The 131438-nt window shown below is 39.1% G+C and overlaps 4 protein-coding genes and 1 pseudogene across 6 annotated transcripts; all 5 read right to left on the bottom strand.

The window, feature by feature from the left end:
- Positions 1-30850: 30850 nt before the first annotated feature.
- On the bottom strand, positions 30851-40539 carry MS4A2 (membrane spanning 4-domains A2). 2 transcript variants are annotated; one of them, XM_055294072.2, is made up of 7 exons: positions 40382-40539; positions 39379-39508; positions 38728-38862; positions 36379-36435; positions 35669-35830; positions 35186-35284; positions 30851-33725 (listed from the first exon to the last, which is right to left on the bottom strand). In XM_055294072.2, exons 1-7 carry the CDS (start codon positions 40435-40437, stop codon positions 33627-33629), a joined length of 738 nt encoding a protein of 245 aa, XP_055150047.1. In that variant the 5' UTR covers positions 40438-40539; the 3' UTR covers positions 30851-33626. The 2 variants fall into 2 exon arrangements, with proteins under 2 accessions (XP_055150047.1, XP_055150052.1); XM_055294077.2 differs by lacking the exon at positions 38728-38862.
- Positions 40540-44306: 3767 nt separating this feature from the next.
- LOC129488671 (14-3-3 protein zeta/delta-like) lies at positions 44307-51859 on the bottom strand (annotated as a pseudogene).
- Positions 51860-56947: 5088 nt separating this feature from the next.
- MS4A3 (membrane spanning 4-domains A3) lies at positions 56948-78475 on the bottom strand. 2 transcript variants are annotated; one of them, XM_055294047.2, is made up of 9 exons: positions 78394-78475; positions 77975-78144; positions 77039-77193; positions 66235-66406; positions 64967-65104; positions 63266-63322; positions 60489-60647; positions 58274-58375; positions 56948-57746 (listed from the first exon to the last, which is right to left on the bottom strand). In XM_055294047.2, exons 3-9 carry the CDS (start codon positions 77089-77091, stop codon positions 57669-57671), a joined length of 759 nt encoding a protein of 252 aa, XP_055150022.2. In that variant the 5' UTR covers positions 77092-77193; positions 77975-78144; positions 78394-78475; the 3' UTR covers positions 56948-57668. The 2 variants fall into 2 exon arrangements, with proteins under 2 accessions (XP_055150022.2, XP_063470766.1); XM_063614696.1 differs by lacking the exons at positions 58274-58375; positions 78394-78475.
- A 3576-nt stretch (positions 78476-82051) lies between these two features.
- On the bottom strand, positions 82052-89561 carry OOSP2 (oocyte secreted protein 2). The gene is made up of 4 exons (XM_055294040.2): positions 89394-89561; positions 86281-86459; positions 85153-85256; positions 82052-83207 (listed from the first exon to the last, which is right to left on the bottom strand). The coding sequence occupies exons 1-4, from the start codon at positions 89467-89469 to the stop codon at positions 82997-82999; spliced, it is 570 nt and encodes a 189-aa protein (XP_055150015.2). The 5' UTR covers positions 89470-89561; the 3' UTR covers positions 82052-82996.
- Positions 89562-100150: 10589 nt separating this feature from the next.
- On the bottom strand, positions 100151-113238 carry OOSP4B (oocyte secreted protein family member 4B). The gene is given in 7 exon segments (XM_063638802.1): positions 100151-100201; positions 101074-101221; positions 106241-106338; positions 107184-107326; positions 107329-107361; positions 112703-112733; positions 113218-113238. Coding segments are annotated over 7 exon segments (507 nt in total). The 3' UTR covers positions 100151-100168.
- Positions 113239-131438: the final 18200 nt, after the last annotated feature.

The raw sequence follows: 131438 nt of genomic DNA, 5'->3' as shown, positions 1-131438 counted from the left end.
AGTCTCCATGTGATTTCTTTAGATGTAATCAATGTCAGCAGTGTCTGTGCCTCAGTTGCCTAGACTATGGGTATTTCTGGAAATGGGGTGTGGTTTTGGTTGAGGAAAAGGCCATTGGGTAGGCCAGTACTAGTTCCTGGGAGGTTGCTTGCCAAGTGTAGGGACTCCACCAGATGCAAGGATAGGGTCACTGACAGAAGTAGTTGCTTGGTGGGCTGGCTCTCAGCCTCCAGGGAAAATGTGCATAGCACTTAGCATCTCCACTGGTCAAGGATACAGGGAGGTATATGCCTGCCAGCCAGTCTTAAGTCTTTAGAATGGGGCATGCATAGTGCTCAGCAGCTCCACTAGTCAGAGGGTCAATGATGATGGTGAGAACTGGAGGCCCAGTTCACAGGCCCTGGAGAGCATATCGTTGGCTCCCCCAGTCATGGGAAAAGCACCCCACTGTGCTGGACTGCCTATTCCATGGGATATGGGGCCCTATGTGGGTTCAAGTGCCAGAATCATAGCTATACTACTAGTTCCAGCTAGGATCATGGCATAGCAACTCTTTGTGTATATGTAGTGGGGTAATGGAAAGGCCCCAGGAATATGGAGATGCAAGGGATATTTGGCCCCAAGATAGGATGCACTCCAGCAATAACTATGTTCTCAAAATCGTACTGTGCCACAGCAGCTTGGGTCTCAGGAAGTTGAAGAACCCAATGTGAGTTTTCTCTCTGTAGCAATACAGCTGCATGATCTTCAGGAATATTCCTATATTAGGTTCAGGGCCTGTGAGGGCTGCAGGGTTCTCCTGAAGCTATAATTACAGGCATCTGCAGTGGTAATGGGAACTACTAGGGATCTCCAGCTTACTTTTTTTCACAATGGAGTATTCCTACTGGCTTCAGACCAATCCTGGCAAGATGCTTTACTTCCCACTCTATGCTGCCATCCCAAGTGTCTGTTCCTCAGAGGGTTTTTTATCCCTTCCTTGCTGAATTCCAGTGTTGGCCTTTAGTCACTCTACCTATAAAACAATTATTTATATGTTGTTTTGTTCCTTCCTTGCAGAAGAAACACATTTTGGACACCTCTAGTCAACCATCTTGATAATGCCTCCTGTTATAATCCTTTTTATTTCTGTAAGGTAGGTAGATATGTCTCATTTTCATTTCTGATCTTATTTTTTTTTTTGCATTGTCTATCTCTATCAGTCTAGTTAAAACATCAATATTGTTGATCTATTGAAGAACCAAGTTTTGGTTTTGTTGATTCTCTCTAATATTTTATTTTCTATTACATATATCTATAGTCTAATCTTTATTATTTCCTTCCTTTTATTAGTTTTGTGATTAATTTGTTCTTTTTCTAGTTTCCAGGATGTCAAGTTAGGTCATTTGTTTGAGAAATGTTTTTTTTTAATATAGATATTAATGGCTATAAATTTTCTTTCAGAGAACTACTCTCACTGAATCACATACTTTTTAAAAATATGAAAACATTCTATATTTAATTTTTACATTTCAGGTTTTAAAGAATAAATTTGTAATTATTAGTCTTATGCTGGTCTTATGCCCTTTTTATCATTTTATTATTGTTAAGTGTGCAATGTAGTGGCATTAATTACATTCACAATTTTGCATAACCATCATCACTATATTCAAAACTTTTTTTCCACCTCATACAGAAATCGTATCTGTTAAATAATATTAATAATAATAATAATATGTGGGGATTATTACAATTCAAAGTGAGACTTGGTTGGGGACACAGTCAAACCATATCATTCCATCCCTGACCCCTCCCAAATCTCACATCCTCACATTTCAAAACCAGTCATGCCTTCCCCACAGTCCCCTAAATTCTTAACTCATTCCATCATTAAACCAAAAGTCCAAGTCCAAGTCTCATCTGAGACATGGCAAGTTCCCTCTGCTATGAACCTGTAAAATCAAAAGCAAGTTAGTTACTTCTTAGATACAATGGAGGTACAGGTATTGGATAAATACACCCATTCTACATGGGAGAAACTGTCCAAAACAGAAGGGCTGCAGGCCTCACACAAGTCTGAAATCCAATAGCATAGACATTAAACCTTAAAGTTCCAAAATGACCTCTTTTGACTCTATGTCTCACATCTAGGTCATGCTGATGCAAGAAGTGGGCTCCCATGACCTTGAGAAGCTCTGCCTCTGTGGCTTTGCAGGGTACAGCCACCCTCCTGGCTGCTTTCATGGGCTGGCGTTGAGTGTCTGCAGCTTTTCCAGGTGTATGGTGCAAGCTGTCAGTACATCTATCATTCTGGAGTCTGGAGGATGGTGGCCCTCTTCTCACAGCTCCATTAGGCAGTGCTCCAGTGGGGACTCTGTGTGAGGGCTCATACCCCACATTTCCCTTCCACATTGCCCTAGCAGAGGTTCTCCATGATGGCTCCGGCCCTGCAGCACCCCTCTGCCTGGACATCCAGGCATTTCTATACAATCTCAATTCTTGACTTCTGTGCACTTGCAGACCCAACACCATGTGTAAGCCACCAAGGCTTGGTGCTTGTACTCTCTGAAGCAACGACCTGAGCTGCACATTGGCCCATTTTAGCTATGGCTGGGATACAGGGGACCAAGTCTGGAGAATGCACAAAGCAGCAAGGCCTTGGGCCTGGCACAGGAAACCATTTTGTCCTCTTAGACTCCTGGGCCTGTAATGGGAGGGGCTGCTATGAAGACCTCTGACATGCCCTGGTGTCATTTTACCCATTGTCTTGGCAAGTAACATTTGGCTCCTCCTTACTTATGCAAATGTCTGCAGCCAGCTTGAATTTCTCCCCAGAAAATTGTTCTTTTTTTTAATTTTCTATACTGCATTGTAAGACTGCAAATTTTCCAAACCTTTATGCTCTGCTTCCCTTTTCAACATAAGTTCCAACTCCAAACCATATCTTTGTGAATGAATAAAACTGAATGCTTTCATTGGTACCCAAGTCACCTCTTGAATGCTTTGCTGCTTAGAAATTTATTCCGCCATATGCCCTAAATCATCCATCTTTAGTTTAAAGTTCCACAAATCTCTAGGGAGAGGCAAAATTCTGCCAGTCTTTTTGCTAAAGCATAACAAATCACCTTTTCTCCAGTTCCCAACAAGTTCCTCATCTCCATCTGAGACCACCTCAACCTGGACTTCATTGTCCATATCACTATCAGCATTTTGGTCAAAATCATTCAACAAGTCTCTAGAAAGTTCCAAACTTTCCCATATTTTTCTGTCTTCTGAGCCCTCCAAACTGTTCCAGCCTCTGCCCGTTACCCAGTTCCAGAATCACTTCCACATTTTGGGTTATCTTTACAGCAGCACCCCACTACCCAGTGCCAATTTACTGTATTATTCTTTTCTCAGATACTAACAAACATACTCAAGACTGGGTAATCTATAAAGGAAAGAGGTTTAATGGACTCACAGTTCCACATGTCTGGGGAGGCCTCAATATCAGGGCAGAAGATGAAGGAAGAACAAAGTGACATCTTACATGGCAGCAGGCAAGAGAGACCTTCTATAGGGGAACTCCCATTTATAGAACCATCAGATCTCATGAAACTTATTCACTACCATGAGAACAGTATGGGGGAAAACTGCCCCCATGATTCAGTTATCTCCACTTGTCCCTGCCCTTGACACATGGGGATTATTATAATTCAAGGTGAGATTTGGGTGGGGACACAGCCAAACCATATCAAGCACTATTTGAAATGTTTACCTGAAGAAGTCTTAATGATGTGTTTCCTTGAGAAGCCCTCTTGTAAATCTTTCTTTTTTCTCCCACTGCATCTTGCTTATTCTTCTGGGCCTAACCATGGCCTATTTGTCTTTCTCTTATCTCTGTTGAACTAACAGACAACTCTGATGCCTGGATGGAGGGACCATGTATATACAGGAGTGAACTAATATTGATAAATGATTTAGAAAACCTCAAACTTTCAATTGTTTCCTGGAGATACTGTTATAAATCTGAGAGGTATTATTAGATACAGGCTTTTATATATTTTTTTAATATCCTTTTGTGACAAGACTTGAGTGCAGGAGTAGAAGTGAACATACTGAGTGATTACGTATGAGAGAAAACTAGTCTTTGTTAACCTGAAATAAGCAAAAGGATCACAATGCAGTTTTTAAAATTTGTTCAAGCAAAAAGTTGAAGAAGGTCATTCAGAAGACAACAGACTTCAGATAAATGGGGTCAGTGTTCTGAAGTGAAAAGTTAAGATCTTGCTTATATAGGCAGAAAACAAACAAGTTCAGTATAATTTTTCTATACAAGGCTGGTTTATGAGTTACAACAATTTAATTATTACAGTTTGCTTTCTTTTTCATAGGGCTTGTTTTCTTTTATTTACAGCTGGTTTTTATATCCTTTCCAGTTTAAAAGAGTGTATTTAATATTCCGTCTTAAAACAGTGCGGTAGCCATATCTTTGTGTAAGAAATGTAAGAAAAATACTAAACTATAATGAAGATCAACAGTGAATGGGGAAAGAGGTTTTCCTGGTGCCCTTTAGTCATTTTCAACATTTTACAAAGCAGTGAAGGTAAGGAATGAGGCTAATCTATAATCAGAGAAACAGAGGTTATAGCTGCTTAGGTTACAGCTGTCTGTCACATGACTCAGACTCCACAATCACATTCCTTTAAGGCTCAAAACAATTTAGAGTTTCAACAGCTTGGATTTTGAATTATTAATACTTATTTTAACATCTTCATTACCAATCAGTCATCACACCTCTTCCTCCTCAAAAGCTATATCTGTAGTAGTACCTAGTTTTCTAAAGCACTGCAATTCAAAGTAAAGTTGTTTTGTCTCCCAAGGCCCACAAAGAGCACCAGGTACCCCTGATATTACAACAGGCTACAAGTCCAGCAACTCAGAACTCCAGTATCATGAGAATCAGCATTGTACCATTCATGACCTGCAAACAAGTATGTTTCATGAAAGAGTGAAGATTTGAAAAGTATGTATCTCCTTCATAAGAGTATATGGATGGCTGGGTGTGGTGGCTCACGCCTGTAATCCCAGCACTTTGGGAGGCCGAGGTGGGTGGATCATGATGTCAGGAGATCAAGACCATCCTGGCTAACACGGTGAAACTTCATCTCTACTAAAAATACAAAAAAAAAAAAAAAAAAAAAAATTAGCCTGGCATGGTGGCAGGCACCTGTAGTCCCAGCTACTCGGGAGGCTGAGGCAGGAGAATGGCGTGAACCCAGGAGGTGGAATTTGCAGTGAGCCAAGATCACGCCACTGCACTCCAGCCTGGGCAACTGAGCAAGACTCCGTCTCAAAAAAATAAATAAATAAAAAATAATAAAAAAGAAGACAAAAGAGTATATGGACAAAGAATTGTTTAGAAAGAGAAAACAGCACTTCTTGGGTTGGGAACCCAAAAATGGTTTCTCTTCTTGATTAGCTGCTGAGACACTTGGAACATGATATAAATTCTCCATGGCTTACATTTATTTTTGGTCAACCTATATCCGAGGACTACTAGAGTCAAACAGTGTGAACATGTTTGAGGGAAGTGGTAACATGACAATGTTGGTATATTGCATGTTAGACTTTTGAATTTCCATATTATAATTTTATATTATTAATGATATTACAATAGTAAGAACAAAGACTGTCTCAATCTCTCCAGCAGTTAAAGATAGATAGAATAGCAGCGTCAATGTTAAACAGTTTAATGCATGTTAGAAATTGAGGAGCACTGGGCAACCTCTTGCCCCATGTACCTTTCCCAAAACTTTATGTTAAAATTTCTGTTGTTAGCAATCCATTCTTCTCCCATCCCCCAAAACTATCTCTTCTCTTCTTTCCTAAGCAATGTGCTATCTAATATAAACTCTACTTCTCTCCTAGAGGTTAAAAATGGAACAAGAATGCAAGTTCTTAGTCAAATAGAGTCAAGTAAAATTATGAACACACACTCAGGTCTAACTTCTCCAGGAAGTTCTAAATGAGCACACAAGGATATTTCCTTTCTTTTCTCCAGTACGGTCTTTACAGTGAGAGTCAGTCTCTACCATACCTTATCCTCTGTTTTCTGTTATCTACCTCTATATCCTATTGAGACTGATTGACACCAGAGGGCAGCAGTAATGTATTCCTCTTTGCTTTATCTAGGCCTAGAGCATCTAGCCCAAGGCTAGGCATGCAATGAGTGCATGGACTAACTGATATATGGAAGAGGCCACACACACTGACAGAGATCTTAAATTTAGGTCCACTGAGTCCTCCTTATTTGCACTATTTTCAGAGATAATGTAGGAGCCATTTGCCAAACGTTCACTGAAAAATCAACTCATAAAAGGCTGGTTAATCGGAAAAAAAAATACAAATTTATAACCAAAGAGGGATTACTCACTGCTCAACATGGTTCAGAAACTTATATACTATTGATACAGGAGCTAGAAAGAGAATATTTAGGCAGATGTAAAGAAGTCCATGGCAAGGCTTCCTTTTTAACAAAAAGCAGCCCCAAATCATTTCTTTTCTAACAAAGAGCAGCCTGAAAAATCAAGATGCAGACAGATAAGCAAGCTGGAAGCTTGCACAGGTGAATACCAGCAGCTGTGCCAATAGAAAACAGCTACCTGGAAGCCAGGTATGTTCAACATGGAGGCTCCATCTTCCCTTTTCTTTGTCACCATGTGTACAGTAAGGACCAGGCAACATGACGCTGGCCAAGTGGAGAACTTATCCACAGCCTAAAAGATTAGGGTGGGGCAACCAGCTTCTTCACATGCTATGCACATGGCACACCTGGTCCAGTCAATCTTTCATCCCATATGTAAATCAGACACCTCCTCAGGCTTATCTATAAAACCTTCTGCATTTCACTGCCGAAGTGGCAACCCATTTTCTCTGGGACCCCTCTCTGCTCAGAGAGCTCTTCTCTTTCTTTTTTTTTTATTACTAATATGAGGTTTTTTAAAATTATACTTTAAGTTCTAGAGTACATGTGCACAATGTGCAGGTTTGTTACATATGTATACGTGTGCCATGTTGGTGTGCTGTAACCATTATCTGGTCATTTACATTAGGTATATCTCCTAATGCTATTCCTCCCCACTCCCCCCACTCCACGACAGGCCCCGGTGTGTGATGTTCCCCTTCCTGTGTCCAAGTGTTCTCATTGTTCAATTTCCACCTATGGGTGAGAACATGCAGTGTTTGGTTTTTTGTCCTTGCGATAGTTTGCTCAGAATGATGGCTTCCAGCTTTATCCATGTCCCTACAAAGGACATGAATTCATCCTTTTTTATGGCTGCATAGTATTCCATGGTGTATATGTGCCACATTTTCTTAATCCAGTCTATCATTGATGGACATTTGGGTTGGTTCCAGGTCTTTGCTATTGTGAATAGTGCTGCAATAAACATACGTGTGCATGTGTCTTTATAGCAGTATGATTTATAATTCTTTGGGTATATACCCAGTAATGGGATGGCTGGGTCAAATGGTATTTCTAGTTCTAGATGCTTGAGGAATCGCCACACTATCTTCCACAATGGTTGAACTAGTTTACAGTCCCACTAACAGTGTAAAAGTGTTCCTATTTCTCCACATCCTCTCCAGCACCTGTTGTTTCCTGACTTTTTAAATGATTGCCATTCTAACTGGTGTGAGATGGTATCTCATTGTGGTTTTGATTTGCATTTCTCTGATGGCCAGTGATGATGGAGAGCTTTTCTCTTTCTTTTGCCTGTTAAATTTCCACACTTGGGCTGGGCGCAGTGGCTCATGCCTGTAATCCCAGCATTTTGGGAGGCTGAGGTGGGTGGATCACCAGAGGTCAGGAGTTCAAGACCAGCCTGGCCAACATGGTGAAACCCCGTCTCTAATAAAAATACAAAAAATTAGCCAGACGTGGTGGCGGGCACCTGTAATCCCAGCTACTTGGGAGGCTGAGGCAGGAGAATTGCTTGAACCTGCGAGGGAGAGGTTGCAGTGAGCCGAGATCATGCCATTGCACTCCAGCCTGGGTGACAGAGTGAGACTCCATCTCAAAAAAAAAAAAAGAAAGAAAAAGAAAAAAAATTAAATTTCCATGCTTAACCTCACTCTGATGTGTCTGCCTCCTAGCTTTCCATGTCGTGGGACAACAAACCTTGGGTATTACCCCAGACAATGATGCCACTACATTATGCTGGCCAAAAAGGTTATGGGAGGGGAGAGAAGAGGAAATGTATTGAGGATATTACTAGGAAGAATAAAAGGATCCCTGGGAACAGATTAACTTTTAAATAATTCTCTTTGACAGTGAAAGGGTCTATTCAGGTGTTGTTACATTTTTGTAACAAACCAGAAAAGCAAAGAAAAAAACCAATTGTTCTTCTTGGTGGGTCTGGAATTTAGGCAGATAAAGGCACTTCAACTTCTTTGGGAGAGATGATGGAAGCCTGGGGAAGGTCAGAAGGACCTTGAGGCTTCTTCAGTTAAGCAAGTTAAAGTGCCATAATTTGAGTTATTAGCTTCTGAGCTCCAACATTAACCAGACAATCAGATTTTATTCAGGGAGCTGTAAACACCCTAAGAGCCGTTAGAGAGGCAGTTAAGTCTTCATGCTTCTGGAACCATATTGTAAAAAAAAAAAAACATATCGTAAAAAACAAGCCAAACTATCCTTGAAAAATTCTAGCCCCCAAGCTTTCAAGGAGGCTGATTTGATTAATAAACTCCTGATCTATAGCAAGGTCTTACAGTCTTTCAGGGAGGAAGTCTCAGCAGACAAGTCTTTCAAAATGTTTTATATTTCATTTATATTATATATTTTTCTTATTGGTACCAGTGTGATAACAGCAAAAACAATGTAGACACTCCATTCAGAGGTGGTAGATTTTAAATTGTAGCTCTAATACTTATTAAAGAAATCATCTTTGGATTTTTTTATAGCTTTTAAGAATGAAACTCCCTTTGCAAAGACTATGACAGTGAGAGAAGTCTAGCATGGCTGATTTCTTCTTGCTTTTAGACTCATACATTGGCTGCCCTTGGTCGCTTCTGGGTGTAGGCCAAGCTAACCATGGGAGGAATTAGGTTATAGTTTAACATTGAAGCAAAAATGATAATAGTGCCCCTGTAAAACAAATCTCCTTGCTGGGAGACAAAACTGCCTTTGTAAAACTAATGAAAGATTAGGATTACGGGAGAGGCCTGAATTCTGCTAAAATATAGGCAGACCTAGATAATAACCAGCCCTTGTTCTGGAGGTCACAAGATTTGTAACTTCCCTAATTTCTCCTATAGATAACATCACTATTGTAGAACCTAACATGGGTCTTTTGAGATGTTTTTCAGACTTCTGCATTCTGATGACCTACTGACTCCACCTGGACTCATGACTCATGACTCAACTGATCCTGTGGTCCCCACCCAGAGGCTGACTCTGCACATAGGAGCTATTTTCCAAACCCCTATGATTTCATCCCCAACCAATCAGCATTACCCATTTCCTAGCCCCTTACAAACCAAACTATCCTTGAAAAACTCTAGCCCCCAAGCTTTCAAGGAGGCTGATTTGAGTAATAAACTCCCGTCCTCCCATTTGGCTAGCTCTGTATTTATTAAAATCTTTACTGTAATACTGCTGTCTATGAATCGGCTCTAGCTGTGCAGTGGGCAAGCAAAACCTGTCGGGCAATTACAAAAATAAAAGCGTTGTTAGTATCAAACCTGCTAACATGTATAAGTCATTCAATGGGGTTGCCTCATATTGGGCTCTCAGAAATGTTATTTTATTTTTGTGTTTATAAGTATTTATGATGTTATGATAGATATAATTTGTTTTTGTCCATCCATGACTCCTAGCTTTCAACTAGGAAGATTCTTATAAGACTTCTCATGCCCCAAGTACTAAAGCAGTAAGAATTATAAGACTTCTCATGCCCCAAGTACTAAAGCAGTAAGAATATCTTCTGTTAAAGTATTTGACTTTTGTCCTTGGTTCCTGAAGTCACTCCTAAAAGATAAAGTTGAAAGACAGTCTTTTGTTATTTACAACAAGTGCTTTAAAATATTCCTAAGCTTACGTTAATAAGGCAATTTTTAGAAAGCCCTAGAAACAACTGGATGGAGGGCTGATTCCCAGGGGAACCATTCATTGTGCCCAGAGGGTTAGATTTTTTAGTCTCAACCCTCAACTTCCAGGAAGGGGAGAGGGACTGAAAATTCAGTTAATCACCAGTGGCCAATGGTTCAATTAGTCATGCCTATATAATAAAATCTTCATAAAACCCAAAAGGACAGGTTTTGGAGGGTTTCCAGGTAATGCACAGGCTTACAAGAAGGTGAACAAGAAACTCATTAATGTGCAGGGAGTTCAGCACATTCCGTGAGGACAGAAGCTCCTGTGCTTAGGACCCTTCTGGACCTTGCCCTATATATCTCTTCATCTGGTTGTTTGTATTGCAAAAGAAAAGAAACTTTTTATCTGTGAAATGTGATCTCCCTTTTAAATTATCAGGCCGAGAGACGTTGAAATTAGACCACAGTCCTGTCCCACCCTCTCCTCCTTGAGCTAAGTAATCATTTCTAAGCCACCTGCTATGTGGACTCTAGACTGAGTCACCACCAATAGCTATAAATTAACATAATGATGCCATATGCAGGCAGCATAATTTGAACCCTATAGCCAATCATGAATCAATGTTATCTCTGTAAACTAATACAAATTTCTGAAAAGAGGACTTTTGTAATCACTTTCCCTAATTCTACCTTTTTTCTTTAAAAACTTGAGCCTTTTCTTTGTTCTCAGGAGCAATTCCCAGTGTTTGCTGGGCTTCAGTCCTCAACCTTTGTCAAAATAAACTCTATATTAATTTTGTCTTAGTTTCTTTGTTTAGGTCAACAGTATCCTTTATTATTTCCTTTGTAATACACTGATAAACATGTTTCCCTGAGATCTGTGAGGTGCTCCAGCAAATTAGTTAAGTGCAAGATTGGGGGCATGGGATCCCTGATTTATAGTGGGTCAGTCAGAAGCACAGGCAAAATAACCCAGGGCTTCTGATTGACATTGGAAATGGGAAAAAGTCTTGTGAGACTGAGCCCTCAAACCATGGAATCTGATATTATCTCCAGGTTAAATGGTGTCTCAACAGAATTGAAGGACACCCAGCTTGTGTTCACTCCAGAAATGATTGCTTGCTTTTTTGGCGGGGAGAAATCCCCACACATTTGGTGGCAGAAGTCTATGTTGTGTCTCTGGTGTGAGAGCAGAGGAAAAACAGTTTGAGTTGTTCTTTCTACTTGGTACTATTTTGGAAGAATTATGTAAAACAGCAATCTATCTTAAAAATAGTTTCCTGTGATTTCCTGCCGGGTCTGACCTTCAGACTCTGACTGAGCGACGGATGTATGCAGTATGCAGACACAGGTTTTTTGCCCGGCCACGTGGCTAGGGGACCAGGCGGCTCAAAGACCCTGAGGAGGGTGCCATAAAGAGTCAGCAGCCGCAGCCTCGACAAGCTGGCTTTGCCGGCATTTATTCAGTACAGATTTAATCACAAAGGCCTTGAATAATTAACGCGGTTGGGCCCCCCTCCCCACCCCCGAGGAAAGCAGTCCTGCATGCAGATAATTAAAGGCCAGGTTCCAAGGCCTAAGTAAACTAACTTATCTATATCAATTCCATTGTGCTTCCTTGTTATCTACTCTGAGAGAACTCAGCTGCCTTCAGCTATATCCATTCCCCAAGCTTTTGCAAAACCTCCTGGCCTTCCAAGAAGCTTTGCTTCTTTCTATAATTTTTTCCGCCACCCTGACTGATCTCCTATAATTTCCAACTTAATTTTTCTTGAAATCTAAATTGTTGTCCCAGTTAATTTGAATTAAGTTCACTGCCCGGATAATTTTCAAAATGTCACTGCCCAGTATACATACATGACAAAGCAGGTTATGGTGGTAACACAGGTTATGGGAGAAAAGAGGAGGCCTGACTAGCAAAGCTGGTCTTGTTATGTAGATGAAACTTCACAGGTAGTAGCCCTCAGAGAAAACAGGTAGTAAATCTTTTTTTCAGACCTTTAAAGATGTCAGCCTATCTATCAGTTAATCTTTTCTGGATCTGCACAAGGGCTGGCCTCAAATAAAACCTGGCTGCATTACTGTAGATTCTCTCTACAGTTGCAGATCCCCTCCTTCAAAAGACAGCTTTGCAGGGCTACTTCTGTTTGCTGGCTCTCTGAACAGACATCTCAAAATACATCAAAGAGGTATATTTTGGGGTAAAATATTTTTATTTTCTTCAAAGGCAGGTGAGAAAGCATGAGGCATGGTAGCTGTAGCCACAAATAGTAAATAGACACTTGGTGCTAGGAAATCTGGATACACTTCACTAGTAAATATAATTCTCACTCTCTGGGAGGCATCTTTCATATTTTAATCTTTATTCAATTTTAAGACACTTCTTTCCCCTACCCACATTCTCAACTATTCAATATATAGTATTTTATGGAAAAAAAAAAAAAAAAAAGCAATGGCAACAGTTTTTCTATAAAATGAGAACTAACTCATTTTTTTCCATTATCCTATCTGTCAACCAAACTATATTTATAACCACACATGTGGCCTTTTATTTTATTACAGGGTAATATTTTATTTCATTCTACTTATAAACATTTCTGTTCCCATGTGTTGTACTGAACACCTGTTGACTCCAATAGGAATGGCACCATGTCCAAGAGGCTGAGGAAGAGACCTGGAGACTGTGAACAAGACATAGGGATTATTGGGGACTTACATATGGGATAGTCCAGGAGCAGTGAGCTGGACAGGAAAACTGCTCCCATGTGTAAAAACCATGCAAGATATACTATATTTTCACTTAGCCATCCGCATCAGCCAACCTCCACCTGCCAATCTCCATTTAACCCAAAACAAAGGGCCTCAATCCCCTGTATTGCCTGATTCCAAGCAATGGGCCTGGAGTTTAGATGTTCTTCGTGGATAAGGAGTGAATCTCCAGGTTGGCCATTCCTCGATTCCTTAGCTCAGAACACCAAACACACATTCTTAGACTATAGGGCCATTCTCAGCATATGCTTGAATTACTGCTGTCAGGTACGTGTTCCATACACTATGTAAAGCTTTCTCCCTCTATTTGAGATTCCATTTTTTCTTGCATTATTAACGACTTCACTTCTGAATTTATCACTTTTCTGTCTTATATCTTTTAGTTCTTTCCCTCTCAACTTGATTATTTGCATCAGAATAGAGACATGTCTAAAATTTTAATTTTTTTTTTACAAAGTCTGATCTATTAACTCTCTGAAATGCCCATGTGAAAGGAAAATAAAATTGTGGGACCCCCCCAGACACACCATGTCAAAGAGAGAAGCTAAGCTTGGGAACTCAGTCATGCAAAAACTGCCTTCCATTTTGTTCCTAAATAGCTGCAAGATAGAAAGCCACATGTTGCCCCAGGTAGCCTCTCTCACAAATTGTTCACAAAGAAATTCCTTGTGGCCTGGAAAATCTGTACCCTAAACAGAGTTGTCTTGAATTTCACCCTGACAATGTAAATTAGCAGCTTATCTTTGCAAGCATTGGACAAAGATGAAGAAACCATCCCTCCACCCATCCTGAGACAAATACATATTTGACTTCTTCCTCTACTCTATGTCTATTTTTATGTTATGTAAAATGAAGATTTACTAAGCTCAAGATGAATGCATAATTGACTGTTCCTCTGTCCTTTCACATATAACATGTGGATTCAGTGAGCACTAATCAAAGCCTCACAAGGATATGAACACTTATCTCACTACCTACCCTCCTTCTTTTTTTCTTTCCTGTTCCCCCTCTGCCACTCTTTCCCCACTAAATATTGAAGTCCTCAAAGGCTTTTTGGAAAAAACACAGGTCACACATCCTGCTGTAGCTTGTGTCTTTTTTCCTAGGTGGATCCTCAAACATAGTGAAATAAACCTCTGAATTGATTGACACCTGCCTCAGACACACTTTTTGGTTTATATCCATTCTCCCCTTCTTTTCATTTCCTGCTTCAAGGAGGTTCATGTGTTATGCTGCCCCTGCTTTAATCAGCAAAATTTTCAGAATCCATAATCTGGATCCTATTTGCATCTATAACCTGAATTGGCCTTCATTATGGAATTAATCACAAAGCTCAGAGCAAGTCAAGAGAATGACTAAGAGAAAGAACATTGGTCCCATCTGGACCCTACTTGAAGCTCTCTTTGCCTAATTTGTTTCTTCATTTGTAAGGTAGAGATAATAAGATTCTGGGTTTTTTTGTTTGTTTGTTTGTTTGTTTTCTAGTTGTGAGGATTAAATCAGTGGTCCCAATCTTTTTGACACCAGGGACCGGTTTTGTGGAATACAATTTTTCCATGGACCAGGGCCGAGGGGATGGTTTCAGGATGACTCTAGTTCATTAAATTTATTGTGCGCTTTTTTCTATTATTATTATGTTGTCATATATAATGAAATAATTATACAACTCACTGTAATGTACAATCAGTGGCAGCCGTTTGTTTTCCTGCAACTAGATGGTCCCATCTGGGGGTGATGGGAGAGAGTGACACCCAAAGCATGCTGCTTATGTCCAATCTACTCTGTAATATCATTTTGGTTGCTGTCATTGCAGAAAACCCTGCTTCATAAAGATAGGATGTGGAAATGGAAGCAGGCTTTTCAGTGTTTTGTGGCAATCTCAGGAGATTCTGCCTTGACTTTAATTCAGAAGGTACAGAGATTTGAAGTTGTCTTAAACATAATTTTAAGGCTATCAACTCACTTTCAAGTATATCAACTTTTAAGTACATCACTTTTAAGTATATTCATTCACTTGGCACTATAAAGCCTGCCAACAGATGCAGCTTAATTATCACTTGCCACTCACTGATAGGGTTTTCATGAGTCTACAAGCAATTGATTTATTATGGTCTCTATGGAGTCAAACCTCTCTGCTAATGTTAATCTGTACTGGCAGCCGCTCCTGAGCACTAGCATCACCGCCTCAGCGCCCCCTCAGAAAGTTGGACGTTAGATTATCATAATGAGCACGGAACTTAGATCCCTCACATGCGCAGTTCACAATAGGGTTTGCACTCCTATGAGGATCTAATGCAGCTGCTGATCTGGCAGGAGTGGAGCTCAGGCAGTGATGTGAGCAATGGGAGCGGCTGTAAATACAGATGAAGCTTCCCTGGTTGCCTGCTGCTTACCTCCTGCTGTGTGGCCCAGTTCCTAACAGGCCACCAGTCCATGGGCTGGGGGTTGGGATCCCCTGGATTAAATGACCCAATTATATAAACATAGACTTTTGTCCTTTTCCTTCTTTGGTTGATCATGCTATATAAGTGGCTGATTTGTAAATGGGCTTATGCTTCTTTCCACCACCTTCAGTGATCTATTTTTAAAAATGAAATAAAATCCACTTATGAGAGGAAGAAGAAATCTACTATTTTTATTTAATTGACTTATACTTGCTTCCCCATCTTCCCCAAAATGCTTAGGTACCAGGCAACCCCCTGGAATTTGTAGCCTGCTAATCTCAGTCATCTCTTTCTTTCACCTCGCTCATCTAACCATTTTCTCATTATCACTGGATTGTGTAAGATGATCACAAACCCAACAATGGGTAACTGCTGGCTTACACATGTAAAAGCTCACAAGTAGGACGATCTTAAGAATAGTTTGCTGCAGAAATTCAAGATATCACAAGTGCTCCACATCCAATTCCCTGCCCTTCTGAATTCTGCTCTTCTCTGAGTGGTGGCTTCATCCTCAGGCTGAATGCGTTTTTAAAAACACCAAAGATGCCGGGCGCGGTGGCTCACTCCTGTAATCCCTGCACTTTGGGAGGCCGAGGCGGGCGGATCACGAGGTCAGGAGATCGAGACCATCCTGGCTAACAAGGTGAAACCCCGTCTCTACTAAAAATACAAAAAATTAGCAGGGCGAGGTGGCGGGTGCCTGTAGTCCCAGCTACGCGGGAGGCTGAGGCAGGAAAATGGTGTGAACCCGGGAGGCGGAGCTTGCAGTGAGCCGAGATCGCGCCACTGCACTCCAGCCTGGGTGAAAGAGTGAGACTCTGTCTCAAAAAAAAAAAAAAAAAACCACCAAAGATTTCAGAGGTTTAGCCCTCAGATGTGTGTTCCACATAATAGAGGAAAAGAAGACCTCTTGTCCAAGCATTTCAAATTTTGGTCCATGTTTGCCTGAATCAATCAATACGGTCAGTGGGACAGATTTAATTGATTATCTCAGCAATTCTCAAATATTTTGATCTTAAAACTTTTCACTCTTAAAAATTATTGAAGGTCCCCGAAAGCTTTTGGTTTTATAAGTTGTATCTAAATGTTATCTACTGTATTAGAAATTAATAATGAGAAAATTATAAAATATTTATTATTTAAAAATAGTAATAAACCAATTACATGTTAAATAACATTTAATAACATACAATAAGTTTTCTAAACAAACAAAACAGAAAGAAAAAATCCTACATGCGTGGCATCACATTACACTTTTACAAATCTTTTAATGCTAGACTTAATAGAAAACATCTAGATTCTTATTTTGATTCATTGTTTAATCTGTTGTAATATAATAGTTAAGGTAGCTTCTAAAATATTTGACAATTCACTTGTGAGACAAGAAGAGTAAAAAAGGGTAAGTAATGTTTTAGCATTATTATGAAAATAGTTTTGATATCGCGTACCATGAAAAGGTCTTGGGGACCCTCAGGGTTCTCTGAACTGAATTTTGCTATATTCACTTATCCTTAGAGACATGCTATCCATTGAACCTGGAGATGACAGAATCATCCTGAAAAGTTCATTTTGTACTTTCTCATAGGAAAAGGAGGCTACTTTGAAAGAGGAACTCAAATCTGGTAAATAATTAAGTGTAAAAAAGAAAAAAAATCAGAGTAAGTACCCATTCAGCTGTATGATTCAGTGGTGTATATCTTTTTTTTAATGCTATTTTTGTCATCCTAACTACCCCATAATTGTGGTTTATCAAGTGTAGCAAATATACCACACAATTGCAAGATGTTAATAAAAGGGGAAACTGTCGAGGGCAGAGGAGTATTGGGGAACTCTCTGTACTCTGCTTAGTTTTTCCATAAATCTAAAACTGCTCTAAAAATAAATTATAAAGATACTTTGAAGACTGAGGCGAGAGGATGGATTGAGCCTAGGAGTTTAAGCCTGCAGGGAGCCCTGCTTGCACCACTGCAATGAAGTCTGGGCAACAGAGTAAGACCTTGTCTCTAAAAATGAATAAATAAATAAATGATGAATAAATAAATATTAATTTATAGAATATATTAATTCAAAAGAAATATTAATTAGCAAATGACATGATCCAATACTTCAATGCCAATACGAAATTGTTTCTATAATGACAGATGTTTATGATGGTTAATATTGAATGTCAACTTGATTGGATTGAAGGATGCAAAGTATTGTTCCTGGGTGTGTCTGTGAGGGGGTTGCCAAAACAGATTAGCAATTTAGTCAGTGGACTGGGAGAGGCAGACATACCCACAATCTGGGTGGGCACCATCTAATCAGCTGCCAGTTCAGCTAGAATAAAGCAGGTGGAGGAACGTGGAAAGACTAGACTGGCTAAGTCTTCTGGCCTCCATCTTACTCTTTTGCTGGATACTTCCTGCCCTCGAACATCAGACTCCGAGTTCTTCAGCTTTTGGATTCTTGGACTTACACTAGTGATTTGCCAGGGGCTCGCAGGCCTTCAGCCAAAGACTGAAATCTGCATTATAGGCTTCTCCACTTCTGAGGTTTTGGGACTCGGACTGGCTTCCTGGCTCCTCAGCTTGCAGGCTGCCCTTGTGATCATGTGAGTCAATTCTCCTAATAAACTTCACTTCGTGTGTATACATTTATCCTATTAGTTCTGTCTCTCTAGAGAACCCTGACTAATACATTGTAAAAACCTGAACACAGCTTCTGAGAATCATCTCTCTATCCTTCAAATGAAGAGACTGGACTGGTTTTATGGTGTGTGCAGTTCTTGCTCCTTCAGCTTAGGATTCTCCCTCAGATTTTCATTTACGGCTCTATGGCTTTCAAAATGCAGATTCAGCTCGCACATCACTTCCTCAGGTTCCCTGTCTACTGTATAATAATTTTGAGCTTTAACTACACTATCATCATTATCATCAACATTATCATCACTTTGCCATCATTATTTCTGAGTTTCATACATATATTGTGACACCAGTTTTTCCCACAACGATGTGAGACAGATACTGTTACTATCTCCATTTGCAGGTGAGGGAACACAAGCAAAGTAAGATTCAGCAAAAGGCTGAGGGTCACACAGTTACCAGGCTCTCACCCCATCTGCTGGTTACTCTCTATCCTATTACTTAAATAGATTTTCTTCACAGTATTATTCACTTCCTAAAATTATATTTATGATATATGTATAACTGTGTGTATGCATATGTGTATACATATATGAATGCATTTAGTTTTAAACGTGCTTATTTTCTGATTTGCCTATTTTAAGGGCAGAGAACTTCTTGTTCAAGTTTGTGTCTTCCAGAGTGAAAATGAGCCCTAGGAAGTATGGCGCTTCATAAATAATTTGTGAATTGATGAATGAAATCAATGGTAATCTCCTCATTGCTCCGGGGCTGTATCCTTGTGAATTTTATTTTAAAAGAGAGAGGTGATTATTACCTTTGTCAGGTAATTAGAATAGCAATAAGCGTGTGTGTGTGTGTGTGGGTGTGTGTGTCTCTATCCTCCCCTCCCTACTACCCATCCAAGCCTCTAATAACCACAACGCCACTCTCTTCTTCTAGGAACTCAATGTTTTTTTGGGTACATTGTCATCCCTAGGCACTCTTCTAGATAGTTTACGTTTATTAACTCAGTGATTTCTCACAGTGACTTTATGAGATAGGTTCTATTATACACATTTTACAGAATAAATTACAGGCAGATGGGACACAGGAGAGAAACTTGTTTATCTAGCTCATTCCTTGTAATTCTACTTTAACCTGGAGTAACTCAGTCTGTTTGCAACTTAATGTATTAAATGTTTATCCAACTTTTAGCAGTGTAGTAGTCACAAGTAGACAGGGTCTAATTTGAATATTTAATCTTGGCTTTTAAATCACTAAGCTTGCTTTGAAAAGCTTTTTTATTGTTCTAAGTGCTTCCCCAAATGCCCTAAATAACTAAGCTATTCTAGAATCCTGTCATCTTTCATTTGGGTTTTATAAATCTTCTGAATAACAGGCATATGCCGTTAAGTTCTAAATTCAATAAACAGTGTTTAGAATTATTCCTTTTTTATTGTGTAACAATATTGTCTGCTGGAGAAAATCTCACAATCCACTTTTTTTTTCCTTTTATTTTTAGTTGACACATAATTGTGCATATTTATGGGGAACAGAGTGATATTTTCATACCTGTGTATATTGTATAGTAATCAAATAAAGGCAATTAGCATATCCATCAGCTTAAACATTTATCATTTCTTTGTGGGAACATTCAAAATTCTCTTTTCAAACATATAAAATAAATTATTGTTAACTATATTCACCCTACAGTGCTAAAGAACACTAGAACATATTCTTCCTATCTAGCTGCAATTTTGTATTCATTAACCAATCTCTCCATATCCTCCCCTCCCTGCTACCCATCCAAGCTTCTGATAACCACAATTCTACTCTCTTCTTCTAGGAAGTGAATATGTTTTTAGATCCCACATATGAGTAAGAACATGCTCAACATCCTCTCGGACACCACAAATTTTACCTCTCAGGGTCTGTGTTTTCAAAATTTGGTTTTTCATACTGATTTTTCAAATCGGTCAGGAGTCAATTTTTTGTGAGTGACATATTCCCAACTCGAACCAGTTTTACAACAAATAGGACTTGCTAGCTCCCATTTTTGGTAAGACTCCTGAAATAAGCCTAGGCGATAACGGGATGAAAAACATTTAGAACAGCCAACAAGAATCTCTTGCCATTTCTTGTCTTTCTGACCCACTTCACTGTGACCTACTTTTCTCTCACCATAGGAGAGCTTTGTTGATAAGGCAAGAACAGCAAGTTTCACGGTTTTATCAAAGACATTCTAACACAGCATCTACAGAATAGTACAGTAGCTCATTTTCACATTAATCCCCTGTCACAAACAATGATAGAAAAAGAATGCAATTGGCAACTTACAGAAACATTATTCTTCAATATGGTGGTTATCCACTGGAGAAGAGAAAAACGTTAATTTCCAAGAAAGAAATAATACGAGGATCTCTTCCTCTCTGACTGAGTGAAATTTCCCAGTTTTCTCCTGGTGTCTTAGATAAGATTGAGAATACTGAAATTGCATTCCCAGGCCTTCAGTCAGGCTTATTTTCAAATTCAGAATTCGAAATTGAGTTTAAGAAGTGCACCAATGTTTCTAAAACTGAAACAGAAGATTGCAAAATGGAAAATTAAGACTTCACTGTTCCACCTGGGGTCGTCTCTCCTTTATGGCGCAATCACCCGGTGCCCTTGGCATGCCCTTGTCATGTGCCATTTTCAGGATAGATCTTCAGGTGAATATGAAGATATGCTGCCCAGGTGCCCCTTCAAGGAAAGACTTACTTCCCAGTGGTGAGGAATGCAGTGAGCAAACTCTGTATTGGTCTGCCTCAAATTTAGAGACATGCTTCAACTCATGTCAAAACCTCCCAGGAAGGCCACATCAGATGACTGAGGAAGGCAGAAGTATAAACAAGCTTGGCCATTTCTACACGGTAAGAACAGTACAGGCCAGGTGCAGTGGCTCACGCTTGTAATCCCAGTACTTTAGGAGGCCAAGGCGGGCGGATCACGAGGTCAGGAGATCGAGATCTTCCTGACTAATACCGTGAAACCCCGTCTCTACTAAAAATACAAAAAAAAAAAAAAAAAAAAAAAAAAATTAGCAGGCCGTGGTAGCAGGCGCCTGTAGTCTCAGCTACTTGGGAGGCTGAGGCAGGAGAATGGCGTGAACCCAAAAGGTGGAGCTTGCAGTGAGCCGAGATCGCACCAGTGCACTCCAGCCTGGGCAACAGAGTGAGACTCTGTCTCAAAAAAAAGAAGAGTCTGAAGGGTAATCATCCTCACCCCAGAGTCCCCTGCAGATTAGTCAAGTCTTCTCATGTCTGCATCTCATTTCACACTTCAACAGTTTTGCTTCTTCCACATGGATTTTCATGACTGTTATAGCACCCAGAGGTCCAAATATCAAGGCAACTCTTCTTGAACACTTAGAACTTGCTCTGGATTTACTCTATTTTGTGTCTTTGGGCTCCTTTGGATTTGCCAGCTCCTCAAAAGAGATGTTGTCTTATATGTGTGACTTTTAATAACTTACAAAACTTATACAGCAGGCACAGATGAGCATGTAATATTGTCTGAAGAATTAATAGGGTAATTATTTAATTTTAGAAGTAAATGGGAGAGACATGGTCACAGATATGCTCCTCAGAATGAAGAGGCTGTATGGCAGCAAAACAAAATAACATTGTCCTCTTTTAAAAATATAATTAAATACCCCATTATTCCTAAAAGGAAGCATTTAATACCAGTCATAGTCTAGAGTACCTAGAGAAAGAAAAGAAAAAGTGTTTGGAGAAGGAAAGCCTTTTCCAAAATATCAGCACCAGAACATCAAGATCACTTGTGAGTCAGTTTTTCTACTCTATGTCATCATTAGAGGCGGTTCCTAGTGATAGGCAGATCATTTGTGTATCAGAATTTCAGTTGCCTGAATTGGCATTGACCACACTCAGTGTTTCTTAAACTAGACAGGTGTTCCGTGGTGATAAAGTCTGTGCAATCCTACCCCCAAACTTCGAGAAATCTGAGAGGCCAAAGAAAGAGGCTGACATATCCAGTTTATCAAAAAGAATCATTTAATAGAGACTTAGGAACAGAACCCATGACTATGTCACATACAGCAAAGTGACAAGATGATGGATTGCTGTGCCATTACCCCCAGACCAAGGGTTTATATACTATAGGGAATGAATGTGCACAAAGACACAATAGGAATGGGACTTGGCACTCCCAACCCCACTAATGCATTTTTCTCAGACCTGCTGGTCCTGCATGCTGCCCCTGGGGTGCTGGGACACAGCCCAGGGAGAGGGCAGAATGCAGTGTTCATGGCAGAGCAGGTGGCCCCCATGGCTCCACACCGCTGTTGCTGGCTGGCCTAGCACTGTTGGGCAACAGTGGGCAGAGGCTTCAACCTGTAACTTCCATATTTCAATTTGGCCAAGAGTGCCTGCATCACCTCCTCCATAACCTTCAATAAAGCAGCCCCAGCATGCCCCACCCCACCAAGGCCTGTACTACGAACTGGTAAAGGCCCTATAGCTGCTGGAGATCCCAACTACACCATCCAGACTGTAAACCAAAAATAAAATCCTAAGTTCCCCAGCTGACTTATAGACCTCACCTCTTGGCCAAGGGTATTCCAAAATAAACCTGAAAGTCTAGTTCAGGCTGTGATGGGAAGGGAGGTAGGACATGCCTCATTATAATCTCCTCCCTTTGAAATTTAAGCACAACTGACCAGCATTAACATTAATACAGAGACCTTGAGACTGACAAAACAGACTCTCTGTAGCAATAAGACACCAAATTCCAACCCTCTCTAGTATAGAATCACATGACAGCATAAATCAAAAATAAAATTCTAAGCTTCCCTCTCACCCCCCAAATAACTGAATAGACCACTCCTTTTGGCCAAGGACATTCAAAAGTTAGTCTAAAACACAAATTCAGGCCATGATTGGAATGACTGGTTGGATATGCCTCATTATACCCTCCTCCCTTTGGAATTCAGGCACAACTGACCAACATTCACATTAAAGCAGTGACCTTAAGACTGGCAAAGCAGACTCTTTGTAGCAATAAAATGCCAACATGACAGATAGCAGGCCCTGAAAGAAATCAAAGTATTTTACCCCAAAATATATTTCCTTGATGTTTCTCGAAATGGCGCTGCAAATCTGTCTCTTGTGGGGAAAATCTACATTCTGTAGACAATCCCTTTTTCCAGCTCTTTTTCCTGATCTAAGAGAGAATCAAGGAATATTCTGGCACCTTGCAAAGTCTAATAAGAAACACTTACAATCTATTCTCTCTGAAACCTGCTACTTGGAGGCCTCATCTACATAATAAAAACCTTGGTCTCTACAACATCTTATCTTAACCCAGCCACTGCCTTCTACTGATTCCAGGTCTTTAGATAAACTCTCTCAACCAACTGGCAATCAGAAAATCATTAAATCCATCTGCGACCTGGAAGACTCCCAACCAACACCCCTCCTTCTCCCTTTTCCATCCCCCATCCCTGCTCCAAGTTGTGTTGCCTTTCTGGACCAAACCAATATACATCTTACATATATTGATTGAAGTCTTATGTCTCCCTAAAATGTATAAAACCAAGCTGTAGCCCAACCACCTGGAACCCATGTTTTCAGGAACCCCTGGGGTTGTGTCATGAGCATATCCTTAATTTTGGCAAAATAAACTCCTAAATTGATTGAGATCTGTCTCAGATACCTTTGATTTACAAAAGCCAGCAAGCCCTGAAAGAAATTGAAGTATCTTATCCCAAAATATATTTCTTTAACATATTTTACATATTTTGACATGGCCCTATAAAGCTGTCTCTTGTGGAGAAAAATCGACATTCTGTAGAGAATCCCCTTCCGTTTCCCAGTCTTTTTCCTGGTTCAGGAGAGAATTAACTAAGAGTGTGGCACCTTTTAAAGTCTGATAAACTTTTACAGTCTATTCTGTCTGAAGCGTGCTACCTGGAGGCTTCATCTGCGTAAGAATCTTGATCTCCACAACCCCTTATCTTAACCCAGACACTCCTTTCTATTGATTCCAAGTCTTTAGGTAATAAACTCTTTCAACCAAATTGCCAATCAGAAAATCTTTGAATTCTCTCCTTCAAGTGTTCCCACCTTTTTGGTCTCAACCAATGTACATGTTACATGTATTGCCTGATGTCATATGCCTCCCCAAAGGATATAAAACTAAGCCGTATCCCAATCACCTTGGGCACATGTTCTCAAGACCCCTTGGGAGGCTGTGTCATGGATAATTGTTTCTCATATTTGGCTCAGAACAAATTTAAAATATTTTGCAGTTTAACTCTTTTCATTGGCAAGACCTTGCACCCCCACTTCCTCTAGAGCCAGCCCTGTTGATGGAAAAACCTTTCGAGCCAAGATAAGCCATGCTCTGACCCTGTTCCATTCATTTCATTCAAGGTCCTCTGATTGGAGGACCTTTGAAAAGCTAAAACAAATGGCGTTCCAACATAGCTTTCACTCAAAGAAGTTAACCCTATCACCCTCATGTGCACAACAGCAGAAGGATGGCTGGTCTTTACGTTTGCCTCATTATAATACTAAAGTCCCTACCCAGGGAGAGGCTGATTTGCCATTTTCTAATCATGTCATGTATGTGTTAGCATTACTCCTTACTGGACTCATGCACCCTGCACTGTACCCCACACACGTGGTGACACTCACCATATCTCATGAATTATGCATGTCACTCTCCTTAACCCGCTTATGCCTGAGGTGTCTGATTATACAAATAACTCCCACACGCTTAGCATTCCAATAATGGAGCATGAGGCATAAATGTATTAAGGCACCACAATGCACAGCCTTTAGGGAGACAGCATGAGACCTTTAACTCCAGTGCTGGCTCCCTTTTGTTCCAACACAAGCCATTAATAAAGGCCTTGACTGGGAAACTTGTTGGGCCTCATGCCACTTTCTATTACATGAGATTCTAAGAACCTGTGATTGGTAACAATAGGACAATTGAAGTCGTTTTCCCAGGGAAAGGCAAGAACACTGTGTAAGTCTCCTTCAAGGCAGGATTTATAGTAACAGTAGATAAAGTAGAAATCTTAGAGGCATTCCCGGAACAGGGGTGAATCAGAAGTCAACATGCAACCAAGCAGCCTAGCAGCCCAACAACCTAGCCTCAAGCTGCATTTTAAACTTTTTTTCTTTTCTTTCCTCTTTCCCATCCCAGTCTCAAGATATAACTTTGAGACAAACTGCCTATGTGTTACCTCTCATCTTTAAATCCAGGCTCAGAATGTGCTGTGAACCTCCACTCCCTTTCATTTCCCATACTATGCTCCCATGCCTTATGCACGTTTATTTACCTACATGCTTGTTAAGCACACACCATGCTGTCTTATCCGGTCCTACCTTTCCTTGGAAGCTTCATGGGTCAGATCCTGATAGGGACCAGGCACTTCTGGAATTCTTTCTCCAATAAAAGATTACTTCAAAGATGGAATCCACTCCAGATGACTATAAGACAGACTGCAACTAATTTATAACCTGGCAGGATCCACGATGGTGCCAACCCCTTCACCAAATGAGACAATAATTCAAGATGAGACATCGGAGCAAGTCATGCCACCTGGCACCTCCTAGCCCCTTCTCTCTTCTGTATTCCAAACACTTTCTTTAAAAAAAAACCCTGCTTACCCTCCACAAATCGAAGAGGGGAATTGCTCTATACTCTTCTCCTTACCTAGCATGGATAATAAAGGAATATCACTCTTTCTTATCATAATGCATTATTATTTTGACATCATTCCATAAGAAAGAAGTTCAGCGAGCAGCCAGACCCTTTTTGCTGGTTACAAACATGGTGAATTAGCATCCAAGGAGTTGCTTTATCCCCCTCAATATGCTCACTCTTTTGGCAATTTTGATTTAATAGGTTTGTTTTAGACACTGTAGTCAGACAAGTTTGGAAAACACTGTCATAACAGAGTCCTATATTTCTCCACACACGTATCTTCAGGTACACCTTTCTCAGCCACTGCCCTTCCTTCTGCCATGAATGTGGAACCCAAGCCTGCTCTCTCCTCCTCAGAGTCTCTACAGATACAATGACATGCATTTATTTTTTATTTTTATTTATTTATTTATTTTGAGATGGAGTTTCACTCTTGCTGCCCAGGCTGGAGTGCAATGGCGTTATCTCGGCTCACTGCAACATCCTCCTCCCCAGTTCAAACAATTTGCCTGCCTCAGCCTCCCAAGTAGCTGGGATTACAGGCATGCTCCATCATGCCCGGCTAATTTTGTATTTTTAGTAGAGACGGGGTTTCACCATGTTGGTCAGGCTGGTCTTGAACTCCTGACCTTAGGTAATCCACCCTCCTCGTCCTCCCAAAGTGCTGGGATTACAGGAGTAAGCCACCACTCCTGGCCATGCATTTATTTTAAATCTTGTGAATTAGTATGGTCAATCTCTTTTCATTATTCTCTCTTTAGATTTATCTGAAGAGGAGAGAGATACCTGTGAGTCTGAGGCTCATTTATCACCTAGACTTTTAAATCCGCCTTGAGAAATTGCTGCAATTTGCTTTGAGGAAGCAACATAATTCCAAATGTCTTGGTTATCCTTAACTGGGAATTTTGGTGTTTCTTGGACTGCTAATTTTCGTCCTATTTATATTAGTTTGCTACGGCTGTGATAACAAAGTACCACAGACTAGGTGGCTTAAACAATAGAAATTTATTTTTTCACAGTTCTGGAGGCTATAGCGAGCCTAAAATCAAGGCTTAACAGGGTTGGTTTCTTCCGAGGATTGTAAGGGAAGGATCTGTTCCAGGCCTCTCTTATTGGCTTATAAACAGCCATTTTCTTTCTGTCTTCACATAGTATTCCTTCTGTACATGTCTGTGTCCTGAACTCCTCTTCTTATAAGAATATTACTCATATTGAGTTAGGGTCCACCCTGAATGTCTCATTTTAATTTAACTACTCTTTAAAGAACCTGTCTCCAAATATGTCACATTCTGAGGTCCTGGTGCTTAGAACTTCAACATATAAACTTTGAGGGGAACACAATTCAGGCCGTAATCCCTCTGGAAGCAAGAGTCTTATTCTGTAACAAAACTTAAGATAATCAAGTGTGATACTCCATATTCAGAGTATCATCCTCCCTTCAGAGAGGAATTCTAAAAGAAGTAGACATCTTCCATCTGTTACAAACCCTGGTAGAAGAAGAGCCCAAGATATCAGGTGATACCAGAGACCTGGAAATAGGTGATTTCCAGGGGCTGGAGTGTGAGGTGTAAAGAAGTTAGTTCTTGTGTCTAGGTTTTAAAAAAAAAATGGTTATGTAGAGATAACTACATAGAACTGTACCACCAATTAATGCTTCATGTTTTCTATCTCAAGAACAAATGTGTAATCATTTGGAAGATAGTATTCATTAATTTCACACCTCCCATGGCTAAGACAGACAGTTAAGCCAAGTAGGAAGAGCACAGACACTAAAGTCAAGCCAGCCTGGGTTTAAATCCCAGCTCTATAATCTCATGGCTAAGTGGCCTTGGGCAAATTGTTCTTATTCTTGTTATGTAAAGACGCTTACAGCTTTAAAAAAGAGGTATTGCTTACCTCAAGAGTTTGTTTCATGGATTAAAATGAAGTAACACAAGTTAGACTTTCAGCAGAAGGCTGGAGACATAATGGAAATTCAAGTAAGTTTGGCTTTATTTACTTTCTTTCTTTTTTTGGCGGGGAGGGACGGAGTCTCACTCTGTCACCCAGGCTGGAGTGCAATGGCGCCATCTCAGCTCACTGCAACCTCCACCTCCCAGGTTCAAGTGATTCTCCTGCCTCAGCCTCCTGAGTAGCTGGGACTACAGGCACATGCCACCACACCTAGCTAATTTTTGTATTTTTAGTAGAGGCAGGGTTTCACTATGTTGGCCAGGCTGGTCTTGAACTCCTGACCTTGTGATCTGCCTAAAGGAGGAGACCAACCCTCATATTGTCTTATGCCCAATTTCTGCCTCCAAAGAAAAAAAAAAAGTAAAAACTAAAAGGCAGAAATGAAATCCACAAGCAGACAGCCCGGTACCACACCCTAGGCCTGGTAGTTAAAGATCAACCTCTGACCTAATCAGTATGTTATCTATAGATTACAGACATTGTATAAAAAAGCACTGTGAAAATCCCTATCCTGTTTTGTTCCGATCTAATTACAGGTGCATGCAGCCCCTAGTCACGTACCCGCTGCTTGCTCAATCGATCACGACCCTGTCACGTGCACCCCCTTAGAGTTGTGAGCCCTTAAAAGGGACAGGAATTGCTCACTTGGGGAGCTCAGCTCTTGAAACAGGAGTCTTGCCGATGCTCCTGGCCGAATAAACCCCTTCCTTCTTTAACTCAGTGCTGAAGGAGTTTTGTCTGCGGCTCGTCCTGCTACATGCCCACCTCTGCCTCCCAAAGTGCTGGGATTACAGGCGTGAGCCACCGCAACCAGCCCGGCTTTATTCATTTTCTTACTCTCCTATAGGATTTGGAATTCCAGTTCAAATTTTCCAGTTTCTCTTGGTACCTGCTCATGCCAGAAAAACTCTTTCTCTACGTTCTAGTAGCATCTTCTATTTGCCTAAGTGGATCTTTCTCTCCTCTCTCCCTTTTTGCACATGAACTTCTGAAGGACAGCATTTATAGCAATTCATATTTTCTGTTCTATTAGCAAAATGTCTGGAATCTAACAGGGCATTGGCCCTTATTCAGGTCTATTGCCATATCCATAGAATCATGTTAGATAAAATATCAATTTATTTACAAATGGCAAAACGGCAGCACCATTGTCTATCCTAGGACACTTGTCTCTAAAAAAAAAAAAAAAATCATTGAACAATAGCATATCATGTAAGAAACCACTCTTAACATTCTCATATAGACCAATTGCCAGTCCTCCTTCTACCCAGCCTAAATCTATCCCCAGGACAAGGCCTTACAGCAGCATAAAACAGATTCTAATCCAAAAATGTTATATAGGGCCACCAAATAACAAGAGGAAAGGAGCTGTTTTCTCTGGGCACCTTTTACGCACTGTTTAGTGTTAGAGCCAAAAATTGATCTTGGCTCTCTCTCTTCCTTCTGTTTTTTACAGATTGAGCTTCTTGTACTGTTTTTCAACCAGTTCCTTCCTGATAGTCAGACATGGTGGGTTAAGATATTTCTCACTGATGAAGAAAGTTGATATGCTTTTAAAGGTTTCCCAAAACTCATCTGATAGCATTTTCCCTGGAGCCTCTTTCCATCTACTTCTTTGCCTTTTTTGGGACTAAGATAACATCATTAAGATAACATCATTTTGTAATATATGTTTTTTACAGTTCAATTTATCTGGAAGTAGTCTATGTGAAGCTTACTAATAATTACATTCCCTGATCTTACCCAGGGTCTTAAGCCCACTTTTTCCAACCAGAGTTAAGGGATAGGTGAATATTGCCAAATGTTCCTGAGAAGCTGACAGTGTCTCTTTTCTTAATTTCATGTTCAGGATTACACATCAATGTCTATAAATAAAAAAATAGGTTCCATTCATCATTCTAGAAACTGGGCTAAATGATTTTTGAACATGCACAATATTAAGTTTAATATATCCATTTAAGAAACAAACAAACAAAAAAAACTAAGATAAAATAAAATGATTGGCCAAGATCATAGAGCCAATACCTAATATAGCTACTGCAATTTGCTTCTGCATATATTGTATTCCAAAATCCACCAGCTTAATAATCCATGCTCCCCAAATATTGTTCAACAAAACCCTATGCTGGAACTCCCAGATAGAAGCAATTTGGAGATGTAAGTTCAGCTCACTTAACTGTTTGTAGAGTGAACAGAGGTTTTCCAGTGGAGAGAAATACTCACGTAACACAGAGAGATACTAACGAGGGACCCTCACGCTCTTGGATATATAGATTTACCCCAACACTCTAAATCGGGTTACACTTAAAAATATGGTACCCTGTCTCATTAGTTGTTTATATAAGTAGATTCATGTCTATAGCGGGAATTGTTACCTATTATATACTTATAATGGGAATTATTTGGAAAATTTTATTTTATTTTTTTTTTTTTAAGACAGAGTCTGGCTCTGTCACCTAGGCTGGAGTGCAGTGGCGTGATCTCGGCTCACTGCAAGCCCCGCCTCCCGGGTTCACGCCATTCTCTTGCCTCAGCCACCTGAGTAGCTGGGACTACAGGCACCTGCCACCGTGCCTGGCTAATTTTTAGTATTTTTAGTAGAGACGGGGTTTCACCGTGGTCTCGATCTCCTGACCTCGTGATCCGCCCGCCTCGGCCTCCCAAAGGGGAAATTTTATTTCTAAGACAATTTTTAGAAAAAAAAAAAAAACCCTTTGATTAGCATTTTTCAGGGGGATTTAGAAAAATATTATTGTCCCAGGTATCCTGCTACACCACACACTTCTTTACCCAAAGTGGAGAGCTGCTCCTTTGAAAATATGTCCACCAAATTGTCCTGATTGCTGTTGCTGTCTCAACCACAAACTCGGTAATTGTGATTACCAAAAATCCTAAATATTGAAAAATCACAGAATATGGGAACAGAAAGACCAGTTAGGAATCTTTTGTTCCAAATTGCTCATTTTCAGATGTAAAACCTGAGGTTCACAAGGAGAAAAAACTTTCTCAAGTTTACGTAGCAAGTAAATAAGAGTGAGGACTGACTGGTCAAATAGGACTCATGCTCCAGTTTCCTTTCAACTCTGTTCCATCAATTATTGACAAAAGATGGCTGGTGTTTGTTCCTACATGCTGTTTTCTGGCTATGGGTTGTTTATAGAGTGTTCTGTTTGATAAAGGGCTGATGAAAAGGAGGACTTCAGAAACTGCTGTTGGTCTTTGGCATCATTTTATTGATGCCTTAATTCCCCATTATCTGTGATAAGTTCCTAAATCTTGGATGCCAACACAAAGACAGATACGAAATCACGTTACATTATTCCAATTTATTGCACAAATACAGGTAATTGAGAATACATAAGGAGGTCACAAGCACACTAATAATTAATGATACAATACTGCATCATGGGATAGAGTAGTTATGGAGCAAGAAATTAAGGCAGGATGAAAAGGGTCTTCATGGAGAAGATGACCTTGAAGTTGAAATTTAGAAAAACAATTTGGGGCAGTGATAGTGTGAAGAGAACCCCAGCATTGTGCTCTGTGTCTGCCTGAGGTGTGCATACTATAAAAGGCAGGCAGGGTGGGGCAACTCTCCAAATGATCTTGAGAAAAAATTTATAAATTGTGTGTTGTGTATAAGAAATACGTAGTCAATGATGAAAATATAAGTTGAGTGAAATAAAAGAGATCATATATTATACAACTGTAAAGATAGCTTGGATCCACTCCTAGGGGTCCTGGTAAACCAGGTTTAAGAGTCCGTATGTGAACATCCATGCCATGGAAGTGATGTGATTAATACCTACAGATGATCAAGAGTAGAGATGCAGCTTAGCATGATACACAGTGAAAGGGTAGGGTTTTTTATTCTGCTGTCAAATTTGGAGAAACAAAATTTTATTTTAGAAAAATGAGAAGGGGAAATCCTCAGGCCCTACAATTAAATAAAGCATACCAAGTCACTTAATTATTTGTTGTGTGATTGTTGTGATCACTTTCATAATCTAGGGAAATTAACATCTACCTGTCACCTTTTAATCTTGGCATCCTCAATACATAAAATGTAATTAACTGTTTCATTAATTGTGACTAATACTCTCAGACTGATTTTTTTCAGTCATTCTATAGGACTCTTATACTTAGTCTAAAAACATAAACTATCTTTTCCTTCTTTTATAAACAGAATTTTTTCTTAGCTTGCTTTTCTTCACTACCTTCTATTCATAATCAACTATCTTATTTCTCACATATGCCCCCATTCTCTGTCTCTAAAGGTCTTTGCAAATATTTTATTCATTTACTCATCACAATACCCATGTGTGGAATTTCTCAACACTTTTTGCATTCATTCACTATTGCTATTTTCTCTGCCCCATATTCATGCCTTAGGTGGAGTTGCTTATCACTGTGGACTTTTCTCTTGCCCAAGCCTACAGATACCGTCTCTGATGGATACTTATTTTCTCTTTATCTAATCTTTCTCTATTTTGGGCTACCTGCTCTCTACTGTTTCACAACGCATGTTTATGCCTAATTATTGTATCTTCTAGTCTAGATTTTATCCTCAATTTTTCCCTCCAATTATAGGCATATGAAGTTTAACTTAGCTTCACTTCTATCTCAAAATGATTCTCTTAGACTGTTAACTTGCTTCATTTAATAATGATTTCTCTTATAATGACACTAAACCTGTATCAAACTTTATCTTTACCAGAACTCTGTATTGGATGTCATCAGGCCTTCTATAGTTGCATTTCCCTTTGTATCCCCAAAATGAAAGTCTAAAAATAAGCTTAATTCAGGTCTATTTGTCCTCTACCATTCATATTTCTGACTTTTTATCTTTTCTTTTTTTCTTTTTTTTTTTTTTTGAGATGGAGTCTCCCCTTGTCACCCAGGCTAGAGTGCACTGGTGCGATCTCAGCTCACCGCAACCTCCACCTCCTGGGTTCAAGCGATTCTCCTGCCTCAGCCTCCCAAGTAGCTGGGACTACAGGAGCCCACCACCACACCCAGCTAATTTTTTGTTTGGATTTTTAGTAGAGATGGGATTTCACTATGTTGGCCAGGCTGGTCTCAAACTCCTGACCTCGTGATCTGCCCGCCTCGGTCTCCCAAAGTGCTGGGATTACAGGAGTGAGCCTCCACCCCTGGCCCTTTTTATCATTTTTTCAACATAACCAGTGTTCTCCTTTCATCTTAGACTCAAACACTTAATGTATTAGTCAACCAGTTGCTTGTCTAACTTTATTCTTTAATTTAATTTGTTAACAAAATCTACCAGTTACTGTTTTTCTACATGTTTTAGATATAAACATTGTTTACATTTCCACTCACTTTATTTCTGCTTAGGTCTTAATTTAGTCTTCTTTTTTCACAAATATTTTACTAAATGATCTCTCCACTTATAATTTCCCTGTTTTTACCTATCTACCTCCCCAGACAGTGGTAACAATAACATTCCCAACTTCCTACTTATCAATCTGCAAATAATATCATGTCAGTGAATGTGCTGGTGATTCGGGCAATTATACAGATCTTTATAAAACTTCATGTCTTTGCAAAAATGTATTATTGACTGGTGGTAAAATATTTGCATAGAAAGTTATATATAGTGTAAGTAATACATATGTTTGTGTGACTGTGTGGGTATGGGTGGATGGTACAAATCATGCCCAACTGTAACTATTAGGAATGCCAAAAAAAAAAACCCTAAGAACCAAATATTATCAAACTGTCAAAGTTTAACCAGCTTTCAGCCAGCCTTCTTGTTTTCTGTATTTGCACAGTTATAATGAAACAGTTAAATCTTGCTTACTACATGTTGACTTTCCAGCAAAGATGTGTGTGAAGTCATAATATAAAACAAGAAAAATAGGAGTCTATCATATCTACAAATGGAAGGAGAATATTAAGGTGAACAGAAGCAACAAAAACAAAATATTCTCATCTGGTGAATAAATCTAATATAAAATTGGCAGGCTGTGGAGAGAATAGAAATTTTTCCAGTAGCCCCTTAACACGACCTTGGCCTTCTGGATCCTTGGCTGTGAATCAGAGTATTCTGGACACGTGATTCTTATAAATCAATGGGAGGAGACATTTCCCCTCGGTCTTCCAACTCACTGTAAGTAGCTGAATATATGTTTAATTCTTCATAAACACGATCGTCTGGAACCTGATAAGGGAAAAATCATTTCATATCAATTACCATGAATTTCCCATCCCTAGAAGTCTCGCTCAAGAGACTTACCTCATCTACTTTTGTCTTTCTGGCTCTCACGCTCTCTGTCATTAAACTCTGATTATTTCTTTCATTTCCAGAAAACCAAACCAGACTGGCTGGCCAAGTGGGCCCAAAAGAAATCATGTCAGTCGATGACAAGTTGGTGAGGTTATTCCTTAGTATATCTGCTGTCTTATTTATCTATCTTTGGAAGAGAGTGATTTTTTTTATTTCTTTTATTTTTTTTGAGACAGAGGCTCACTATGTCACCCAGGCTGGAGTGCAGTGGCCATGATCTTGGCTCACTGCAACTTCCCCCTCCCGGGTTCAAGCAATTCTCCTGCCTCAACCTCCTAAGTAGCTGAAATTACAGGTGTGTGCCCCCATGCCCCACTAAGTTTTATATTTTTAGTACAGACGGAGTTTCACCATGTTGGCCAGGCTGGTGTCCAAATCCTGACCTCAAATTATTCTCTGGCTTTGGCCTCCCAAAGTGCTGGGAAGTCTGGCTCTGTCACCCACGCTGGGGTGCAGCGGCATGATCTAGGCTCACTGCAACCTCCACCTCTTGGGCTCAAGCAATTCTCCTGCCTCAGCCTCCCAAGTATCTGGAACCTCAGGTGCCTGCCACCACGCTGGGCTAATGTTTTCTTTTCTGTTTTTGTTGTTTTGTTTTGTTTTGTTGTATTTTTTAGTAGAGATTTGGTTTTGCCATTTGGCCAGGCTGGTTTCAAACTCCTGACTTCAAGTGATCCACCCTCCTCGGCCTCACAAAGTGCTGGGATTACAGGCATGAGCCACCGTGCCCAGCCTGGAGGAGAGTGATTTTAAAAGGTGGCTAGACTTGAATGCCTCAGGAAACTGGACAGATGGAGAGAGTATGTTTCTTCCACCAGACATGGGCAAGTACATGAGCACGAGGTGCTGGTGGTTCTCATCAAAGGTGTAATGGACAGGTGAGGCAAGTGGAAACATTTGGTAGTCATGAATCAGAAAGGAAAGAAAGCTGAGGTTTTAGAGCAAGTTGGAAAGGAAAAGTCAAGAAACAAAGGAATAAAACAGAAACAGGAATAGGCTACTTCTGGGGCAGAAAACAATGCAGATACCTGGGAGGTTTCCTCACAAGCCTTCTGCACATTCATCTCTCATGCTCCACACACTTTAAGGCATTTTCTAACATTATACAGATCCTATTATCCCAACCCTCATTCAGAGGGATATATTATGAAATGTGTGCTACTTATGGGTATAAAATGTGATTTAAAATGTGAGATTTGGAAACCAAAGTAATAAAACTTGGAGAAACTATTTTCTGGAAGAAATGTTTCAGAAAACCCAGGCCATATTTTTAAGGAATAAAGCTCCAGTTCGTTAACCTGTCATTCAAGATTTTATATCAGGCTTCTATCTACCTTGTTTCCTTTGAGTTCTTCACCAGCTCCATAGACTGTGAGTGACACCGCACTACCAAGTCCCAGAATGGTGAGAAACAGCATCATCACTACGATTTCCTATTGAACAGCAACAAACGACAAACAAAGTCACACGGTAGGCGCCCCAAAAGTTTATTTTCTTATAGCATCTCCTGTTTTCATCTCCCTACCATCTGACCAGTCCTTCTAAAGTGACGCATACACACACACACACACACACACACAGGCACAGAAAAACCCAGAGATCGTCACTTGCAGTAGATAACTTTAACCCCGAGGAATTTGCCTGGGTTGAGGGGAGCAAGCAGCCAGCATCTCCCTGGACTGTGTGAACTTAGAGAACACTGTACAATGTAATAGAAGTTACAGAAAAGGATGGTGTTCACGGAACAGGAAAAGAGGGCTTCTTACTTACATTAGGACCCAGAATCTTAGTCTTGCCACACACACAAAAATACATACAGTGGAAAAGGAAGCCATAAAGCACTTGTCGGTCTCGAAAAATTTCTGGCAACTGTGGATGTGGATATAAGCCGAGCTCTTCTTCAGGTTGATGATCAGGATGGTAATTCCTGTTCCCCCAGCTATGCTGCTGGCAGCGTTTGCTCCCAGGCTTCCTCTCACCTGATGATAGTGAAGAACACTCAGACCTGGGCCTGCACTTGCTGGCACATTCAATAAACCTATCTTCATTTCAGGGCTGGATGCATCCAGTAAATTCCACATCGCTTCCAAATTTTGGTTAAAAAGGGAAACCCTAAAAATGTCCGCATTGTTTAATGAGCATATATTACTTTCTCCCTGGACTGCCTTCAGGAACCACATGAACACGTACGGTCTGTCCTCAAATATTCTCCTTAATTGAAAGCTATTTATTTGATCATGTTAATATGCCTACAAGGACAATGCCAGTGTGAGGACACTTTTTTTTAGAACGAGCGTCAAGGTAAACATAAACTTCATTGTATGTTAAATGGTGCAATTTATGTTTCTAATTATTATATCCAACTTCTGTTGCAAAAAGCCTTAGGACACAAAATAGACTGAAACAAAATCATATATCCACATTCACAAGTAATATAGGAGACAAAGATGTGTTTCCCTTAAGACTCTTAAAACTCTGTTTTTCTTATCTTTTCAAGGATGGACAAAGACAGAAACGGGCAACTCACCAGATATGTTGCATTTCTCCCTTCAGATATAATTGACAAAATTCCAGAAATAGAAAACTGTTCAAAAAGGAGGAAAAAAAAAGCCACAATGAGTTTCTTGTTTTCAATGTGTCCTTTTCAACCCCATCTTCCAAACATAGGTAAAATTTGGGGTACTCGATAAAGTTACTTTTTAATGTCACTTGTGAGCCCAATATTTCCTTATTCTTATTTTCTATACAGTGCTTCTCAGAATTAAATGTGCATACGAATAAGGCTGGGTGTGGTGGCTCATGTCTGTAATCCCAGCACTTTGGGAAGCCGAGGCAGGGGAATCATTTGAGGTCAGGAGTTCAAGACCTGCCTGACCAAAACGGTGAAACCCTGTCTCTACTAAAAATACAAAAATTAGCCAGTCATGGTGGCATGCGCCTGTAGTCCCAGCTACTAGGGAGGCTGAGACAGGAGAATCACTTGAACCCGGGAGGCAGAGGTTGCAGTGAGCCAAGATCATGCCACTGCACTCCAGCCTGGGTGACAAGAGCAAGACTCCATCTAAAAAAAAAAAAAAAGTGTATATGAATCACGTGAGGGTCTTGCTAAAATGCAGATTCTTATTCATTAGGTCCTGGATGGAGCATGAAATTCTTCATTTACATGAGGCTCCCAGGAGATGCTAACCCTGACAATGCAGGGGTTACTCTTGGAGTAGCAACGTCCAGCAACATCAGTGGCATGAATCTGTTAGACCACCACTCTCATTCTATTGCAATTGTCTGTTTGTATGTGCGTCTTCCGTCAGCTCCTTTAGGCATGGAACATGTGTTTGTGGCATTCATATTTCTAGAGTTTGACATATATCATGTGAATATAGAGTAATTATGAAAATGTACATGATGATATTGTTACCAAACATTTACATATTTGATATAAATATAAGTCAATAGCACAAATTCAAAGCAATCTCCTAAAGACCCAGATTGTGAGTTTGATGGTTTGAGAGACACCTAATAAACTGGGTTTGAAATACAAAGACAGAACCAAGTTTCAATTATAACAGAGGTAGAGGTTCAAGGAGAGTCCTGAACAAGTCATCCGAGCCCTAAGGATTTAGCAGAATTCAAAGTGAATGTGACATAGTTTAGAATTAAAATATATTCTTGTGAATGAAGTATCGATATAAAGAAAAAACATGAATAATCTCAAAATAACTGTGCAGCGAAGGAAGACAAACAGTAAAGAGAACATACCTATATAAAGCTCTAAAAACTGCAAGTTAATTTATATTCACAGAAAGCAGATCAATGTTTTCTTGGGGATGAGAGGACAAGGAGTGGAGGGAGGAAGAAAGAGTTACAAAGATACACAGGGAAGCTTTTGGAAATGATGGATACATACATTGTATTAATGTGGTGATGTTTTCGTGTGTGTCTATGTGTGTCAAAGGTTAGCAAATTGTACACCTGAAATACTTGCAATTTATTATATGTCAATTAGACCTTTAAAAAGTTATACACCTTGTTATCTTACTCATCCACCTATTTTTCCAGCTAGAACAATGAGTAAAAGAGATACCAGGAGAAAATACCTAAAAGAGTTTCTAGGGCATAGAAGGTCACCATATGCCCATTGATCTTAATTTTTCTCACCCCAGCAATCTCTTTCTTCATTTTTCATGAAGATAACTTTATTTTCTATTATTATTATTGTTATTTTGAGACAGAGTTTCGCTCTTATTGCCCAAGCTGGAGTGCAACGGCACAATCTCAGCTCACTGCAACCTCTGCCTCCCAGGTTCAAACAAGCCTCCTGCCTCACCCTCTTAAGTAGTTGGGATTACAGGCGTGCACTATCACACTCAGCTAATTTTTTATATTTATTAGAGACGAGGTTTCACCATGTTGGTCAGGCTGGTCTCGAACTCCTGACTTCAGGTGATCCACCTGCCTCAGCCTCCCAAAGTGCTAGGATTATAGGTGTGAGCCACCATGCCCAGCCTCTGTTATTATTTTTAGTTGACAGATAAAGCTGTATGTATTTATCATATAACTTTATTGATGAATAGTGCTAGAGGTATGTTCTTGGAGTTGGATTCTGAAAGTTTAGGTTCAATTACTATTAGTCAAGCATCCCTTAGGCAAGTCATTTGACTTGAATTAGATTCAGGTTTCTCATGGGCTAAAACTGTGGGCTAAATAATTAACCCACCGTTAATTGTAAAAAGAATCTTTTGTTGTTGTTAATGAGCATATCTATGTTAAGAATTATAAATATCATCTTAATACTGGAAATAAACAACTGGTTAGAGCTGAGCAAGAGAAAAACCTATGTTCAGTGTTATTTCAGAAACAATTATAGATGTATACTCACAAATATGGCTCCCCAGAATGGATAACCTGCTTTAAATGATGAAAAAATGTCTCCCTCAATGTGTGAAATATCAAGTACAGAGCAGACAACTGTTCCAAAACAAAGGCATATCATAGCAATCACAATTTGTGTTACCTATAGAAAAACACATGAATTTCATGAAAATCAAAAAATTTTCCCAAGATTGTGTCATTTTTTAATAATAGAAGCCAAACATGAGAAACTGCTTTAGTGTCCTAGACTGTCCTGAGAAATGATCCACACGTAAGATTTTCCAGGATACCCTGGCCACTATAAGAATTGATAACAAGCACTACCTAATGCATGGATGGCCAATACTTTTCTCCATGCGCCTTTATGTACGTAGTCATGTTGAACATCAGTAATTGTTCTTTACATCTAAGTAAAGACAAAGATTATGAATCCTTCACTCCTGTTGGCCATTCTCGTCCTAGCAATTTAAAGTCTTTATGAGGAAATGCTTCTCTCTTCCCAAAAGGACCCAGTTAGTGCCAACTCTTTATCTACCATGTTTTTCAGAGGACCTGCCACCTCTCACGAATCCAAGTGGGAAAACAGTTGATGCAACTCAATATTCTTTTCTAGACCCAAAAGAATTACTCTAGTCAAAGTTGGAGGAGGCTCACTCACCCCCAGGAACTCCTGCTCTTTTTTCAAAACTGTCAGCCATGTATGCTGTGGTGGGGATGAGGCCGACTTCAATAGTCTGCCTGAAGATACTTCCTGGGGGGATATTTCCAAGACTTCAAATGCAGGCACACTGTGAAATTTAAAAACAATTCGGTCATGAGAACATTCTGTAACTCCCTGTGCAACATTCTCGACAGACAGAAAGGGGAGTTTTGTTTATTTTTTCAAAGCCATCCTGTAATTCAAATCTTCATTGTAATCACTAAGAAACTAAAGCCCAGAGCAGCCAAGTAACTGACCAAGAATACCTGAATACTATCCAAGTGATTAGATGGGACAAAATTGAACAAAATCCATGCCACATTTTCCTATTCTTAATCCAGTGTTACTTTCAAGTTCTTTCTCATTCGTCTATGTTGACAAGTAAAACTGAAAATAAACACATTCACCTATGCATGTCACAATCCTTTTAACATAGAAATGTATCTGAATATATTTTGTCAGTAACAAACCCCAACTTCATGTACACAGAATACAATGAAGGAATGGCTTTGAATGGCTAGATGGGACTCTATTACTATTTTCATCTTTTCAGAGAAGCATCCCACAGCTTATGGATCATAAAGACCAATCAAGAAGCAGGTTATTTTATAAAGTATTTATAAAAGCGTGTGTGAAGGATATGTGTCCCTCAGCACATATCAGACACAGAAGCAAGAGATCTACATACATAGTATGAACTCTCCTGTCTCATACCCAGAAAATGAGCTTCTAATGTGAGAAATCTGTTATTTCCAGTTTACAAGCTGAGTAAAATATTCCTCTCCAGGGAGAGAGAACCACTTGGAAAGTATGGCAAGTAGCTTCCTCATACCCAATATATTAATTAAACTAGATGGATCCATGCCTAAATCCATAAAGTTTCATCTCCTAAGCACTGTGACTATGACTTCCCATGCCACTAAGTGACTGAGAGTAGAAAAAAATAATACCTTGTACCTACCTGGAAGGCTCTTGTGGCAGAGCAAGATTTGCTCTCCTATTATTTTCCGTGTCCATTTTTTCATTAACTGAGCTATCCAGGAGTAAAGAATATTGTTATATTGAGACTTGGTGGATTCCCTCTTACTGCATGCTCTGAATAGGCAGTTGAAATGGGTTACCTCATGACATTGATTATTATCTTTATACATAAGCCATTTGCCAGACAGATAAGTTTCTTGGCTGATTCAGATCAACAGGCTTTTACTTGTGATGAATAGAAAAATCGAGAAGTCTACTAAATAAAGACTAATATGAAATAAGAATATTTGAGACTCCTGGAGCATAATTTTGCCTGAGACTAGCAGGATTTACAGAACCGGAAAATGAGACATTTTAGTAGGGGTTGAGAAGGTGAGAAAGAACTGCAGAAAAGAAAGAGATGTGCCCTTCTTCTGGAATTTTCCCCACTTGTGTCCCAATTCAGCCATTTCTATGGCAGAAGTTATCCAACTGCACCTTTGAAAAGCTTGTCTTCCTTGTTTAAGGCCTACTTGGTTTCACACATAGACCCAAAACTGAAGTGCTGTTGTATGTGAGTGAGTGTGTGTTAGTCTCTAAATCTCCAGATTCATCTCTGACTTTAATGTCTATCATCTTTCTCTCTCTTTCTGTCTTTTGGAAACTGTTTACATGATTTGCTGCAGCAGATGGTCTTGGAAATACAACAGGCTACATTCGAACTGCTGTGAACCATACCTGATAGTGTGTAAAAGCTAAGAAGACTCCATTGTCTGCTAAATTATTAGGCTGATGGTGCTTAAATCTTTACAATGGCAAGAATGGGATAGTGAAAACACCGAGAGGCATGAACTTTATAACAAATCCCATGAGCAAATCTAAACAGCATTGGACTGAGTAGTATGCCTAAGTTAGAATTAGAGCTAAACCATGTGATCACTGAAATACCATAACTAGCTAGACTATAGCAAAATCAGTACAGATCAGATTCAGAGAAGGTTTTAATCTCTTTTATTTCAGTTTAATTATAAACATAACCTTGAATGGCTTTCAATAATATTTAAGATACTAAAAATCACAACTCTAATCATGTGTGGTTTTTTTTGGAGGGGAGGGGGGTGAAAAAGAAAATCTTTTTGCAGGAAACTAAGATATTTGCATAAACAGAGTATACTAAAATACATATTGGTATAGCTTTTGTATCCAAGTTTATTAACTCAGATGTCATCTTCCCATGGTGTCTTCAGGAATTGGTGGACCTAAACAAGGTGCTATTGGAATTAAGGAATAGACCGTACTCACTTATACGTTCATTCAAAAAGAACTTAATGTTCCATGCCAGGCACTGCCCTTATCACTGTGCATGCACAGATGAATGCCAAAATCCCAGGTCCTTCTAATCCACAATCAAGCAGAATAGAACAAAGATAAATGATATATTATTACCCAATATGTCGGAGGCCAGAGGATGTGGGAACACATAGAAGGGTAAAACAATTCTGCCTGATGGGGGATATATAGAGTTCAGGGAAGGAATTCCCAGAGAAGGTAACATTTGAGACCAGACTTAAAATTAAAATGATAGCCTCAACAATTTTCTATTTTCTTTTTTTTCTTTTTTTTTTTTTTTTTTTTGAGACAAGAGTCTCACTCTGTCACCCAGGCTGGAGTGCAATGGCTCACTGCAACCTCTGCCTCCCAGATTCAAGCAATTCTCCTGCCTCAGCCTCCCGAGTAGCTGGGACTACAGGAGTGTGCAGCTACACTGGGCTGATTTTTTTGAATTTTTAGTAGAGATGGGGTTTCACCATTTTGGCCAGGCTGGTCTTGAACTCCTGTCCTCAGGTGACTCACTCACCTCGGCCTCCCAAAGTGCTGAGATTACAGGAGTGAGCCACTGCACCCAGCCACGAATTTTTATTTTATCTTTCTTTTTCTTATTCTTTTCTTTCTTTCTTTTTTTTTGACGGAGTTTCGCTCGTGTTGCCCAAGCTGGAGTGCAATGGCGCGATCTCGGCTCACCGCAAACTCCGCCTCCTGGATTCAAGCGATTCACCTGCCTCAGCCTCCGGAGTAGGTGGGATTACAGGCATGCGCCACCACGCCCGGCTAATTTTGTATTTTTAGTAGAGACAGGATTTCTCCATGTTGGTCAGGCTAGATTGAACTCTCGATTTCAGGTGATCCACCCGCCTCGGCCTCCCAAAGTGCTGGGATTACAGGCGTGAGCCCCGCACCCAGCCTTATTGCCTCCTTAGTGAAATTACCCCACACCTGCTGGGAAAAGTCCTGAATTCATGGTTCTGTGTGGTGTTTCCTAGTAGCTTATAATAGTTAGTTATTTGTGCAGCAAACCATCACGAATTGAACTTGAGATTTAGACTGGAAACAAACTGAAGATGATCTTTGGTATTTGCACACGATGCTATTTTGTGAGAATTCTGAACAGAGCCTTGCAAAATGCAAATCAGAACCTGTCATACCTCATGGCCTCCAAATTGTTTCCTATTCCAATTCTCACAACCACCTCCTTGCCGCTTCGTAAGTTACTTATTATCTTCTATGCCCACACTTTGGTTCCCTTCAGCCATGTTTTATCATCTTTCACAATAATGAACATTGAAACATATGACAAAATGACTGGCTTTTTTAGTGAGGCAAAATTATCACGATGAGTTTTAACTATGCTGCTACCTGAAAGGAAGAGATAACAGAGCTAACACCCCTTCCCTACCATGTATCTTTCCTCCTCTAGCACGGTCTTTGCACACGCCTTTCACCCACCCCACATCTCTGGCTTCCTCTTTGACAAGCAAGGTTTCCTCTTTAAGTTACATATTAGATTTATTTCTTGAAACTTACAAAAAATTTGCTTTCATATCCCACATTGACAATTGTTTTCTCAAACTGAATGCTCGATTTACTTAAAATAAATATGCATGAATTTGCATGTTACAAGTTAAAATTTATACTATCTCAGATTAAAGCCTTAAAAGTAAAACCTAAAACCATAAAAACTCTAAAAGAAAACCTAGTCAATACCATTCAGGACATAGGCATGGGCAAAGACTTCATGACTAAAACACCAAAAGCAAATGCAACAACAGACAAAATTGACAAACGGGATCTTATTAAAGTAAAGAGCTTCTGCTCAGCAAAAGATCAGAGTAAACAGGCAACCTACAGAATGGGAGAAAATTTTTGCAATCTATCCATCTGACAAAGGTCTAATATCCAGAATCTACAAGGAACTTAAACAAATTTACCAGAAAAAAAATAAACAACCCCATCAAAAAGTGGGCAAAGGATATGAACAGATGCTTCTCAAAAGAAGACATTTATGTGACTAACAAACATACGTAAAAAAGCTCATCATCACTGGTCATTAGAGAAATGCAAATCAAAACCACGATGAGATACCATCTTGTGCCAGTTAGACTGGTGATCATTAAAAAGTCTGAAAACTGAACAGATGCTGGTGAGGATGCAGAGAAATAGGAACGCTTGGGAGTGTAAATTAGTTCAACCATTGTGGAAGACACTGTGGCGATTCCTCAAGCTTCTCCTTGGTGAAGGAATGAAAACACTGGGCCATAAGTCCAGCATTCTGATTTTTCTGGGGGCTGCTGGGGCCTTTACTTAGGTCTTACCTATCTCAGGCAAGGGCAGATAGGACCTGGCATACCCTGGACACAGGGTCATCATTAAGAACAAAGGCTGCAGTTTGAATAGCAAGCTAGTACATGTCACATTCCCCCCTTCCAGCTCAGGGCAAAGCAAATAGGCAAAACAAACAGAACAACACTGAACCACAACTGCCCCCTTCAAAAAAAAAAAAAAAACCAGCTCCCTGAGAAAGGAAAGAAAGAGAGAGAATCATATGTTCAATAGTCTGATTTTTCTGAGGGCTGCCCAAGGCACTGGCTCTACCTCAACTGTCTCAGAGCATTTATGGCTCCTGCCATATTCCAAATGCCTAGGAACCACTGAGAACAGAAATAACAGTCTGAGATAGCATCTGGACTTGAGATGCTCCCAGAATGTCTGGACTGGCAGATTGGTGAAGTGCTTCTCCTATATGAGTCCATTCTATGAGACTATTGTGCAAACATCAACACAAGAGTCAAGGACAGTGAAGAAACAGAAAAATACACTCCAAAAAATATAGTAAGTTTCCAGAAACTGACCACAAAGATACAAAGACATGTGATATACCTGACAGAGAAATCAAAATAACCATCGTAAAAATGCAAAATAAGGTCAGGAGAACATGCATGAATGTGAGAATTTCAAGAGAGATAGAAAGATTTAAAAGTATCAAATAGAAATCATAGAGTTGAAGAACACAATAGTTGAAATGAAATTCACTAGGTAGATTCTACAGCAGACTAGAGCAAGCAGAAGAAAAGGTCAGTGAACTTGAAGAAAGTTTATTGAAATTATCTAGAGAAATGAAAAGAATAAAAAGAGTGAAAAAAAAAACTTAAAGGGGCTTGGCGTGGTGGTTCACGCCTGTAATCCCAGCACTTTGGGAGGCCAAGATGGGTAGATCACAAGGTCAGGAGATCGAGACCATCCTGGCTAACACGGTGAAACCTGATCTCTACTAAAAAAAATTAGCGGGGCATGGTGGCGGGCGCCTGTAGGCCCAGCTACTCAGGAGGCTGAGGCAAGAGAATGGCATGAACCTGGGAGGCGGAGCTTGCAGTGAGCCAAGATTGTGCCACTGCACTCCAGCCTGGGTGACAGAGCGAGACTCCATCTCAAAAAAAAAAAAAAAAAAAAGCTTAAAGGATTTATGGGACACCATTAAGTGGGTCAGTATAGAAATCATAGGATTCTCGGAAAAAGAAGGGAGAGAAAAAGAAAGAAAGCTTATTCAAAAAATAATAAAGGAAATTTTCCAAATCTAAGGGCATCTAGAAAGCCCCTAATGGGTACCTACAAGGCCCAGTGGACCCCAAATAAGATGATACCAAGATATCCACACTGAGATACATTATAATAAATTATCAAAGGTCAAGGGCAAAGTGAGAATTTTGAAAGCAGCAAAAGAAAAGTGACTTGTTAATACAGTGGTGTCCCCATAAAAATATTAGGAGAATTTTTCAGCAGAAACTTTGCAGGCCAGAAGTAAGTGGAATGATATATCCAAAGTGCTGAGAGAGAAGAAAAAATGCCAACCAAGAATACTACTCTTGGCAAAACCATTCTTCAGAAATGAAGGAGAGATAAATACTTTCCTAGACAAACAAAAGCTGAGGAAATTTATCACCACTGAACCTGCATTACAAGATATGCTGAAAGGAGTTTTTCAAGTTGAAACAAAGAACAATTAAAAGCAATATGAAAGTATATGAGTATAAAATCACTTTTTCTTTAAGGTAAGGAGCAAGGCAAGGATGCCCATTTTTGCCACTTCTATTCAACATAGTACTAAAATCCCTAGCAAGAAAAATTAGGCAAGGAAAATCAATAAAAGGTATTCAAATTGGAAAAAAGTAAAAGTAAACTTGTCTCTCTTTGTAGACGGCATAATCATATATGTAAAAAATCCTAAAGACTACATATACTCACACACATGTGCACACACATACACTTTGAATAAATAAATTCTGTAAGTAGCAGAATACAAAAATCAGTGGTGTTGCTACACACTAACAACAAACTTCCTGAAAAGAAAATTAAGAAAATATCTCATCTAAAATAGCATCAAAAAGAATAAAATACTTAGGAATAAACCTAACTAATGAGGTAAAAGACCTGTACACTGAAAACTATGAAACACAGAGGAAAGAAATTAAACACAAATAAATATAAAGACATCCATGTTCATGGATTGGAAGGCTTAATGTTGTTAAAATTTCTGCACTACCCAAAGCAACTTACAGATTCAATGCAAATTCTATCAAAATCCTAATAGAATTGTTTACAGAAGCTGTTAAAAATCCTAAAATTCATATGAAACCACAAAGGGCCCCAACAGCCAAAACAATCTTGAGAAAACACAAAGCTAGAGACATCTGCTGATTTCAAAATGTATTAAGAAACAACAGTAATTAAAACAGTATAATGCTGGCATAAAGGCAGGCATAAGACCTACAGAACAAAAGAGCCCAGATATAAATCCACACATATATGGCCAACTGATCGTCAACAAGGTTGCCAAGAATACAGAATGAGAGAAGGAGTCTTTTCTACAAATGGTGCCGGGAAAACTAGATATCCTACATAATAGAATGAAATTGATTTTTATCTTACACAATATACAAAATTCAACTTAAAATGAATTGAAGAATTAACTGTAAAGGAGACCCAAAATTGTAAATCCCATAAAATAAAACATAGAGGAAGAGTTTCATAACATTGAAGTTGGCAATAATGTATTGGATAAGACACCAAAAGCAAAGAAACAGAAGCAAAAATTGGGAAGTAGAAATAAATCAAACTTTTTGCACAGCAAAGGAAAAGATAAAAAAAACGAGGAGACAACCTATAGGATGGGAGAAGTATTTGCAAATAATCTATCTGATACGGGATTAACATCCAAAATATATAAGAAACTTTTACAACTCAGTAGTTAAACAATCAAACAAACAAAAACAATAACCTGATTTAAAAAGTAGACAAAGTACTTGAATGGACTTTTCTCCAAAAAAGACATACATATGGCCAATGGGTAGATGAAAAGATTCTCAACATCACTAATCATTGGGGAAATGCAAATCAAAGCCAAAATGAGATATCACCTCATACCTGTTAGGATGACCATTATTAAAACATAAATAAATAATAAGTATTGGCGAGGATGTGGAGAAATTGGAATTCTTGTACACCGTTGGTGGGAAGGTAAAATGGTGCAGCAGCTATGAAAAACTGTATGGAGGTTTCAGCAAAAATTAAATATAGAACTACCACATGATCCATCAACCCTACTTTTCTATATTTAAGAGAATTAATACCAGGATCCCATGTTCATTGAAGCATTATTCAGAATAGCTAAGATGTGGAAACAACCTAAATATCCATAAATGGATGTGTGTTAAATACACACAATGGAATATTATTCAGTCTTTTTTTTTTAAAAAAAAGGAAATCCTACCATCTGCAACAAAATGGATGAACCTGGAAGATATTTGCTAAGTGAAATAAGCCTGTCACTAAAGGACAAATACAGCGTGATTTCATTTGTATGAGGTATCTAAAATAGTCAAATTCATAGAATCCAAGAGTAGAATAATGGTTGCCAGTCCCTAGAAGGAGAGAGAAATAGAGAGTTGCTAATTAGCAGTCATAAAGTTTCAGTCAAGCAAGATGAATAAGTTCTAAAGATACAATGTATAACATTGCATATTTAGTCCATAACAACGTAGTGTACATTTAAAAATTTGTTAAGAGGACAGTTAAGTGTTAACTCTTGTTAAGTGTTCTTACCATAATAAAAAATATGAAGTTGTACACTAACTATTTGTACATTTTTCTGTATCTTTCATATACCTCAATATAATGTATTTTGAATAAAATATGAATTTGGCTTTTCCTCTTTCAGGCATGTCCTATTATTTATGATCTATTACAAATTTTCATTACTATTTTCCATGGCAAATATCTATTTAGCCACAATTTTTGTTTTTGTTATAATGTGGGTGGCTGGCTGGAGGTTTCCATGTTTGCTTATTCCCCTGCCCCAGCTTTAAATATGTAATTGACAAAGGTTGTATATATTTAAGATATACAATGTAATGACTTGATAAACATACATGGTATAATGACTACTATAATCAAATTAATTTACATATCCATCACCACCCATGTCATACCTTATGTATTAGTCTGTTCTCACACTCCTCTAAAGAACTGCCTCAGACTGGGCAATTTATAAAGGAAAGAGGTTTAATTGACTCACAGTTCCACATGGCTAGGAAGGCCTCAGGAAACTTACAATGATGGCAGAAGAGGAAGCAAATACGTCCTTCTTCACATGAAGGCAGGAAGGAGAAGTGCTGAGGAAAGAGGGAAAAGCCCCTTAAAAAACCATCAGATCTTATGAGAGCTCACTCACTGTCATGAGAACAGCCCCCCATGATTCAATTACCTCCCACAGGGTCCCTCCCATGACACATGGGAATTATGGAAACTACAATTCAAGATGAGATTTGGGTGGGGACACAGCCAAACCACATCACCTTAGAAACTCAGAAATTGTTAGTCTTTTTTTTTTTTTCCTCCATTGGACTTTTATTTGAATGTAATATTTGGGACAGTTATTCAAAAGGACAAATATTTTCCAATTTAATCTAAGGTCATAATAAAACAAGCAACAAAACAGTGTTTGGGATTTCACTTTCTCGCCCTTGTAATCAAGACTCAATGCCTCCCATCATCAATATTTATTGAGCATTTACAATGTGTGAGGCACAATAGAACATAGAGACAACATTGTCCCTGCTCTTGAGGAGCTTACATTCTAAAAAAACAAAACCAAACAAAAAACGCCTCTTTTAAAATGTTTTGTTTGGTGTTTTCTGCAAAGTATTGAGAAAATATTCTGTAGAGTGAACTTTGGATATAACTTTACCCCACCATTATTTAGAGAATAGAGGAAAAGAAAGAGGAAGGATTTTAAAGGCAGACAATGACAGAATATTCAGGATAGGTAAGGTTTAAAGGGAGATAAACACAAACTAAGGAGAGATTTGTTGCAGTAAATAGGATGAGGGAAATAGTTTCTGGGATGCAGGCAAAGGAAACAGAGTGTTTTAGACACTGAGTGGAGCCAGACATATCATGTGGCCTTTTTCCAAGTAAACGGACACCAAGTAGGAATGGTTGGTGACAAGACAGAAGGCTAAAAAAGGAAGGTAATCTTGTGCTCCTGACAAATAGAAAGAATAAGGGATCAAAATCAAAGGCAACCTATAATAGTATCTATAAATTATTCTTAAAAATCAAAAGTGATTTGGAAGCCCAAAACTTACAGTTAATGCTACCCAATGTGATGATGGATCAAGAACATTGTGGCTTCCTAAGTTAGAAAATGCTGTACATTAAAATTTTAAAAGGAACATATTACTTTTTTCCAATCAATCCCCTTCCACTAGAAAAAACAGAAACTCATTTTTTTCAGGGTGAGGAGGAGCAGAGGCGAACATGGGGCATGGTTGCAAACAGTAGTTATGTTAGTAGTATTTTTGCTATGATAAATTTTGTGTTTAAACTTGGTAAAATTTCATTAACTGCCAAGGAAGAATAAGGAATAAATTTCAAAAAATGGACAATTTCCTTTACAGCAATTTCAGAATCAACAGACTAATTTACATGAAAAGCTATAGAGAAATAGCTGGAAAGTCTATTCATAGAGCGTTTATTCCACTTACATGAACATAATACACGTGTTATTAACAATTATGTAGGATTGTTTATAAAAATTTCATAAGATATTAAATGAAACTATGCATCATGTCAAGTTACTTCTCTGTTAACTACTGTTACAGTACATGCATGTGAGGCAAGTATCAAAAAAAGGCATAAAAGAAAAACACTTTAAAAATTAAATACACGTGTTTTCTTTTAATTTGACTGATTTGCTTGATGTACATGAAGTAATGACTATCAAGCAATTCACTTTTACTGCATCTTTACTTTTACGTTTGTTCTTAGGTTGCCTAAAACATTTAAATACAAAGATAATGAGCATAGCAAAAATAATGAAAGCAAACAGCAGTGAACTTTACAAGTATGGAATATAAACCACTTCTGCCCATATCCAGAGTAAATTGGTCTCAGCTTTGTCTAAAGGAACACTTCTGCAGCTGTAGTCAAAGGTGTGCACGTTGAAGTTGAGTATTCTGCAGATATACGTCGTTTAACATGTGGTATCCATAGCATATCTGTTTCTACCACAGCCTTGTAAGTGCTCCAAACCTTAAAGTACCCACAGTTACTATATCTGTGACTGGAACAAATTATCCCTTTTATTCCCCATGAGGACAAATCAATATGTAGGCAGTTTTCTTCACTCAGACATGGAAGCAGTTTTAACTCTGGCCATTGTGAAGTCACAATGTACCAAAAGTCCTATGCCAAACATTTATAACGTGTATAAAAATTCCACATCCCCATATTTGCCATCTCAAGATGAAAACAGATAACTCCCTAAATGTTGACTGGCTCTAATCTTCTAATATTAAACATAAAAACCACATGGGAAATACTAAAATTTAAGTAGAAATTCCATATCTTGGCCATTCTGAATATTGCTGCAATAAACATAAACCTGTCATAAAGCTAAACAAAAAACTATTTGTGAGACAGCATGGATGACAAATGGTCTACTGTGTAAATTTTAGAATGAGGCAGACAAAAGTTGGAGGGCTGGTTAACTTTTTTCTTCCTCTTGCTTCAGTTTCATCTCCTTGAGTATCCAATGTCCACAATGTCAAGTTGTCTCTCAGTAACTGCATTAGCAAGCAGTCTTTGTATGACTCTTCACTTAATGTAACAAGTTCAGCAAGGGCTTCATCAAAAGCTGCCTTTGCAAGTGAATGGGATTTCTCTGGGGAGTTCAGAAGCTCATAATAGAAGACAGAGAAGTTAAGGGCCAGACCCAATCTGATAGGATCTGTTGGTTGCATTTCCTTTTTGGCGATTTCACGTATGCTTGTGGTGACTGATCTAGGATCCCTTTCATGTCATCACCAGCAGCAGCCTCAGGCCAAGTAAAAATAGTTGTCTCCTTTTTGTTGTTGTTGTTGTTGTTGTTGTGGTTGAAATGGAGCATTGCTCTGTCCCCCAGGCTGGAGTGCGATGGCACAGCCTCGGCTCACTGCAACCTCCACCTCCCAGGTTCAAACGATTCTGCTGCCATTGAGGCAGCTACTCCTGAGTAGCTCGGACTACAGGCGCGTGCCACCACGCCCGGCTAATTTTTGTATTTTTAGTAGAGACAGGGCTTCACCATATTGGCCAGGCTGGTCTCGAACTCCTGATCTTGTGATCCGCCCACCTCGGCCTCCCAGAGGGCTGGGATTACAGGCGTGAGCCACCGCACCCGGCCCTCCTTCATTTTTAAATAGAAGATTTTGCTCTCTGCTTCTGAGGCATTGGAGATCAAGAACTTTTCCAAAAGACATAGTACATAGTACATCATTGTAGATATCTCTTAGCTCCTTCTCAATTTTCTCTCTGTATTCTCAAGCCATCTGCTGTTTTTTCTCAGCACCTTCTGTCTTTTGCTCAATACTTGAGATGATCCTGCAAGATGACCTACAGACTCCTACAACATTTTTATAAGGAACTGAAAGACGATTCCTCTCCTCACTGGATAATTCGCCTCCTTTTTCAGTTACGGACTTCATGTAGACTGCAGTATCATCATATTGCTCAGCCTGCTCGCCAGTTTGTCCTTCTGAACCAGTTCATTTTTATCTATGACTGGATGCTCTGTGTCCGGAGTAGGTGGAAGTAGATGGACAGCGGTTCAGCAGTCTCTAGGCAGCAGCAGCAGCAGCAGCAGGAAGCTGAGACTCTGTCCCTGGATCTCGCTGCTCAAAAGCTCCTGTTCATCTTGTAACTGAAGTTCTGTTCCCTTTGGCCAAACTTCCCTCCCGTCCCCTGCTCCCCAGTCTCTGGTAATCATCGTTCTACTCTCTGCTTTTATTAGTTCAATTCTTTTGGGTTTCACAAATAAGTGAGCTCATACAGTATTTGTTTTTCTGTGCCTAGCTTATTTCGCTTAGAATAATGACTTCCAGTTCCATTCATGTTATCACAAATGGAAGGATTTCCTTCCTTTTTATCACTAAAAAATATATTCCGTTATATATGTATTCCACATTTTCTTTATCCATTTATCTGTTCATGGATAGTTAGGATGTTTCCATATCTTGGCCATTGTAAATATTGCTGCAATGAAAATGGGAGTACAGATATCTCTTCAGCACACTGATTTCAATTCCTTTGGGTATATACCAGAAGTGGGATTGCTGGACCTATTTTTAACTTTTTGAGAAACCCCTGTACAGTTTTCCCTATGGCTGTACCAACTTATGTTCCTACCAACAGTGTACAAGGGTTCGCTTTTCTCTATACCCTGGCCAACACTTGCTATCTTTGGTCTTTTTAATAATAGCTGTTCTAACAGCTGTGAGGTGACAGCTCATTATGGTTTTGATTTGTATTTCTCTAGTAATTGTAATGTTGAGCATATTTTATATAGCTGTTGGCCACGTGTATGTCTTCTTTAGAAAAATGTCTATTCAGGTAATTTGTCCATTTTTAAAAATAAGGTTATGTGGGTTTTTTTTCTGGATTGTAGGAGTTCCTTACATATTTTGCATATTTACCTCTTATCAGATAAATGGCTTGCAAATGTTTTCTCCCGTTCTATATATTGACTTTTCATTTTGTTAGTTTCCTTTCCTATGCAGAAACTTTTTAGTTTGATGTGACTCCACTTATTTATTTTTGCTTTTGTCACCTGTGCTTTTGATGTCTTATCAAAAAAAGTATTGCCAAGACCAATGTCAAGGAGATTTCCCTATGTTTTCTTTCAGAATTTTCATCATCTCAGATCTTACATTTAAGTCTCTAATTCATTCTGAGTTAATTTGTGTATATGGTATAAGGGTCCAATATCACTTTTTTGCATGTAAATGTCTAGCTTTCCTAACACCATCATTTTTGTCTCAAATTTTCCCAATTCTAACACTATCTTGATTTTGCATACTTGTTTGATTCTCACTGGCACAGCAGTTATCCAAGCTCATATTATTGTCCAACTTTACACTGTTAATACCATTCTTACTGGGTTTCTTTTTTACATATTACATATTCACTTATGTACCAGCTCTCTCAAAGCTGTTATTCATAATGCAGCCATAGTGACCTTTCAAACTGGCATTATTAGTAGTATCACCATCCTCTGAAATCCATTCCATAACACCCATTGCTTTATGACTGGATCTCTGCCTTCACTCCTTCTCACCCTACTGCCTCCATAAGAATAGATATACAGTATTTTCCAGAATATCATATGAAAAGACTACATCTATATATCAATTAATATGGAAAATAGTTTGGTTGTTACCAGAGTTTGGGGTGGGGAGAGAAGTTGATTTTCAAGAGATTACAGAAGGGAACTCTTAGGATGATGAAACTGCTTTGTATGGTACTGTGGATACATAACTCTATGTTTTGTTAAAACTGATAGAATGATATTTTGCAAATAATGAACTTTACTGTATGCTACTTTAAAATAAAAATTAACCAAGATAACTATGGAATGCAGGATGAAATTTAAACTGTGAAAAATAAATTAAACAACATTAGAAATGCATGCCAACCTCACTGAAAGAGGTAGAGGTTAAAAGGAGCTGGCCTAAGTATCTATAAAAAACAACTACTTTGACTGCATACCTTAAAGCTAAGGATAAAAAGAACTGTACACAAACAGTGTACTGTAGGTGGTAAATTTATTTCTCACAAAAATACTGGTTAGCAATTCTGAAATGAATTTACATGTATACTAACGTCAAACAGGTAAGGAAATAAATTGTGGAAATTGTTGCCAGATTTATTATATTCAGAAAACAGGTTATAAATAAGCAAGGATGAGAGGTTGCTAGAATGGACCCTGTGTGGCCATATTTGAGTGGAATTTATCAGTAGGAATTCATGATGGAGAGAGAGAGATGGATACATACAGATATACATACATATGATAATAAATATAGTCATGTGCGTGCATGGGTCAGTGTACATGCATATACTTCTTAGCTTTGTCCCCTGAGAGGGCCTAAAAGCAGTCACATACAGTAGCAATGAGCATATCTTGCCTCCAGGTCAGGTTTTTTAAACATAGTTCTCTAAATAAAGAAACCAGAGCTCCCCGAAGAAATGAAAATTCTAGGTCTGTAGCAGGTGAAATAACATGAAGAATCTTGTAGTTCCAGAAAATATGAAAGTGCTAAAAAGGGGAGGGTGGGGTGGAGCATGTCAAAACTACACAGGAGCCAACTCAGCTCCCAATGGCCAAAGCTGGAAAACTTTGAGAAACAAAATAAATATTGTTCATAACCAAAATAATAATATAAATATTCATTTGTACATAACAATATAAATACTTAAACAAATGAGAGAAGAGACAAATCTTCCTTACTGAAACATTTAAATGATAAAGGAGAAATGAGGGAAACAAAATCACCTTTTGAACAACACAATAGTATTTGCTGCAGGCAAAATCTACACATGAATGCTAAAACTTGTGGTTTTTCCCCATCTCTGTGGTGTAAATCCTCCCATCAGAGCTAACTTCAAGCTACCCAAACTATGTTGACCGGTGCTCCCTGAAAATTTAAAATTGACTTCCACAAACCAATATAAGCCAGTCTCAGGACATTCCTGTGTAAATTTTTTTTTTTTTAGGTGGAGTCTCACTCTGTTGCCCAGGCTGGAGTGCAGTGGCGCAATCTCAGTTCACTGCAACCTCTGCCTCCCAGGTTCAAGCGATTCTCCTGCCTCAGCCTCCTGAGTAGCTGGGATTACAGGCACACACCACCACACATGACCAATTTGTGTATTTTTAGTAGAGACAAGACTTCACCATGTTGGCCAAGCTGGTCTCAAACTCCTGACCTCAAGTGATCCACCCATCTCGGCCTCCCAAAGTGCTGGGATCACAGGTGTGAGCCACCATGCCTAGAACCTGCATACATTTTCAATTGCTTCTTTTTTTTTTTTTTTTTTTTTTTTTTTTTTTTTTTTTTTTTTTTTTTTTGAGACAGAGTCTTGCTCTGTTGCCCAGGCTGGAGTGCAGTGGCACGATCTCGGCTCACTGCAAGCTCTGCCTCCCGGGTTCACGCCATTCTCCTGCCTCAGCCTCCCGCATAGCTGGGACTACAGGCGCCCGCCATCATGCCCGGCTAATTTTTTTTTTATTTTTTTAGTAGAGACAGGGTTTCACCATGCCAGGATGGTCTCGATCTCCTGACCTTGTGATCCGCCCGCCTCGGCCTCCCAAAGTGCTGGGATTACAGGCTTGAGCCACCACACCCGGCCTCAATTGCTTCTTAAAACTAACAGAGTTGTCATTTTATAATGTCTTGTGACATACACCTCTCTCCAAACTTTTATTTTTCCATCTGCCCATTATACACTGAAGTTAAACCCACTAAAGTCTCTAGTTTATTCTTTGAATATTCAAAATTGTTTCTAACTTAAAGGCTTTGGATGTATCCTCTTTTCTTCCATTTGCCTTCCATCATGTTAATGCTCAGTTATCTTTAAGAACTCAGTTGAGAAGAAAAGTGTTCTTAAAAATTATCACTGACATGTCTTCTAATCTGGGTTAGAGCTCGTCCTACGTGCTTCTCAAGATTCCTAGACTCTTCCTTTCAGAGCCCTTGTGTGTTTCTAGGGGTCTATATCTCCCACTACAAGCAACTTAAGAGCAGAGATTATGCATCATTCTCTATTATATGCCAAGCTCTTAGCACAATACATGACACAGAGTAGGCACTCCCTAAATAACTGTTGAATTAGAACAGGAATTAAAAGAAATTAAAGAATGTGTAAGCAAAGGCTCAGTTGTATGTAAGAAAACCCAATTCCCCCTGAAGAGGAGAAAGAGCTGGAGTCCTTTAAAATTAACTGCCTGTTTTTCTGTGGCTAGTGAGCCTTATCTCTCCCTTTCCCAGGCATTGTGAAGACCCTGTTTCTCTAGCTGTGCAGCTGCAAGGTCACTAGGCAGATAAACTCAAGTCGTAAAACATGTTTTTCCTTGAAAAATAAGAAATAATGTAATACATGTCTTAACTGAATAACTGTCTTTGTTTCTCACTTCTGTAATATGCTTCTCCCTGCACAGATCCTCCCCCGCCCCGCAAAATGCTTAAAAGGTAACCGGACTCTTTGCTCAGGGCTCAGTCCTTTGGACGTTAATCTGACTGGGTCAATGCACCTAAATAATTAAATAATTCCTCCTCAACCCCTCGGTCTCTCTGATTCCTTAATTATCCCGCTGCAGAATGGATTAAAAATAAAGAAATAATTATTATATAAGTAGGCAACAAGTGGTAGAAAAGAACCTTTGCACATACGATATACAAGTAGCTAAGAGTAAATTATGGGTATAAATTTATGGACACAATAAGTGCTTATATTTCTTATTCATAAATTTTATTTATCTTGAATATTTGTGAATAAGAAATATAAGTGCTTTAGCAGATTTATAAACGAGGAACTGAGGGAAGTTTTCACACCACATTGCCACCTTGAAAAGATGGCTATTGGAGTTGTTGGAAATTATATGAGGAGCCACAATGGAAGTATAAGTAAGGTTTCCACTGTATCTCTCCAGCACATCTGACCACAATCCCACCTTGGCTTTCACCAGCAACAGCAAGACCAGCAACAACAGCAACATCATTAGCAAGTACCTGTGGTGCTGTTTCACATTTTCTTTTTATTTTCATTTAACCCTCAGAGCAACTGACAAAGTAGTTGTTATTATTACACCTATTTTACAGATGAGGAAAAATAGGTCAGAGAGATTAGATAACTTGCCCATGTTCATACAGGTAATAAGTGACAGTTTCAGAATTTGAACCCAGATGTGTCAGATTCTAAAGGCCTTATTCTTTACTTCTCTACTTTACAGTTTCCCATTGTCCTTTGAAGAACACATTTGGGCTTGCTCTCAGACTCACCAACATAAATTATCATTTACATATCAGGGCATGTGTGAGTTCTAGCAGTTCACTGAAATAAAATCCCTGAGCCTTAACCCTCCTATCTCAAATATAGTGAAAATTTATTTTAATGACAACGATGGTAATTTTTTATTTGACACCTTTTATAATGCTGATGTTAGTTAAAGTGAAGAAGCATTTCTCTGTAATGGAAAAAATGTCTCATTTTTCTTCCTACTGGGTGGTCAGAAGTTGGATTTTAGAAAAAGTATATTGAATAGGGATTATACTGCCTTCCTTCCTTAAACCTCATAAAGCAATGGAGTAGGTGGGTAAGAAGAAATAGAACCAATTTCTGGAAACAACTTTGGAGTAATGATCATAGAAGTTGCAAATATCCAAGAATGCCTAAAGAAATATATCTGTCCTTCCATACCCACAACACACAAATAGGATTTATAGTTAGGAGAGAAAGGATAGAGTCAGCCAAATGTCCAAGGTTCTTGTGATTGGTGCCATGGTAGAAGGATTGAGCTTTACAAACAGGCTCATGTTCTCCTGAGTTTGTGGGTGAAGCTCTGAGTCACTGGAGATTTAAGGTCAAATATTCATGCTCTCAGAATTAGTTTCATAAGGAAGTATTCTTGATTCCACAGAATTGGGAGGTGAGGAAATTTCCTAGAAAATAAAACAACATTAATGTCCACGAACAGGATCATTATCTCCTCCTCCTCCCATCCCTTCCTGTTATCATCATAATCATCAACAATAAAATCCATTCATTGATGTTTACTGTGCCAAATGCTGTAAAGATTATATAGACAGTACTCACACAAACATTAGAAGAGAATGAAAATATTATTTTCATTTTACAGTCAATATATCTAAAATTTAGAAAGAATTATTAATTTTTCTTAGGTCATACAAGTAGAAAGTTACAAGTTATAAGAAAATAATAAAACTTAATTCCAGCTGTATAAGAAAGTATGCTCTTATATATCAAGTACAGTATTTCCTCTTGCATTTTCACGTCCAAATTCTTTTCTACCCTTCATTCCATCTCTAACATTCATACAATCTCTAATTCCAGGAACTCCACAAATCATTACCACATAAAAGTTTATTTCTAAGCATCAGAAACAACTTCAAACCCTACAGGGAGGCTTTGAGACCGTGTGAATGATTAATCATTTGAAAAATCTTACCTCTCTTGAATTACAGCAGTTTGTTTTGCACCACATGGCTACAGTAGAGATGGTTATGCATAATTCCAGCGAGGTGAGAATCAGCAGTAGAGACACCACGCCCTAGGGGATATGATGCCTTATATCAAACCCAGTGGCAACATCCAGAGGTAAAAAAAAAAATGTCAGCAGGAAACCAGACTACAACATCTCCCCGCCGTAAAGTGGAACAAAGCGAACCATAAATTAAAGACACAGACACATATAATACTGTAGAAGAGATAGTATCTCAATCTAAAAGCATGAAAACATTTTCTCTGAAGAGAAAGATGTGTCGCATTTCTATGTCAACGCATGTGAAGTAGCTACAGGAGGAAGAAGCTGTAGAAACAAAATTCTGACATTATCACTAACATCTTCCAATCTGAATAGTGGTAAACTAAGGAGAGGAGTAGGCAGTTTAGGAAAATGAACAAAAATGGCCCTTCCACAATTTCATTAATAGCACTCTATAGGGGTTTAGGCATTTACATTATCCCTAGAAACTAAAACACTAAGCTGATATAAACACAAAATAAAATGGTTGGGCTGATGATTCTACTGTTGTTACTGAGGCACCTAGAAGCAACCAATACAATATAACCCTGGAGGAAAAATACCTCCAAATTCACTGAAAAATCAGGCTCCAACAAATATAAATTTAGATCATTAAAAATATAATAAAGAAAATGAGAACACAAACTTCCACAAGTAGTGTCTCACCCATAGGTGGGAATTGAACAATGAGAACACTTGGACGCAAGGTGGGGAACATCACACACCAGGGCCTGTCGTGGGGTGGGGGGATGGGGGAGGGATAGCATTAAGAGAAATACCTAATGTAAATGACATGTTAATGGGTGCAGCAAACAAACACGGCACATGTATACATATGTAACAAACCTGCACATTGTGCACATGTACCCTAGAACTTAGAGTATAATAATAATAAAAACAAGAAAACAGGAAGCTTAGGAGTGAGTCTGTAATTAACAGTTCATAGATCATTGGGATGAAATGAATAATTCCAAAAGAAAATATTAATTTCTAAGTAGACCTCACAAGAGGTAGAATACCTAAACACAAATTTTAAAAAAATTGGTAAGGTTGGCCAGGTGCGGTGGCTCACGCCTGTAATCCCAACACTTTGGGAGGCCGAGGCAGGCAGATCACGAGGTCAGGAGATCGAGACCATCCTGGCTAACACAGTGAAACCCCATCTCTACTAAAAATACAAAAAATTAGCCGGGCATGGTGGTGGACACCTGTAGTCCCAGCTACTCGGGAGGCTGAGGCAGGAGAATGGCGTGAACCCGGGAGGCGGAGCTTGCAGTGAGCCGAGACTGTGCCACTGCACTCCAGCCTGGGCGACAGAGCGAGACTCCATCTCAAAAAATAAAAAATAAAATTGGTAAGGTTATTAAAGAGCTTTCCTTTGAAAACACCATGCTCATTTCATTCTAAAGCGCAGTCCTTCAAAACTTCAAGTCATTATTTGAATATTCCAGATTGCAGAGAAAGTTGTAAATCTCTCGTTTGTTTTATTAAGCAAGGAGATATGAAATGAAACTTTAAAAAAAATCTCTCTGGGGAGTGTAATAGTAGTAGTTGTAGTAATAATTGTGTATCATGATATGCTAAGCCTTGTTTTAATTGCTTATCATATGTTAACTTATTAAATATTAACATCAATCCTATGAGATGGGTACTATTGTTATCCTCATTTCAAAAATGAGAAAACTCAAGGGATTATCTAATTTGCCCTTCATTATAAAGCAAATAGGTGGCAGACCCAAGATTCAAATTATGGGCCGGGTGTGGTGGCTCACGCCCGTAATCCCAGCACTTTGGGAGGCTGAGGTGCGTGGGTCATGAAGTCAGGAGATCAAGACCATCCTGGCTAACACGGTGAAACCCCATCTCTACTAAAAAAATACAAAAAATTAGCTGGGCATGGTGGTGGGTGCCTGTAGTCCCAGCTACTCAGGAGGCTGAGGCAGGAGAATGGTGTGAACCCAGGAGGCGGAGCTTGCAGTGAGCAGAGATCACGCCACTGCACTCCAGCCTGGGCGACAGAGCAAGGCTCTGTCTCAAAAAAAAAGAGGTTCAAATTATGGCACATTGGTACCTGATATATTATTTTTCTGTACATCCTGGATTGTTTGAAATATTTTATACATATTTTTCAGAAACATACATTTGATATGGAGCCCATGTAATTGCATAGGTCCGGTGACTTTGAAGACTGACAACTCTTTAATGACAGGATATTAACTGCTAAATTTATTGAGAGAAAAGCAATCCCCACTAGTGCAATTGTAGCACTGGCAATGTTCATTCCAAAACTGTTCTGTATCTAAAAAAGAATAAGAATTTTCAATTAATATATGCAGCACATACTTCATTCCTTTGGCAACAATTCATTGACACAAACATTGATTGAATATTGTTTACACACTCACTGATATCCTAGATGCGAGACAAACACCAATGACCAAAGAAAGATTTCTGTCCCCTACCCTCCATGGAGCTTATATTCTAGCAATAAAAACAAAGAAAAAAGTAAACATACTATAGGTAAATTACATAATATTTTTGAAAGTGATGAAGTACTAAGGGCTAACAGAATGGGATAAGGAGAATCTGGGAATCCAAAAAGAGGAGTGGGGGTTCATGATATTGAATAGAAATGACACTGGGGAGAGGCATGAAAGAGCTGTGGCTGCCAGCCAGGAGGATATCTGGAGAATATCCTTGCAGTTAGGGAAACACTCAAAGTCCTGAGGCCAGAATCTTTGAGGAAGCAAAGGGGCCAAGGGCATTGGAGGCGTGTAGGCAATACTAGGAAATGAAGAAGAAGGAAAGTTAACAGAGAGCCAAATCATGTAGGGCTCTGCAGATCATGAAAAGGAACTTGTTTCTAACTCTAAGAAAAATACAAAGCCAATGAAAGATTTGGAAGAAATACATGATATATTTGGCTTTATGGTTTCGAGGGATCACTGTTTCTAGCAAGGCAAAGAGAAGTTCAACGATAAAAGCTAGAAGCCCGATTAGGAGAGACAAGGTGGATTGGATGAAATGTCATCAATAAAAAGATAAGAAAAGGTCAAAATTGGATGTAATAATAGCTTGAAAGTAGAGCCAACATTATTTGCTGATAAAGAGGATTCAGGATTGTGAAAGAAAGAAGACTCTGGGTTATTCTGTGTTTGGTCTGGGAATCTAGAAGGATGACATTCCCCTCAGCTGACATGAGGAGAAGGTTTGAGGAAGAAGACTGGGAGTTGGGCTTTGGATCTTTACATGCCAGTCTGATGATCAGGAGAGATACCTGGGCTGGAAATACTTATTTCAGGGTTGTGGGCATATAGATATTATTTGAAGTCATAAGAATGTGTGAGATCACAGAAGAAGTACGTATAGATTGAGAAGAGCAGGTGGCAAAGAATTCAGCTCTGGGGCACCAGAACATTAAAAGGTCAGAGACAAGGAAAGGAACCAGGAAAGGAGACTGAGATGGAGAAACCAAAAGATGGGAGGAAAACCAGCCAAGCAATGTATGCTGGAAGCCAAGTGAGGAAATTCCTGGAAGGAAGAGTGGGAGACTAACTATGCTAAATGCTGCTCATGGGGTAAGTTAGGTGAGGATCAAGAGTCGACCGTTGTTTTAGCAGGGTGGAAGTTTTCAGTGATCTTAAAGACAGCAGTTACAGAAGGATAGTAGGGAATAAAATAAAGTCTTATTGAAGTGGGCTTAATTCAAACCAGTATATGGAAATTAGAGAAAGAACATGATGATTCCTTTGAAGGAGTTTAGCTACAGAAGGAAATACAAATTGTGCCTGTCCCTAGCAGGGAGAAATAATGTCAAGGTTTCCTTTTTTTGTTTTGTTTTTAAGTTTAGAACAGTAACTGGATGTTTACATGCTGATTAGAGATGGGGCAAGGTAACTCATGCCTGTAACCCCAGCCTTTTGGGAGGCTGAGGCAGGAGGACTGCTTGAGCCTGAGATTTTGAGACCAGCCTGGGCAACATGGCAAGATCCTGTCTCTACCAAAAAAAAAAAAAAAAGACAAATATTAGCCAGGCATGGTGGCACACACCTGTAGTCCCAGCTATGTGAGAGGCTGAGGTGGGAGGATGTCATGAGCCCCGGAAGGTGGAGGCTGTAGTGAGCTGTGACCACACCACTGCACTTCCACCTGGGTGACAGAGTGAGACTCAAAAAATATATATATAGTAGAGAGACACAAATTAAAGTGATGCACTTGTGTGGGGAAGAAAAGAATGGAATCTTATACTCAAGTAGGGAGATCAGCTTTAAAGAAAATCACAAAGTTTTCCTATGGTAAGAGGCTAGAAGAAAAAATACATTGGTACAGATCTAGTCCATTAAGTAGTGGAGGTCTGAAAATTCTCTTCTAATGGCTTCAGTTTTCTCAGAAGAGACAGAAAAATCATCAGCAGAGAGTAAGGAGGAGAGAAGTGGGATTGGTGTTTGAGGATACAATAAAATGGTAAAATAGCTATCCATGGAGGAGGGAAAGTGAATGAATGGACTAGGAAAGTGGAGTATCAGTGGCTACGTGACTCACTAAGAACACATCATAGAGACTTAGCAGTTGTTTAGAATAGAAGTTTGGACTTTCAGTTGTCAAACTAGTTAGTGGTGGGAGTTCTTACTTCCAAATAATTAGAATTGGTCAAACTTGACAACACATAAAAATCAAGAAGACTTTTTCTAAGCTTCAAGTTTACCAATATTAACAGCAAGCATCCCAGGAATGCATCCTCACAATGTATGTGATCTTCTGCTGACCTACCATCTGAATACGTTAAGAAAACTAATTTTTTGTGCATTAAATGATATTCAATGCCTCAGTTGTATTCATGGACACTTACTATCCTACTGTTTATGAATAATATATTTCTACTCCTCTGATCATAGAAAAAGAGGAAGTGCTACTTACCCATGTTCTCGTGGGTTTTCTCCCTGCTACAACAGACAAGGTTCCTGAACTACAGAACTGTTTGAAAATAGGAAGTAAAACAGATAAAGGAATATTAAGTCTCAACCATTTTCTTCTTGGTCCTCCCTCAATTAGCAGATATCCAGCAGTAGTCATACAAACTTCCTTTTTAAATTCACATCCTAGGACACAGAATTGTACTTGATGCTGCTCACTTTATTTATTTATTTATTTATTTATTTTGTCTTTCCATGCAATTAATTTTATTCATTTTGTTTTTTTAAATTTTTTTTTATTTCCATACGTTATTGGGGAACAGGTGGTGTTTGGTTACATGGATAAGTTCTTTAGTGGTAATTTGTGAGATTTTGGTGCACCCATCACCCAAACAGTATACACTGCACACAATTTGTAGCCTTTTATCCCTCACCTCCTTCCCACCTTTCCCCCTGAGTCCCCAAAGTCCATTGTGTCATTCTTATGCCTTTGCATCCTCATAGCTCAGCCCCCACTTATAAGTGAGAACATATGATGTTTGATTTTCCACTCCTGAATTACTTCACTTAGGATAATGGCTTATGCAAGGATTTCATGACAAAGAAGCCAAAAACAAATGCAATAAAATCAAAGATAAATAGCTGGGACCTAATTAAACTAAAGAGCTTTTGCATGGCAAAAGGAACAGTCAGCAGAGTAAACAGACAACCCACAGAGTGGGAGAAAATCTTCACAATCTATACATCTAACAAAGGACTAATATCCAGAATCTGCAATGAACTCAAACAAATCAACAAGAAATAAACAAACAATTCCATCAAAAAATGGCTAAGGACATGAATAGACAATTCTCAAAAGAAGATATACAAATGGCCAACAAACATATCATTCACTTTTTAAAAATGAACCATCAGGGAAGTAATAATCAAATAATCAAAGCTGAATGAATACGTTTTAAAATCACCCCTATTTTTTCTGATTGCATGTTGACCCAAATAGTGGAAATGATTCTTCTGATTTTCAGACAGTAATCAGCAGACAAATTTCTTAACTCTCAAGCCAGGACTCTCTGCTGTACCACAAGGCAATTCATCAATACCCATTTTTCATTCAATTTTTTAAGTATCTATAAATGTAACACATAGATATAAGATAATTTTTAGGACTTCATTTGTACTTGGCAAATGTGGTTTCTCTTAATCAGAAAGAGATTTTTGGCCTGGCATCAGGGCTCACGCATGGCAATTCCAGCATTTTGGGAGGCCAAGCTGGGAGGACCACTTGTGGTCAGGAGTTTGAGACCGTCCTGGAAAACATGGTGAAACCCTGTCTCTACTAAAAATACAAAAACAAAAATTAGCTGGGCATGGTGGTGCATGCCTGTAATCCCAGCCACTCAGGAGACTGAGGCAAGAGAATCACTTGAGCTGGGGAGGCAGAGGTTTCAGTGGGCAGAGATCATGCCACTGCACTCCAGCCTGGATGACAGACCGAGACCTTGTCTCAAAAAATAAATTAAGTAATTAATTAATTAATTAAAAAAGAAAGAGTTTATTGTCTCTAATTGTTTATATCAAGAATTGTGAATCAAAACCACAGCATGCAACCTTCCAATAACCCACAAACAATACTTTTGTCATCAAACACATCTCCAGCAGTGGTATCTAAGAAATAACATACAGCCAGGGGAGTATGAATACTCACAAATATAGCACCCCAAATCGGGTAGCCTGTGTAGAAGGTGAAGAAAAAGAAGTGCCTTTCGAGGTGGAACAGGTATTGCAAGGAACCCAGAAAGACACCCAAAGCCAGAATCATTGCTGCATTCAGGATCTGAATGGCCTGAAAGAAGAAAGGGGAAAAAGGCATAACAGTCATATACTAAAGTGGACACTGAAAACAGGCCATTTTAATTTTCCTCAGAAAGGAGATGTCGGTGCTTGAAATGGTTACAGTGTCAAGCCTAAATTAACAGAACAAGAGCTTATCTGAAAGAGATTTTGTTCCACACTATCCGCACCGATTCCAGCGGCAGCCTTTCATCTTCACCTCTCTCCCACATTTCTGTTCCTTCTCACGAACTCCTCTCAGAAAGTGGCAGGAGAGTAAAGGAGACATGATTGGTAAGGTAGATGGAGTCAAAGTCTCTTCCCAGCATGCTTTTGGGTCATAATATGATGAAGGCAGACAGAGGATAAGCCATATCCTACTCAGCCTTTCTCTCAACCCAATGTTTAAATTTAAAATATAGAGTATAAGCTTCATAGAGCTCAGCCTCCTGAAATGGCTGGTCAAAAGGCACAAAACAAAAAATGAAGGGTCTTGGAATCTGTTCTCCAAGGTTTGATGTTTTCTACCATGAGAAAATGCCTCTGCATTTCTGCTCCCCATATCTATAAGAAGTCCCTGTCTTTTCTCCAATTCATCATTAAGTCAGTGATAAATAACTCAGAATTTCCTCCTTCTCAGCATAAGCAAGTTTTTCTACATGACACAGTTGGCTCTTGAACAACATCGGGGTTTGGAATGCCCACCCCTTCACGGTGGAAAATCCACATGTAATTTGTGACTTCCCCAAAACTGAACTACTAATAGCCTACTGTTGACCAGAAGCCTTACTATTAACATAAAGAGTCGATTATCACATATTTTGTATGTGACATATTATATACAATAAGCTAGAGAAACTAAAAACGTTATTAAGGAAATCATAAGAAAGAGAAAATGTATTTACTATTCATTAAGTGGAAGTAGATTATCATAAAGGTCTTCATCCTTATCCTCTTCACATTGAATAGACTGAGGAAGAAGATGGAGAGCAGGGGTTGTTCTTGCTGTCTCGGGATGGCAAACAGGGGTGGAAGAAATCCACAGGTAAGGGAATCCTCACAGTTCGAACACACATTGTTCACAGGTCAACTGTATTTATTTTCTTCCCTCTTAAATCAGTGTTTAAACTAAGGCTGACTTACCCCAAGAACTTGTAATTTTCCTTTCTGATAATCTTGTGATCCATCAATGGGCTGGTAGACAGAATTATTCAGCTCGTCTGGTCCTGCCTCACTGCCTGGGGTACGATGGGTAGAGGCTGACCCCAGCTCTGCATTATCAACTTCGTGGGAGGCCATTTGGGGTTGTTTATGGCTGTGATAGAAAAGAAATCCAAAGCCTTCATGCTTTCCCTTTTTCCACTAGCTACTAAAATTTTGAGTGTTACAGAAGGGTTCGATTCTGTCCATACATTACAATGACTCTCCACAAATGGGACACCAGGGCAGAGCAACAACAGAGTTTGTACAATATTTAATTCTGTCTTGCCTTGAAGTAGTAGACATCATCAGGTCATTGTAGTAGGCCTTGGTACTTCACTTAACTTTAGAATGGTAAAGAACAATTTCTTTCTCATTTTGCATGCACTGATATACAGTCCCTGCCTTTCTTCAAATCAGTCGAGGGCAACCAGACATATGGTTTCTCTGAGCGGTGGTCTCTTTTTAAGAATAATGGCTTTAGTCACATTCCAGTAATAATAATAGGTGTCATTTATTTAGTACTTATTACTATATGCCAGGCACTGTCTGGATGCTGTGAATGTATTAATATGTTTAATTCTGTTATAATATTATTATTATTCCCATTTCACAGATGAAAAAAATTGAGGTATAGAGAGACTGAGAAACTTACCCAAACTTATATAGCTTATAAATCATTTCAGATTCTACTAAAAACATTCTACTCTAAGGTCCAATATTTTTCAAACCACCACATTATACAGCATTATATAGAAGATGTCTTTCTGAGTATCAACATAACATAATAGAGTTTAAGCACTGTGAAAGATCCAAATTCAAATCCAGATTTCATCACTTACTAGTTGCATGACCTTGTAGTGGTAACCTCAGTTTTCACTTCTGTAAAAATGGGAATAATTTTAATTTTATATTAACATTGAGAGAGTTGACTTTGATAATGTACGGAATTCTTAACCTGTGAACAGGTGGTATCAGCTTTTAACTTATACTCTGCCTTCTGACAAAAAGGACTTCAAGTTTATATATATATATATAAGGGTCACAAAACAACCACCTCAATCATTACAGCTAAAAAATATGTATCACTAAAGTACACACAGAATGCTTATATTGGACTTCTGAATGTTGGGCAATATAACTTCCTAATTCATAGTACCCTCCAACACAAAATAGTTGTAAAATTCTTATATGCTTTTTTAACTGATGAGGGAGATGGCATGAGATGAACCATAAACACACGAAATGATGCTGTATTCTGCCATAACTATTGATTGGGTTAAGAATAAGATCTTAATATAAATCATTCTACCATAAAGACACATTCACGTGAATGTTCGTTGCAGCACTATTCACAATAGCAAAGACATAGAATCAACCTAAATGTCCATCAGTTGTAGACTGGATGAAGAAAATGTGGTACATACACACATGGAATACTATGCAGCCAAAAAAAGGAATGAGATCATGTCTTTTGCAGGAACATGGATGAAGCTAGACGCCATTATCCTTAGAAAGCTAATACAGGAACAGAAAACCAAATACCACATATTCTCACTTATAAGTGGGAGCTAAATGATAAGAACAAATGGACACATAAAGGGGAACAACACACACTGGAGATTATCAGAGAGAGGAGGGAGGAGATCGGGAAAAATAACTGTTGGGTACTAGGCTTAGTACCTGGGTGACAAGCTGCACAACACACCCCTGTGGCATGAATTTACCTATAGAACGAACCTGTACATGTACCCTTCAATCTAAAATAAAAGCTTTTTATTGAAAAAGAAAGTAAAGAATAGTATCTTAATTTCTACTCCTTCTTATAAATTATATACTAGATCCATTTTTCTTTTTCTTTTTTTTTTTTTTTGAGATGGAGTCTTGCTCTGTCGCCCAGGCTGGAGTGCAGTGGCGCGATCTCGGCTCACTGCAAGCTCCGCCTCCCGGGTTCACGCCATTCTCCTGCCTCAGCCTCTCCGAGTAGCTGGGACTACAGACGCCCGCCACCACGCCCGGCTAATTTTTTGTATTTTTAGTAGAGACAGGGTTTCACCGTGGTCTGGATCTCCTGACCTCGTGATCCGCCCGCCTCGGCCTCCCAAAGTGCTGGGATTACAAGGGTGAGCCACCGCGCCCGGCCGATCCATTTTTCTAATAATTTTTTTGTCAAGCTAAATACATGCCACTTTCAGGATGTTTACCTTTCTGATACTCTATTCTGGGGGCACGTATGACCCTCACTTAAGTGTGGTGACAAATTTACTAAGCATTGACTTAAAGTGAGAGTCAAGCCATGTTGTATTATTACACTGGGAATTGCTATAAAAGTTCATAAAAGTTCTCTACCAATACTGATAAAACATTTATTAGAAATGTCATAAAATTTTCCTACCAATACTCTTCATCAAAGTTTCCTACCAATATTGATTTTCATGCCAAGATTAAATTACATTCTCTATGTATTTAAATATGGATAAATGTGAAATGACAAGGAACTCTTAACCTCCCGTGTTCAGCACTGCACAGAACCCAAGAGCCAGGGAAGATCAATAAAGCTTAAAGCAAACTCTATGTGAATGATTTCCTAACGTAATTATCTGCAAGAAGTATAAATAAGAATAGCCAAAAAGCTAAGACTTCAAATTTATCCACTGGGAAATTTGTATGTATTTTGGATTAAATATCTAATGAACTAAGATGCATGCAATATGGAGAATGTTGCTGCTTTATGACCAGATAATTTCTTGCCTGTGTCTCCCACCTCACCCCTCACCCCTCCCTATCTCAAAACTCCATCCAGCCTTCTTTTATTGATTTGTCTTCCTTCAGACGTTCCAAGCCCTCAACTGTCTTTAATCCTCTATGCTATCCCCCTATTCCTGAAAGACAAGTCCCCTCAAGCTTCACCTGGATAATTTCTGCTCTCCTTCCAGACTGTATTTTTTTTTTTTTTTTTTTTTTTTTGAGCTGGAGCCTTGCTCTGTCTCCCAGGCTGGAGTGATCTCGGCTCACTGCAACCTCCACCTCCTGGGTTCAAGCTATTATCCTGCCTCAGCCTCCCAAGTAGCTGGGATTACAGGCGTGCACCACCACACCCAGCTAATTTTTGTACTTTTAGTAGAGATGGGGTTTTACCATGTTGGCCAGGCTGGTCTCGATCTCTTGACCTAGGTGATCCACCCACATCCGCCTCCCAAAGTGCTGGGATTACAGGCGTGAGTCAACGCGCCCGGCCCTTCCAGACTGATTTTCAGCCCACATGTCATACTTCCAGGACGTTGTTTTTAGTCCTGGCCAACTCTGGAAGAAGCGTGCACCCCTTTTGTTTGCTCTCAAAATTTCCTCAACTTTCCTTCTCATACCACTTAATCAGCCTGAGCTTTAATTGCCTGGATACTTGTCTGTTACCTCGTTGTCTACTCATCACTGCAACTCCAGCGCCTAGCTCAGAATCATCAGATGGCAAGCACTCAGTTAACACATATGTTCAATCAGTAACCAGACTTTTGGTCCAGCCCAAGGTAGCCATCCTGATAAATGATAATGGAAAATACCTCTGCAAGCACTGGAGCCTCTCATCCCAAGAAACCCCAAGAGCACTTCTGAAGGGAGCAAATATCTAACCATATTATTTAACTTGATTTGTTTCAAATAATCAAAATAATCAGGGAGAATTTTCAGCCTCCAGGTGAAACAAACTATATTTTCTAAAATTCGGTTAAATCAGTTACTTATTTGTTAAAAAAAATCAGAGAAATGGTCCGGGTGCAGTGGCTCGCGCCTGTAATCCTAGCACTTTTGGGAGGCCGAGGCGGGAGGATCACGAGGTCAGGAGATTGAGATCATCCTGGCTAACACAGTGAAACCCTGTTTCTACTGAAAACGCAAAAAATTAGCTTGTTGTGATGGCACGCGCCTGTAATCCCAGCTACTCAGGAGGCTGAGGCAGGAGAATTGTTTGAACCCATGAGGCAGAGGTTGCAGTGAGCCAAGATCGTGCTATTGCACTCCAGCCTGGGTGACAGAGCGAGACTCTGTCTCACACACACACACACACAAAATCAGAGAAATGTAGATTTTCTAGGAAACTGCCAGTTAAGTTCACCTCTCCAGCTCTTAGTATGTGGCAGGCATTTGTTCTAAGGGCTTTACTCATGTTTACTAATTTAGTTCTCACAACCTCAGATAAATGGGTACTACTGTTATGATCCTTTCCATCTAACAGACGAAGAAGCTGAGGAACAAAGAAGTTCAGTAGCTTTCCCAAGCCCACACAGCCAGCAATTTCAGAAGCTAAAAATCAGAACCTGGTAATCCATCTCAAGTTATCATTACACTCTACTGTCCCCTGAGCTATGCCAAAATGCACTTTGCAGACTCCATACTTCAGGCATATCGAGACCACCCCTCATTATCAGAGCTGGCAGACAAACTCAGGTGCAGCCAGTGGGATTTAATGTACCTAAGAGGTGTGTGTGCATGTGTGTGTGTATCCATACCCACATTTTCCCAAAGAAATTGCTGTATTATTATGTCTAACACTTTCTATCATGGCTCCAAAGGAATCATCACATCCTAAAGAGAAGCCATGCTCACAGTTAAATGTTCCAAACCTCTACATAGCAACCAAACAGAGACCTTTGCAGACATCCCCAGTAGTCCACCGGGAGGCGTTTTAACAAAAGATATGAAAGAAAGGGGAATGTCTATGGAGAGAGAATCTATACCTTGGAGGATTCAGGCTTTGGCAGGCGGCTTCCCTCCCAAGTCCAACTTGTCGCAAGTAGGAGACACTCAGAAAAGATCACTACAGCATCTTTTCCCGATAACGGAAGCCTCCACAGACTTAACGTTATCTTTACCTTATGCAACACTTTAGAGGACTCGGTGAAAATGTTTTGTGGGCTGACTGCCCAGTGTGCTAATCACATCTGCATTTGGGGCCTCGCTGATCCATTGTGTTTCCCCAGGGCTTAGTGATGATTAGGAAACTGGTGTGAGGGATAACTGTCTTCTGGCTTTCAGATGTTGCTTAACACATTGTTGGAACAGGAAATACAAGCAACAAATATGGGTAGACAAGTGGGAAGAGGTTGTGGGATGGAGGTAGAACAGAGTTAGTTGCATAGCAAGAAGAGAGAAAGTCACACTGTAAGAGAAGCATCTGGAGGAGGGAGGTGGTCACTCAGGCACTTATTTTACATGATGTGCCAGCAACAGTGCTGTGTACCTTATATGCGTGATGACATTCAATTCTCACATGCTTAGAGAGGTTAATTAGTTTGCCCAATATCACAGATATAATAATAATGCAAATTATTGTTTAAATGTATTAAATGGTTACTACATACAGGTCATTGTTCTAAATGCTTTATATATGTTAATTCATTTCATCTTCACAATAACCCGGGACCCAGGTACTACTATTAACCCAATGTTATGGTAGAGAAAACTATGGTATAGAAATGTTACCCAGCTTTCCTAAAATTTAACTGGAAAAGCCCTGTGCAAAATCTCTGTTTTGTACAATGGTGAAGCCCAAAGTGTGCCTGTTATCCTAATATGATTGTTAAAACCCCTCCTTTCAGTTTCTTTTTTGTTGTTTTGTTTTTTAGGTTTTTTGTATTTGTTTGTTTGTTTTGTTTGTTTGTCGAGATGGTGTCTCGCTCTGTCATGCAGGCTGGAGTGCAATGGTGCAATCTTGGCTTACTGCAACCTCCACCTCCCAGGTTCAAGCAATTCTCCTGTTCCAGCCTTCTGAATAGCTGCAAATACAGGCATGCGCCACCACGCCCAGCTAATTTTTGTATTTTCAGTAGAGCCAGGGTTTCACCATATTGGTCATGCTGGTCTCGAACTCCTGACCTCAGGTGATTCAACTGCTTCAGCCTCCCAAAGTGCTGGGATTACAGGCATAAGCCATCACTCCCGGCCTCCTTTCGGTACTAAGAACTGTTTAAATAATTAAATACAATATGGCTGTTAAAAAATAGAGATAACCTTCTGTATGCTTGATAGGGAAAGATCTCTAGGATATGTAAGTGAAAAAAGCGAAGTGCAAAAGATTGTTTTAGTATGCTACCTTTTGTATAAAAGGCCAAATAAAGAATCTATATTGACAAAAAAAAAAGTGGCCAAATTATATGCTTATCCTAAATAAATGTCCTAAAACAGGTGATAGAAAGATCAGAGCCAAGTGACAGGGAGTAAGGAAGTAGGTAACGTGAAGATTCAAACCACAATCTTTATGAAGGTCACAGGGCCAGGCCTGAGAGAAAGAATAGGGGCACAGACCCTGATCCATGCCCCAGGGGAGTCTGTGAGACAGAGAAGAATGTTCACAGCAAGGAAAGCGAGGTCCTAGTCCTACAAACAGGAGCGTAAGTGGGGACGTGATCACAGGAAAGAGAAAGAGGGCCAGTTACCAAGAGCAAAGCATAGTGTGTGGGGCAGAGATTGTGAATATGAAATGAGCAGGGGCCCAGCTGCCAGAAAATTTCGGCACAGGTGCTTCTGCTAAGAGAGCTGGCACCTGAGCCCTAGGGCAGCGGCTCTCCAGGGTCTACATTTAGGAGTGAAGGAAGGGACTGATGAAAGAGAAGACAGAGACAGAAGTCAGAAGGAAATAGCCAAAAGGAAGGTGGTAAAGATAAGATCCTTCCCTCCCCGTTTTAGCCAGAACCATTGACAATGGAATACTGAAGAAGAAAGAGATGACAAGAAAATGCCTTCAGCGAAGAAGAGAAAGAAATCTGAAGAAGTGAAAGGAAAAAGAGTGGATGCTTTCAACATGCTCATTTTGAATTTGGAGCTGTAAAAAAAGCCATGAAAGGAAGTTACTTAAACTCTAAGGCTTCAGTTCTCCCATTTGTAAATTGAAGATCATAGTGCCCACTCTGGGGTATAAAGTGTAAATGACAGAATGCATGTAAAGTCTTAATAACTAAGATCTTCACGTGAGTTCAAAGTAAATAATAAAAATGATTGGGGTCTTTCTTCAATTCCAGAGAGAATGATTGTGAGAAACTGCTTTCAAAGGAAGATTCACAAATAAAAATTTAATATACTTACCATGTACAACATGATGTTTTGACACATGTGTGCATTGTGAAGTCACTACCACAAAGCAGATAATTAATCTACCCATCAGATCACATAATCATCTTTTTTTTTTTTTTTGGTGGTGGTGGTGAGAACATTTAAGATCTCCTTAACAAACTTCAAGTACACAATACAGTATTGTTAACTTCAGTTATCATGCTGTACGTTAGATCTGCAGACCATTCATGCTGTACATTAGATCTGCAGAACGTATTTATCTGACTGTACCTCATTAAAGCTGAGGGGGGAGCAGTAAAATAAATACATAAAAATTTTTTTTTTATTTTATTTATTTATTTGAGACAGAGTCTCACTCTGTCACCAGGCTGGAGTGCAGTGGCGCGATCTCAGCTCACTGCAACCTCCGCCTCTGGGTTCAAGCAATTCTCCTGCCTCAGACTCCCGAGTAGCTGGGACTACAGGTGCACACCACAACGCCCAGCTAATTTTTGTATTTTCAGTAGAGACGGGGTTTCACCATGTTGGGCAGGATGGTCTCGATCTCTTGACCTCGTGATCTGCCCGCCTCGGCCTCCCAAAGTGCTGGGATTACAGGCGTGAGCCACCACGCCTGGCCCCCTATTTTTTCCATTTGTTGTAGGTACCTAGTGTATATACTTATGAGGTACATGATATGTTTTGATACAGGCATGAAATGCACAATAATCACATCATGAAGAATGGGGTATCTATCCCCTTAAGCACTTATCCATTGCATTGCAAACAATCCAATCACACTCTTTATTTTAAAAATGTACAGTTATTATTGACTATAGTCACCCTGTTGTGCTATCAAATAGTGGGTCTTATTCATTCTTTCTATTTTTTTGTACCCATTAACCATCCCCACCTCCCTTCCCAGGCCCCCACTACCCTTCCCAGCCTCTGGTAACCATCCTTCTACTTTGTCTTCATGAGTTCAATTGTTTTGATTTTTAGGTCCCACAAGTGAGAATATATGATGTTTGTTTTTCTGTGCCTGGCTTATTGCACTTGACATGATGATCTCCAGTTCCATTCATGTTGTTGCAAACGACTGGATCTTATTCTTTTTTATGGCTGATAAAAATAAATAAATTAAAAATTTTTAAAAACAAATTAAAAAGGGAAAAATAGAAGATTCATAGACCTTTCTTCCACTTGCATGCAATATCTCCTAACGGCAGGGAGAAATGATAAAGGAGAGACTGACTAGCTTTCAGTGCTGAAATACCTTAAAGAATAATCAGGTTCAAAACTCAAGTTGCAAATTTCCAAAAGGAAAAGGAAATCTTCAAGTGAATTCACCTATAGCCTAGCTATTCATTTACAAGTGCCCCATTTGACTAAAAAGCAATATATTTCTCAAGACTTGCTGGTCTTATCTACTTACTAAATATTATTGCTTGCACTGTCTGTTTTACCCCCCCACACACACTCATGCCCATGCGGGTACATATTAAAATCACACTGTTCATGAAGCAGTACCTTTATATACCTTAACACATGTATAAGCTCTTAAAACAGTTAACCACATAAGGTTTTTGACTTTGGGGTGTATTAAACGTGTTTAATTCATAAATTTACCAGTTTATAAAGTTGCAAAAGTCACAAGTTGAAATCATGTTGAAATGGCATTAGTTACTATAATTGTAAGATTAATAAAAGATTAAGACGGACAAGGATTGTTGTTCCAAGAGGTCCTGAAATAATGAGCCATCAAATAAAATAAAACCAACAATCAGAAACTACCTTTGATTCATCCTTGTTTTGACCTCATGCTGTGTTTTCAAATAAACGAGGAAAATGGACTAGAAATCCAATCTCAGCATTTCAATGAAGGCATTGTTTTTTTTTAGAGTTCCTAAGAAAACTGGAAGAATTTATCATGTCATTTATTGGTAAACATGGAAATAGCCTAGATAGAAAACGCTAATACAACAGTTCTACTTTCAACTACCTAGTGGAATCTTCTGGGAAGTTTATAAGACATTAAATCAGGATATTTGTGATGAACCCAACATGAATATGAACTTCTTTTTTTTTTTTTTTTTTTTGAGACAGAGTCTTGCTCTGTTGCCCAGGCTGGAGTGCCATGGCACAATCTCAGCTCACTGCAGCCTCTGCCTCCCGGGTTCAGGCGATTCTTGTGCCTCAGCTTCCTGAGTAGCTGGGATTGCAGGGGCACACCACCATGCCCAGCTAATTTTTGTATTTTTTTTAGTAGGGACAGGGTTTTGACATGTTGACCAGGCTGGTCTTGAACTTCCGGCCTCAAGTGATCCACCCGCCTCAGCCTCCCAAGGTGCTAGGATTACAGGCATGAACCACTGCACCCAACACAGACATTTTTTAAAGGTCCCAAGGCAACACCAATGTGAAGCCAGATTGTAGAACTACTGGGTATGTCTAAAAGACCTTTATAACGAGATAGTTGGAAATGAGATAGGAAAGAACAAATGCATTTCTCTAAGAAAGGTCACCTCTTCTACTGGGGTGGCCTATATACTTTATTTTAGGGTGTAAAATTGTATCTTAGTTTGGAGTTAAACAGATTTCATTATTGACAGCCATTTTAATGGGATTTCATCCTGATAAGTACATTTTCTATAGTGAAAGATGGGCTTCACGTGAAATATTACAGCTCTTTAATCTTCTTTTGCCTTGATTTGCATTCTCCTCACCAAAGGTAACCATTGAGTTCTACATGCACACATTCTTAAGATACCTAAATGCCATTGTATTATATATATCATGGTCCTCTTTTTCACTCAGTTCTGTTAGTAATACCCAATGTTTGTTTGTTTGTTTGAGATGAAGTCTTACTCTGTCACCCAGGCTGAAATGCAGTGGCATGATCTAGGCTCACTGCAACCTCTGCCTCCCAGGTTCAAGTGATTCTCCTGCCTCAGACTCCCAAATACTTGGAATTACAGGCATGCATTACCACACCCCACTGATTTTTGTATTTTTAGTAGAGACTGGTTTCACCATGTTGGCCAGGCTGGTCTCAAACTCCTGACCTCAAATGATCCAACCACCTCGGCCTCCAAGAGTGCTGGGATTACAGGCCTGAGCCACTGTGAGTGTGCAGTCTGCTGTATCCAAATACTGCACTGACATCCACTATGTTTTACCTAACCACCACCCATAAATGAACACACAGGGATTGTAGCTTGGTATCAGGAACCTTCTCATACCCATGTTCCTTAATTCTGTATGAGGATTTCTTTGCAATGTATAATCAAAATCCTAATTGCTGGGCCATAGGATGTGCACATAATTAACTTGACCGAGGACTGCCAGGTAGTAAACTCTAGAATGTCTGCACCTCTATGTGCACACATACAGTGCATGTGGCATTCAATATTCCCACTTACTGCCACCCATGGCACTATTCAACTCCATTTCTTACCAGCCTAAAAGTATTTCTGGGTACATTTAGCTAAGCTGTAACTACATTTACTAGAACTATCTTTCCTGAACAGTCTTTGGGTTGGTCATATAAGAAATTTGTGTGGGATTTGGGAGGTAGAAAGTAAGACAGCAGCCATGGTGCACCAAAATGGATTTAGGGTGCAAGTTACACACTCTGTCTCTGGTCCTCTGGCTCACCCCCCTAGCAACTGACTATAGCTGGGCCTATAATTTCTCCTGCTCTCACCAAATCTCCTTTAGCATCTCTGAGTCTTGCACCAAGTGCTTGCACAACTCCATGGCAATGGATGCCAGGTCATCCTTGTGGTTAAGGTTGGAGATGAGAGGAAGATGTGGTTCCAATGTGTTCTTTTGCTTCCATGCTTCAAGGTCGCTTAATTACTGTACAAAACACATAACATAAAATGTACCATCTTAACTATTTTTTCAAGTCCAGCTTGTTTTCCAGGCTGCCAGCCCTGCTGACCTACAAGCAACATCAGGCTCACCATCAGATGCAAAAGTAACAGCCTTCCCAGTTCTCAAAATCAATTACAATAAATCCCTTATCAGTATCACTTAATCTGGTTCTGCTTACCTGATTGAACCCTAACTGCTACAAGGTATAAGTATTATATCATGACTCTTTTCTGGTTTTCGTTTCTCTATTAGCTTTTTGGACTTGTTTTCCTGTGAGTCATCAGTAGATTTATTTGATTAGAACAGTATAACATCCATTTCACTGAAACCAGCTTTCAATTTTAAAATGCCTTTTCAACCTTCTCTGAAGAACAGTAGATGCTAAGGAATTCTAGGGTTTTCACAGAATATAGAATCCCCTGCCCTCAGGATTACTCCTTAATTTTAGGGATGACTTTAAAATATCGTTAATTTTACTTCCATTCCATTCAACCTTTTAAATATACAGTTTCACATATTAAAGATTATATAACCTTTTGAAATTCTGACTATTTTGGAAGCGTCAGAGGAATACAGGATCTTTATCAAAATAATCCATCTCTTTTTTATGATGTGAGGCTTTTGCTAGCCCTATATCTTGCTAAATTTATATCCAGACTAGAAATAAAAATTGATGTGTTTGTGTATCCTAATTAGTCCCGAATATTGATTGAAGATGAATCTGCAGACATAGTAGGGGAGAGGAAGCCCTGAAGTCGCTCACTTGTGGGTCCCACGTAGACCCGGAGTCACTTCTTGTGCTTTCCTCCCGGGTAAGAAGTCCACGTCTGGCCGGGCGCGGTGGCTCATGCTTGTAATCCCAGCACTTTGGAAGGCCGAGGCGGGCGGATCACGAGGTCAGGAGATCGAGACCACGGTGAAACCCCGTCTCTACTAAAAAATACAAAAAATTAGCCTGGCGTGGTGGGGGGCGCCTGTAGTCCCAGTTACTCGGAGAGGCTGAGGCAGGAGACTGGCGTGAACCCGGGAGGCGGAGCTTGCAGTGAGCCGAGATTGCGCCACTGCACTCCAGCCTGGGCGACAGAGCAAGACTCCATCTCAAAAAAAAAAAAAAAAAAAAAAAAAAGTCCACGTCTAAGACCCAGGTGCTCTTCTAGAGAGAAGCCCACATGGCTGTCATACCTTCCTGCATTTGTGTCCCCACTGTCCGTGAAGACAGATCTCATTCCCAATGGGCCTAGGTCTGTGCAGAGACTCATACTGACTTAGCTTTTTGCAGCATACCTTCCTTCCTTTGCCTTTGTTCCTGGAATGAAGACTCTAACTCCATCGCGTCACTAAAACATGATTCTAAAGAAAGAATTTCTACTCTAACCTGTCACCTTCTCCACTTCTGAAGAAAAACAGGGATATATTTTCAAGAAAAAATAAATCAGCATTTAAATATATGAAATAACACTAACTCTTTGATGATTTTTAATTATACCAAGTCTAGCTTTGCCTTCTGCAAAACTGAAAACAAAGCATCTGTTGTTTGTGTGAAATATATTGGGTTTTATAAGTATTCTCGATGAATTCATCCCTGCATAACTTACATGTAATGAAAGAGAATGAACATATACACATAGAAAGTCTCACCAGGCTACCAGCCATGAAGTCACAAACAGAATACTTAACAATAGAGACACTGGTAATTTTATCATTTACATCTTTGATTTCTAATAAGGACCAGTAATCATGTAAGCAACACCTCAACCAAAATGACAATAATTTTGAGACTCTGAAATCTTTGCATGTGATAAATAAACATTTGGTTTTTTTAAGACACTGATATTTGAGGTCATGTTATTGTAGCAGAACCTAATCAGTACTGCCTGATGCAGGTAAAGAAACAAATTTATACTGCCTTATACAACTGGCCGTTTGAGACCTGAAATAATTTGAAATCTGAATTAAGTCACTCCTAGGTTTCAGTTGTTCCAATAACGGTCATTGCCCTAAACTACTATTCAAGAACCGTGTGGTGATTATAACACCCCCAAATAACTTTAAAAACACACACACACACACACACACACAAGTTTTTGTGGGCAAATGGAGGACAGGTCAGAGATGGGAAAACAAAGGACTTGCTCAAATATTTAAATTAATTATAGAAATAGAGATGATTCGAATGTTTACCTATTTTTATACATTAGAATGAAAGAGTAAATACCATTTCGTAGAATTCAGTCAAGAAAAATAGATCCTACAATCCTATTGCACCCCTTGCTTTCATTTTCTCGAATGCCAGTCAAGGTGGTCCTTGACTAATTATCCAGTCAATTATTACTTTGACAGTTCAGATTTATCATGGGAAAAATGTCCTATCCTCAATCTTTCCAATTTTAGTAAATATTATTACTGTCCACACAATTGCCTAGACCAGACATCTGGTTGTCAGGCTCCATTTTCACTAATTTCTTACCTCACTTTAAATCCATTTGGAAATATTTTACAAAATACATAGAAAATGAGCCCACATATTTTTCCGTCTTCACTGCCACAAACTCAGGCTATGACAACATCATCATTTGCCTTAATTTTTATAAAACTCCTACATGCACTCCTGGCTACTGCTCTCATCCATTGTTCACAGGGTAATAAGAGTGATTTTATAATATAAATCAGATCCTGTCACTCCTCTGCTTACAGTGCCTGCAATGGCTTATCTCACCAAGATAACTCTATGTTGCTGCTGGTAGCCTGATGTGTTCCCCATTATGTTTTTATGGGCATGGACATTCTGCTTCTTCCTTTGAGAAATGATTGAATAATAAATTCACTAAAGACAATATGTAAAATCCAATAAAATTCTCATGAGCAGTAGGTATTTTCTTTTCAGTTTTTGTGGAGGCAAAGCTTGACTTTGTATAATTAAAAGCTACCAAAGAGTTAGGAGTAATGTATATGTTTAACTTGAATTATTTTTGTCTTAAATATATAATATTCCCTGCTTTACTTAGAAGGAAAAGAGAGAAGCTAAATTGAGCTTTGACTCAACCACATAAAATAAGCACTTTCAAATGTTTTAAACTAATATATACAGATATAATGGAAATAACGGAATCCATCACAATTACAGAAGGTAGAAGAATTTGTGAAATGAAGAATGGAACTATATTTATTCTGGCTTTTTTTTTTTTTTTTTTTTTGAGATAGAGTTTCGCTTGTCACCCAGACTGGTGTGCAATGGCGGGATCTTGTCTCACTATAACCTCCGCCTCCTGGATTTAAGCGATTCTCCTGCCTTTGCCTCCCAATTAGTGGGATTACAGGTGCCCACCACCATGCCCAGCTAATTTTTTGTATTTTTAGTAGAGTCGGGGTTTCACCATGTTAGCCAGACGGTCTTAAACTCCTGACCTCAGGGTGATCCACACGCCTAGGCTTCCCAAATTGCTGGGATTACAGGCATGAGCCACCACACCCGGCCTGGCTTCATTCTTAAATGTTTATGTGAATTTAAGACAAATTACTTCCTCTTCCTGAGCCTAACTGGCATCACCTACAAAATGAAATGGCAGGATTTTATCCTTTTTAAGGGCTAAATAGTATTCCTTCTGTATGTACACCACATTTTCTTTGTTGCTGGATGCGTGGGTTGACTCCATATCTTGGCCATTGCAAACAGTGCTGCAGTGGACATGGGAGAACAGATATCTCTTTGACATACTGATTTCATTTCCTTTAGATACATACCCAGTAATGGGATTGCTGGAGCATATGGTAGTTCTATTTTTAATTTTTTGAGGAATCTCCATAAAGTTTTCCATAGCGGTTGTACTAACTTACATTCCCACCAGCAGTATGTAAGGATTCCTTCTTTTCTACATCTTTGCCAATACTTATCTTTTGATTTTTTTATAGTAGCTATCTGACTAGAATGAAGTACCACATGATCTCACTCATATGTGGAATAAGTAGAATAGTGGTTACCAGAAGATGACAAGGGGTGGGAAGGGGAGGGGAGGAAGAGGGATGCTGAGGGATTGGTCAACAAAGCTGGAGTTAGGAGGAATAAGTTCTGGTGTTTTATTGCATAGTAGGATGATGAAAGTTAAGAATAATGTATTGCATATTTCAAAATGGCTAGAAGAGAGGTTTTTGAATGTTCTCATTAAAAGAAATAATGTTTAAGGTGACAGATATGCTAAGTACTCATTACATGATTTGTATATGTATTGAAACATCACTGATACTATTATGTGTAAATCATAATTTTTTAAAAAAAGGAAAAAATGAAGAGGTTTTAGAGCCACCCTTCTAAAATCCAGCCACATCACTCTTTATCTTGTACATATGCACTATCTCACACTCAATAATTTACTTTGTTTTCAGCAACCATTCACCTGCCCAATATGCTCTCAAATCAGTTTATATAAAATAATTTTACTTCTATATTCAAGAGAAACACTATTGCTCAACTTTAAGTTTTATTGAGAATTATGTAATCGTTTGAATAGCAATTGTTTTCTAGAGAACTAAAGTTCAGCAACTTAAGATGATTCCAAACAGTAGAGTATAGTGGCTAATGTACAAAGAGAGAGTATAGAGACAGATCTAAAGGCATATTGCCCGATTTTAAAACTTGAACCAACACCAACAAGTTGTGTGACTCAGGCAAATGATTTAACCTCTGTTTGTTTGCTTATCTGTAAAATTGGGATAATCGTGATATATTTCACTCTTTAAGAAGATTAAATAATTTATCACAATGTACTTGTACCATATTCTGACCCTTAGGAAGTCCCATAGAAGTATTACCTCTTAGCTGCATATTAACTGCTAAAGACAGATGTTCACTATGACAGGGTCAAATTCTTTATTTGACAAGTAAACAGGTATAGATGGCATTTAATTGAAAATGGAATAGTATCACTTTAATTAAAAATAATAATAAACAGTATCTTGGCAAAATTTGCTTCCAGGAGCATGTAGCATCAAAACATACATTCAATAAGCTATTGAATAGCCAATGGCACAGTTCAATTCTCACCCTTGATATAAGAAATCTATCAAATCAGAAGTATTTTTGATATATTACATATTTAGACTCCATGTTTAAAGAAAGGAAGATAGTATAAAGTAGGTGGTAATAAATAATCATTTAATGAATGCTCTTAGGTGGCAGGATAACTCTTTTAACTCTTTGCTTAACCAACTCAACCATTCAATTATTTTGAGTGTGGAAGAACCATTCGGAGGAACAAGGGAAACCTAACATCAAATTTCAGTTAAGGTAGTGGTTACTTGAGCTCTAGAAAATAAATTGAATTTAATTCTGGAATAATCTAAATAGGTTGTCACATGGCATTATTGTTAGGATTCAACTTTACTGATTAATAGGAAAGTCTACATGAATTAAAGTATCTGCACATAAAAGGATTTTGCCTTTCATGAGAGTTAATATGTCAAATTTTACACTATGTTCAAAGTTTTGCCTCTTGCACATTTATATGTCTCTCTCTATTCTTTCTTCTTCCTGAAAAATATTAGAACATATTTATTGGAGGTTTTTATCAATTAGATCAAGTAATTGTCTTTGAAGACATATTTCTGAATCTTCTACACAGAACGAAAAAACTTAAATATATAATATGAATTACCAAATAGTTAATGTTAAATTAATAAGTCACACCCCTACTGAATACAAATGTTTAGAAATACACATTCACTAATCAACTAATCAGGACCTTTAGTGGGGTTTTTAGAAACCAGAGACTTAAGGAGAGATATACACCAACTATGCTTTTGCTATGAAAAAACAAAACTGTTTTCCCGCAAAATACCTAATACCAGCTTCAAGTTTCCATTTCTCCTTTAGCTCAGAGCAAGTTTGACTAGAAGATAATAATCCTAACTCTTCTGCTGTTGTCTGAAAGTCAGCAATAAAAGGACTAGGATCCAATTTTATTTCATTCTCAGTAGAAACTGGTGTAAGCCACACTGATTTCCTAAAGAAAAGGGAAACAGAAAGCAGATAGTGTTGGCACACTTGGGATCAAGTCGGTTTTACCACTGTTTAATATCATGATCATTTTCAGAATAGTCATTCAGGAGTATGGCATAGAGCCAGCATACTATGCCTTCTAGATCCTTGTGAACTCTTGGTACAAGATTTGAGCAGATAGACTTACAAAAGAACTAATTCCAGATAGTCTCCCCATGATTTTTGCATCAAACACTGAGTAGAAAGATGAATGGTCTTAGATAATTTGTGATGCTTGCATTAGAAGAGTACCAATGTATCCAGCTAAACAGACTCAGCCAAATGAATCCTAAGAACAGTAAGAAAAAGCCACCAAAAGCTTAATCTGGCCCACTGTGGTGGTGGCAATGTTCTATATGTCAATGTGAATAAGTGAATATGAGAGAGAGAGACTACAACATTAACATTTATGCACCCAAAACCTAACCAGACAACTTTGTTGGCCAAGTCTTCATTTTTTTTTTAAGGAAAGTAGGCTTCAAGCAACATAGTAGTTACTATCAAAATAGGAATATCTATTTATCATGATTACTCTGGCAGCCTACGGAAAGGCAGTAGTTCTGGGGCATTAGATCAGAACTCTGTGTTGCTCCAAGCTTTGGGTAGTTCATAGAATTGAAAACATGTATGTGTGTGAAAGATAAACAGAGACAAAGAGATGGAGATGGAGAGAGACAGGGAGAGAGAGAGAGACAGAGAGAGAGACAGAAAGACCGAGAGGCAGAGCGAGAGACAGAGAGACAGATCAGAGAGACAGAGAGACAGGCCAGAGAGACAGGGACAGACCAGAGTGACAGAGACAGACCAGAGTGACAGAGACAGAGAAAGACAGAGAGACAGAGAGACAGACCAGAGAGACAGGGACAGACCAGAGTGACAGACAGAGAAAGACAGAGAGACAGAGAGAGAGACAGAGAATCAAGGGGTGGTTTCTATTTAGAGTTCAGCTACTTTCCTGAATATCACTAAACCTCTCAGCCTTTATGAAAATAAGTTAAAGGGAAGAGTAAACGTATTAACAATGTGAATGGACTTAGTGCCACTGAATTGTACACTTAAAATGGTATCTTAGATTATGTACAATTTACCAAAATTAAAAAAAAATTCTGCCTCTCCCTGAAGAAAAGTACTATAATCACATTAAAAGACATTGCTCATTGGCTGAGCTCTAAATTCTTATTTTGATGTCAACTATTTTCACATATTAAGCAAGGATAAAAATTTTCCTGTGGTTTTGAGATAGTTTCCAAGATTCATCACTCAGATTTGTAAAACTTAACATAAATATTTCAATGGCATGGCAAAAAAAAAAAAAGTATATCAGGATACCTTTCCACTTAGTCTCAAAGTTCAAACGAGTCTCTTGGGATTCAATATCTCAGTTCCACAAAATTGCAAGCAAAGTACATTTAATAATTAGGCTGATAAGCCCTCCCTTCATGTATTCTCCATGAGTTAGTATTAAATGAAGGATTGATTTTCTTATGTTTTTAGCCACTTACTCTTACAAGATGAAATTGAGCAATAAAATGTATCAGAAAAAATATTATAAAGACAAAACATAGAAAGATAATATCAGTGCTTAATTCTATCACTTAGTAAAGGTGACTATTTAATGACTCTGCTTTGTAGCTGAGTTATTATAATATAACGTAGTTACACTAGATTGTCTGTTAGGACCATTATAAATCTGTATGTTTTTATTCTAAAATAAACATTACATTCAAAATATTAAAACATTTTAAAATATTCATTAAAACATTTGTGTAAATACTAATTTGGGGTTTGTTTACAATTATACTTATGGGTGAATCACGTTATATTCTCCAAAATCTATGCTTCCGCAGAAGCTTCTCATAAGCAAAGGTAAAGCTAAAACATTCCAAAGGAATCAGATCTGCTGGACTTACCTAGAGGTGGAACACTCCAAATGGATTTCCTCAGGGTCATGATCTATATTCCTTGGGGTAAAGTACAGCTCAGTTTGAAAAAGGAGAGTTTCCTCTGAAACTACCTAGGAGAGCACAAAGTTTAAGTAGAAGACATTTGGAGTAACAGAGGATGAATACACACACTTGAATAGGATGTAAAAAACATTCATGATCTCAAAAATGGCTACTGTCATTCTTAAATATAAATAAAGATATGACAAGTCACTGGGACAGAAGAGGAGTTTTATCCCTAAGAGTGAATTTAAAATGCCTGGGGGCAAAACAATCTTAATTCATTGCAGCAAATTTAAGCTGCCACTTACAGCCATCTTTATGATTCATTAATGAAAAGGTTTCCAACAGTTCTTTTGAGAAAGGTGATTTGTAAGGCAAATAACACAGTGGTTTAAAGCACAAGCTTTGGAGAGTATTCATCCTGGTTTGGCATCTAAACTACCACCAACAAGCAGTGCATCCCTGGAAAAATTGGTAAGGCACCTTCTGAAGCTCCAAGTTCCTAATTTCTAAAATAAAATACTTTATTCAAAAATGAGTGTTATTATCATTGGTCACTGGCCCAAAATATTTGTGTAATGTGAGTATAAATTGTTTAAATTTGGGAATCTATGAGAAGATAATATCCCAGGATAACAATGCAATTTAGGATTTGTGCCTAGCTGAATAACAAACAAGAGATTTCATTTCAATGTAAATCCACTATATATTGACACGAATCCTCATGGAACATGGATAGATTTCAAATGACCTAACATTGAACATGATAGAGCTTCCCAAGATCGGTGACCTTCCACATTAGAAGAATTAAATAAAATTTAAAGCAGTCTGCTAATATTTAGTAAAATATAATAGTAGCCTAAAGGCAACTTAGAATCAGTTCCCTAGCCAATTTATAAATCTGTGATCTAAGGTCCTGTGCACACAGAATGACCCAATATTCAGTGAGAAATAATGATAAATTCTGTTGTCCTCTGCCCATAAATTACTACAACAACAAGCAAAGATTATTTTTTAAAAGACAATTTTAATACTAGGCATAAAAGTCTGACAAAACATTTAGTATTTTTTACAGACAATCACTGTTCTCACCCTTGTCCTGATGCCACAATCGTGAACAAGATATATAAACTCATATACATATGTATGTATCCAATTTGCAGGGCAGCCCATTCCCAGATGTAATTCATCCGCAAATATATACAGATTTCTGCTTTCTGCAAGTGGGATAACTGAGACCATCAACCAGTCCAGAGAGCAATTTATTTTCACTGTGGAAAGAACCATATGAAAAGCATCAGAAGTGTGTCTAAAGAAAGTGTTCAAAGAATAGTCAACTCTGCCCTTTGTGATAAATAAAAGGCATTTATTTCTCTGGCAAGGGTAACCATGGCTTAAAGGTTTTCTTATAAACATTATTAAAATTATTTTCCAAAATATCTAACTAATCATGCCCCCAAGTAACTAGATTTCAGTAATTTCATGGGGGAGGTGGGAGGATCAACATGCAAGAATAAGAAAAAGCATAACTGGGCCGGGCACGGTGACTCACACCTGTAATCCCAGCACTTTGGGAGGCCGAGGGGGGCAGATCACGAGGTCAGGAGATCGAGAGCGTCCTGGCTAACATGGTGAAACCTTGTCTCTACTAAAAATACAAAAAATTAGCCGGGTGCGGTGGCAGGCGCCTGTAGTCCCAGCTACTCGGGAGGCTGAGGCAGGAGAACAGTGTGAACCCGGGAGGCGGGGCTTGCAGTGAGCCGAGATCGCGCCACTGCACGCCAGCCTGGGTGACAGAGCAAGACTCCAAAAAAGAGAAAAAAAAAAAGAAAGAAAAAGTAAAACCATAACTGTATAGCAACTTATTTTTTCCTAAATATTCCATGGAGGGTGATATATTTAGGACAAAACATAAGGGGCATAAGTGAATTGCAAAATATTAGAATAAAAGTGGTATCATCCCAGTATACGTTTTGGAAAGAGAAAGAGGAGAAAGGGTGGTTCTAGAACAGTAGAATCCTTGTCTAGAGCAGCCAGAACCAGAAACAATCTCAGCCATAAAAGGAAAAAGAGAGAGAAAGCCCTTTATCTGGGATGTTAGCTCCATGCAAGTTTTGTTGTAAAACTCATCTTTAGCCTCTATATTTAAATCGTAAGTCAATAATAATCATTATTTGCAATAGATTCACTTGGAGGAACTGAGTCTTTACAGCATTAAAAAGGACATATTTAAATTATTAATGAGGAAGTGGCCACAGACAACTCCACCACCATTGGAGCTTGGAAGTCCCGCCTTTAGAGAGAAATCATCATCAACAAGATAAGACAATGCACATTTCAGAAAAGGAGTAGAGGAGGCAAATGTCCTACATTAGTGATCATAATCTTTAAATCACGTCTCTATGTGTTTGAAATACTGTTCTCACATCACCTAGGAAAAATGATCAGGAAGGTCCTCCCAAAAGGAAAATAAATTCCAGCAGCTAAGATTAAAGATGGATGGAAAGGATAAGTGGACATGGACACACAGAAAGCCCATACTTATGATTTCATTGTATTTTTTTCACACTAACATTAGAAAGTCGAGTTTTTGTTTTTTTGTTTTTTTTTTTGAGACGGAGTCTCGCTCTGTCGCCCAGGATGGAGTGCAGTGGCGCTATCTCCGCTCACTGCAAGGTCCGCCTCCCAGGTTCATGCCATTCTCCTGCCTCAGCCTCCCGAGTAGCTGGGACTACAGGCTACAGGCACCCGCCACCATGCCCGGCTGACCTCCTGATCCGCCCACCTTGGGCTCCCAGAGTGCTGGGATTACAGGCGTGAGCCACCGCGCCCAGCCTGTTTGTTTTTGAGACGGAGTTTTGCTTTTTTTTTTTTTTTTTTTTTGAGACAGAGTCTCGCTCTGTCACCCAGGCTGGAGTGCAGTGGTGTGATCTTAGCTCACTGCAAGCTCCGCCTGCCAGGTTCAAGTGATTCTCCTGCCTGAGCCTCCTGTGTACCTGGGATTACAGGCGCCCACCACTACACCAGGCTACTTTTTGTATTTTTAGTAGGGACGAGGTTTCACCATGTTGGCCAAGCTGATCTCGAACTCCTCCTGACCTCTGGTAATCCACCCGTCTCGGCTTCCCAGTGTGCTGGGATTACAGGTGTCAGCCACCGTGCCCGGCCAGAAACTCGAGTTTTAGTTTGACATTCTATCAAATAGCTGAGAAAAGCCTGAGAAACACACATAGATACTTTCACTGCAGCAGAATCTTCCTTTGCTCAGGCTTCCTGAAAGACAGTTAGGGCCTAAACACCCTACCCATCCTAGATAGCCAGAATTCAGGGTCGCTTTTTCTCTCCATGTGCTGTTCATTTCAATAATAAACTGTTACGTGGTGAGCTGCACTGATCTAGGCATTCTTAAAATTCATCTTAGGTAAAATGGAAAAATATCAGGAGCTATGTGTGGTCTTTGCTTCCAAAGGTATTACAGGCCAAATGGGTAAGAAATTGACATATCAGTTTCAAAGAAAAATCTCATTTCAAATTAAAAAGTCTACAAAAAGAAACCATAAAGAACATAAAAAGTAATATTGAAATGCTGCTTTACAGAAGATTACATTTAGTCAGGCCTTGGAGCTGGCAAGAATTTGAATTCCAGGCAAAACAGAAAAGATACATTGGAATCAACTTGTAGACAGCAACGCACTGACTTCGCTTTCTCCTATTAACTTTGCAGAACCGTTGATGAGTTTAACATGAGTGAAGTTCAGAGCAGTCTTTTTAAGGGAACAAAACAGCAATAATATCAGCATCAAGCAAAAATATGAGTCTGGAAGCAGGAAGATCAGCTAAGATGCAACTGAATATCTTACAATATGATACAATCAAGCACCAGTAATTGACAGTGGTTTTGAAAAGTCAGACTGAAAGAGAGCCAGGGACTATTCCTGAAGAACCTCTGCAAATGAGTCTCAGGACAGAGAGAAGACCAAAACAGAGAGAGAGAGAGAAATAAAAGCCTGAGAACTGGGACATTTAGGCAGAAAGAGAAAATGTATCCTCTGTATATTGACACAAGTCTACTTGGCCTGAAAGCGCTTCTTCTTCTAGCCAATTAGAATAAGATCAGATTTCTTCAGAGAGTAAAACACCTGCATGGAAAGCGATCATTCTGATTAACTCCTTCAAGGAAGCATTCTCTAAAACTTGTTATTTACCATGGAGGTTCTCAGCACCAGTCCAAATCAAGACAGCGAGGAGCATCAAGACTTCTAAAGCCATGGAGACCTTCATCCGGGCAGACCTCCAGCACAGGACGACTCAGGAAACAAGGAGTGGTGACTGGTTTAAGTGATTTTTATATGGCATCCCATGCTCAGCTGCGCTCGTTTTCCTCCTTATTTGGGTAGTTCACAGGATGCACTTATCACAGTGTCAACTACCTAAAGGCTGAGACTCTCTTGATTATCCAAACACTGAAGCTCAAAGAGACATATCAAGAAAAAAGTGTTATTTGATAACAGTCTGTACAAGGCCTGTAACAAACATCAGGAGGATGGCACGGCACACAATGCTTCCAGTAAATACTAAATTACAGGAAACTATTCTTACTAGCTAACGTTCAGGTGTTGTAAGTTTCCATCTAATATGAGAACAGCCTAGATCTTTCATACTTGAAATCAAAAGACTATTATTTCTTCATTTCTATGGGTTTGGCTGGAAGAAGCAAAGCAGAAATGATAAAGTGACTTGACCAGGAACATAAATCTCTAGGAGGGGACAGGCACCCAAAGGAAAGCCAAGTCTATTGGTATTAGGAAAGTTGACAAATCCATCTCTGTTGATTCTTTCTGAATTAAGGTGTTGGTAACTTTAGTCATTTCAAACCTGAGACAAGAGAATATTTTATATGTATATATATACACATAACTTTATATGTATAATAACTTTATATGTATAATTCATTTCAATACTCAAGTAAAATAAAAGTTCCAGCCAAAGATTTTTATTGTTTTTTAAAATGTTAGTCATGGCCTGAATGTGACTGCGTGGTTTTAAGGGTAATTGAAAATCAAAGGCTAACAGTAAATAAAATTCAAAGAGGCTGAATTAAATGCCTGTTATTGTTTTTAGTCATATCTGAATTATCTTTTCAATGTTACAATCTGCTGTCAAATTACTACATGCACAGAGTTTCCCTATGCGTTTAAGAAGGACTTCTATTTCTGACATTACATTCTCTTGTGGACAGTGAGATCCCCAAAGCTGTGACCCACACAGTGCTCTGCATCAGGAAAGCCTGGAGAATCCAGTCGCCAACCACCAATGGGGAAAGAATGTTAGAGAAAGAGAAGGGTAAGTCTACATATTATTTTTTCATCTTTCATTTTTTTAAACATTTTTCTGATGTTATGAACATTTTCAGGATCTAAAATTTATGAACTTCATACGCAGCTTTTAAATCTTGCCTATGTAAACATCTAATATTGTTCCAAAAGGAATCATTGGCCAGTTTCTTGTATTTAAGTTTGAGAAAGTTAGTTAAACAAGCTAAGGCTCCTGTTCATACTCTGTAAAAAGGAGATATATTCTCTCTAAACTTATTGTGAATAAGACATAGCAAATGTAAACAGTCTTGCTCAAGTTAATAGTGTATAAAAAATATCTAATATATGACTATTTCCTGTATCTTGAAGCACAGTTAGTAACAGGATTTTATGCAGTGTTTCAAGGATTACTCAAAGCCACAGAATGAACAAAGTTCATTTTCCAAAAATTCCAATTTTAATACAGAATTTTACTGTGAAAGAGTAATGGAATTTAAATATAACTTTAATGCAAAATAGATGGAGATAAAGCAGAGATAAAACAAATATTTTAAAACAATTTATAACTTAGGAAATGTTGCAACTATAGTACAAAAAAACTTTATTTTTCCTGGACCTTTTGAGAGTAGGTTGCTGGTAAGTGGTTCCCTTGACCCTAAACATTTTGAAGTATATATCCAACAAATAAGGACATTCTTCTATGGTGGTTCTCAATAATTGGACCTTAGATGATGGAGGGGTCCATGGGATCAAATCTATCTTCACAATAACAATAACACATTTTCTTTTTCACAATGCCGACATTTGCACAGGTGTGCAAAAACAGTGGTGGGAAACGCTGCTGCCTCTTGAGCACCAATCAAGTTAGTGGCATAAGAATGTGTTAGTTTGTCAGTCATCATTGTATTCTTCACCCCCATACACTCGCAGTAAAGGGAAAAAGCCCGTTTCACTTAAGTCTTGAAGCAGTAAAAAGTATCTGTTTTATTAAATGCCAACCCTTGAATGCATGCCTTTTTACTATTCAGAGTGATAAAATAGAAAGTATGCATAATACGCTTCTGCTGCGTATCGAAGTATGAAGAGTGTCTCAAGGAAAATCTGTGCAGTTATTGGAGCTGTGAGCTGAACTAGCCACTTGTTACATAGAACACCATCTTTACTTAAAGAATGACTATCAGACAAACAATGATTATTTGCCCGTGGGTATTTGACATTTCTTGAAATTGAATGATGTAAGCTTGTCACTTCAAAGAAAACAACTAACAACAATTAAACCCAGGGATAAAATTCAAGCTTAAAGGAAAAATTAGAATTTTGAAAAACTTGTATTCTCTACTATGAGCTTGGAAGCTCAGTGGTGATTTCTTAACCATGATTTCTTGTATTGAATAATAAAATGTCATCATTTAAAACATCTGCATAACTTTGAACTAAAATTTTCCAAATTATCTGCACATGATGTTACAGAAACATTCATGGGCAAAGTACAAGAGGGACCAGTGGATTTTAATGGGAATAAGTATGAAGAGTTTATTGATATATTTTCAGATCCCATTTTGCAACAAACCTCGAAGATACTGCCCCTTGGCAAGTTTTGGTGCAGTATCAAAACAAAAAAAATAGCCACAATGATCTGAAAAGGCTTTTAAAATACTCTTCTTTTTTCCAACCACATATCTGTGTGAGGCAGGGTTTTCTTTATGTACATTAACCAAAGTGACATATTACAAAGACCGAATGCAGAAGCAGATATGATAATCCAATTGTCTTCTAGTTAGCCAGGCAAGAGACTTGCAAAAATGCGAATATAAAATGACATCACTCCTTTTTTTGGAAGACAGTAATTTTTCACTAAATGTTCACTATTTTATGTTAACACCTGTTGGGTTTATTAGTTATTTTAATTATTTAATAAATATTTTTAACTGAGTTTTAATTTCTAATGTGGTAATGTGGATGGATAAAGGCCATATAAATAAAAGCTGTTTGTAATTCAATATTTTAACAGTCTAAAGGAGTCCTGACATCAAAAATTCTGAGCAGCACATATACCCAAAAGAAAGGAAATCAGTATATTGAAGAGAGATATCTACACTCCTATGTTTGTTGCAGAGCTGTTAACAATAGCCAAGATTTGAGAACAACCTAAGTGTCTATCAACAGATGAATGGATACAGAAAATGTGGTACATATAAACTATGAAGTGCGATTCAGCCACAAAAAGTATGAGATCCTGTCTTTTGCAACAACGGGGATGGAGCTGGAGGCCATTATGCTAAATGAAATAAGCCAGGCATAGACAGACAAACATCACATGGTCTCACTTATTTGTGGGATCTAAAAATCAAAACAATTGAACTCATGGACATAGAGAGTAGAAGGATGGTTACCAGAGGCTGGGAAAAGTAGTACGGAGGAGATGGGGATGGTTAACGGGTACAAAAAAAATAGAATAAGACTATTTGATAGCATAACAGGGTGACTACAGTCAGTAATAACTTAATCGTACATTTTAAAATAATGAAGAGTGTAGTCAGATTCTTCATAATGCAAAGGATACATGCTTGAGGAGATGGATATCCCATTCTCCATGGTGCGACTATTGTGCATTGCATGCCTGTATCAAAATATCTCAGGGACCCCATAAATATATACACCTATTATATACCTGCAAAAATTAAAAAAAAAATGTAAAGTCTAAGCAGTCAGCATTATTGCATTGTGGCTGCAAAGTTGTTTAGCAGCTACAGAGTTACAGTTTTACAAGATGAAGAGTTCTGTTCACAATGTACAGATGAAGAGTTCTGTTACACGACAATGTAAATGCACTAAACACTACTGAATTGTACACTTAAAATGGTTAAGATGGTAAATTTTATGTTATATAGCTCTTATTAAAAATAAAATTAAAACTATTACACATCTAAATGTGAAAGGCAAGACTATAATTTTTTAAGAGAAATATGTAGGACAGAATATCTTTGTGACATTCTGATAGGGAAGGCTAAAGGTGAAGGTTTGGAGTGGGAAAGGAATATAGGAGCATCCATGTTATACATACTTTGGTTAAACAGTGTTTTGAACAGCCACGTGAATATGTTGTAGAAGGAAATGAATAACTGAGTCTACATTTCAGGGGTGAAGTCCAGGATAGAGATGTAACTTGAAGCCATCAGCATAGAGATGTTAATTAAAACAATGAGATTGAATAAACTCTCCAAGGGAGTGAATATGTAGAGATGGGGTGAGCAGTTCAATGTCCAATCCCTAGGAACCCCAATAAGCTAGAAAAGAAGAGAAATATCAGCCACAGAGGATCTACTAAAGACAAACAGTGATCACTGAGAAAGGATGCTATTGCAGAAGCAAGATTTTTTAAAAATTTGGCCAGAAGAATTAATATATCAATAATATACACAGAGATACATCATACTGAGAATAATTATTCCTATTAAAACTAATTACAAAACAAGGCCTCTAACTTTGCTATTGCAGAAAAAAAAAACTTATTGCACTCCAACAAGAGACAAAAAGTTTATATATTTGAAATAGTTACTTTTTGTTTGAGACAGGATCTCACTCTGTCACTCAGGCTGGAGTGCAGTGGCACGATCACGGCTCACTGCAGTCTCGACCTCCTGGGCTCAGATGATCCTCCTACCTCAGCCTCCTGAGTAGCTGGGACTGCAGGCACCCACCACCATGTCTGGCTAATTTTTGTAGAGACGAGGTTTTTGCCATGTTGCCCAGGCTGGTCTCAAACTCCTGGGCTCAAGCAATCCACCTGCCTTGGCCTCCCAAAGTGTTAGGATTATAGGTGTGAGCCACTGTGCCTGGCCTGAAATAGTTAATATCAATATTAGTTTCAGCTGATATAATCAACTTATTTTAAAAAAAGAGAATCAACTAAGAAATTATTAAACTGATTAAAAATTCAACAAGCATGATGGATATTACTACTCAAAAAAAAAAACCTTAAAGCAGTCAAATGTGCTAATTTGGATTCATTGATCCAATTCAAAAAAAACAAGAATAAAAGAATCCCATTAGTAACTGTTCCTGAGCTTGCATGAAACCTTGTAGAGGGCCTCATATTGGCAGTTGGTTGGCCCCATTCATTGTGTTCTACAATTTTTAGGGATACCTGATCACTAAGTTGTAAAGATAACAGTCTGTGTGCTTTGTTTCAATATATTGGTTGCACTGTTTGTGTAAGATTTGGGGCAACTCAAACTATACCACCGCTGTGACCTTATCCCAATGTAAAACAACCTTTCTATAATACACATGCAGAATAAAGCAAGTGCATAAGGAAATTTTAAAGTTGTTATACACACTTTGTCCAAAGTCTTATTGGCAGAGACCACATGTGTAATTATTTGTGTTACCCAAAGCATATCTTAGCATAATGAACTCATATGTGGAAATAATTGATTAGCTTTATCAAAATTAAACAATAAATATTACAGCAGTTTTCTCTGTAGCTATCTAGGTTACACTATATATGCTAGAGGCAAAGGAATGGGAAGGCTGCATTACTTAAATTCCTTTGTTAGGATTATTCGGGTGCCAGCAGTTGTAGAGGCCATCTCTGATCATACCCATCTGACACCTACCTGTGCCCCCCACTTTGTCCCATTCTCTGACCGGGGCACCCATGGAACTGACTTTCAGTTTGCCTTTATTCTACATTTTGTCACAACTACTAAGGAGGACAAAACCTGCTAACTCCCCTAACCACATTGAGTCCAGCCTTTTCTGGAGTGATTAGCAAAAATCCCATCTGAATACTGATGAAGAACGCAAGATAGAAAGAAAACCAGAAAAACTGCTAAACTTAAAATATGCTAAATTTTTAAGCCTGTACAAACATTAAGTGTTGACTCCCAAAGAAATCTTTCCCATCTAAGTAGCACCACAAGTCACCCACTTATAGCCCCCAATCACAGGAAACATGCTTGATTCCAGCGTGTTTCTCACACTCTGTGTCCAAACCATTTGTATGTTTTAATATCCTGCAAAATATATCCTCAATTATACCACTTCTCTGGACCCTTAGCTCTAACCTTTCAAGTCAAAAACAATTTTCACCAACTTTCTGGTCAGCCTGTTACTACGTCTCCAGGAAATTAATAAGATTCTTTAACCCGGAGACACTGTTTCTTCAATTTCACAGCTGCACAAATCCTTGTCAAAAATAAGACAGATTGTTATCCATCTTATCTCCCTCTGATACACTGTATATTCCTGAAAGCATTATTATTGGAATTAGTGAATACCTACATTAAAAGTTAATTTTAAAAACTTAAGATTTTTCAAAGTATCAGACATTAAATGTCAAAAATTAAGGTCTAAAACCAAAAGCATCTGGATCAAAACCTCATTCTGACATGTAGAGATTTTGGTCAATTGAATTCAACATTGAGACTTTTTAGGTTGAGTTAATGAGTACTTGCCTCATTACTGTAGTGATTGTTAAATAAATGCATGTATCCTATTGCAATGAGGGCAACAGATGGCTATTTTTAAATTTTAGGTTCAGGGGTACATGTGCAGGTTTTTTATATAGGTAAACTGCACGTCACGGGGCTTGGTGTACAGATTAGTCACCCGGGTAATGAGCATAGTAACTGATGGGTAGTGTTCTATCCTCTCCCTCCTCCTACCCTCCATCCCTCACGTAGGCCCTGGTGTCTGTTGTTCCCTTATTTGTGTCCACGTGTACTCGGGGTCTGGCTCCTACTTATAGGTGAGAATATGTGGTATTAGGTTTTCTGTTCTTGCATTATTTCACATACGATTATGGCCTCCAGCTCCATCCATGTTGTTGCAAAGGACATGTCTCATACTTTTTTATGGCTGTATGGAATTCCATGGTGTACATGCACCATATTATCTGTACCCAGTCTACCATTGATGGGCATTTAGATTGATTCCATGGCTTTGCTATTGTGAATAGTGCTGGGACAAACATGTGTCTTTATGGTAGAATGATTTACATTCCTTTGGATATATAACCAATAATGGGATTTCTGGGTTGAGTGACAGCTCTAAATTCTTGGAGGAATTGCCACCCTGCTTTCCACAATGCTGAGCTAATTTACATTGCCACCAGCAGTATGTAATTGTTCCCTTTTCTCTGCAACCTGGCAAGCATCTGTAATTTTTTAACTTTTTAATAAGAGCCCAAAAATATCTTTTAATTGGGATTTATATTTCCAGGAGTAGTCAAAAATCTACTAGGGTTTTATCGAAATGAAAAATTAGGCCAAGTGGCCTGACATGGTGGCTCACCCCTCTAATCCCAGTACTTTGGGAGGCCGAGGTGGATCACCTGAGGTGAGGAGTTCAAGACCAGCCTGGCCAACATGGTGAAATCCCATCTCTACAAACATACAAAAATTAGCCAGGCATCATGGGTGCCTGTAATCCCAGCTACTCAGGAGGCTGAGGTGGGAGAATCATTTGAACCTGGGAGGCAGAGGTTGCAGTGAGCCAAGATCATGCCCATTGAATCCCAGCCTGGGTGACAGAGCAAGACTCCATCTCAAAAATAAAATAAAAAAGAAAGGTCAGGCCAAGTCATGCTGCATCTTTAATTTTACTCAAGGTGGAAAGAAATAAAAATAGTAAAAGAATCACATATATTCAGATGACAAAATTTTACTGTCATTTTCCTTTCAAAAACAAAAGTATTCAGTCCCTTCAACCAATCCCAGCTCTTCTCCAGCTTCAGCTGTCATGGGAAAGATTGAAGGTCAGGAAATTGACATAGTTAGGTACCTGTTAGTCAACCAAGTCCAGCAGCTCAGCTAAGTTATTTAGCAGTTCTAGATGACTCAAATTTAGATGTCTTTGTATTCTCTTGGCACAAAAATCCCCATTTCTAGAGGGGAAAGAGAGGTATTTTCAGATTTAGCAAAAATAAATTGTCTAAAGAGGTGGAGAGAGACCATTTTCACATTTTCTTGTGTCCATGAGTTTTTCTCCCTCCCAGGAGCAAGAAATCTAGCCATAGGAATGTTTTCTTTTTTTTTTTTATTATTATACTTTAGGTTTTAGGGTACATGTGCACAATGTGCAGGTTTGTTACATATGTATCCATGTGCCATGTTGATTTCCTGCACCCATTAACTCGTCATTTAGCATTAGGTATATCTCCTAATGCTGTCCCTCCCCCCTCCCCTAACCCCACAACAGTCCCCGGAGTGTGATGTTCCCCTTCCTGTGTCCATGAGTTCTCATTGTTCAGTTCCCACCTATGAGTGAGAACATGCGGTGTTTGGTTTTTTGTCCTTGTGATAGTTTACTGAAAATGATGTTTTCCAGTTTCATCCATGTCCCTACAAAGGACATGAACTCATCATTTTTTATGGCTGCATAGTATTCCATGGTGTGTATGTGCCACATTTTCTTAATCCAGTCTATCGTTGTTGGACATTTGGGTTGGTTCCAAGTCTTTGCTATTGTGAATAGTGCCGCAATAAACATACGTGTGCATGTGTCTTTATAGCAGCATGATTTATAGTCCTTTGGGTATATACCCAGTAACGGGATGGCTGGGTCAAATGGTATTTCTAGTTCTAGATCCCTAAGGAATCGCCACACTGACTTCCACAATGGTTGAACTAGTTTACAGTCCCACCAACAGTGTAAAAGTGTTCCTATTTCTCCACATCCTCTCCAGCACCTGTTGTTTCCTGATTTTTTAATGATGGCCATTCTAACTGGTGTGAGATGGTATCTGTTAAACCTAAAACCATTAAAATCCTACAAGAAAACCTAGGCAATACCATTCAGGACATAGGCGTGGGCAAGGACTTCATGTCTAAAACACCAAAAGCAATGGCAACGAAAGCCAAAATTGACAAATGGGATCTAATTAAAACTAAAGAGCTTCTGCACAGCAAAAGAAACTACCATCAGAGTGAACAGGCAACCTACAGAATGGGAGAAAATTTTTGCAACCTACTCATCTGACAAAGGGCTAATATCCAGAATCTACAATGAACTCAAACAAATTTACAAGAAAAAAACAAACAACCCCATCAAAAAGTGGGCAAAGGACATGAACAGACACTTCTCAAAAGACATTTATGCAGCCAAAAAACACATGAAGAAATGCTCATCACTGGCCATTAGAGAAATGCAAATCATAGCCATAGGAATGTTCTGCCCCAACTACCAGTTTTCCCTATGGAAGAAGACTGACCTTGCTTTGAGTAAAGATCATTTGTGTGCATGCATCCCTGCTCATGTATGTGGCACTTCCTGGTTCAGGCTCCCTGGAATGAGTTTGGCACCTGTACTCTTGTACAGTATACTCAAAGGCACAAGACTTCACTTCCAGAGATATGCTAAGCAATTTAAATTAAGAATTAGATGTCTTTCCACCTGGGATCCAAGCTGTGATCAGCATGATCTGAGTTTTGAGCACTTTTGTGTTGGGATAACCAGCTATTGTGGAGCCTGCCGTCCCTCTAAGGGATTTTCACTGGGCCTGGGACACTGCTATATGGAAGCTGGGAGCCAAGTTGTCACTTGATTCCAGGTTCTTTATTAGAAGAAATCATTTCCCTATTCTGGGTACACAAGGCACATTCCCTGTATTGCTTAAGGTGTGGGTTTCATATGGCACTTGGCTGGTATCAGTATAGGTATACCTACCCCCTGTGGTAAGGTAACAGGGTCTTTGCCTACAGCTCCAGAGGGGTACCTGCATCCCCCACTTTGCATTGGCTATCAGGAGGGACCTACATGGGAGACTAGTACCCGCAACAAATGCTGATTTTGCTTCATCTTTTCTCCTTGCTGCACCTTTCCTTCTTTCCCGACACACAAAAAAAGATGCTGGTTCCAACCAGTAGTTGACACTATTATCTTTGCCACCCTCCATGCAATGGGAATTCTTATTTGGGATTCATAGCTGGATCTCCCTACTCGACATTTTGCCAATCAATTTAGGAGCCTCAAAAGGAAGAGCAAGTCATCTTGTTCACTAAGAAAATCTCCACCAAAGCACTGATGGTGGGAAGGGTGGTGTGATGGTGTAGTTGTGGCCCTATATGGTTACAACACTTTCAGAATTAGGCCAAAAAGCAATTGGAATCTTATTTTTTTCTAGATTCTTGCTTTATCAAGGTAATAGGAAAGAAATGCACAATGTCAAAATAAGTTTACAATGTTTCCTCATGAGACATTACCAGGAAACAGAAAAGGAAAAAGCAGTATAGAAAGCCACAGATGAAGGGCTGATAGGAAAATTCTCCTTTTGAGTGCATTATAAAAGAGGGAGACTTAAATATATTTCACTGAGACATAGTTACTAAGCATAATGGGTAAAACTAAAGTGAGCAACTAAATCATAAAAATGCTGAATGTTAATTCAGAAAAGTACACACTGGGTATGGGCAAGCTTTATTATGTATGAACTTGATTTCAGAGTTAGAATGGCAATTTCACTTCAAATTAACTCATTAAAAAGTGTAAATATCATGGTATAGATAGGTTATTCAAAACTCCAAAATGTAGTGAAACCGGTAACAGATGTTGCTACTCGTCTTTGTACAGACACATCAACAGTATTGATGAAACTTGTTTTCAGACAAGATGTATCACTTGTTCCCTTGCTTTAGGGAGGAGAGGGTGTTATAACACAGGCATTATTGATACAGTGACTTCTTGGATAGTTGCTCCTGTAGGATAGGGGGAAAAAGCAGTTAAGAGCTGCTTAAATATAACCTTACCTAAAAAGAAAACATGTTCAGAGAACTCGTGGGTGCTCAATTAGAAGTGATGTAGAAAAAAAAATAATCACATTTCTACCCTAAAGTGTAATCTATGGAATGAACCAGCTATATCAAATATAACCATTAGATATTATGCTATTAGAAGTGATTAGCATCTGTGTGTTGGCTAGATCACTGCCTTTGTGAGACTATCAAGTAATTACATCATACATTTCAACTTTGATTTTAAGTGGTTTTCGGATCTCTAGAACAAAGCTTATTTCTTTATGAAATGTCAACTTCAAGGCTATTGTCAGTATGCACAAGTTTTCTGGCACCCTTTTAAAATAAGCTCAGTGGAAAAATCCTGATTAAAAAGAGTGTTTTCTACAGGTATTAATCTTAGGAAAAGTGCTAATTAGGTGTAGTGACTTCCTCTGAATTTAAGCCTAGTTTACCTATCTGCCTACTTATTTTATACACATATATGTATATAGACATGTTTTTCTGCAAATATTAGTATGAAATTAGAGATCTGGTATGGGCCTTCTATGACAATTTCATTTTGTCACAGGCTATATTGAAAATGAACAGTTTAGTACCTGAAAGAACAGGTAAGGAAACTGACCAGTATGGAACCTATTCATGTTTATGTGCAACAAGAAAATTATAACTGTATCCAAGTACAGACTATGGTACCTAATTCTACAGTGTTCATATTAAAACCAGAGCAATTTCAGCATGCAGCATTCAAATAGGAATTTACATTATTGCCTTCCTTGAAGTTATATTTAACAAATTGTGGTTAACTATAAAATAAACAACCTTAATATCCTCACCTTATTAACACTATTAAAATTAGGTGTCCATGTTTTACTTTGTGTGGGAGCTGGTGACTCTTGTCCTTTTGTTTTTTGAGGGATTTCTTTCAAGGTGTTGGCATCAAACCCACTCATTCCAAAATGCATCACAGATGGGAATTTAAGCCTAAATGCAGAGCAAACAAAAGAAAAGCACAAGATTAATAGCTGTACAGATTTTTTGTGGGAAAAATATGTATTAGATAGGTTTGTTATAAGTGATAACCCAAAATAACTGACTTGTGGAGGAAAGGCAAAGTAGCTCAGTAAATCTAAATAAAGAGTTTGTAACAGAATCTTGAATAGGATGGTACTTATTGATCAAGAATTGATCCTTGACTTGACTTTGAGGCTCCAGGGTCAATGAAAGTTTTGAAAAGCAAAATGATTGTTAGATGTGACAAACATTATATCTATGCTGAATGGACTGTGACTCAACCAAGCCAGGCCATGCACACATCCCAAGATTAGAAATTGAAAACAGAGACCCATAGGTATGCAAAAAGATTCTACCACCAAAATCTTAGGCAGGAAATAGAAACATAGTCCCCCCCCGCCCCTTCCAAGGTTAAAAAGGAGTTAGATTTCACCACCTTTAACTACCATCTCAACCCTTCCCCATCCTATCTTGGGAGTTGCGGTGTTTATTCCCACTGCTGGTCTTTCCTTCCCTGCATGTAAGGAAAAGTAATGTGGTTTGCTCATCTCCCAAAGCCAGCATGTAGGCAGTTCCAGGAGCATGATTCAGATTCAGACTGCATGTGTAAAGGGAGGCTAAAATCTCATTCAAATTTTCTATATCTCTTGTTGAATTTAGAAGGGCTAATATGTCCTGGCCTATTTGATCTAGGAGAAAGATGGACTGCAAATAGATAAGGCATAATAGCCTTTACTTCTATAATCTGCTATTGAAACCATTTTTTTTAGAGCTTAGTGGATGCCTATATAGATGGCAATATAGTTCAATCCCATCTGCTAAGATTCCCCTTAAGACGCCCAGCACCAAGTGAGAAATCCAAGGATCAAATCTGATGTTCGTGATAGACTCATTCAAAAAGTCATTAAGTGAGGAAGACCGGCATTTGGACCCACCACGGAGAAAGCATCTATGCTCAGTGTTGGCCAAAAGACCCCTACAACCATTTCAGCAAAGAGATATTTTCTCTTTTCATGTCTTAATACCATTACCCTATCCCAGCAAACACAGGAAAAGTAGGGGAAGAGAATAGATTTTAAAACCACAAAAAGATCACATTTAAGAATCTATTCCAAAACTCAAACCCCAGCATAGCTGGAACTGGAAAGAAGGGAAGGAAGAAAACTAAGTTAAGTATGAAAATCTAGTATTAAGTCATATTCCACTGGGCTTCACAAGTCTAATAGCCAGAAAATGACCTTCAAGATGCTGTCAAGCATTGAGGAAAAATTTACATTGCCTAAAAGCAGTGATTACACGCCAGGTGCAGTGGCTCATTCCTGTAATCCCAGCACTTTGGGAGGCCAAGGCAGGTGGATCACCTGAGGTCAGGCGTTCGAGACGAGCCTGGCCAACATGGTGAAACTTCATCTCTACTAAAAATATAAAAATTAGTCTGGCATGGTGGGGCACACTTGTCATCCCAGCTACTCTGCAGGCTGAGGCAGGAGAATCGCTTGAACCCAGGAAGTGGAGGTTGCAGTGAGCTGAGATTGCACCACTGCACTCCAGCCTGGGCAACAGAGTGAGACTCTATCTCAAAAAAAAAAAAAAAAAAAAACAGTGACTACAAAATTACTCTCTGCAAGTTTAGACTATCTAATAATTAAAAGGTGAATATGACAATATCAACTGCAAAAAGGCAGCTAGATCTCAGGAATCAGAAGTAGGAATTTAAATGACATGTAACTTATCACCACGTTTACATGCTCATTGCCTTGACTCCATTACCGTAAGTACCACTTCTTTCCATGATCCAAAAGGAGGAGACTAATGGCTTTTTTTTTTTTTTTAAAGACAATCTCACTCTGTCACCCAGGCTGGAGTGCAGTGGTGCTATCTCAGCCCACTGCAAACTCCACCTCCCAGGTTCAAGTGATTCTCCTGCCTCAGCCTCCCAAGTAACTCGGATTATGGGCATGTGCCACCATGCCTGGCTAATTTTTGTATTTTTAGTAGAGACAGAGTTTCACCACATTGGTTAGGCTGGTTTTGAACTCCTAGCCTCAAGTGATCTGCCTGCCTTGGCCTCCTAAAGTGCTGGGATCATCTTTTTTTTTTTTTTTTAAATATCATACCCTTTACCTGCTTAGAGGCTGACAAGTTTACAAAGGCTGTTTGAAAAACTAATCGGCATTGTCCAAGTCAGGTGCTAACCCCTGGGTCAATTAAGTGGAAGAGGATAGGAGGTGACTGTAACAATAGAGCAGCTAATATTATAGACAGAGAGGTTGAGAAGACATTGGGGGCTGGAAGAACAAACATACTTTCTCAGATTAAAAGAGGGTACAACAGAGGTACATTTTCTACCCCGTTCCAGGAAGTATGGGAGACTCATACCAATTTGTAAAAATTCCTCATGGTCAGGGAAGCATGTTATTTAAAAAGCCAAAGACTACCACCAAAATCTTAGCCAGGCAAGAGAGGGAGACACCCATTCCAAGGCTAAAAAGCAGTTAGATTCCACCACCTCTAGCTATCATCTCAACCCTTCACCATCCTACTTTAGGAGCTGTAGTGTTCATTCCCACTGTTAAATCTTTCCTTCCCTGACAGGCCCAGTACCTGGATAGCAGGGTCAATAGTATCTCAAACCTCAGAATCATGCAATGTACTTATGTAGCAAACCTATGTATGTACTCCCTGGATCTAAAATAAGAGTTAAAATTTAGAAAATTAAAAATAAAGGTTAGAACCACTTTAAGATCAACATGAATGTTTATGATATTTAGCTACTGTCTGGTTAACAATTGTGTTTATTCTGATGTAGCAACACTGTCCGTTAGTAAATCTTTATTACAGAAAATTCTAAGTCTACACTGTGCAAATGTTACCACTAACCACATGCCGCTACTGGGCACTCGAAACAATAGCTCGTACAACTCAATTTTTTGTTGTTTTAATTTTAGTAATTTAAATGTAATATTACCAGTGGCTACTGGTTACTATGTTAGATAGCAAAGGTTTAGAGATGACTGGCAAAGTTTGAAGAACAGAAGTTCCTTTTAAAAGCTGATTTCAAGTCATTCCTTGCAGGGTGCCTTAATTTTGTCTGACCTTTTCCACCCCTCAAGAAGTATAAGGATATAGTGAGAATTTGTTTGAAATCATCCTGAACAACTGAAAATGGCATTGCTAAGTTGCAAATGAACTTAAGTAGTCAAGATAAAGATCAAATAGATCATTAAGACATAAATAAGAGCCCAGAGAAATCCAAGCTTATAAGGTCATTGATATAACGAAAGAGTCAGAGCAATTCAAGGATGAAAGAAATTTCATTTCAGTTAATAGTACTGTATCAACAGGATGTCCCTATGGAGATGGAAGAATCTTGACCTTCCTTACACTACAGGCAAAAATTAAGTTCGGATGGATTATAAACCCAAATATATTCAAAACCATAAAATTTTTAGAAGAAAATAAGACTTGGCAGTAGCAAGGAATTTTACGACAGAACGGAAAGCAATAACTAGAAGGAAGAGTCTATAAATTAAACTCCAAAATTAAAGATGTCTGCTTATCAAAAAACACATTAAGAAAATGAATAAGCAATGTGGGGACTGGGGCGAAATACATCTGACAAAGTCCTGGTCTTTGAGATATGAAGACCACTTACAACTTAAGACAGATGATGCAGAGTAAAAATGAACAAAGACATGGCTCACAAGAGACATACAAATGGCCAATGAGCACTAATAATTAGTTATCAGAAAATGCAAATTAAATATGACTATGCACCTATTCAGATGGTTAGAATAAGAAACTGACATCAGAGGGTGAAACCACTGGACTCTCATACATTCCTCGTATTAGTGCCAAAAAAGACATCTTATTTTGGGAAAATATGCATCATTTCTTACAAAACTAAACAAAAACTCCCCCTATGATCAAGCAGTCCCATTCTTAGGTATTTAAAGGAAACAAAAACATACACCCAAAGACATACAAACATATGGTAATAGCATATTTATTCATAATAGCCAGAGACTGAAAACAGCACAAATCTTCATCAAATAATACGTATCTAATGAAATATACCACTCGGCAATATAAGGAAACAAGCTGCTGGAATATACAACATAAACGAGTTTCAAACATTCTGCTGAATGAAATAAGCTAGACACAAAGCATACATGCTGCAATTCTATTTCTACAAAGTTGTAGAAGAGACAAGAACAGTGAGGTGTGGCCGCAGGAACCAACTGGGAAGATCCACTTTCTGCAGCAATCAATCTTACGCATGGCGATAGGGTTTTATATTAAACATAAAGCTCAGTTGACAAATGCATTAACTTGTGTAACATTTATATATTAATTGCTTGTGAGTTTTTCTTCAAATTATTGATCCTTAATTCATGATATGCATGCTGAAGCACTTAGGGAAAAGTGTACTCATGTCTTCAATTGGAAGTGCATCAAAATTGATAGATGGGGAAATGATTGTGTAACGAAGTTTAGCAAAATGGTAGAATCTAGGTATTATATATAAATTCTTTCAATTCTGTACATTTGAATATTTTCCTTAGAATTAGAGAAACTTTCGAAATTTGTGCCATACGCATCCCTCCAGGGCATTTTTTTTTTTTGAGACAGAGTCTCGCTCTGTCACCCAGGCTGGAGTGCAGTGGCGCAATCTCGGCTCACTGCAAGCTCCGCCTCCCGGGTTCACGCCATTCTCCTGCCTCAGCCTCTCCGAGTAGCTGGGACTACAGGCGCCTGCCACCACGCCCGGCTAATTTTTTGTATTTTTAGTAGAGACGGGGTTTCACCGTGGTCTCGATCTCCTGACCTCGTGATCCGCCTGCCTCGGCCTCCCAAAGTGCTGGGATTACAAGCGTGAGCCACCGCGCCCGGCCCCTCCAGGGCATTTTTATAGCTGCATTCTTAACAGAAACATCTATCAACCAAATAATAAATTTAAGAATGTGTAAGGGAAGTAGCTACACATACCTCTTCACAAAGCAAACCACTGGAAATTCATAGGTAGTATGCAACCTTGGTCTGTAACTGATCTCTGATAATATGGCGTCATCATTTGTTTGGAACATCTGAAACAATTGAGAGTTTTAATACTAGAAAGCATTAAATTATTTTGGTGGCTTAATGATCTCAATAGAGTGTTTTAGGAAAATCTGGAAATGTCATTTTACATTAATTTAACAGAAATAAAATAGTAGACCTCATGAGAAATACTTTATTCTCCTTTTTCTCCTGGTCCTTCAACTTCTTTGCCCCCATCTCTAATACCAGATGGGGGATAGGAGAAAATAATTGTCTCTGGGTCTGTTTTAAAGTATATGTACTTTTTCCAAAATAATCCAATTGCATATATTCATAAACAATGTTCCCAGCTATTAAAATCTGACAGCAGATGGAGGTAATAAAACTGAGAAGGCACAGGCTGTACCTTATGACTTTGAGACAGTTTCGCTCGTCACCCAGGCTGGAGTGCAATGGCACCATCTCAACTCACTGCAACCTCTGCCTCCCAGGTTCAAGCGATTCTCCTGCCTCAGCCTCCCAAATAGCTGGGATTACAGGTACCTGCCACCACATCCAGCTAAATTTGGTATTTTTAGCAAAGACTGGGTTTAACCGTGTTGACCAGGTTGGTCTCAAACTCCTGACTTCAGGTGATCCACCCACCTCAGCCTCCCAAAGTGGTGGGATTACAGGTGTGAGCCACCACACCCAGCCCCTTATGACCTTTTTAAAGTCCCTTATCTGAAATGTCCCAATTAAGTAGATAAGCACCTGGTCCTATCTAACAATTGATCACTGCAAGAGATAAGAAGATGCTTGAAAATTTTAATTAGGAAGGAACTTTTGATACTATGTAGCTCTGAAAAAAAAATTCAGTATATGTTTTAGGGAAAAGCATCATGGCACTTACAATTTTCTTGATCCCACAAGAAGTGACAGGATAAGAAAACTTGTAGTTAAATGACAACAGTCTTGTTACAGGACAGTTATCTCCCAGGTGTATGTCGCCAATTCTAATTTCTGTGTTGTTATCAAAAGGCCTTATTTTCATTGTAACAACCAATTATCAGAGCACATTGCAGTTATTGCTAAAAAAAAAAAAAAAAGAAAAAAAAATCCAAAAAGTAATATGGTAGCATAATTCATCTCAAGACATTACACTATCAGTGCTGACAGACAAATATAACACGAGCTACATGGGTAGCATTCAGTCTCCTATTAGCCATGTTCAAAAATAAGCAGGTATAGGCCAGGCACAGTGGCTCATGCCTGTAATCCCAGCATTCTGGGAGGCCGAGGCAGGTGGATCACCTGAGGTCAGGAGTTCAAGACCACCCTGGCCAACATGGTGAAACCCCATCTCTACTAAAAATGCAAAAATTATCCAACTGTGGTGGTGCACCCCTGTAATCCCAGCTACTCGGGAGACTGAGGTGGGAGAATTGCTTGAGCCCACGAGGCAGAGGCTGCAGTGAGTCGAGACCATGCCACTGCACTCCAGCCTGGGCAACAGAGTGAGACCCCCATCTCAAAAAAAGACATTAAAATAAAAATTTAAAAAAGCAGGTATAGTTTAAAATATATTTCATCTAAGCTAATATAACCCAAATATGATCATTAACATGTAACAAAACAAAAATTGAGATTACATTTCTTATACTAATTTTCTGGAACTGATGCGTGTTCTGTATTTGTAGCACAATTCAAATTGGCCACACTTCGGCTCACGCTTGTAATCCCAGCACTTTGGGAGGCCGAGGCGGGCGGATCACGAGGTCAGGAGATCGAGACCACGGTGAAACCCCGTCTCTACTAAAAATACAAAAAAATTAGCCGGGCGTGGTGGCGGGCGCCTGTAGTCCCAGCTACTCGGAGAGGCTGAGGCAGGAGAATGGCGTGAACCCGGGAGGCGGAGCTTGCAGTGAGCCGAGATTGCGCCACTGCACTCCAGCCTGGGTGACAGAGCGAGACTCCGTCTCAAAAAAAAAAAAAAAAAAAAAAATTGGCCACACTTCATGTGCTCAAAAGCCCCTTGAGGGTGGTGGCTGCTGTGCTGCTCTGTACTTTACATAGCTGCAAAAATCCATAAAGAGGCTAGTTGGTTATTTAATTTCTTTGCAACCATTTATTCATATTTAGAGTGAACATAGTCATTATCTACCTTTTAGGGTTCTGTGATGATTAAATGAAAGAAGGCATATAAAAGATCTTGGAACACTGCCTAGAATTTAAATGCTCAATTAATGTTTATTAAGGTAAAAACAATTTGATGATCTTTATATAAGACACTACCACCACCAATTCCTTCCATAGAGATAGATCTCCATCCATCCATCCTCAGTATCAATTAAACTCAACCTGGATCAGAATTTAATACTATATAAAAGATTAGGTTACGGAGTCCAATCTTCTCATATTAACCTGAAGAAGCTGTGGCTATACCCTAGGAATATTTTTACAATACCAGGCACACAGGGATGTTTCACATTTTACCATTATGTCTCCCCACCCCTGGGCGGGGTGGGGGGGTGTGTGAAACATCTTCATCTCTTTATCCCCATATGGCATGTATTTGGTCTTCAATATGAATTTTAATTAAATAAGTGACTAGTCCGACCACATAAGACATTGACCCAGGTTTTAATCTCAGGACAGTTGGCAGTATCCAAAGATCTACAGAACTCTGTCTTCTGTAAAATGTTTGGCTTAGAATTAGCCTTATTTGGCCTAGAAACCTGAGGTTACCAACTTGACACATGCTTACTGGAACAGCTAGAAGAACAGAGACACAAGTACAACATGGAACTCAGCATTTAGAATTTTGAGAAACCATTTTCCTAGAGCGATTAATAGCATAAGTTATTCATATAAGAAAGTTGATAGATACTGATAGTAAATACAGTGATGACAGCTGCAGAAGTGAAGTTTAGGGGGAGGATGAAAAAAGATCTGCAATCCACTTACCTCATAGCAGCACGACTGTGGTACAATGTCCTTCTTGGTCCATGTCAAAATGGAAATTGTAATTACTATCAAGTCCCTCCTTTTATTCAGACTAAGAAAGGAGCTGTAGCCTATGTATTTTCTGTTTGTATCCCAAGGATAGATATATTTATCTTAAAAAGCAAAGCTTTCGGGGCCAGGCTGTCATTGAGGGGTTAATATGTTAGACCACAAGCCTGTTCCCATGGGGATTCCCATATTTATTGTCACCACATTAAATAAGAAGCTCCGCTGTTTATGCACCAATTCCTAGGTCAAATTTCACCACATCCTTTTTTTTTTTTGAGACAGAGTCTTGCTTTGTCACCCAGGCTGGAGTGCAGTGGCAGGATCTTGGCTCACTGCAACCTCCACCTCCTAGGTTCAAGTGATTCTCCTGTCTCAGCCTCCTGAGTAGCTAGGACTACAGGCATGTGCCACCACACCCAGCTAATTTTTGTATTTTTAGGAAAGATAGGGTTTCGCCAGGCTGGTCTCAAACTCCTGACCTCAGGTGATCCACGCCACCTCAGCCTACCAAAGTGCTGGGATTACAGGCGTGAGCCATGGCACCCAGCCTATGTTCTTGTTATTGAGTCTAACAAAGAAAACCTGAGATAGGACAGATAATCTCTTCATTTTCCAGATAAGAAATGAAATGCTCAAACCATTAAATTACTTGAAGAATCTTAAGTCTGGTGGCTGGCCCTAATACCAATCAGACAGTGATCTAGGCCATCAGTAGTCAACTCAGTCATTGCTGCAGTCTAAACAGCGTCTTCTTTGTCCACTGAACATCTGTGTCTTAGGAGAGGTAGGAGTGAAAGAGTGAGAATTAGAATAACAGTAAGTGCCTGACTCAGGTTTCAGTTAATTGTTCTCTATTCACAGAGAATGCTCTATTCTCTATTAATAATGCTAGTCGGTAATTTGTCTAAAGCCTTACTAATCAAAGTCTGGTCCACAAATCGGTAACATCAACATCACCTTAGAATTCATCAGAAACATTGAGTTCCAGATCTCATCTCTAACCTATTGACCCAGTTTGCATTTTAATAACAAGATGGCTTACATATACAAAGCTTGGAAACTGGTCTAAGAGGTACCAACATTCAGAGCTGCAAGATGACCACTGAATATAATAAAAGCAGATAAAAACATGTGAAGAGAAGGATAGATGAGAGGCCAGATTTCTTTCACATAGCCATTCATTCAATTTTTATATAACTAATGCTTTCCAGTACAAGGATAGAAGACCTTCTGTGTGCCAAGCATTATGGCTAGACCACAGTTACAAAAATGCCATAAAAAAATAGATTGGTAGTACTCTCAGAGCAGGAGCTAGGTTTTGTTTTGAAAGATGGAGTCTCCCTCTGTCGTCCAGGCTGGAGTGCAGTGGTGAGACCTCAGCTCACTGCAACCTCCACCTCCTGTGTTCAAGTGATTCTTCTGCCTCAGCCTCTGGAGTAGCTGGAACTACAGGCATGCACCACTACACCTGGCTAATTTTTGCATTTTTAGTGGAGATGGGGTTTCACCACGTTGCCCAGTCTGGTCTTGAACTCCTGAGCTCAAGCGATCTTCCCGCCTAGGCCTCCCAAAGTGCTGGGATTACAGGCACTAGGTTTTTTTTTTTTTTTTTTCTGAGATAGAGTCTCGCTCTGTCGCCCAGGCTTGAGTGCAATGGCGCGATCTCGGCTCACTGTAACCTCCGCCTCTCGGGTTTAAGCGATTCTCCTGCCTCAGCCTCCTGAGTAGTCGGGATTACAGGCGCCCACCATGCCCGACTAATTTTTGTATTTTTTTGTTTAGTAGAGACGGGGTTTCGCCAGGTTGGTCAGGCTGGTCTCAAACTCCTGACCTCAAGTGATCTGCCTGCCTCGGCCTCCCATAATGCTGAGATTACAGGCGTGAGCCACTGCAACCGGCCTACAGGCACTAGGTTTTTAACTCATTTTACTCCCTAAGTTTCCCTAGACTTGTCTAATGTGACTAAAGTACACTTAGGTCTCAATCCCATCCTTAACTACGTACCCTAATTTTGGTCTCAAGGAATGGTAATAAAGTTAGACCCACATACAAAAAAGACATTAAGGCATTGAAATCTCAAAGAAAGATCAAACTCAGGTATAACAGAGAAGCCAAGTCTGATTATGAGAAAGGTAATCACAGGTTTGAGGTTTGATACTGGGTAGCCCCCCACAAATCTTATTCACGCTGAGACCCCTGCAAGGAGGTGGTTTTTAGCTTCGGTTGTTAGAAATCAAGATTATATGAAATGTAGCAGTGGTTTCAGCTGGTTTCAGGTCTGGCACTAGTTTTGCTTAGAAAAGGGGTCTCACAAACACATGCCTTAAAGTGCTTCTAAGCTGAAGTAAAACAGGAGGCTGGGTTTCTCAACTCAGCCCTATAGAAATCTATAACCAAAGAGATTTTGTTGTTATTAGCTATACATTGCAGAATGTGTAGTAGCATTCTTGACCACTATCCACTAGCTACCAGTGGCAAATGCTGTTGTGACAGCCAAAAATTCCTCTAAATATTGCCAAATGTCCCCTGGAGGGTAAAACCACCCACTGAGAACCAGTATTCTAATGTAAAGGTGGAAGAGAACCAGTGCATGGTTACAGAAACAGGAGAAAGGCCATAGGCTGCTTTATTTGGCAAACTTCTCACACTGACATTAGACACAGCAGACATCACTCTGGCGCACTGAACCAAACAGCTATCTCCTTATTACCTCAGGGTAATTCCAGCACTAAGATTTGAGTGTTTTCATTTCACTGGGCCGCTCATCATCTTATTTTAAGACACTATATATTCCTAGTAATTTTTTCCTGGCAGCCAAAATTAGAGAGACTTCAAAAGTAACTTGCTCAAGTTCATGCAGCTAACGAGTACAATGCTGGGGCTCAACTGTTTCCCAAACTTCAGTATATAGAGGAAGCAATTAGAACTCATCCAAATTCAGCTGCTTACTCTCTATATAATTTTCATTCTATCTCTCCAGCACCATGGATGGGCCAAGAGAGCCTGTAACCCTCCCCAGAAACCCAGAGATCTCTAAGGTAGTCCTTCCTTTCCCTGGTTCTCTCAAATTATAGGAGCCCCAGTTATGTTAGAAAAATGGGTCTCACATTAGAAGAGGGATAATGGCACAAGATAAACTGGAGAACCTTCAAATTGGCTTATAGAGAAAGAAAATACTTTGAGCACAGTTTATGTGACCAGAAAGGGTAATTTTTTCCTAACTGAGTAATTAGAAACAGGCAGCCCTACCTGTTGGTTTATAATCAGGGAGAAAAAAAAATCTCAGCTTTTTACACAGCAGTGTTTTAGAAAGTAATCTTATCACTTTAAATCACCACCTCTGAAGATATTTCTTATGCATACCTGGGTTGAATCCAGAAGAATTCCAAAACAATAAAGAAAAGAGAAAGGACCTACCTAAGAGCACAGAGGTCTTCGTTGCGCCAGACTCCAAGACACAACATACAGAACAAGAAATGGCAAGGAGCTGGGGGGGCGGTTCCTTGAGTGCTTATAAACCTTTGGCCACATTCAGCTGTCTGCAATTACCCTCTGCTGGGGTAGCCTAGGGAAACCCCTTAGCATCTTTTCAAAGCATGGCCCATCAGCTGTCTGCAATTACCTTTGGCCAAAAACCTTTGGCCACATTCAGCTGTCTGCAATTACCCTCTGCTGGGGTAGCCCAGGGAAACCCCTTAGCATCTTCTCAAAGCATGGCCCATCAGCTGTCTGCAATTACCTTTGGCCAAAAAAAACCTTTGGCCACATTCAGCTGTCTGCAATTACCCTCTGCTGGGGTAGCCCACGGAAACCCCTTAGCATCTTCTCAAAGCATGGCCCATCAGCTGGCAGTAGCTGCATCACTTCACCTGTGCCATAGGCAACCTGGGAGCTTGTTAGATGCAAAATAACAAGTTTCACTCTAGACTTACAGTGTCAATCACAAACTGCATGTCAACAAGATTTCCAAGTAGCTCACATGCATATTAAATTTGAGAGGCATTTTTCTTAGCATAGCTTTAGTCTGGGCCACTTGACTACCGACTTCTTAAAAATTATTTTAAAATTAGAAATCATGATGTAAATAGTTACTCAATCTATTATACATCTATAGGTATATGGATGTGTCTCAGTGAAGTCCTACATACCTACCTATGATACTTATTAATTAAATTATAAGGAACAAGAGCCCTAGGATTTAAAAAGCATCAGGAGACTGACACAGGTGACACATTTGTGATTTCATCTCACCATCATTCTCTCATTGTGGTTCAATTTTAAATTTCCTGAACTACTAATGAGGTTGAGCCCCTTCTCAAACATTTACTGACCATTTTGACACCCTCTATTGTGAAATCATTTTCCAAGTTTTCTATTTCGTTGTCTGTATTTTTAAAGCTAATTTGTAAGAGACCTTTATATATTCTGAATATGAATCTTCTGGTTTATGTGTACTGTGAATATCTTCTACCACTCTGTACTGTGATGATTAATTTTGTATGTCAATTTGATTGGGCCACAAGGTGCAAAGATCTTTGGTTTATAACATTATCCTAGGTGTGACTGTGAAGGTGTTTTTCAGTGAGATGAACATTCAAATGGGTAGACTGAGTAAGGCAAACTGCCTTCACCAATGTGGGTGAGCCTCATTTAATCTGTTGAAGGCCTGAATGGAATAAAAAGATTGAGAGAGGGAGCATTCACTCTCTCTGTCAGACTATCTTCAGCTGGAACATTGGTCTTCTCCTTTTCCTGACTTGGATTTAGACTAGAACTTACACCGTCACCTCTGCTGGTTCTTAGGCCTTTGGACTTGCACTGGAACGATACCCTTGGGTCTTCTCAATCTCCAGCTTGCTGACTGCAGATCTTGGGACTTCTGAGACACTGGGAATCACATGAGCCAATTCCTTATTGTATATGTGTGTATGTGTGTGTGTGTGTATATATCTCACATATACATGGTATATTATACAGACACATACATCTCATATTGATTCTATTTCTCTAGAGAACCCAAATAATACAGTAGGTAATCTTGTTAATTTCCTCATGGTATATTTATTTAATGATAATAAACAGAATAATTAAATATTACTATGGTCTAATTTTTTCCTTTAGAGTTCATGCACTTTATGTCTCTTTTAATGTCTTTATTGATCTGAAATCTATGACAATTTTTCCAGTATTCTCTTCTAAAAACTTTATAATTTTGCTCATCATATTGAGGTTTTAAATCTACTTGGAATTGATTTTTGTGAATAGAAAAGCATATTTGACCATATGGATAGCCATCTGGGAATTGAAATAATTTATTTATTTAAAAGTCTGTCTTTATCCACAGTTCTGCAGTCTGTCTTTCATAAGTCAAGGTATGTATGCCTATTTCCAGAGCCTCTATTTTATTCATTTATCTATTTATCTATTCCTGTATCAATACCAGTATATCTTGTTTACCATAGATTTATCTTGATATTGGTACAGTAAATCCTCCTTCTTTTTTCTTTTTAAGTGTTCCGATTTTTTTGACCAATTACGTAAATTTTAAGACCAGCTTGCCAAGTTTTAGAAAAAAAAAAAAACAAAACCCGTTGTTCAAGAGAATGAGAAGGCAAGACATACACTGTTAGAAAATATTTGTAAAAGACATAACTGATAAAAGACTTTTGTTTTGCAGTGGGCAGATCTATGCAAACCGACCCCAAAGTCCAAGGAAGCTGAAGGGGCAGAAGAAAGTGGTTGACAAATCCAGTTTCTTAGAAAGAAACATTTAATAGGGACTTAGAAACCATGTAGCCATATTGTGCCTCGGTGGCAACGAGACCAGATGGTGGATCCCATGCCTTTTTCCCCTAGACCCAGAGGGGCATACCATAGGGAAGGGAAATACGTGATTCAGAAGAGATGTGTAGGACAACTGAAGTACGATGACATGAAGGTTGTTTTGACCTAAAGGCAGGATTTACACACTCTTACATAGGGAGCAATAGATAAACTGGAATCTTAAGAGGCCTTCTTGGAACCAGGGTTAATCAAAAGTCAACATGGCAAATTAGCATTCAAGATGTAGTTGCTTTATCTCCACAACTGTTATCCAAAATATACAAAGTACTCAAAGTTAACAATAAAGAATCAAACAATGCAATTAAAAAAATGGGCCAAATACCTGAACAGATACCTCACCTAATAAGATATGCAGATGACAAATAAACATATGAGAGGATGCTGCATGTCACATGTCATCAGGGAAATGTAAATTCAAAGAATGAGATACTATTACACACCTATTAGAAGGGCTAAAATCCAGAACACTTGCAACACCAGTTAGTTGCTGGTGAGGATGTAGAGCAACAGAAGTTCTCTCTCAGTGCTGGTGGGAATAGGAAATGGTACAGCCACTTTGGAAGACAGCTTGGTAGTTTCTTACAAAATTAAATATACTGTTAGTGCCTGCTCCAGCAATGTGCTCCCTGGTACTTACCCAAAGAATCTGAAAACTCATGTCCACACAAAAACTTGCACACAAATGTTTATAGCAGCCTTAATCATAATTGCCAAAACTTGGAAGCAACCAAGATGTCCTTCAATAGGTGAAAGGATAAACTGTGGTACATCCAGACCATAGAATATTATTCAACGCCAAAATGAAAGGAGCTATCATCACACCATGAAGAGACATGGAGGAACCTAAAATATTTGCACATTACTTAGTGAAAGAAACCAGTCTGAAAAGGCTACATATTGTGTGATTCCAACCATATGATATTCTGGAAAAGGCCAAACTACAGGAATAGTAAAAATATAAGTGGTTTCCAGGAGTTGGGTGGAGGGACGGATAATTAGGCAGAGCACAGAGGATTTTTAGGACAGTGATACTATTCTGTATTATACTATAATGGTGGATATACATCATTATACATTGATCTAAACTCATAGAATGTATAACACCAAGAGTGAACCCTAGTGTAAGCTGTGGATTTTCAGTGATAATAATATGTCAATATAAGTTCATCAATTGTAACATATTTACCACTCTGTTTAGGGGTGTTGATAATGAGGAAGGCAATTATATGTGGAGGCAGGGGAAATATGAAATACCTTCCTCTCAATTTTGCTGTGAACCTAAAACTGCTGTACAAAGATAAAATGTTTTTAAAAATGGTTGCAATTTTTATTGTGATTGGAATCAATCTATATCCCACAAGACTGCCAAATCATGAACATATTATCCCTCCATTTATTTACGCCTTCTTTAGTGTCCATGAGTAAAGCATTATAATTATCCCTTTATATTCTTACAAAGGTTCTGTTAGATTTATTCAAAATAGTTATTATGTATATGCTATTGTAATTTTTAAATGTTTTCTAACTACTAGGTATATTTGATGGAACCTTTATCAAAATAAGGGAATTTCTTTATGTTAATAGTTTACTCATTTTTATCACCATTGACTATTGAATTTTATCAAATTTTTTACTGTTTTCTACTAAGTACATTATTTGTTAATGTGGTAACAAACTTTAATACATTTTTTAATACTAAATCTAAATTTCACCATAGACACAAACCCAATTGATCATATATTTTTTAATGTATTTCTGGAGTTGATTTTTCTAATATTTTATATAGGGCTTTTACATCTATGTCTAATTGAGGCTTTCTATTGTAGTTTGCTCTTAGTTTAATTATTTACCTCTCATTCTTGGAATTCATCTCTTCAAATGTCTGTTAATGGTTGTTTAGTACTATACCCTTCAGCTCTTCTTCTTTTGTAATGTATAATTGTACACCATAAATTTCTCTAGTTGTATCCTACAACCAAATGATAACCAAAAGTGGTACTGTTTTTATTCAAAATGCTTTCTAATTATTATAGTGATTTTTTGATCCACTGCTTATTAAGAGAGGTCTTATCCAATTTCTCTACATGTTGATTTTTAAAATATTTGCATTATTTTATCATTTATCATTTATTGTTGAACTCTAATTCCCCCATCAGAAAACATATAGTATATTATTTCAATCCTTTGAAACAAAACTTTTCAACTTTTTGTAAATCTATGTAAGATTTAAAAGAATATATATTCTACACTCAGGATATGATAATGTATAGATGTCACTAGGTCAATTTTGTTAACTGTGTCATCCAAATTGCCAAAATCCCAAAGAATTGTGAATGTATCATTGTATCATTTACTGTGAAAGGTGTATTAAAATTTTCCTCTTACACACACACACATGCATTACTTAATGACAGGGATGTATTCTGAGAAATGAATCATTAGGCAATTTCATCATGGGTTAACACGATAGCATGTATTTACATAAACCTAGATGGTATAGCCTACTACACACCTAGGCTATATGGTATAACCTATTGCTTCTAGACTACAAATCTGTACAGCATGTGACTGTACTGAATACTGTAGGCAATTGTAACACAATGGTAAATATTTATGTATTTAAATATAGAAAAGGTGCAGTAAAAATATAGTATATTTGAGACCAGGCTGGGCAATGTAGTGAGACTCCACCTCTCCAAAAAAAAGAAAGAAGAAAAGTATGAAAGATTTTAAAATGGTACCCCTGTGTCTGTAGTGGGCCTCCAGCAAACTCCAGCAGACCTGCAGAAAAGGGGCCTGATTGTTAGAAGAAAAACTGACAAACAGAAAGCAATAACATCAACATCAACAAAAAGGACCCCCACGAAAGAAAAAATCCCATCCAAAGGTCATCAGCCTCAAAGATCAAAGGTAGATAAATCCACAAAGATGAGGAAAAAACAATGCAAAATGCTAAAAATTCCCAAAACTAGAATGCCTCTTCTCCAAATGATTGCAACTCCTCTGCAGCAAGGGCACAAAAGTGGATGGAGAATGGGATTGATGAACTGACAAAAGTAGGCTTCAGAAGATGGGTAATAACAAATGCCTCTGAGCTAAAGGAGCATGTTCTAACCCAATGCAAGCAAGCTAAGAACCTTGACAGAATGTTGCAGGAACTGCTAACTAGAATAACCAGTTTACAGAAGAACATAAATGACTTGATGGAGCTGAAAAACACAACATGAGAACTTCGTGAAGCATAAACAGGTATCAATAGCCGAATTGATCGAGCAGAAAAAAAGGATATCAGAGATTGAAGATTAACTTAATGAAATAAGGTGTGAAGACAGGATTAGAGAGAAAAGAATGAAAAGGAATGAACAAAGCATCCAAGAAATATGGGACTATGTGAAAAGACCAAACCTACGATTGATTGTTGTACCTAAAGTATGAAAAGAATAGAACCAAGTTGGAAAACACACTTGAGGATATTATCCAAGAGAACTTTCCCAACCTAGCAAGACAGGCCAACATTCAAATTCAGGAAATACAAAGAACAGCATTAAGATACTCCTCCAGAAGAGCAACCCCAAGAAAGACACATAATCATCAGATTCTCCAAGGTTGAAATAAGGGAAAAATGTTAAGGGCAGCCAGAGCGAAAGGTCAGGTTACCAACAAAGGGAAGCCTATCAGACTAACAGCGGATCTGTCTGCAGGAATCCAACAAACCGGAAAAGAGTGGGAGCCAATATTCAACATTCTTAAACAAAAGAATTTTCAACCCATAATTTCATATCCAGCCAAACTAAGCTTCATAAGTGAAGGAAAAATAAAATCCTTTACAGACAAGCAAATGCTGAGGGATTTTGTCACCACCAGGCCCGCCTTACAAGAGCTCCTGAAGGAAGCACTAAATATGGAAAAGAAAAACCAGTACCAGCCACTGCAAAAACACACTAAGATATAAAGGCCAATGACACTATGAAGAAACCGCATCAACTAATATGCAAAATAACTAGCTAGCATCATAATGACAGAATCAAATTCACACATAACAATATTAACGTTAAATGTAAATGGGCTAAATGCCCCAATTAAAAGACACAGACTGGCAAATTGGATAAAGGGTTAAGATCCATCAGTATGCTGTATTCAGAAGACACATCTCACATGCAAAGACACACACAGACTCAAAGAGATGGAGGAATATTTACCAAGCAAATGGAAAGCAAGAAAAAAGCAGGGCTTGCAATCCTAGTCTCTGATAAAACAGACTTTAAACCAAAAAAGATCAAAAAAAGACAAAGAAGGGCATTACATAATGGCAAACAGCTCAATGCAACAAGAGGAGCTAACTATCCTAAATAAATATGCACCCAATACAGGAACATCCAGATTCATGAAACAAGTCCTTAGAGACCTGAAAAGAGAATAGACTCCCACACAATAATAGTGGGAGACTTTAACACCCCCACTGTCAATATTACACAGATCAACGAGACAGATGAACCCAGCTGTAGACCAAGTGAACCTAAGAGACATCTACAGAACTCTCCACCCCAAATCAACAGAATATACATTCTTCTCAGCACCACATAGCACTTATTCTAAAACCAACCACATAATTGGAAGCAAAACACTTCTCAGCAAATGCAAAAGAACGGAAATGATAACAGTGTCTCAGACCACAGTGCAATCAAATTAGAACTCAGGATTAAGAAACTCATTCAGAACCACACACTACACAAAAACTGAACAACCTGCTCCTGAATGACTACTGGGTAAATAACAAAACTAAGGGAGAAATAAATGAGTTTTTTTTTTTTTTTCCAGTGTAATTGACACAGTCTTTTTATTAATTTCCTTGACAAAGAAGCAACTTTGAACTGCAGCTAAGTGTTGCAAATGCTTTTACAGAATAATTTAAGTAAAATAACTGTCTATGGATGATAATGAGGTAAAATGGCATGGTTAAAGATCTGATGAGAGTTCATTATAATCGTGATACAATTAAGAAAATTTGATTTCTGTGGCATACAACCTTTTAACATAATAATCAAAATTATGAATGATGACATACTACATTTCTAGTAATTTCCTATAGTTTCTGGAGCACGTATTAATAACATGTCTATACAAATTTAACTCAAAGTTAAACATTATTTCTTATTTCACAATGCTTCCTATATAATTTAACATATGAAATAAGCATAATTATTTTATTTTATTTTTTTTTCTTATTAATTTTTTTTTGCATACAAAAACAATAAACATTTTCTAAAAATACATACAAACAAAAAGATGCGTATCAAACATATTAGGAAGGTTGCACATGGGAAGTCGGGGAATAGAAATGGGGGTGGGAGTTAAAATAAATGAGAGAGGGACTTTATATGGATCAGTGATAATAACTCAATCCTCTATTTGACAAAGAAGAGGGAGAAGGAAGAGGAAGAAAAAGAAAGTGGGATAAAGGATCAGAAAGGGAGGAAAATAGAAAAAATTAGAGTATGACTCCAGGGTAGACCTGTTTTGTTGTCATTGAGTTGGTTGGTTGGTTTGTCTGTTGTATTCTTCATGTTTCGCCAAGTTGGCCAGACTGGTCTCGAACTCCTAGCCCGAAGTGATCAACCCGCCTCACCCCCCAGAGTGCCGGGACCACAGGCGTGAGCCACCACGTCCAGCCCCCACATTGCTTCTGGCCTCCGTGGTAGACCTCCCAGACGGAGCGGCCAGGCAGAGGAGCTCCTCACTTCTACCCAGACACGGGGCGGCCGGGCAGAGGGGCTCCTCACTTCCCAGACGGGGCGGCCAGGCAGAGACGCTCCTCACTTCCTCCCAGACGATAGGTGGCCGGGCAGAGGCGCTCCTCACTTCCCAGACGATGGGTGGTCGGGCAGAGGCGCTCCCCACTTCCCAATGGGTGGCTGGGCAGAGGCGCTCCTCACCTCCCAGACGATGGGTGGCCGGGCAGAGGCACTCCTCACTTCCCAGATGGGGCAGCCGGGCAGAGGCGCTCCTCACTTTCCAGACGATGGGTGGCCGGGCAGAGGCGCTCCTCACCTCCCAGACGATGGGTGGCCGGGCAGAGGCGCTCCTCACCTCCCAGACGATGGGTGGCCGGGCAGAGGCGCTCCTCACCTCCCAGACGGGGCGGCCGGGCAGAGGCGCTCCTCACTTCTTCCCGACGGGGCGGCCGGGCAGAGGCGCTCCTCACTTCTTCCCGACGGGGCGGCCGGGCAGAGGCGCTCCTCACTTCTTCCCGAATGGGGCGCCCGGGCAGAGGCGCTCCTCATTTCTTCCCGGACGGGGCGGCCGGGCAGAGGCGCTCCTCACTTCCCAGACGGTGGGTGGCCGGGCAGAGGCGCTCCTCACTTCTTCCCGGACGGGGCGGCTGGGCAGAGGCGCTTCTCACTTCTTCCCGGATGGGGCGCCCGGGCAGAGGCGCTCCTCATTTCTTCCCGGATGGGGCGGCCGGGCAGAGGCGCTCCTCACTTCCCAGACGGGGCGGCCGGGCAGAGGCGCTCCTCACTTCTTCCCGGACGGGGCGGCCGGGCAGAGGCGCTCCTCACTTCTTCCCGGACGGGGCGGCCGGGCAGAGGCGCTCCTCACTTCTTCCCGGACGGGGCGGCCGGGCAGAGGCGCTCCTCACTTCTTCCCGGACGGGGCGCCCGGGCAGAGGCGCTCCTCACTTCTTCCCGGACGGGGCGCCCGGGCAGAGGCGCTCCTCACTTCTTCCCGGACGGGGCGCCCGGGCAGAGGCGCTCCTCACTTCCCAGACGGTGGGTGGCCGGGCAGAGGCGCTCCTCACTTCCCAGACGATGGGTGGCCGGGCAGAGGCGCTCCTCACTTCCCAGACAGGGTGGCCGGGCAGAGGCGCTCCTCACTTCCCAGACGATGGGTGGCCGGGCAGAGGCGCTCCTCACTTCCCAGACGGGGCGGCCGGGCAGAGGCGCTCCTCACTTCCCAGACGGTGGGTGGCCGGGCAGAGGCGCTCCTCACTTCCCAGACGGTGGGTGGCCGGGCAGAGGCGCTCCTCACTTCCCAGACGGTGGGTGGCCGGGCAGAGGCGCTCCTCACTTCCCAGACGGTGGGTGGCCGGGCAGAGGCGCTCCTCACTTCCCAGACGGTGGGTGGCCGGGCAGAGGCGCTCCTCACTTCCCAGACGGGGCGGCCGGGCAGAGGCGCTCCTCACTTCCCAGACGGTGGGTGGCCGGGCAGAGGCACTCCTCACTTCCCAGACAGGGCAGCCAGGCAGAGGTGCTCCTCACCTCCCAGACGGGGCAGCCGGGCAGAGGCGCTCCCCACCTTCCAGATGGGGCGGCGGCCGGGCAGGGGCTGCAATCCCAGCACCCTGGCAGGCCAAGGCAGGCGGCCGGGGGGTAGAGGCTGCCGCGAGGCCAGACCACGCCACTGCACTCCAGCCCGGGCAACACCGAGCACTGGGTGAGCGAGACTCCGTCTGTAGTCCCAGTACCTCGGGAGGCTGAGGCGGTCAGAGCACTGGGCGTCAGGAGCTGGCGACCAGCGTGGCCAAGATGGCGAACGCGTGCCTGCATCCAAAGGAGAAAAGGCAGGCAGCGGTGGCGCGCGCCGGCAGCAGCAGCAAGCCGAGTAGATTGTAGCCTGCGCCAGAGAGGGAAAGAAAGAAAGAAAGATAAATGAGTTTTTTGAAACCAATGAGAACAAAGACACAACTTACCAGAATCTCTGGAACACAGCTAAAGCAATATGAAGAGAAAAATTGATAGCACTAAATGCTCCCATCAGAAAGTGGGAAGGATCTAAAATCAACACCCTAACATCACAATTAAAAGAACTAGAGAAGCAAGACTAAGCAAATTCAAAAGCTAACAGAAGACAAGAAATAAGTAAGACGAGAGCAGAACTGAAGGAGTTAGAGATACGAAAAACCCTTCAAAAAATCAATGAATCCAGGAGCTTGTTTTTTGAAAAGATTAACAAAATACATAGACCACTAGCCAGATTAATAAAGAACTAATAGAAGAATCAAATAGACACAATAAAAAATAATAAAGGGGATATCACCACTGATCCCACAAAAATACAAACTACCATCAGAGAATACTATAAACACCTCTACGCAAATAAACTAGAAAATCTAGAAGAAATGGATAAATTCCTGGACACATACACCCTCCCAAGACTAAACCAGGAAGAAGTCGAATCCCTGAATAGACCGATAGCAAGTTCTGAAATTGAGGCACTAATTAATAGCTTACTAACCACAAAAAAAGCCCAGGACCAAATGGATTCATAGCCAAATTCTACCAGAGGTACAAAGAAGAGCTGGTACCATTACTTCTGAAACTATTCCAAACAATAGAAAAAGAGGGAATCCTCCATAACTCATTTTATGAGGCCAGCATCATCCTGATACAAAACCTGGCAGAGACACAACAAAAAAAAGAATTTTAGCCAATATCCCTGATGAACATCGATGCTAAAATCCTCAATAAAATACTGGCAAACCAAATCCAGCAGCATATCAAAAAGCTACCCATCACGATAAAGTCGGCTTCACCCCTGGGATGCAAGGCTGGTTCAACATACACAAATTAATAAACATAATCCATCACATAAACAGAACCAATGACAAAAACCACATGATTATCTCAATAGATGCAGAAAAGGCCTTTGATAAAATTCAGTAATCCTTCATGCTAAAAACTCTCAGTAGGCTAGGTGACTGCATTGAATTTGTAGATTGCTGGAATTGATGGAACATATCTTAAAATAGTGAGAGCTATTTATGACAAACCCAAGGCCAATATCATACTGAATGGGCAAAAGCTGGGAGCATTGCTTTTGAAAATCAGCACAAGACAAGGATGTCCTCTCTCATCACTCCTATTCAACATAGTATTGGAAGCTTTGGTGAGGGCAATCAGGTAAGAGAAAGAAATAAAGGGTATTCAAATAGGAAGAGAGGAAGTCAAATTGTCTCTGTTTGCAGATGATATTATTGTATATTTAGAAAACCCCATAGTCTCAGCCCCAAAACTCCTTAAGCTGATAAGCAACTTCAGCAAAGTCTCAGGATACAAAATCAATGTGCAAAAATCACAAGCATTCAAATACACCAATAATAGAGGCAAATCATGAGTGACAATAATAGAGGCAAATCATGTCACAATTGTGACAAAGACAATAAAATACCTAGGTATACAACTTAAAAGGGATGTGAAGGACCTCTTCAATGAGAACTACAAACCACTGCTCAAGGAAATAAGAGAGGACACAAACAAATGAAAAAAAAAATCCATGCTCATGGATAGAAAGAATCAATATCATGAAAGTGGCCGTTCTGCCCAAAATAATTTATAGATTCAATGCTATTCTCATTAAGCTAACATTGGCTTTCTTCACTGAATTAGAAAAAACTACTTTAAACTTCATATGAAACAAACCAAAAAAAAAGCCTGTATAGCCAGGAAAATCCTAAGCAAAAAGAACAAAGCTGGAGCGATCACACTACCTGACTTCAAACTATACTATAAGGCTAACCAAAACTGCATGGTACTGATACCAAAACAGATATATAGACCAATGGAACAGAACAGAGGCCTCAGAAATAACACCACACATCTACAACCATCTGATCTACTACAAACCTGACAAAAACAAATAATGGGGAAAGGATTCCCTTTTTAATAAATAGTGCTGGGAAAACTGAAACTGAACCCCTTCCTTACACCTTATACAAAAGTTAACTCAAGATGGATTAAAGACTTAAACATAAAACCTAAAATCTTAAAAACCCTAGAAGAAAACCTCGGGAATACCATTCAGGACACAGGCATGGGCAAAGACTTCATGACTAAAACACCAAAAGCAATTGCAACAAAAGCCAAAATTGACAAATGGGATCTAATTAAATTAAAGAGCTAGGACTCAGCAAAAGAAACTACCATCAGAGTGAACAGGCAACCTACAGAATGGGAGAAAATTTTTGCAATCTATCCATCTGACAAAGATCTACTATCAAGAATCTACAAGGAACTTAAACAAACGTACAAGTAAAAAGCAACCCTACCTAAAAGTGAGCAAAAGATATGAACAGACACTTCTCAAAAGAAGACATTTATACTCCAACAAACATGAAAAAAGATTCATCATCACTGGTCATTAGATAAATGGAAATCAAAACCACAATGAGATACCATCTCACTCCAGTTAGAATGGTGATCATTAAAAACTCAGGAAACAACAGATGCTGGAGAGTATGTGGAGAAATAGGAATGCTTTTACACTCTTGGCGACAGTGTAAATCAGTTCAACCATTGTGGAAGACAGTGTGGGGATTCCTTAAGGCTCTAGAACCAGTAATACTATTTGACCCAACAATCCCATACCTGGGTATATACCCAAAGGATTATAAATCATTCTACTATAAAGACACATGCACACGTGTTTACTGCAGCACTATTCACAACAGCAAAGACTTGGAACCAACCCAAATGCCTATCAATGATAGACTGGATAAATAAAATGTGGCAATACTATGCAGCCATAAAAAAGGATGAGTTCATGTCCTTTGCAGATACATGAATGAAGCTGGATACCATCATTTTCAGCAAACTAACATAGGAACAGAAAACCAAACATGGCATGTTCTCACTCATAAGTGGGAGTTGACCAATGATAACACATGGACACAGGGAGGGGAACATCACATACTGGGGCCTGCCGGAGGGTGGAGGACAAGGGGATTTTGACCAGATGAATGACGCATTCCTGCTTACATTTTCATGAGAGCTCTCTGGTTGCTATGTGGAAAACATAATTCAAGGGGATGGGGTGACACATAAAACAAGTTACAAGGACAGTGCAATAATTCAAGCCAAAGATACTTAACGGTTTGGACCAGCATAGTAACATTAGAGCTGATCAAAAATGGTCCAGTTCTTCAAATATTTTGAAGGTAGAATCAACGGTTTGCTGATGTATACAGTAGAAGAAAAAGGGAGCCAGGACAGCATCACAGTTTTCAGCTTTAGCAACCTGTAAGGTGCAGTTGTAAATACAAATTGAAGACAAGAGGTTTAATTCTTCCCATTAAAAATAAGGAAAGCTTTCCCTCCTCTCCTTTTGCTTAGAGCATTTACCTTAGAAAACTTGTAAGTACTTTCTCCTCTTAAAAAAAAAAAATGTATATAGAGCCATTTGAAGAACTAATTGATCTTTTGTCAGCTTTAAGACCTGAGAACGTCTTTCTCAATGACCTGGGGGCCATCTCTTTGGAATGTAAACATCAAGGAAGAGGGTGTTCCTATCTCAGTTTCTAGGAGAGAATGACAGCCTAACTCCAGTAGATGCCTCGTTCTAATTTGCAAAACTATGTCCTATCATAAAGATATGAAAAGTTTTTTTTCTAGATAAAGCCAATTACCTAAAAGAAGTTACCTCCATTACCAGGTAAAAGATAGGATAAGTTATATGTGACAAATGGTACTGTCAAGTCAAGTCCTCTTTCCTAAGGACTAATTTTTTAACTTGAGAACACATATAGGGAATTGTATCTGCATAGCTATATGGAAGAGTGAGATTTTCTTTCTTTGCAATCTCTTAGCAGATTGACTGTGATGTCTTTCACATTCTTATTCAATAATAGAACTGTTTTATTTCTCTTCTACCACTGTGGAGTGTTTTCCTTGGCTGGGAGAAGATTTTGTTTTTAGTTATTTTTTTCCCAACGTAGTCACCATAGGCTGATATGAGGGATAACGTGGGAGAAACAAATGTGGCAGCTCATAGCAGAAGTTCAGTTTGGAAAGGTTAAGTCTGAAATGCCATTAGATATTCAAACAGATAGTGGGAAACATGCATCTGAAGTTAAAAAAGAATACTCAGACTGGGGATTAAAAGTGAGATAATTATGAATGTAAAAAGGATAGGTTATATCATGACACTGGATAGGATAACAACAACAACAAAAAAAAATAGAATAAGAAAGAGGTTCTGAGATTGATTCTTGTGTGACCAAGATCAAGCAATGAAGGAGACACTAGAAAAGGAAAGAAAAGAAATGTCAGCGAGACAGGACAAAAGAGAAGAGAACAGTATGACCTACAAGCCAAGTAAAGCAAGTTTTTAGGAGACGAATAATCCATCCCATGGGCTATGACAAAAATCAAGTAAGTGAGGGCTGACAACAGAGTAACTGTCAAATGTTTTAATGTAGAAATCACCAATGTTTCAGGCAAACTTTTGATGGAGTGTTTTTGGTGAATGACTCATTAAAGTGAAATTTAAAAAAAAAGAGAGAGAGAGAAATAGGAGAGAGTGAATACAGTAACTTTAAAGAGAAGAAAACTGAGGCAGTAACTGGAAGAGGAAGTGGGATCAATAAGGCCAGAGATGTATAGACCATGTCTATGCAATGACACAGAGTTCCAGGATGATACAGTTTCTTAGGAAGAGGAAATGTTAAGCTTTCATTAGGACACAAGATGGCCAAAAGTCTGGGAGATTTAAATCGTGTGTGTTGGTTACAATGAAGCTATAGGCCAAATTCCCCACAGGTCACTTAGAGTTTGTTCAATTTTTACATAGGAAAGGGCCCCAGGAATACATCTTTGAAATTTTTCAAAACCTGAAATGGAAGTTTCAATATCTATTATACTCACTTGGAACAATGTATCAGCTGCTTTGATATTAAAAAAAAAATGACGCAGTTCATTTGACCCAGTTAATATTAGTTTGATATGCCATTTGAAAGTGTGCTCTGAAAAGGAATCATTTACAAATGAAAGCAGCTGACCACTTTGTCCAAACTCTAAGCCACATGGCCAAAGGCATGAACACCTAAACAATCTCCACTCTAGACACTGAGCAGAATCTCTTGATTATCAATTTATTGTGAATATTTCAGACACTACAAAGTGACAAGCATGTCTAAGACAAAAGAAAATAAGAACCTCAGAAAGTCTGCAGATTAAGAAAAAATATAATCCATCTAATTAGGATTCAAGGGGAAATTACAGTAGTACAGATGCATGAATAAACTGAGTGAAAACAGCCAGTAGATATTAGCAGATGATCATCAGATTATGAAACCCCAAAGTCAAAAGTATGTAACAAAGCACCCCATTGCTTAATATGCCACCCTCCAGAATCCTCTGTTTTTTCTTACTATTTTCAAGAGCATGAGTCAAGGCAAAAAGTATGAGGACCCCTCCTAAAACTCCAGAGATCTTCGTTGCTGCAGATCGTAAACCAAGGAATCACAGGAAGTGGGTCTCTGCAGGTGTTTATAAACCTCTTACCTCTTCACCTGTGGGTGATGTTTATCATTCTGGAGAGCACCGAGAAGCACTCAGCACCTCATTGGCTTTTCCTCCTTACAGCTGAAGTCATTATAATCATAATTCAGAAAACCCGTTGGAAAATGTGAAAAAGGGGGTTCTAGGATGTACTCTCTACCCCAAGCACATGGTAAGGCTGAAATGGTGACTTATATAATATTTGATATGTGTCTGTTGGAATGTTAAGAGCAGGGCTTTGCAGGATGATTTGAGGAGCTTCAAGGGGATAATACAGAAGACTCGTTTACGATTTGATTGATAATATTGTTTACCAATCAAATTAACCACTCTAGGATCTTGTGATTCCCTGGCCTCACAGCCAATGGTTCTGACCCAGTGAGCCCATTAATGTGTCCTTCCAACGAGCAGCAGGAGACTCTGATTCAGGAAAACAAATTCACAAACCTGTGGTTTCAGCTTTGAAAAGCCCCAGTCTGCTTTAATTTTGCTTTCCCAAAGTATTTTGTCATGAATGTGTATGTCTCCAGGTTGCTGAAGAAAAGTTCATGAGTAATTTTTGTCCAGTAAAACCTAGGAAGGCAAAATCCTGGCAGAGTGAGGGATTATGGATAAGGATAATAATTTGACCTGGCTCAATATTGTGGCAGAAACCATTCATTATAAAAGCTCCACCTCAGAAGCAAGAGTTTAATGAATTAGCTGTAGAAATTACATAATATGTTACATAGATTGTCTCATTTTCTAAATGCAGGATACTTGCTGGTGAATATTATCAAAATTAACTATAGAAATCTTGGGCTGGGCATGGTGGCTTATGCCTGTAATCCCAACACTTTGGGAGGCAGAAGCGGGTGGATCACCTGAGGTCGGGAGTTCGATACCAGACTGGCCAACATGGTGAACCCCCGTCTCTGCTAAAACTACAAACATTAGCCAGGTGTGGTGGCGCATGCCTGTGATCCCAGCTATTCGGGAGGCTGAGGCAGGAAAATCGCTTGAACACAGGAGGCAGAGGTTGCAGTAAGCCGAGATCGTGCCACTGCACTCCAGCCTGGGCAAAGAGCGAGACTTCATCTCAAAAAATAAAATAAAATAAGAATCTCCAAGACTATGTGTTGACATAGCAAAGAACAAGTAAAAAGAGATATCTACGATTGTCAGAAACCTCAAGTGACAGTTCTTTCCACTAAATATTTGTATTATAACTCAAGTGCTACTTCCACGTTACAGAATGGAACCTAATCAAGGATTAATCTCTACCTGTATTAAGTACCTAGAGCACAGTTTCTTAAACTCATCACTATTGACATTTTAGGCTAACGCATATTTTATTTTTCTTTATGGTTAGTGCTTTTTGTGTTTTCTTTAATAAGTCCTTCTTACACCAAAATCATGAAGAAATTTTCCTCTATTCTCTTCTGAAAGTTTTTTACAATTAAGCTCTTTATATTTACATTCTTAATCCACTTGGAAGTAATTTTTCTGAATAGGGCGAGGTAAATGACCATATGTATATTCAAATGAATGTCCAGATATTTTCTGTCCCGTTTTTAAAAAGTCTTTCATTATCTACCTCTCTGCAGCCTGTTCATCATAAATCAAGTCTATGTATGTGTATATCTATTTCTAGACTTTATATTTTACTCATGGTTTTTTTTTGTATATTCTTCTGCCAATAACACATTATCTTGATTATCAATTTGTACTTCATCTTTATATATGATACATGAAATCCTCCTTCATTTTCTGTTTGACAGTATTTGACTGTATTTGACCAATTGCTATCCCATGTAAATTTTTTTTTTTTTTTTTTTTTTTTTTTTTTTTTTTTTTGAGACGGAGTCTCGCTCTTTCACCCAGGCTGGAGTGCAGTGGCGCGATCTCGGCTCACTGCAGGCTCCGCCCCCCGGGGTTCACGCCATTCTCCTGCCTCAGCCTCCCTTGTAGCTGGGACTACAGGCGCCTGCCACCTCGCCCGGCTAATTTTTTGTATTTTTAGTAGAGACGGGGTTTCACCGTGTTAGCCAGGATGGTCTCGATCTCCTGACCTTGTGATCCGCCCGCCTCGGCCTCCCAAAGCGCTGGGATTACAGGCGTGAGCCACCGCGCCCGGCTATCCCATGTAAATTTTAAAACCAGCTTGCCAAGTTTCAATTTTTAAAAAGTTGTGATTTTTAGGAGATTAGAGTCAATCTAAAATCCACGAGTCTAACAATCAATGAACATATTCTCTATTTATTTAGATCTTTATGTCTCAGTGTAAATTTTTATAATTTCCTATAGTTTTTGTACGTATTTTCTTAGATTTACTCCTAAGTATCAGATATTCTCATCCTATTATCATTTTTTCTATTCACTTACTGTTGCTGGTTCAGCAAATTCCAGTTGCTTTTTGTAAATTGATTGTTGATTCTAATAACTTATCTGTAAATTCTTCTGTATTTTCTATATATATAATTATTCACCTGTAATGAGTTTCTTAATTGATCGTTAACAAATAACTTATCTGTAAATTCTTTTGTATTTTCTATATACATGATGATTCACCTGTGAACGAGTTTCTTAATTGATTGTTAACTAATAATTTATCTGTAAATTCTTTTGTATTTTCTATATACATAATTATTCACCTGTGAATGAGTTTCTTTCTATATTATCTTTTATTCCTTAGTGTTGCTGTATATACTCTATCTAGAACCACCAACAAAGACTTTAATAAAAATAGTAATCATGGGTACCTTTATCTTATTTCTTATCAGAGAGAAAGGTATCAGCATTTTACCCTGTAAAAGCATGATGCTTGATATAGGGTATTTTAAACTTTCCCAAATTAAAGATGTTTCTTTGTATTGTTTGCTCATTTTTATCATCATCAGCTGATGTATTTTATCAACTATGTTTACTGCATCTACTGAGATGACTATATTATCCATTAATCTGGTATTTTGTTAAAATATTGTGATAAGGCCAAGCGCAGTGGCTCACCCCTGTAATCCCAGCATTTTGGCACACCAAAGCAGGAGAATCACTGGAAC

The sequence above is a fragment of the Symphalangus syndactylus genome, chromosome 1 (genome assembly GCF_028878055.3).
Source record: "Symphalangus syndactylus isolate Jambi chromosome 1, NHGRI_mSymSyn1-v2.1_pri, whole genome shotgun sequence".
NCBI lineage: Eukaryota > Metazoa > Chordata > Mammalia > Primates > Hylobatidae > Symphalangus > Symphalangus syndactylus.
The sequence above is the reverse complement of the archived record's forward strand: the minus strand, read 5'-3'. Positions and strand labels throughout refer to the sequence as shown.

Excerpts from the sequence above, each read along its gene's own strand:
- MS4A2 (XM_055294072.2), bottom strand. The coding sequence starts at position 40,437 with ATGGACACGGAAAATAATAGGAGAGCAAATCTTGCTCTGCCACAAGAG. Across the intron at positions 36,436-38,727 it reads CATTCTGGGGAGCCATATTT|TTTTCTATTTCTGGAATTTT; the intron begins GTGAGTATACAT and ends CTTTTTGAACAG. Across the intron at positions 35,285-35,668 it reads TTATGGCTTCCTTTTCCACT|GAAATCGTAGTGATGATGCT; the intron begins GTATGTATTTTT and ends GCTGTTCAATAG.
- MS4A3 (XM_055294047.2), bottom strand. The coding sequence starts at position 77,091 with ATGGAGTTGTGCAAGCACTTGGTGCAAGACTCAGAGATGCTAAAGGAG. Across the intron at positions 65,105-66,234 it reads GAAAATTACAAGTTCTTGGG|GCCATTCAGATCCTGAATGC; the intron begins GTAAGTCAGCCT and ends TTCTTCTTTCAG. Across the intron at positions 57,747-58,273 it reads ACTGCTGTAATTCAAGAGAG|GAAATTTCCTCACCTCCCAA; the intron begins GTAAGATTTTTC and ends TTTATTTTCTAG.
- OOSP2 (XM_055294040.2), bottom strand. The coding sequence starts at position 89,469 with ATGAAGGTCTCCATGGCTTTAGAAGTCTTGATGCTCCTCGCTGTCTTG. Across the intron at positions 86,460-89,393 it reads TGGTGCTGAGAACCTCCATG|TGAAAATAAATTGCTCTCTG; the intron begins GTAAATAACAAG and ends TTCTTTCCACAG. Across the intron at positions 85,257-86,280 it reads ATTGTGGCATCAGGACAAGG|GTAGTTTCAGAGGAAACTCT; the intron begins GTGAGAACAGTG and ends GTGCTCTCCTAG.